Source organism: Hemibagrus wyckioides, linkage group LG18 (assembly GCF_019097595.1).
Source record: "Hemibagrus wyckioides isolate EC202008001 linkage group LG18, SWU_Hwy_1.0, whole genome shotgun sequence".
Classification (NCBI taxonomy): Eukaryota; Metazoa; Chordata; class Actinopteri; order Siluriformes; family Bagridae; genus Hemibagrus; species Hemibagrus wyckioides.
In genome coordinates, this window is record NC_080727.1 from 21,754,473 (window position 1) to 21,882,500 (window position 128,028).

General features: G+C 40.5%; 3 protein-coding genes across 9 annotated transcripts in view; 2 read left to right on the forward strand and 1 right to left on the reverse strand.

Moving 5' to 3' along the window:
* Positions 1 to 11,722: 11,722 nt before the first annotated feature.
* nrg2a (neuregulin 2a) lies at positions 11,723 to 98,977 on the reverse strand. Of its 6 annotated transcripts, none has more exons than XM_058416273.1 (11): positions 97,614 to 98,977; positions 51,689 to 51,851; positions 51,159 to 51,274; positions 31,024 to 31,144; positions 25,588 to 25,646; positions 21,398 to 21,421; positions 17,485 to 17,587; positions 17,187 to 17,322; positions 16,971 to 17,098; positions 15,608 to 15,829; positions 11,723 to 14,201 (listed from the first exon to the last, which is right to left on the reverse strand). In XM_058416273.1, exons 1-11 carry the CDS (start codon positions 98,116 to 98,118, stop codon positions 13,550 to 13,552), a joined length of 2,229 nt encoding a protein of 742 aa, XP_058272256.1. In that variant the 5' UTR covers positions 98,119 to 98,977; the 3' UTR covers positions 11,723 to 13,549. The 6 variants fall into 6 exon arrangements, with proteins under 6 accessions (XP_058272256.1, XP_058272258.1, XP_058272261.1 ...); XM_058416275.1 differs by having other exon boundaries at positions 17,187 to 17,310; positions 97,614 to 98,974; XM_058416278.1 differs by lacking the exon at positions 97,614 to 98,977 and adding an exon at positions 59,054 to 59,339.
* Positions 98,978 to 105,035: 6,058 nt separating this feature from the next.
* On the forward strand, positions 105,036 to 107,036 carry puraa (purine-rich element binding protein Aa). Its single transcript, XM_058416279.1, has one exon. It carries the CDS (start codon positions 105,132 to 105,134, stop codon positions 105,990 to 105,992), a length of 861 nt encoding a protein of 286 aa, XP_058272262.1. The 5' UTR covers positions 105,036 to 105,131; the 3' UTR covers positions 105,993 to 107,036.
* An 8,207-nt stretch (positions 107,037 to 115,243) lies between these two features.
* The window catches only part of zgc:100829 (uncharacterized protein LOC445149 homolog), a 26,242-nt gene continuing 13,457 nt past the window's right edge, over positions 115,244 to 128,028 (forward strand). Inside the window, exons 1-5 of one of the 2 annotated variants that reach the window (XM_058415588.1) lie at positions 115,244 to 115,401; positions 116,002 to 116,347; positions 125,017 to 125,164; positions 126,087 to 126,204; positions 127,528 to 127,566. In XM_058415588.1, the coding sequence (XP_058271571.1) occupies positions 116,173 to 116,347; positions 125,017 to 125,164; positions 126,087 to 126,204; positions 127,528 to 127,566 (480 nt within the window). In that variant the 5' untranslated portion in view covers positions 115,244 to 115,401; positions 116,002 to 116,172. Of the gene's footprint in view, positions 115,402 to 115,479; positions 115,843 to 116,001; positions 116,348 to 125,016; positions 125,165 to 126,086; positions 126,205 to 127,527; positions 127,567 to 128,028 lie in introns of those variants that run through there. The other variant, XM_058415589.1, reaches the window with a different exon arrangement.

Genomic DNA, 128,028 nt, shown 5'->3' on the forward strand with positions numbered 1-128,028 from the left:
ACTCCTGATCAGAAGGTTGTGAGTTTGAATCCCTGGTCCACCAAGCTGCCACTGTTGGGCCCCTGAGCAAGGCCCTTAACCCTCAATTGCTCAGCTGTATGAAATGTAAGGTGCTCTGGATAAGGGTGTCTGCCAAATGGCATAAACGTGAAGATCTGAAAGCAAATTCAGATTCCTCCAGAATCTACCTAACAGCACCTTTATTCCTAATCTTTTAAATGTAATCTAGCATTGCAACATCTCTGACCATACAAACTAGCCTAATGCTAACAGCTAGCTGTCAATAAAAAACGCTCTGGTAAACATCAAGTGTAGCAATGAGGGATCGATATCAGGCCGCATTCTCGCTGTCACATGATAAAGATTAGATTTGTTAGCATTTTTAGACTCCTAGATGCTAAAAGGTCACCTTAGGTGGAGATTATTCTTTTGAGTGAAAGTGAAAGAAAATCATAGCATGGCGGTTCTTCCCAACTCTTGGCCTGTATGAATGAGGATAACAGTTCAGTGGACATAAAAAGATACTAAAATTAACTTGATGTTTCTGAATCATTTTTATCAAAATGAAATCTTATTTTTACTTCATGTTGATGCATGTCACATCTTTTTATAGCTTTTTGCTTGTTTGTTGTTTACTCGTATCTCTACGCCCCTCTAGGTGCATCTTACTGGGAAGTGCATGCAAGGAATTACAGATGGCACCAGATAAAGTCTGACATGGAATTCACACCGATCCACACTCACATGAGAATGAGTAATGTTGGTTTATCTATTTGTTTTTATCTCAGGGTCAATGTTCATGTGCCAGTGCTGGTGAAATGACAGTTTACAGCTTTGTACTTTTGGCATATAAGTCATATTCCTGCTTTGCTTTTTTTTATTTTCTTTTTCATACTCCTTTGACTCATTTTGATGGTGATGCAAGGACAAATACAGAACTAGGAAGATAGTCATGAATCAAAAATAGTCAGAAATAGTTCCTCAACTCTAGTAAAGACTTAAATACTAGGGTTATAAAGCCATGGCTCGAAATATTTGCATCTGGATTTATGCTGCGTTTGACTTGCGGGAAGTGGGAAGTCTTCTTTATTATTTCTGAATTTGTTTTCATTCTGAATAATTTATTCCGTAATACAAACACTACAGTGCCAAAAGTATGCGGACACCTGACAATCGCACCCATATGTGAATCGTCCTCAAACTGGTACCATGTATGGAATGTCCTTGTATGCTGTAGCATTACAATTTCCCTTCACTGGAACTAAGAGGCCCAAAGCTGTTCAAGCATGACAGTACCCCTGTGTATAAAGACATGTTTCGGGAAATTTGGATTGGACGAACTTGAGTGTCCTGCACAGAGCCCTGACCTCAACCTCACTGGACACCTTTGGCATGAACTGGAACACCGACTTCACCCCAGCCCTCTTCACGTGACATCAGTGCCTAATGGCTGAATGAGCACAAATCCCCACAGCTACACTCCAAAATCTAGTGGAAAGCCTTCCCAGAAGCAAGGAGGTTATTATAACAGCAAAAGAGGAGCTAAACACGCATGTATGAGCCAAATCTTTGGCCCTATCGAGAACCATTCATATTTGTTTCACTATAATCTGAACTTAATCACTCATAGCATAGTAGTTTCTGAATAATATGCTTTAGGATGAAGAACTAAAGCATAACAAGCATAAAGAATAACTGAGTGCTAAGCTGATAGATTAATAGGTTATAGGATTTAAATATGCTTATAGTAGTGACAAAGGGATCAGGATCTGCATGTGGATTTATTTATGTAGAACAGACATAATGGAGTGAAAGTTATACTTTCCTCTGAGGGACGCAGCAGGAGGAACCTCGCTTCAACATGTGCAAAACATTCTTGAAGTCTTACAAGGGTATATGTAGGTCAAGTGCATACTCTTATTTACCTCACGCATGCCCCAAATGCCATCAGCTCATACCTCTCTCAGGTTCTTGCTTCGGGTCACAGATACAACTTTGTCGTAAAATGTATCATTACTATATCCGTGTTGAACCATCATTGTGTTGTTTAGTTGTAGTTAAAGTTCAACTTCAGCAGCTATTTTGTCATATTGTTCGCTTTGACATGCTGCTGGCATGAAAACCCACGCACTTTTCATTAGATGAGAAAGCAAATCCCATACAAGCAACCCCAGAATTCTTGGCACCCTTCACGTACAAATGACTGGAGAAAAGAAAGATCACAGACAATTACGTACAGTTTCAGTAACAAAAGTCTAGCTAATCCAAACACATTTTCTTGCATAAATCTGTCTCCAGTTAACACTTTTCTCCTAATGTCCTGACACCTGTGTCCTATTAGCACCTGCAAACATGAACTGAATAAATAAACCATTGCTATAGGCTGGCTCCTACCATGTGCTTGTGGTTGGGCCATTCCAAGCATTCTAAGATTAGTTCTTGTTATGTTGAAGACTCAAAGGGTGAAGCTATGACTACTATTGGGAGATTGGGGGCCCTGTTTTGTAATTTGGTCTGCAAGTTAGGATTAGCACTAACTAGCATTTAGATGGCCTCTACGTCATGGTCAGCTAGGCACAGGGAGTGAAATCACAGGTACAGGGCTGACAGAAGAAATAAAGATAAAAAAAATCTCAATATTTCAGTACTAAGTTGGTCATCATCATCATCATCATCAGCAGCAGCAGCAGGGGTACCGTGTTCCTAATAAAGTGGTAAGAAAATGAATTTGGGAAATGCATTTCTACACCTGTAAGAATATCCAAAGAAATTGCTATTCTTTAGGAAAAGTCTGCTATAGTTAAATGGCTGTCTGATTAAATCTATTGTTGTCTTTACAGTTATGTATTTACAATATGCCAAATAAATGTACAAAATAGAAATTTTTAAAACCCTTATAAAGCAGTATAAAGCAGTTATTGAAAATTGAAGGTTATAATCACCCTCTGCATCCAAAATGCTCCCATTTTACTTATGATGGGATTTTTTTTGTCCAGCAAGCCTTATATTTGACCCCACGCTCATGTGTCATATTTTTTATTACCTTCCATAGATTCCAAGGTTTTAATGCACACTGATATTCAAGATATTCATTTACAAATTCTGGTTGCCTCTGGCAGAATACATTTACATTTCTGGCATTTGGCAGACACCCTTATCCAGAGCAAATCACAATTTATCACATTTTATACAACCTTCCCATCAGAAGTCCAACACTTTAACCACTAAGCTACCTCATCCCCCCCAAATTAAGGCTGGTTAGTGGATTGTCTTTTTTGAAAATCAAGATCTGTGATCAAAACACACATCCAAGTCACCCTGGTTTGACTCCCTTCATCGATGCCCTGCTGCTGATATTTAGCATTACTCTCTGAGAACCACTTCAATGGATGCATGTAATGCTATAGTGCTGCATAATGTTCCAAAATCAATACCATTTCAATCATGGTTATACAAAAAGGCCCACATGGACCAATGCCTGACCCTGTTATTACTTTTTCACAGACCCTCATAAATATCATTGCGCATGTTGATTAGAAAGAAATAGCCCGACTGTCAATGATTATGTGAACGTACTTGTTTTTCCTGTCAGCTGTGTTTGTAAAATGACATCAGTGTGCTGCTTTCTGCTGGTTATTTTTGTCTTGTTGGTATTGAACATGCCAAATGTGTTAGGCTGAGACAGTTTGGGGGCAGACCGAGGATCTTTAGTGGGAATATGGCATATTTCAAACCATTTTTTTTTCGTCAGCGCTGGTTGGGAGTGGTTCTTCATTGTCCCCATTGTTAGCCTTTCTGAAACGCAATATCAGTCCCTCCAGTGCCGTATACCATGATTTATTCTACATGGAGGTATTTCACATGCTAACAAGATATAATAGATAGAGTTTGGCCAGCAGGAGTGAGCCATGTTGAGATGATGACCTCCGGTTATACTGTGATTGATGGACACGCAGGCTCATCTGGGACGCATATGGCTGTTGGATCCGCTTGCTGCGTTTCACACGCCCTGTATGCCGCACTTGCGCGGAGCTGCCGACACATTCCTGCCCTTACGCAATCATAAATAACTCAGGAATATATTTCTGAAGTACACTGTATAAAGCTAGACTGTGCAGGCATGTCCAGAGATGGATGTGGAGGACAGTGAGGTAGTGATAATGCCAGTTATCCATCCATACACCATGCATGAGTAGCATGTACTGTGCCTTTGATGTCTGCCATCCCTGCACTCTCTGTGTTATCATAAAACATCTGGACCAGAATGATTGTCTAGCAATTATGTTTTTTTTTTTCATTGGTTGGTCGTTTAATAGGCTTGGGTTTACTTTATTTGCTGGTCATATATCAAGGTATTTGTGGCTGCCATAGAGCAGGCCTGCCTTTCAATCAAGGAGACTTAAGATGAGTGTGTTTGTACAGGAGGAGAGTGTTGGGTGTGTAATTAGTGGGCTTCCTAGTGCCAGGTGGGAGAGGAGTGTTTCCAAAAGCTTTGACATGTCCAACTGTGGGAGCAGAGATTTGCTCAGGGTGACACCTGGCTCAAAGCCTTGTGGGTTCTGTGGAAAACAGAGACATGCTACACAAGGCCAGTTTTCCAGACCGCATTTCTGCACCAAATAAGCAGAATATTCTATCAATCATCAAGGTGTTTGCTACAGTTACAGGATCTGAAACTGATATGGCATGCTGCAAAGTCCAGTTATTTTGTGATGTTTGCAAATGATCGTTCTGCCTCCTGCATTCCTGGGATCTGTGATTCTTTATTTGGCATGTCAGTACAACATGCATGGTCATGTTATGCAAACGTTCTTGTGGCCTCAAGTCCCGGCATTTTCCCCAATCATGATTTTCTTCCTCCTAAATTTACATTTCCTGTTATATCTTCATTGTTGTTGTTTTTTTTAGCTTTGATAGGTGGGCAGATGGCATCTAGTAATTTATCATTTATCTATGCATCTCACTGATGGAAATATTGACTCATCTGGCTGCCTGCTGTAGCTGTGATAATGTTTGAGACTTCACTGGGATCTCTTTATAAAAGGTATATACAGTGTCATTTCTGTCAGGTACGAGACAAAGCGCCAGAGGTTTGGTGTGTTTATTGAAAATGACAAGGCTGACCGGGGCAAATCCAAAATCGTAAGTCATGCTAAGATTAGAAGCACACTAGACTAAAGTGCTCTAATACTGTTTCCCCAGATTTCCAACACCTGCTGGGCTTGATGGAACTAGTTATGACTGATGGAAGTGATGCATCGATAATGGCTGTGATCTAAGGGAACAAAGGTGACTGGTTTGGAAGCACACATTGGAAAGTGATCAGTTTGGTGTCTTAAGCTAAGAGCAGAAAATTGGTCTTCTCCATCTGGCCATTAGTTTGGGGGTGGTATTCTGATATTAAGTTCCTCCAAACTCCCAAATGCTCTATAATGGAGCTCCTCATTTGACATTTAAGCTGAGGCCCCTGACTAGAAAATATATCCTCTGAAAGGCTGAAACATCTGAACATGTGATTAAACAACTCAGTAGTCTAGAAGTTGGCTGGCAAGAGAAGCTTTCCACCTGACAAATGCTAACCACAAGGCAGCGATCTTGGCTTTTACATAGACTGGGCATTAATATGTCAATGTGTATGTCTGATGATCAATTATGTATTGTTAAAGGATGTTTAAAAACCAGGAATAGTGTAACCTCACAGTTGATTGATACTGTTCACCTTTTGGTGAGGAACATCTCAGAGACACCAGCATCTAACACTGACTCTCTCAGCCTCTCTACTTCGCACCAAAATGCTTTGTTCTGTACCCAATCTAAACTCTTGCCTTGGGACCAGCTGGCAGAGATAAACCAGATCTCAGCATAACACTCATGGTCTCTGTCTCTCTGACAGCCGGAATAGTATTGCAAATAAACTATACTGCATAAAGTGACAGCGTTCCCATGGAATCTCTGGAGCAGGAAATCTGCAATCTGTGGTCATGGAACTTCACTAATACCGGGCTTGGAGCAGATGATATAGACAACAACAATGATTACCACATCTATGACTAATTACCCAAACAACTCCAAAAATATTAACTTCAAATATTAAATTTGGCATAAGCCACACTCACAGTCAGAAATAATAACACAAGTTAAAAGCTGTGATGGCCTGTTTTTCACATTGTATCTGATGTTACCCAGACTGTAATGGATGCATTGATTTGCAAGTTGTAACACAGTTCAGAACACTGAAGGCACATTGGGAACACTAGGTGCCAGATTTATTCAGTCGTTGCTTAGCTGATACATAGCTGATATTTCACACTAGATTCCCAAGAAAACTGGCAGTAATACCTCACTTTGTGGAAAGCTGCCATACTCCATCCATCTAGCTGAAACTGTTCTTGTAAAATAAGTTGTTCACACAGCTATTCATTAATCTAAGAGCAACGTCAAGCTAACTCAGATTGAAAGGCAGCTTACACCATTAAAGCTAACGAAATTGTACTTACTGCTTAATGCCAAGTTTTCCATCAGGATAATTATTATTTTTTTTAATTTCCTTGATGTCTTCATTGTCTCTTATGGACTTACAAAGTGTTCATTCATATCCTGTAACTGTTTTATCCTTTTTGAGGTCACGGTGAATAGCAGGAACACTGAACATGAGGCTAGTTGGGATACCAGTCCATCACAGGGCACTGTGCACACACATTCACACCTAGGGGAAAGTTAGATCTGCTAATCTACCTACCAGCATCTTTTTGGGAGGTGGAAGGAAACCCAGTTGAACACAGGATTGAAACAGGGACCCTGGAGGCGGCAACCACCGTGCTGCCGATGTTTACAGAACATTAGGTTAAAAATACTTCCACGAACTTAAACCAGACACACACTGTGCTATCAGCGTGTCTAGACTGCATGTCCTGACAACAGCAACATGGCTTAAGTTACATTTAATCAGCCAATTATAAACTTGATGATATCACATCACCACTAATGTTTTTTTACTTCTTTGGTGCAGTGTGATAGTCTTTTAAATATACAATAGTTTTAGTCACTGCTGCAATCGCATTTTCAGAGAATTCAGGAGAAGAGGAAAACCTCCCATTATACTTGAAAATGTTTACTTTTTTCTATATCATATCATTTTTAAATCTAACATTAGTTAGAACTGCATATATCTCTATACCGATAAACATTAAAACATCTCTTGCTAGATTTTAACAGAACTGCAGGAGGTGGTGCATACGGAAGTTCAGAAAGGCCATGTAATCTCTTTTTGGTGATCTAGAGAAAACAACTTTTGCTATCTAGAGATCACCAAAAGGAAAACAACCTCACGATCTCACGATCAAGAAAGTTGTTTTCTTGAGATACCAACTTGTTTTTCTCATATGTCAAAATGCAGTATTGGGCAAACATACAGAACCTTTACTGCAAATGGCTAGTGCAGACATCTATCTATCTATCTATCTATCTATCTATCTATCTATCTATCTATCTATCTATCTATCTATCTATCTGTCTGTCTGTCTGTCTGTCTGTCTTTCTGTCTGTCAGCCATTCTATCTGTCTATCTGTCTATCTATCTATCTATCTATCTATCTGTCTGTCTGTCTGTCTGTCTGTCTGTCTGTCTATCTGTCTGTCTGTCTGTCAACCATTCTATCTATCTATCTATCTATCTATCTATCTATCTATCTATCTATCTATCTATCTATCTATCTATCTATCTGTCTGTCTTTCTGTCTGTCAGCCATTCTCTCATTCTATCTATCTATCTATCTATCTATCTATCTATCTATCTATCTATCTATCTATCTATCTATCTATCTATCTGTCTGTCTGTCTGTCTGTCTGTCTGTCTGTCTATCTATCTGTCTGTCTGTCTGTCAACCATTCTATCTATCTATCTATCTATCTATCTATCTATCTATCTATCTATCTATCTATCTATCTATCTATCTATCTATCTATCAGCCATTCTCTCATTCTATCTATCTATCTATCTATCTATCTATCTATCTATCTATCTATCTATCTATCTATCTATCTATCTATCTATCTGTCTGTCTGTCTGTCTGTCTATCTATCTGTCTGTCTGTCTGTCAACCATTCTATCTATCTATCTATCTATCTATCTATCTATCTATCTATCTATCTATCTATCTATCTATCTATCTATCTATCTATCTATCTGTCTGTCTGTCTGTCTGTCTGTCTGTCTATCTATCTGTCTGTCTGTCTGTCAACCATTCTATCTATCTATCTATCTATCTATCTATCTATCTATCTATCTATCTATCTATCTATCTATCTATCTATCTATCAGCCATTCTCTCATTCTATCTATCTATCTATCTATCTATCTATCTATCTATCTGTCTGTCTTTCTGTCTGTCAGCCATTCTCTCATTCTATCTATCTATCTATCTATCTATCTATCTATCTATCTATCTATCTATCTATCTATCTATCTGTCTGTCTGTCTGTCTGTCTGTCTGTCTGTCAGACATTCTATCTATCTATCTATCTATCTATCTATCTATCTATCTATCTATCTATCTATCTATCTATCTGTCTGTCTGTCTGTCTGTCTGTCTATCTTTCTGTCTGTCAGCAATTCTATCTATCTATCTATCTATCTATCTATCTATCTATCTATCTATCTATCTATCTATCTATCTATCTATCTATCTATCTGTCTATCTTTCTGTCTGTCAGCAATTCTATCTATCTATCTATCTATCTATCTATCTATCTATCTATCTATCTATCTATCTATCTATCTATCTATCTATCTGTCTATCTTTCTGTCTGTCAGCAATTCTATCTATCTATCTATCTATCTATCTATCTATCTATCTATCTATCTATCTATCTATCTATCTATCTATCTGTCTGTCAGCCATTCTATCTATCTATCTATCTATCTATCTATCTATCTATCTATCTATCTATCTATCTATCTATCTGTCTGTCTGTCTGTCTGTCTGTCTATTTGTCTGTCTTCTATCTATTGATCCATCCAACCATCCATCCATCAGTGGAGATGTCCTCGTCCCTCTGACTGTCAGCTGTGGTCTAGCTGCAGATAAGGCTCCGTTCTTAGGTGATGGACACTGATTTGGAAAGGGTCTAGCGCTGACAAACATAAGTCTAGGTTGATCGATAGATAAAGCGATAGAGAGATGTACTTTATTGATCCTGAAAGGGATAATGTGGGAAAAATATAGTTGGACACCATACACACTCCCAGTCTCAGAATCAAACCATGAGGCTTCCAGGCCGTATCTCTACCACTGAACCAGCTCCCTTCCGACAAGGTGTTGTCTAATGTATAGTTGTTGAGGTCACAAGAAAAAACACATAAAGCATGACCTTTCTGGACTTCCGTAGGTGCTTCCGTAAAATTCACTTGTTTATGTATTCTCAGTAAGAAAGGTCATAATATCCATATTTAAGGTCATCATGAACTTTTTTGGTTGCTCCTATACAATAATAAATGCAACGGTTTAAATGTTTAAATGAAGCACTGCACTATAGCTAGCCAGCTAACTAGTTTTTCTAGCTAATGTTAACATTACCACTCTGGTGGTTACTGTTTGTGATTAAGTAGGTTGCTGCTAGACAAGTTTGCTAGCAAACTAGCTAATGTTAGGTACTCTAGCATACAAATGTCTAGCTACATGCAAACTAGCTTATAGTGCATTAGGTAATTACTAATCAAAACTGATAAAGCTAGCTAGGTTTACTAGAAAACTAACTAATGTAAATAAATCATATTACCATACATTGGCACTAGCTCATGTTAGATTAGCTATTAGCATATGCTGTTTAAGCAAAACCAGTAGAAATCTTTGTTAGCAGACTAGTTATATTAAGATTCTATTAAGTTTAAAGTAAATAATAATGGCTTTTACTCCTTGATATTGCCCTATATAGCAAAAACCGAACTATTTCTGAGTAACCATGTAAAAACTAAAGCTATGTAAAAACATTTTCTGGAAATTAGCCAACTACTGTAGCTTGGACTCACGTATATTTATATTTTCTACAACAGAGTACAATATGATTGAACAAGGAAGAAGAAATCTAGATAATTCTATAGGCTGGAATAGTGTATTGATAAAAATGACATATTAAGCAGATCTGTAAAGCATTTGAATCTCATTTTTCTTCTATAGTGCTGAATTTGTGACAACCTATTATCATACTGAGGGGGGAACAAAAACCCTCACGTCCCCGATACTCGTCATATAATACACACATTGTGAAGTTTTGGCTGATTAAAACCGAACTGAATGTCAACGTTTGCTGACCCAGAACAACTTGATGTCTACAGAGCATTAGCAGTGTGTCTCGCTTCAAAATGTTGATGGTTGAGTATTGTTGCATGTGAAAATATCATTTCCACTGCCTCCAGGTCGATGACAAAATATGTAACAAGGCCAATAATTCATCACTCAAAAATTCTAATTACATGACCTTGTTATACATCTTATTCCTCTTGATGCTTTATAACTACACCAGTGTAGACCAGTTTGTTTAAACTCTGGCTTTGGCAGCTGAGAACATTAGGCATCTGTTTCGTGTTTAGGCTCGTCAGGTTCGCCCGAAGAGGACGAAAAAGCATAAAAACTGAAGGCTTGATCAGGTTAATCACTGAGGAAAAAGGAAAGTGTTACCAATGATAGGAGCCAGATGAATGATTTGGCAAGTGTCTCAAAAGACAGGAAGAATTGTCTCTTTGACACAACAGCTCAGATGTGCACAGCTGGAGCTACATACCCTTCCTCGTACACACTTTCTGACCTCCCACGTCTGTTTCCACCGCAATCTGTCTGGATCTCCCACACACTTTCTTGCGGTCATGAAGTGTTGATAAATGTAATGAACGTCGCTTTCACGTGCTAATGATTAATATGGATTTGTTCGAGTCTTAGGGTCTTCTATGCCATTTATCCAAGAACAGAAAGGAAGGTTTGGATAAAATGTGATAAAAAGTGGACCACTGTGACCAATGAGAGGTATAAGTTGGATAAAAAAAAAAAAAATCCCCCATTTTCCTCAACAGTCAAATGAAATAAACAGACAGATCTCTAGTCATTAATGTACCGCATGGACAAATCACACACAGCAGGGCTGCAGATATATCACCACAAGTTGAAATGATACGAAGGATTTATTTTTTTTTTTTTTAATGTGAAGACGTGGATTCAATTTTTCTTTTTTTTATTTTACAATCTAAGACAACCTGGCATGTATTTCTCTTTTTTTTTTCTAGCATATTCCAAGAATTGACATGTGGGGAGGGGGGGAAGATTCTCTTTTTTTTTTTTATTGCTGGATATTAAATGAAATACACTTTCACTGACTTGGAGGGAAATAAAATCATCTGCTGCTTTTTACCATGCACCCATTTAACCTTGACCACAAGGACATGCAGAGGAGAGGTGTTCAAACTTCTCAAGCGAGGAGGAAACGCAAAAGGAAGAAACCGTAGGAACAGAAGTGTCAGAGTCTAGTGGGGCTTTTTGGAGAAGGAGGAGGAGGAGAAGGAGGATGAGGAGAAGAAGGAAGAGGAACATGAGGAGGAGGAGAGGGATATCACATTTAAAACTAACTAGAGAAGCACTGTCTGATTTTGCATTTCTCAAACATACAAACAGGAGCAGGGCAGGGAATAAACAGAAGACAAACTCTGATCGTCGTAGTGCTAGAAAAAATGATATATATATATTTTTTCATATAATACATTTCTCTTGCTCTGATGCCACCACAACAGAGCAGGAGAAACATGTTAGGATCTAGATTTTAAGTATATATTATTTTTCTTTGCTTATCTCATCACAGATTTTTAATCATCATTCCATTCCTCCCTTTTCTGGATTTCCTGAATGATCTATGCCACTGATGTATTCCTTCACATCTGACATTACACCGAAATCTTCGCATTTACTTTCCAGAGACATCTTGGCCAATTGTTAGCATGAGTAAGTGTTCAGGAACTTCTATAAGATGATCGGCATTACGAACGTCCTGAACGACGGACTCATGTGGGACTAGAGCCGTCCGCTTTGGTCTTGCCTGGACTCCGAGATGGCCATGGTGAGCAATGTGTCATGATTTGGTGGTCTGATTGATTAGAATTAAGGGGAGCTCAACTCAAGTACACCAAACTCAAATCAAGCGTCACAGTTTTCACACAATGCACTATGGTTCTTTCAGAAAACAACCGGTAAAATATAAAGCTTGCATATTTTGGCATATTTTTATGGCCCCAAGGAAGGAAGTTTCACAGCTATTTGTCTTGTCTTTTGTGTGTGTGTGTGTGTGTTATGATGAGATTCCCAGCATGGATGGGGATGGAAGAGGGAGCTTATACATTCATAAGACTGCGAGAGTTTTCCTTTTACTTCAGACCTGTGTTGGAGGGAGGAAGGTTAGAGGAGGGGTTGTCCTGAGACACTACGTGGCTGTTCACCTCTCTCTCTTTCATTCTTGAAAATAAAAAAAGCCCCGGCCTTGCGAACAATATTTTCCTCATTTTGTTTTTTTTATGTTTCTCTTAATGAAAGAAATGTTTAATGTGTTCTGTTTTCTAAAATTCATCAGTGGACTCTTTAAAAGTTTCTATTTCAGCCTGGCTAGAAGGACAGGATGGACAGAATGAGAGAGAGTGGAACAGGACTGTTTAGGAAGAGAGGATCGGAGTGCGGAGGCTCTCCAATGACAAAGCCATCGACAAAACCTCCACAGCATCTGCTACAGATGGACAGGTTTCTGCCTCTCAGTTCGGAACAAGCTCATGACCCTTGATTCAGTAGTGTGAAGTCTGATAAATGGACACTAGTCTGGAAAATTAGACCTCTCCCTCCTTCTGCTCACACAGGTGTGCAACACGTCTACACACACTCAGCTGGACATCTGAATGCACATCACATGCTTTTCTTCTGTTTCATTGGAAAAACAAAACAAAACAAAACAAAATAAGCCCCTGTCCCAGTTGCATTTGTCATTAAGTTCCTGTTAGGAAAGCAACATAATCATTTAACATGTGAATTATATTCTTGTAAACATACACCTTAAGAGTGGTTTATATTGCATGATGTGAAAGGGGGAGGAAATGTCACTGCTCAAATGGTTGGGTCAGCTCCCGAAAGAACACGAGGATAAGGAAAACAAAAGGCCAAAAAAGAGACAACGAAAGAGTGCGTATAAAAATGAGGCGTCCTTATAAGAAAGGCTACAAAAACTCCACTGGCCCTCTGGCATCGGCATACAGCAAAAGGCACCACAATATTATTCTATTTCTTTAAGTTGTGAAAAAATTGGCACGTCTCTTTTATGCTGTAAATCAAAATGTACATATAAATAGAGTTTTCCCTATAAAAAAAAGTCTTTGCTGTTAACTAGTAGACAACTTTTTTTGCTAAAATGAAAATAAATATTTCATTTGTTTAGAATATCTGTTAGTTATATAAAATAAAAAATATTTTTTTATAGGTGCAGGTCTATAGGTATACAGATTTCGCGGGTGGGTAGGTGGACTGTGTCTTTAGTGGGCAGCTCTGTCCGGTTTGGAGCGTGCGTGCTGCTGCTGCGTGTGTCTGCTCTGTGTGTGGGAAGTCCGTGTGTGTGTGGGCGGCGCGGGCCTGTAGATGGCTGAGGGCTCGGGTGTGTTTATGTTCTGCATGCTGAGGAAAGGCGTGCTCTCGCCCTCCTCGCCCTCCTCCGACTCACTGTCCGACAGGCAGCTGCGTGAGCCCAAGTCCCGGGGTGGCCTGTAGCCCTGCGGTGCCACGTGCCCATTCAGTCTGGACCTGTGCCAGCGTCCGCTGCTTCTCTTTGGTTGCTCCAGTGAGGGCGGGCACTCCTGCGTGCTCTCGTACTCATCGTCGTTCTGGGCCAGCCGGTATGGACTGGAGGGCAGGCTGCCTGCACTGTCCTGCAGGTAGGAGCGTGCCCGCTGCTGTTGTATCCGCTGCTGGTAGGGCTCGTGGCGCTGGGCCTCGTGCAGAGGCAGCTGGTAGCAGCGAAGCAGTGGCTGGTCCTCCTCAGGTCGGTAGGGGGTGCGGGCAGCTGGCGGCAGAGACATGGCGTGGCTGGCATTGGGAGACGTGATCTGGAAGGTAGGCACCTGTGGAGGCAGTGAGTAATGGAAGTCCACTGGAGACAAGCGTGCTGGCGTAGTCAGGGCTGACACGTACCTGGGAGAGGAGAAGAGAGAGAGGATGGAGTTAGCAAAGATATTCATATAAAACATATATGGTAAGTTTTACTGACACTTATAAAAGCCCCTATGAAACAGCTAGTAATCTAGCTAGCCATTCACTCTGTAATGGGAAGCAGAAAACAAATGCTGTAGCCTCACAAATCCAACCAATCAAGAGAAGGAGGCATGCCTACTTGCTTGTCAGTAACTGTTAATTCAGAAATCTTCCAATCCTGCACCTGCATTCAGCCACTTCACCCAAGGAGGCTGGTTTTGTTGGTGTGGCTTGATGTGCATGTGCTCCTCTAATGTATGCCAAATTCCTGACTACATCTTTTAAGTCGTAATAAAATAAGACAATCCCTATGATTATGAACTGAAATGAACTGTGTCACTGAAAAATGTACATTCCTCTGTAGACATGTTTTGCCCTGCCTTTGAAGGGGAAACTAAACGCTCATCGACTAAGTACACACTGTCTAATCAAAGCACAGACTTTGACAACTTAGACCCCCTTAAATAGAGTACTGGTCTAATCCAGTGTGAGTTAAATGTTTACATGAAGAGAAAATAGAAGAAGTACCCCCACCCCAAACACAAACAGTATTAAGTGATGAGCCTGTGGCTTTTCGTGTGTTGTGTGTGTATGTGGCACACTATAAACCAGGCACACTCAGTGACCTTTGCAGTGTTTAAATTTGCGTGATGTTTGTTACGCTGCGGCGTAAACAACTCTACCCATCTTCGCTTTAACTCGAGGAAAATGACAGCGTGAACATGATGATCCAGCAGCTGATGGCCTCGATAGCAAATGTAAATGCTTCCATAAATAACGAGTGCCGTGGCTACGGGCCACTGTTGTGTGGTGTTACACGCTAACAACAGCAAATGTGACGACTACGCCTTCTTCTTAAGCCTCCTCCACTGTTCGCTCCATCCCTGCCTCCAACTTTTGCTCGACACTGAGTTGGCTCTTACACGTACAGAGAGTAGAAGCTACTGTATTTTTCTTGAATGGCCTTACCACGTGATCTTGGAAAGAGGGAAAAGATGAGGTAAAGTCAGTGATACACTAGAGATTTTGGGAAAAAACCCATGAGATAATGTGTTGTTCAGCTCTTGGTGACTTAATGAACCCCTTACGGTATAAATCCTCCTGTTTTGGCTGTTGCTCGATGGCGGGGGTGGCTAGCAGGCAAGAGATAACTGTAAATACAGCTGGCCGTGTGCTTGTTTCGCTCCCTAATGTGTATATGGTGCATCTGGGTTCAGCTTGTCAGGACACACTAATATCTTTGCTATGTAGAGCGCTATATTGTGTGAATTACAGTACATGAGTAGTGTTCTGCTTAACTGCTAGAATCCCAGTGCATTTCTAAGCACAGCAGGGTTAAGTGTCACCTGTCGCTGTGTGGTGAGTCGAGCGAGTCGAAGGAGTCTCCATAGCGCATCGGTGGCCGGCGGGACTCGGGGTATCCGCAGTGAGCGGCACGACGCGCTCGTGCCTCCATACACGCCGGACTGCTGCACTTACTGGTGCCCACAGAGGACGAGAGCACACCCGAGGGACAGTCTGACAGCACGCTGTCCGTCCGCTCCAGGCTCCACGTCTTCTCGTCATGTCTGACGCACATTAGAACAACAAGAGAGAGAAAGAAACAAACTGATGATCCGAAAATGTGTGTTCTTTTAGCAGGCAGATGCAAACAAGATGCCACAGCTTAGGAAACATGGCTGAAATCATGATTATGCAGGGTTTTGGAATGTGTATATAAATGTGTTTCTAGGTGTGTGTGTGTGTGTTCTTTAGAGTTTTACCAGTCTAAATACAATATTCAAGATTGTTTTATTTGGTACAGTTCTTTACTTAAATGAGCAAATGAACAGGACAAGGCATGCAAATATGGGAAAATAATCAACATCATGATGGAGTGATGAGAATCTTGCAGAGAAACTGGAACTATCTAGAAGTATACAAGGTTTCAGTAAACCGAGCGCTGACCCCGGAGACTCATTTGAAAGGTGCATTAACTAACTAGGAACTAGTCCTTACTATAGTGATGATATAATTAGAGCAAGCGCATTAATATAAACCCGAGCAGTCAGATTTGAGAATGCAAAAGCATTGTGGTGTAATTTCTAATATTATAATAACATTTATGTATCTATATTAATCACTGAATTATTTGAAATCGACAGAAAATGTGCAAGTTTGGAATTTTGAATGTGTTTGAGTGACATTACACAAAAAATGAATTGAGGAATTTAAAACTCGTGATCACCCTGAACGTATGATTAATTGTGCAGCCCTAGGAAAAACCACGAAACAGTCACTCAACAGCAGCAAACACTGAACTACTGTGAGTGTGAAGTAAGACTTCAGGCTATAATTCCATGTCAGAAGCTCAGAGGGGGAAGAGTAAAGAATGTCGTGTAGGGGTAAAACAGACCTAGCGCTCAAACAGAGCTTCATTTGGCACATGAGCTCAGTTCATGGTGAACAGAGTGACTAGTGACTCTGTACATATTGAGTGGATTACGTTGCACTCAAAGTGATTATTACAATATGATTTGGAATATAACAAAACAAAATAGTCAACACATAATGTTTTTTTTGGCTCACGTAACCAGGATGATTTAACAAAAGTGAAAGATCTGGTTAGAATCTGTGACTGGTTGGAAGGCTTATCCAAAATGGCTGCTTGTTAGCATAGAGTAATGCGATTATGTGTGAAAACCATACGCATGACTGTGATGACCGTACCTGTGTGTAGAGGAGTGGGCTCGGGTGGAGGAATTGTGAGATCTGGAAGAATGATGGCTGCCGGCAAACGAGGTCTCTGCTGCGTCTCTCATCACTCTCTCAGTAGCTGGGACGTTCTTTGAGATATACTAAAAACACACACACACACACATGTTCAGACAATGCAAAACAGAGACATCTAAAATCGTGGTGGAGTATGCTTGGAGGTAGACCTACATCCACCATTGGGATCTCCTCAGGGCCAGGGCCCGGGTGGTTGGGCCCGTTGGCCAGGCTGCGATTGGGGTGATCCAGACACATGTTCTGCCTCAGGTGATTGTGCATCTTCTTCCTCTGTTTCCTAGGGGGGAGGCTATAGTGAGGCAGCGTCACTCTTTCGGAACACTGACCCAGAGTCACATTTACTACATCACACACTCCAGAGCGCTGAACACGATTACAGCACGAAGGGCGGGGCCAGAATTAAGCTTATGGTGGAGTAACTGCCCTGTAAAATGCTCTGATGGGTACTTACTTGGTTTTGCAGTACGCCACCACGCACACGATGCCCACCACCAACAAAGCCACGCAGATGCCTGTGATTGTCAGGACTCTCTTCTGATAGAGCTCCTCTGCCTCTGTACCACACCAGACACACCCACATACACAAACATTCAGTCGTCACTGTCTCATCTTCAGCATGTCATATCAACCTCCACACATCCTCCTAAACATTTTCCACTGCTGCTATGGGAAATCACGCCATGGGTGATATGGCACGAACGTCATATCACGATCCTTAGTACATGTTATCACATGATAAATGTTTCTTTTACTAAATAATACGGAAACACTTTAAAGGGAAATCTTTTCCTCTACTCATCCTCATATCCTCTTTAAACCGTCTATGCCTCATGAGCATATCTGGCTAGGGGCGGAGCTTATTTTTTATATTAGAAAAATGTCAAAAGAAGAAGACTCCAAATGTAGAAGGGTCTGGTTCTATAAAAAATATTGTTAATCGCAAGTTAACTGATCACAAACTGATTATTATTGTTCTGCAGTATATAAGTGATTGACAAATTTGAGAGAAAATAAATAATAAATAAATAAATAAATAATTCACACATAATTAAATCAGATTTGAATTTAAATGTCCAATCAGGAACTCTGCAATAAATTCTCATGAAAGTACTTTTCATGTTTTAATACACATAAACATAAACGTATTATTATTGATATCGATATCATTTTGCCCAGCCCTAGCTGTGCACACCTCCAGCTTTCACGCTACTACAGCCCTAGTGTGCACCGAGTGTGTGTAGGTACAATGGGCATGGAGTATGACTCAGGTTCTGCAGTGGAGTTGAGCTCCTCACTCTCATTAGCCACATGAGGATAAGAGTTAATTACAGCTATGGGACATGCCTGAGCCTTCCTCTCTTCTCTCTAATGGGCCAGCTCAGCAGTGGAAAATGCTTGGGTGAGCCATACGCACATCATTACCATGGATGTGAGGATGGATCACACTGCGCTAAAAGGGAATCCCTGCAGGCCCTGACGAAGCTGCCTCCCTGATTCCATAGATGTTTCTGTCCACTGGAGGGCATTGCATTTCAGATTAATTTATAGCACAGCCTGCTTTATGCTGGGGGACCAGTGGAGATCCACCAGCACAAATACAAATGACTATGCAACTCAGGCTACGCTACCTGGGATTACATAATGGAACATATGCAATCAGAGGTGCAGGTTGGGGCTCTCAGTGGCGAGGTTAATTACAGCTTTTTACTATGGCAGCAAATAAACAGTCAACTGCAACTCAAAATCAGGGTAATAAATGAAACTGTCCTTAAAGCATGCTGAACGATCAAAATAAATGAATGAATAAATAAATAAATAAATAAACGTTGAGGAACATGAGGAAAAAAAACAGGCTTTTATGTTTCCCTTGGAAGTGTTGTTTTGAACGGCCAAATGGATCTTATCAGAAGACGATTTCCACAGCTAAGGAAAACTTGTAATGATTAATAATGCTATGATCCAGCTGTGATGCGCTTTGAAGACTAATAAGCTAATATTTCTTATCTAATATTCCATATCAGATGGAAAATCGTGTTTAGTGGTATAGTCACTTGGTCAAGTTGCAATGTTTTTAATGCATCATTCTACAAAGTAAGGACTTAATCCAATCTGGCAACCTTGACAGCAGAGTGAAAACAACAGGTAGAACCTGTGAGGGTAATAATAGTTTTTCGCTCTGTGATAGAGAGAGCCTAGTGTATACGCTCTTTTTTTTCCACTCAACAGGAGTTTATACACATCATTGAACAGGTCATTTCCAAGAGAAACAATCAGCTTTAGTAAAAGAAAGCAGGCAAATCTATAAAAGAACATCAAAACAACAACATAACCAGTGCACAAATGGAGTCTGGCATGCTATTTACTACAGAGAGAGTACATTTGAATGCCTTAAAACAAAACCAGGAACAGCAAAACAAAAACAGAGACGGTGTCCAATTTTCGAACGAAGCACGAGATGAAGTACGAATCTCAGAGTTGCGGGGAGTGAGTGCGGAGGGAAAAAAAAGGCACAAAGACAGGAAAACATGAGTGTAGAGGGCAGAGAAAGATACTGCAGATAGAAAAGCAGAGGTATCGAGAAACGAGAAAGCGCATATATTGTCGGAAATGTGACAATTATGCCCCAAGCAAGGAGAACAGGCTATTATCTGCAGCACTCGTCCACATTTTTATGAACGATCTTTATGAGAGCTGGGAAAATTTTCCATTACCCCGACCACTCCTTCTCTTGTGTCCCCTGCCATGACCCAGCATCCAGTTCCACATCAAAACAGCAGAGGATGCAGGCAAAAATTCAGCCGGCAGGATTTCATCTGGTGTTTGGTAAACAAGGCGGTCGTTTTAAAAGGATGACGTCTGATAGCATAATCACGGGTGGATTGGGGAAGCTTTGATGAATGTACGTGCGTGAGCGAGGCTGACTAGCAGGTGACACAGCTTGGGTCTGAACTAGCCAGGGGGATCGTAATTATACTCTTAGCACTGCTACACAAACAAAATTCACTTGAAGATATCCTTGTTTACTTAGAGGTAAATAACAGGCTGTCGAGGTTTACGCAAATCCCTCGTGTCACTCTAACCTTAGAACAGGACCATCAAAAGGTCACAGGTGGTCAACTTAAAAAACCTACGCACATTTATCCCAATGGAGGAGAAACAAACTTGTGCTTACTAGCTCCAAAAACACCTTTTATTTATGACATGTTTTTATTGAAAGGAATACTGGGGTTTTTTTCAGCCAACTTTCAAGGATTACCTTAAAGTGACAGTCATTTCCATTTGTTTCCCTGCACTGAGAAAAGAACGGAAAATTTCTTGTCGATGCTATAAAGACATTTATGTGGAACGTTTTCGTGAAAATCTTAGTTACATGTATTTGTAAACTTTCCTAGATAGGTGGTTATGTGTTTACGGTGCAGACTTGTAAATAAAAGAGGTTGTACTGATACTAGGAATATAACTAGGTACATTGGAGTGAACAGGTAAGACGTGTTCTAAACAGATACGAATATGAATAGAAGGTTCACTGTTAGCCTAGATATATGTCCTGGTCAGGGTCGTTGTAGTTTAATATAGGCTATTGGTTTGTAGCAAAGATAACTGACTAAATATCAGGTACAAATGAAAGCAATAGGGAAGCATTTTTGAGTGTTGAGTCAGAGCCGGAAATTCTGGACAATGCTGACATGTTTTCTGATTTTTTCTACCACATGTTCAGTTTATGCTACAACTGTTTTGGTTTAAAAATTAGACAAACGTAGTGGTAATGTGCTACACCGCTAGGATACCAAAAACTGCAGGGAAAACACAATTACCCAGTACCTCACGCCTCACGCCTTTATATTTTTGGACTGCATTCAATACCAGACTCTTATATGGGAGTTTTTTAGGTGTACAGAATTTCCGTTCTTTCCTCAAGGAAATTATCGCCTATTTTAATCCTACATGAATAATCAATCATTATCATTATGTCGAAAAAAAAAAGACAAAAACTTTAAGTATCTTTAGCCTGCTGGTGTTGATCCAGCACTTCCTGCATGCATGAACCAAAGTGTCTTCGGGTTTCATTTAGAGCAGTAAAAAGTCCCACCTGAGTCCTCTTAAACGAGCCACTACAATCCCCTTCAGGCTTTTCCTGACAGAACGAGGGCTGCAGATACCGATTCTCATGCTGACACCAGGAAAAAGGGGTTATATTACTGCACAGCAAGTGCTGACAGACAGATCGATCTGTTAATCAACATGTTCGATCGCTTTCGAGTCCATCGGAGAGAAAAAAGAAAGTGATGGAGGTCTGGTGAACACAGCTGGATCTACACAGATCTACTTAAGAAAAGAATCGGGGAGAAAGAATCGGTCCATACCCATAAACTCAATCCCAAGAGACTCTGCCATGACAGGAAGGTGACAGGTAGAGAGGGAGAAAAACACAACAGAAACAAAGTTTAAGAGACGGATCTTCCAACACATGTGCATTGCGTGAGTGGCGTGAGAAGGGTGAGTCAGGCAATAAGAGAGGAACAATGTTGTAGCCGAGTACGCTTATAAGCACCAGAGTATTATGTCAACAGCGAGCTGTTAGAGCATGTTGGAGCATGCAGGCATGCCATACACTTCCCTATAGGCTAGAAAGCACTTCTAGATTAACAGGTAGGAAATAGATGGAATTGTCATAGTCAACTTATAGTCAGTTGCATACTTGGGTTTGGCAAATTGCCCATTTGGGTGGATTAGACAATGTCTAATAAAGTCTGGTTAGTTTCCTTTTCTTTTTAATAAGGTTTATTATGTTATAGGAGGAGGAACTATAAGATTAATTAGTTATTTCATGTATGATTAAGGGTTAATGTCATATTAATGACAAAGAATTAAATTGGATCTTACCTTCTGGAGCACAATTAGAGATATTACATACATTTATATACATGAACAATTTGGCTGATTTATTAATCTTATTATTATTATTATTTTTGTACAGTTAAGTGTTAATTGCGGCGAATATTTATAAGACTCTGTCGTCGATTAACATGAACATGCTGTTACGGTTATCTGCATAACCACTTTCTCAGAACTATTTGGGGTTTCAGTTTGTTGTTTAGTGTTGCATGTTGTGCTTGATCAAAACAGCTATGATTTATGATATTTATAAATGTTTATCACAACTGGAGGAGCACAATAAGCTCTGTTAAGATCAGGCTAGATTACAAAGTTGTATACAGCCACCTTATACCGTTCAGCTTAGTTTTGCATCAAGAATGTGAGTTGCGCAATATTATCCCACATGGACTGCTGGATAAGTCTGTGCTCTGTTTACAATTTCCATCACATGCACTGTGATTATAAAGCCTGCTTTCCAAACCTGTTGCTTCTGCACTGTTACAATATGCCATATTTAAAAGTGTAGAACTTGTATGCAAATATTATAACCAAAAAAACAGAAAAATGTTATATTGGTTACTGGCTAACATTCCTCTGAACTTATTCTAATTTTCAAGATTCTGGATGAAATCCAAATTATTGTCTGAATATCATTTCCATTATTAGCAGTGTTTCAACGGAAGAAGACCTGTCAGCCAATCAGAAATGAGCATTGTCTGTGGTCGTAGTAAAATCCAAATTCATTGCTTATGAATGTTTAATTAAATATTCTGTAAAGTATAGTATTGCAAAATATTACACAGAGCTGTTATAAAAAGCGAGTTCCCACAATGATGTCACATGCTTCTATTTTGGGAACTGGGAAATTGATTGGACGATGACAAATGTGTCAGAGCAACATGCATCCATTTCTAAATGTCCCATCCCACTGGGCGTCTGGGGGAGGAGATAATCTGTCTACTTTCTCAAGATGGATGAATGTAGGCTGCTGTAAATTTACCCAGCTGTTAGAACAACGACTGGACCAATGCATGGACCAATACCATCCTAATAACATGTTTCTGTACATTTGATTGACGCGAATTCATCTTCCTAGACCAGTCCTTCTGCCTTGGGTTGTCTGCTTGGCAGGGTGGAATAATGAATCGTGTCAGTTATGGTGATGCAGATGTTCTAGAGGAGGATGCTTAGTGCTTGTGTTCTTCATATAGAATAATATGCATGGTCACTGACAGAATGATGAACTTTTCATAGATGTGATTTTTATGGAGACATGGAGAGCAAAGGACCCTCGTTTCCCATCTTCAATATCTCCTGAAGCTGCCCTACTCATTACTCAGGAATTTCAGTCCGATTGCATCAACAGCACCAGTGAGATTCATAACCCCAGTGAAGGCCTGTACTGGAGATGTTTTAAATGCATGACAACACTGTAACAGTGAAGATGCCTCTCACAGATCCAAGATCCTCTACTCCAGACCTCCCAAACAGTGCACAGAAAGAAAGACCTGGTTTTGATAGAGCATGAACTAACAAAAACTAACGTGCAAAGACTTGATAGGTGACCTGAACAAAGGTAACCATTCTGCTGTTATAAATCCCACGTCAAGACATAACATGACACGTTAATAGGCCCTATGTCAAATTATACTATTCGCTGTGTGCCGTTTCGAGTGCCTCCTTGAACGTCATTCCATAAATTATACCTCCTTTATTCTTTTATTTGGAGAGGAAATCTGTTTTCCAACCGTTCCGTAAGCTTCTCGTCCTTGCGGGTTTGTTTACATCCAAGTTGACGTGATTTATCTGCTGTCCTCTTGCAAATAAATATGTGTTAACACCAGGGTCATGTTGAAAGGTAAACAGTGCCAGCATAGCAACGCTGATGAGAGCACAAAGCCATGGTTCTGTGTGAACAGCGGCCTCGCGTAAGAGCCAATAGCCCACAGCCATGAACTGTCAAAGCCATGTTCTCCCTGTGCTCCGCCTTCTTCTGGGACTAATTCCATGGTTGATGGACATGTAAGGAAGGGATAGTGGTGTGTACTGGGGTTAAAGCATGTTACCCCAGGAAATAGATGCTATTTACCGTCACTGTAATTAGGGGGATGGTCTTGGAACTGGAAGGATAAGGGGGGTGAGAGGGGTTTCTGTTAGATTTTCCCCTGGAGGGAAGATTATATGTATGAAAGGAACTCCAGTGGTGTATTCCACACAAATGAGTTTGCTTTATACAGTGTAATGGTATGAAAGCTTGGTTATTTAAAAAAAAAAAAATATCCACAATACCCGACTCTCCTTTAAAGGTCTTTCTTCTGACGATGACTGCATGCCGTCAGGCCACCAATACAAAATGCTTTGACGAAACACTTTGCATGTGGACGGCATGGCCATAACAACGCTGGCATGTTTGCTTAAACTAATCAGACCATTTTGGTCCAGTATTCAAGTCTGAACAAGATGTTGGTTGAACCGTAGGACATGATTATACTTGGGTTTCAGTCATGCACATTTGACAAGTATTCTTCTTCAACTTGGAGGATTATGACATTCTGGATTTTTGGTTTGCACCGTGGGTGGCTGTCTGCAAAAAAAAATAAAAAATTCTAGTGTAAACTGTTAATGGGCTATTGTTAATTCTGTCACAATGTCTTCTTTACGGCTTAAGCAAACAATTCATGGAGGAATCTCTATCTACCGGTTTACTCAAAACTCACTTAACGTCGCTCACGTGATGAATTCTGTCAATAAACATTTAACGTATATGTCCATGTAGAACACTTCCTTAAACAATTTAGTTAAAGCAGTTTTCAAATGACGATTTAGACCTATTATGACCACAGGACTGCTGAATTCTCAAATCTGATTGGTCAGAAGGCGTAATAATACAGTAGGACACTTTATAAATAGATTTAGAAATGCATGAGTAACCATGACGTTTACTGTGTCAAAAACATTTATTTAGCATTTTTGGAAGGAGTTTGTGCATTTCCTGAAATTCCTGAACAAAGTAAACATGTGCCTCAGTCTCCACCTTACTTGTTGACTTGTGACTTGTTTACTGTATTCTTATAGTGTTGGAAAGTTAAATAACATTATATAAGTATGCTTTTTCGAAAAACTTTCTCTTATACCTGACTCATCCCAAGACACTTATTCTGAATTTTAATCAGATTTTCAGTTCCTTTCTTCATAGGTAGAAGCTGAAGCAAAATATTTATGTATTATGCATACACTGTACAATTACTTACACAGCTGAATTATTATTTTTTTGATCCCACACAGACTGTAGTATACATGTATTTATATTTAGTTAGTACTTGTTATTTGTTTTAATGTGCGTATGCAACACCGATTAGTAATCTAATAATGGCTTAGCACAAACGTATATGATTCTCTTTTAATGAAACACATGCAATTATACTAGATACCATGCGTATGACTTATGCTGTTAACTTATGATATGATTTTTTTTTTCTTTTAAATGAAATCCATCAGTAAAAGGTGATGCATGGAGGGTCAATCGGTCACTGAATGGAACTGACGTCTGCGTCTGTTAGGTCATGTAGCAGAGCATCCACCATTAGAGAGTAACAAGGAGCTCACAACACAGCAGCTCCAGCATGCAGCACTGACAGACAGACGGACAGACAGACAGAAGAAGAAATGGACATACGGTAGAAACTGGCCATAACGTAGGTTTGACAGCGATCGCCATTAAAGTCATTTGGACACCTGATGGAAGAAAACAAAACCACAGAAAGGAGGAAGGGGACAGGAGGAAGGAAGAAAACATAAAGAGAGGAGAAATGCAACAGGAAGAGGGGCAAAAAGAAGAAGAGAAAGAGAGAAGAGAAGCAGAGAAAACATGAAATTAGAACAAGAGCAGCATCATGGACCGCAAAGGCCAAAGCGTCCCACTGTCAGCACCTCTGGGACACAAGACAGGAGGGACACAGAAGTGGTGACAGCAGGACACCAGTCCTTTGTGTGAAGCTGCGCTTCTCAAGTCAACATACTTTCACTAGGTTTGGGCATGCGCAGCCGCAGGGGCTCTGGCTGCAAGCACCGTGGCCCGAAGTATCCACTCGGACATCTGGGGGGAGGAGAGGGGGACAAGATGACATAATAACACATAGACATTATGCATTCTGGACTTCATCTGGTTGTACTTGCACACTGAATCAGTATGTTTGGTTCACGGTACATGGTAGTCAGGGCTTGAAATGAACACCTGTTATGTGCTATACTGCTACTGCTATTCATGATGGTGGCGGTGGTGGTGGAATCCTTACAGCTCATAAAAATATCTCTCACCAGCCACCTTGCTCATTCATGCAATTTTCCTGTCAGCCATTAAAGTGGAATACACATGCAGTTACACGGAAAAAGCTTCGGTTACTGTTCGCATCAAACATCAGAATGGGGATTTTAGTGATAAAATGGTCAAGAAGAAAAAATGTCCAGAGAGTTGCGGTTCTGTGGGCAGAGACACCTCGCTGATGACAGCGATCAAAGGAGAATGGTCAGACTAGTTTCAGCTGACCAAAACAGCCACTCTTTACAACCGTGGTGAGCAGAAAAGCATCTCAGAAAGCACAACACTTCAAACCCCGAGGTGGATGGGCTACACCAGCGGAAGAACACATCGGGGGATCACTCCTGTCAGCTGAAAACAACCAACCAACAAGCATGCTGCAGTCCAGTGTAACAAGATGACATATTTTTTCTACCATTCTGATGTTTCATCATCTGTCAGTTGTATTTTTCAATGTATAATATGCCACACTCCTTGGTTCAGAGACCAGTTAACCACATGAATGGTGGCTGGTGAGCGAGAAAGTGATCCATTTCAAGCCCTGATAGTAATGTGCAGAACGTAAAATTTGGAAATATGCAGTACGTCAACATTTGCTGACTAGAGTTGTGAGCCAATGTGTGCTCATGTCAAACACAGAGCTGTGATTCTGTCATGATTTCCATTCATGCATTTGATTGGCCAATTATTCGCATTGGTGTTGTTTTGGTAAACAAATTAACACTCATCAGTGCATAATGAGTGTTACTCATGTTTGGCTGATGTTTTCACAGTGCTCATTTTGCAAACTCGGTCAGCACTGATGAATACGTCCTCAATGTGCAGGACAAAAAAAAAAAACGGGTGGGTTTTATGCTTTCTTTAATCATCGCTTGGTCTGCTGAGCCTTCTTCTTTCAACTCGCTCTGCATGGAGGAGGCTGCAGATCCACTTACCGTGCGGCTTCAGCTCCCAGGAGCCTTTTATTAACTGTCTCAGTGCTCTCTGAAGTGAGGTGAGACACGGCACATGTAACGTACATGCAAAGCCTTTAAAAGGTACATTTATAGGCTGTAAAAATCGCTGAAGATGGGACCTAAAGTTCTTCCTTTAGCTGTGCTAGAGCCATGTCACAGTCTGGTATGCTAAGAGCTTGGGCTGTTAATATTTAACAGGGAACTGTCTACAATTCACAAGGGCAAAGGAAGAGCTCTTAGCTCTGATCTGAACATCACCTATGGTTTCGGCAAGCCACCACACACACACACACACACACACAAAGAAGTAACAGGTAGATGCTTGTGAGTTCACGGAGCAGCTGCAGCAGCAGCAGCAGCACAGGAGTCCTGTCTGCAACCTCTTCTCCAAACCAGAACAAGATGTTCACCTTACACACTAATCCTGCTGAGGTGGTCCATAACGGATTTGTGTAAACATTCTGTTTGCCCGAGTCCTAGTCAGTCTGCTTGCCCAGCAACTTCACAGAATCCAGGTATTTACACAGATGCCTGTCCACTTCATCAAAATCCTACTGACACCAAATGTCATTTCCTCTTTTTTTTCCCCTCTCATCACATAATAGCAAGGCTTCTCCATTTTACTCCATCCTGAACCTCTGACCAATGATTCGTCTACCTTAATCAGATATGCATGTGTGTCCCTGGACAAGGAGCCAAATTTCCATTGCTCTGTATCCATCAGTGGAAAAACTGAGATATATCAGATGTCTCTCGATAATGTATGGGCTTCATCCAAGAGCTAAAAGAGAAAAGAAGAAACAAGGTCTGGCATAGTTTGCTGGCCAACTCTGGGTCACTTTAACACTGTGGAGAGTGAGTTGGGACCAGCGTTCTGACCCAGAAACAAAGAGTAGTCCGTCCTAACTCGGAGAGCACTGCTACATCTGTGTCCTGTGTCTGACTTTCTTGCTCTATTTCAGTCATATCCTTTAATCATTCATCCGGCACACAAGCGTAACTTTGGCTTCAGGACTAAAGTAGGCAATCTTCCATAAATCTTCCAGTCATGGGGGTCTTTCCATCCAATCACTAAGCCGAGTTAAACCACTTTGATCCACTCTGTTAATAACATTACCTAGCTAGTATTCATTGTCCTTGCTAGCTAACTCCTAAAAGGTCTGGTAATGATATCTTTAACTGCATCATGTTTTACTGTAGTGCTCAAACAGCTAACGTTACCGCAAATGAGCAGAGATGTTTGAGGCAGAGATCTGTGGTTTGAAGTTGACTCGACTCTCTTACATAAACCAGCGATAACAGCTGATACTGCCCACTGATGCTGATTCACAGATAACTTTACCACGAAGGAAATCCAGCAGCAAGAACGACGTGACATAAATACAACAAGGAAAACAAAGATGCACGATCAACAAAATAAAGCAATCGAATTATCCATTAATGTTTTTCCTTTTGTCTACTTTATTATTTATACTGAAGAAAAATGCAAATCTGATTTTCTTTGACTTCTGGCACGATTTTCAGTCATTTAACATGAAGCAATACACCATCCATATTTCAGTTTCAGCATTTAAAGACGTTACGTATGTCGTCTGTGATCAGGTTTTGTAATAATGCGTATCCCATGATATATTGGCCAATTCAATTGACTGTTTGCTTGGTAACTGACAGACGTTATGCCTGCTACCGATTTATTACAGAAGACCCAGAAAAAGTGCTCCATTCAGATCAGACAGGTTGTGTAATAGATCTCCGTGCGCCGGACCATAAATCTCCTTGCTTGCTGGCTTGTGTCCTCTCCTTATCTCCACGCCAGTGTGACAACACTGTCCATGTGTGGCAGGCTCAACACGCCACACCATGAAATACACCTCTGCACCTTCACAGCGGGCAAATAATTATGGTCAGGATCATCCGTTACCCCCTGCTTCCCTCTGTGGATGTGTGTGTGTTTGTGTGTGTGTGTACTTTATATTTCAAAGTGAAAGAGCCAGGGCATAAATATGAGGCAGGCTGTCTGCTGGACTTGTTCAGCCAGTGAGTAATACCCACACAAGCCCAGCCTATATTGAACAAGATGGCTTTGGGGCAACAATTCCCTGCAGGCCTTGACTGCATTATCTGACTTTTCTGGACCCGTAACTCCCCCGTGAGTGAATTAGCTGCAGCAATTGAGTTATTGCTCCCTCCAATTTGTACACAGCATATTGAATGGCTGTTGCAGCCGTGTCCTCGATGCTTGCTTGCTGAGCAGTATTCCAGCAGCCACGTGTACACACACACAGATATATAGATATATATCTACACACACACACACAAAGCCTATAGCAGGAACACTCAGAAAACCCAGGTCAGCCTTCCAGGAGCTCTCCACCATCCTCATAAGTAAAAGTCAACATATTACGACTGTCACGTGTTTTTTTTTTTTTTTTTTAATACTCAAATTTTATACATATGCTACAGACAAAGCAAGCAGATGCTGTAGCTCTGCACTAGGTATTTTAAACCCAGGAAGGTGAAAACCTCTCTGTTTTCTTAAACTAAGGCGTTCACATAGAAGCACTTTTATCATCTGAAATCGCCTTTTAAATATTTATTTACTCACAGCGATGCAGAACATATTTCATTTTTATTTTTAATATGTTAATATAACAAATCTAAAATGACCACAATCATGTCATGTGATCCAAAAATAATAATAAAAATATTTATAATAATTCAGATACTATTTAAACAGTGCAGTTTGTTAAAGAGTGAAAGTCACACTGTTGTAGGCTTGAGTTGATGAAGTGCTTCTAAATCAACATTATTTCAGTTTATATGCATGGCTATAGTTTAGTTTTTTTTAGTACCGTTAGTGTTGCTGTACTGCAGCACTGTATTGTTTTCACTGTATTTGTTCTGTAGCCCCATGTACACTATATATTCACAGCATTTATATACATGTATGTTTATCCGAACACTCCTGCACAAACAGGCTCCTGGATCTTGCCAAAAAAGACCCCATGTACAGCTACACACCCTTAGTCAGCGGTAGACTGTTTTAATAATAAGGGCCAGAATGTTATTTCGGCCCATAACAAGTCATCTTCAGATATCCAAAAAGCATCTGTGCGAAAGCGTGTTTTTACCAGTGAAAATGAAATGTAAGCAACAACCCTATTTACCTTCTAAGAGGCCTCGGCCTCTTGTAAATATTTGCACCAGCTCTAAACCAGTGTGACATGGCATGTTGGAGAGGTCTAATACATTTCCCTCTAGCACACTAATCGTGTAGGGTGAGAGGCCCATCTTCGCTTTTCCATACACATCACAGAGAGAGCAAGAGAGAGAGAGAGAGAGAGAAATCACACTCCTCAACATCTGCACCAATGAGTCAACCTGTTGGCTCTCAAGTAAGCTTGAGAGCAAGAGGGGATCAAGGGGTACTGCTGAAGACCCGCAATGGAGAGAAAGCGAGGGAGGGATGATGGAGGTGGCTTAGAAAAAATAGGACAAGATATATTTGATGGATACCATTTGGCTTGTGCTGAAGAGCCTATGTACTCAAAATAAAGCAATGGATTTAATGAGTACCGCTTAATCATCCGCTGATACTCCAACCTTTGAGACGTCTATTTAAAAAGGTGGAACATGTGTAGGTGTGTGTCTTGTGTGTATTCTTATAAAATCAAATGATAAAATGATTATTACAAAAAAAATTAGCATTCATTTACAAAGGTCTAAAGTGAACAAAATGGAGAGAGTGATGTGAAGAATGAATGCAGTGATTCACCCATAGCTATACACAAACGTGTCATAAATTAACTGTGGGAAAGTAGAAGGGAGAGGAACTCACTTGCAGGAGAGCTGATTTATACCATGGATGAAGTAACACTCGCCGTTGTTCACGCAGTATCCCTTCTCTGTCTCGTTGCATCTTCTTTCGTGGCCTGAGCCCGGAGGTAACGCTGTGGTTACTGAGGAAAGACAAACAATTATCGCGTTAGCATCACAACACGGCTACAACTGCACGGGCAGGTCTCGGCAAAACTCCGCGACACACGTCGCTGCTGAGAAAGTCATCATTTTCAAAGGAAATAAAAGAAGCAGGCTTTGACACAGTGGGCTATCCCAGTGAGATAACATTCATTAGATCATGCGGGTCGTGTTAGCTGTGCATAATGGCCATCTTATCCCGCCGAGCAGCCTATCTAAACAGCGTAATAAAAACAGCCATTCACTTCACAACAATGACCTCTTAGTCGCCGTCACAAATCTCCTCTCCATCTCAACAGCCTTGATGGCGTCTCAAGATGTTCAATGTGAAAAGATAAACATTTCCGAGAGAGAGAGAGTACAGGAACACTCCATGTGCCTGTGTTGATTTAGTATTCGTGAATGGCTTAATGTCTTGCTAGATTCGAGCAGGCTCTTCACGCTGGAGTATAAGATGTACACTCAGTTCTGTCTGCTTAAAATGAAGATTAACATTACACACAGTACTCACTCTGGAGCTTCTCTATATATACACTTCTACCTGGAACCCTCTCTGACGGGGAAACCCTCTGTCTTACAATTAGACTTTACAAGTCACACTGATGTGCCAGGCATTTTTATTTGACACAAAGTAGTTCTTCTAAACCAGCAAGAGAAAACGCTTCTAGATATAGCTTTAGTATGTTTTAGTTTTTGTTCCTTCAGTGTTGCTGTAGTTCGGGATTGTTTCTAGACTTCATCTTAAAGAAGCTATTTTTAGAAACTACTACTGCTCATAATGTCGGTGCTCCTTAATTACAATCTCCCAAATCCCTCTCCCAAATGAACTCCACCCCCATGGTTAAAATGATGTACACCTTAGCATTACTGAGTGGAAAGGTTTTGAATAAAATTCCTTGAAATGAAGAAACAGACCTAATCCATTACATGATCGGATTTTTTCAGTAAGTTGGATCTTATTCTTTGGTCATATAATAATTCATGGTTTCTTAATATTACAAACAGCACCTTTAATTCTTGGAAAATCTTATAAACATCATTAGCAGAGTTTAATACTGAAAGCTCGTGTTTCACTCCATAAACATCTGTAGCAGCTGCCACTCCGATAGCTGATTTAGAGGAGCGCTGTAACAGCTGGAGTAGCATGCCTACTGTATAAATACTAACAACTCACTAACAGCACATTAGGTTTAGACTTCTACAGAAACTAGAACAGCAAATGCCGCCTTGCTGTGAAGTTGCTCGATGAGAAAATAATCAGTACAACCCGGTAAACAGGAGTACAAAAGATCTGCATGATGTGATTACGCCGTAATTAAAACGCTGGATGTTTTCGCAGGGGGTTTTGTTACAAGCACACGGTTGAAGTTTACATGTCTGTCCATGGCTTTCATCCAAACACAGCTCGTGAGGTACATGTGTGACTGTTGAACTGAAACAAGAGACGAGTAATGACTGACAGCGGAAGTCATTTCCTGTTGGCACGTACCAACGCCATTTATTAACTATTGTGTGTGAGGTCAAGATCAGCGATTCTCATAGCCGAGCAAAGCTATTAGTCTGTTTGCCAAATCTCTGAATGTTGAAGGACAAACTGTACCAGGAACATATTCTCCAACGATCAACAGGCTGAATGTTCACGCAGCTGCAAAGTCTCCCAGATGAGTGTGAAACACGGTGTGAAATTCTACTATAATAATTACTGAAAGTGTCATGACCACTAGCCACAGTGATACAGACTTGCCAAACGGATGGGACAAGTATGCACATGCAAACCGACACACACTCACACACATACACATGCTTTATCAAGATCAAAGTGTTCTATTTTCTATCCAGAAAGCAACAAAAAAAATTCCCAGAAACTGACACTCTTTGCTTGTGCTTCAGAAAGGTGACAAGTCTTAATTAATGAGGTGAAACATGCTCATATGTGCCTAACACAGGTCTCTGGTTTCATTCATCTTTTATAGTGGTTAAGAGCAACATTCCCAGAAAAGAAAGCCAATAAAAGTCGGTCGCTTTATCTGAGACTCCAGAATTTTTTATTATTTTTTATCTACTGTGAAAACCATCATGTATTAAGTCTCTGCAAAACTCTTCTCCGTCTCCAGACGTTAATCCGCTTGAATTTTCCTTAAAAAATGTTGTGTGAAAATGAGCAACAGCCTAGAATGTGACAGGATCTGTGCTCAGCACAATGTAGCCTGGGGCGAGGCAGCCAGACGGCAAAGTCACTCAGAGAACCAGTAAAGAAAAAGTCTTCTATCTCGGAGTGAATAAAGCAGTGATGGGGTTGTACTCGCGGAGAAGAAATCAGTAGCCTCCCACCAAGACAAGCTCATCATAGACTAACAACAACGAGTGCACATCTGGCTCTCTTGGACCATTTGACCTACAACGAAGGAGAAAAACTCCGCATGTGTGTTAATACCAGTGTGCTGATAACTCCTCATCCTCACTGTGTTCCTACTGAAAGGTGAGTACAGTGTTAAAGAGTACAGTATTCGTTTCTTCTCATCATTCTGTGTCACTCATGAAAGTGTTATTGTGTCACAAAACAAAACAGCCAGTCGTGTTCCAGAATGCAAATGCTGGATAGGGCATTAGTTGACCAGGGAAGAAAATCCACACATCTTGATTTGGGAAGTTTTCCTACTGTCACCGTCCACATTATTAGGAACACCTTCACATTCCTGCATGCAGGTATCCAATCAGCCAATCAGGTAGCAGCAGAACAATGCACAAAATGACATCAAATGTAAACATGTGATACCCAATAATATAACCTCAGACTCCTTTAGGAGCTGTTGTAGCCCATCCTTTGACATGTTGTGCATTCTGGGATGCTTTTCTGCTTAGCACGGTTGTAAAGTGTGGACTGTAGCTCTCTTGAAAAGTGCTTCCCCACCCTACTGTAACGGGCATTTTTCATTCAATATAAAAAACAGATTTTGTTCAAAACAAACTATTTTGGAACATTTTAGTGTCATGTAAACACAATGTGTTTTTAATTACTAGTTTCTCTTTCTATTTTACATCCTTAAATACACTATATTGCCAAAAGTATTCGCTCACCTGCCTTGACTCGTATATGAACTTAAGTGACATCCCATTCCTAATCCATAGGGTTCAATATGACGTCGGTCCACCCTTTGCAGCTATAACAGCTTCAACTCTTCTGGGAAGGCTGTCCACAAGGTTTAGGAGTGTGTTTATGGGAATTTTTGACCATTCTTCCAGAAGCGCATTTGTGAGGTCACACACTGATGTTGGACGAGAAGGCCTGGCTCTCAGCTCTCAGCTCTCCGCTCTAATTCATCCCAAAGGTGTTCTATCGGGTTGAGGTCAGGACTCTGTGCAGGCCAGTCAAGTTCATCCACACCAGACTCAGTCATCCATGTCTTTATGGACCTTGCTTTGGTCACTGGTGCACAGTCATGTTGGAAGAGGAAGGGGCCAGCTCCAAACTGTTCCCACAAAGTTGGGAGCATGGAATTGTCCAAAATGTCTTGGTATGCTGAAGCATTCAGAGTTCCTTTCACTGGAACTAAGGGGCCAAGCCCAGCTCCTGAAAAACAACCCCACACCATAATCCCCCCTCCACCAAACTTTACACTTGGCACAATGCAGTCAGACAAGTACCGTTCTCCTGGCAACCGCCAAACCCAGACTCATCCATCAGATTGCCAGATGGAGAAGCGCGATTCATCACTCCAGAGAACGCGTCTCCACTGCTCTAGAGTCCAGTGGCGGCGTGCTTTACACCACTGCATCCGACGCTTTGCATTGCACTTGGTGATGTATGGCTTGGATGCAGCTGCTCGGCCATGGAAACCCATTCCATGAAGCTCTCTGCACACTGTTCTTGAGCTAATCTGAAGGCCACATGAAGTTTGGAGGTCTGTAGCGATTGACTCTGCAGAAAGTTGGCGACCTCTTCGCACTATGCGCCTCAGCATCCGCTGACCCCGCTCCGTCAGTTTACGTGGCCTACCACTTCGTGGCTGAGTTGCTGTCGTTCCCAAACACTTCCACGTTCTTATAATACAGCTGACAGTTGACTGTGGAATATTTAGGAGCGAGGAAATTTCACGACTGGATTTGTTGCACAGGTGGCATCCTATCACAGTTCCACGCTGGAATTCACTGAGCTCCTGAGAGCGACCCATTCTTTCACAAATGTTTGTAAAAACAGTCCGCATGCCTAGGTGCTTGATTTTATACACCTGTGGCCATGGAAGTGATTGGAACACCTGATTCTGATTATTTGGATGGGTGAGCGAATACTTTTGGCAATATAGTGTATATCATAATATAGCACAAAGCATAAAGCTAATTTTATTTACAAGCGTCTCTGTGCTTTACTGTTTATTAAAATAACATGTTTGTGCATAACACTTTTCATTACATTTTTAATGCTTTACTCTAAGTGCACTAAAATTAGTCAAAGTTTATTGCAGCACAAAGCCTATAATCTGTGAAGTCTCTGAGCTATTTAATCTCAGCTCTTGGCTTGGGAGTCGTCATGCCACAACTCAAACATAAAAATACCACATGATAAAATTCTGAAAACAAAAATCTGTGAAAACCGCAAACGACTTCCTGAGAGATGTACCGGTATGTGACTTTTTACAGAACAAGTGGAGTAAGACATGCAAACCTCCCCTCAAATGTCAACAACAGAAAGATTCGATTACAGCATGCTAAACAGTACAGCTGAGCACTTCATGGACTAAGGATATTAAACGTAAACTTTTAGTAAAGCCAAATATCAAGTATACCTTAACCCTTCCTCTATCTCCCTTCCTCAGATACTGCCACCAGTCAGAACGAAAATTTAGCTAATTGTAATTATATAATAACTACTCTAATATTAGCTTGCTAATATTAGATTTATAGCCCACTCATCTACAAGCTTACAAAAATAACAGCTTTCCTGCTAGCATGTAGATTTAAAGAAGTAATAAAATATTTCAACATCAGCTAGCAATCTTTTTAGTTGGCTTCTGCAGACAAATAGCAGCTACAGATGAGGTTAAAAAAATGAGCTAGCTATTCAGCTGGTAATATTAACATAGTTCTGTGCAAAGAGAGCTGGCTAGCCCAGTTAATATTAGTAAATTACCATGTGCCAATTCTGTTACATCGTTTGGTTTTAGATTTTTTTTGTATTGTGAAAAGAAATTCTTACCCTGGTGTAAAATGATAAGATTTATTCCTTTTGATGCACTTAAAGGAGAAATAAACAGAGACGGTTTACTTATAAACACTGGAATTCTAAAGCTAATATTGCTAACGAGGAATGCTTACATTAGCATTGTGCAAGCAAACTGCTTCTGAGGCTGTAAGAGTGTATTAATGTGTGAAATCCATATAGATTCTCCCACTATACAAGTTTGTGTTATGCTGCACATGCTTCAGATTCATCTAGAAGCCATGTGTCAAACCTTCTAATGAGAAGAAAAGCTGCTCTGTCTCTAAACGTATCATTTGTTTTTAGGTAATTTTGTCAAGATAACAGTGTTTCATACAGTGTCTCAAACCACAGGAGCTCTTAGCCAGTTGGTGCTAAATGTTCAGACATGCTGATCAACTGAAACTTCATAGAACAAAGCATATTTTAGATCAGAAGAAATCCTGATTAAATCTAACGCATCACATGACTACACTTCTGACACCGCCAGTCAGCATCTATCTCTTTTTCTTTGCCTTTTCTTCATCACCTTATTATCTATTTATTGCACGGTGTGTCGTGAAATGGCATGCGGAGCAACAGCAGAGGTAATAACAATGTTCTGTTGGCTTACACAGTACACACGCAGGGAGCAGAGAGAGCTGACCATAAAGCAAAAGAAGCTGCTGAGTAGTGTGTTCTCCATCCTCCCTGTATGGAGTGAGGCTCCCCGAGGTCCTCTGTAGACATATTGGACTCAATATACAACTGAGTTCCTGTGAGATACATCACTTCAGTGATCTTTAAAGAGAAGTATCCATCAGCCTGGTGGTCCCTCTGCCAGAGATCTAGAGAGAAGCCTCATTACTAGCTCTAATTTCCAAGAGCCAGACCAATAATATGGGGTTATAATGGGAAATGCTGCCTTCCATAATAATGGCACATAGAGCCAATGGATGGATGAGACAAAAATGGTAACACATCATAGCTCATAATAGTATTTGTATGCTAATCTGCTAATCATTGACTCTGTGTGTTTGGCTACCTCCTATTCATGTTGACCATGCTAGCATTTTTGGTTAGTAGCCTGTTCCTCAAACGAGACCCCCGCCAACCACCCACCCCCACCAAAAGATTTATCTTCAAGCTATTTGTGATCCTGATTTAAAGTTTTAAACATCGCCACAGTGAAATGTTTTGCATTCTGGTTGAAATAAACACCCCAGTCAGGAAGGGACAAGCACATTTTTGTGCCTGTGGAAACAGAGAGCACAAAATTACCCAACTCGACTCGACTACACCCATCATTCAAAATGTTTGCTCATTTCTACCAGATCTTCAGAAGAATCTCTACCAGCAGAAGGTCAGGTATTCCTGATTCCATGTTTTTATTCCTACTAAACATTATAAGGAGCATTATTTCCTCCTGAAAGCCAGCCTGTTAGTGGTTGATGACAGCGTTGTCTGACATGCTCATGCCTGCTGACCCTGTGAACAGATTTCCCTCCTTTCAGTTATGGAGTTATGTCAATTACATAACTACAGTATTCCTCTATGTATCTGTTATTTTCATCATCTCGCTGTTGGATGTCTGGGAGCATGCTGTAAATACCTGCTGAGACAGCATGTGCCACAGGAAAAGAGTGTGACTGACTGGAAGTAGGAAGGACACGCCAATACAGGCAAATTCACTCATTCTACGCACTGAATGAAATGGGGAGATACATCCTTCATCGTTGGAATTCAACAACAAATAATTAACTAAATCCTTTCACTGTGCTCTATATGGATACGTAGTAGCTAAAGGCCTTTCCCACGCTTGGTTCCTGTCTTCATCCGGATGATGGAGGGGGTGAAAATGAGATACTTCATATCCGGAATGGCATTTGTTGTCGCTATTCAGCATTTCTTCTCCAAGCTGAGAGTTGAATCTGCTTCCGAAGTCCTCCAGCCTGGGGCACAGTGAGTGCTCCTGGGCTATTAGCTGACAGGAATCACTGATTTGGCCTCTCTCTGTTTCTTGCTTAGTGTACTTTCAGCAATGCTGCATTACCCTGAGCTGTAGCAACAACGCAGTCTACTCCAGCAAGGTCACTTTCACCTGGTCACCCTTGTTAATTTGCCTCATACCACTCAGAAAGTCCAGCCCTTAAATCACTGGTGAGATTATTATTTCATTCTATTGCTTTTCATGCTCATTTTGTGCAAACATGGTTATCGTCAGGTTGACCTTGCCTGATGGTGACAACACTAGGTCATTAAGAATCGGTCACCTTTCAAATTGGTTCCATTTGAAACCTTGTCTAAATTGGAAACACTATACAGAACCTTAAGAGGTTACCTCAGAGAGAAAAGCCAAAAACTTGGGCCCCTAAATGAGGTCGCTGCCTCCATCTCCAGTTTGGCCGGTGATCTTAGCTCCTGAGTTGATAATTCCTCCATGGTTAAAGAACTTAAAAGGGAATCCGGAGGTAGGGTGGGGAGACAAAACTAGGCCATCTGGAAAGCTTCATAAACATCTATCTTTCCATGTTCGCCAAAGGGTTCTAGGAAAGTCGTAAAATTGAAAGGAGAGGCCCCTAATGCTCAGAATGTTTTCTTTCTTCTTCTGGAGTTCTGTGCACTGTACACATACTCACTAGGGGCTTACTAGGGGCTGAAACAGTCTTCACAATTCAATATTTTTTTCGACTTGCGGTTTGTGACAGAAAGAAGTGATTTGTACTTCAGGATTTTGAAAAGCATGCTAAATAATTCAGTACATCACGAACAGGAAGGATGCACTATACATGCTTTATGTCAGGCCCTTGTACCAGCAGCCTTTCTCCCTGTGAGTCTCGAAATATCCGGGGGTCTCATTTGTTACAGCCGCAACACAGACCTCTAATCACTGAGCCAAAAGGTCAGTTTAGACTTTATACGTTCTTCCAGCTTTGGTGTGGTTTTCATTATCTGAAACATGCCTCTCTTCTTAAGGGCTTCCCAAAACCTTCAGAAAGACATCCTGCAACATACACCACTACATCACGAACCCCTAAACCAACACATGTGGCCTACCACAGAGAAAAAGCTAATCTAATTCATCAGATAAGTCTCGGAGCAATTGTTTTCATAGACCAGAGGGCTCCATCTGATTAGACACCAGGCTGCTGCAGTCCACATGCATGAGTGTATATGGTGATGAATAGGCTTGTGTATTTGCTTTCCAGGGTAAAATGACTGGATTTGTGTAAATAGATGCACTCCACAATAAATGTGGTTAGTGAATCACAAACCATCATTTCAACATCTGAGATTGGAGAAATACAATGTTAAGAGATGTTACTAAGGTGTGTAATGTTACAAATATGTGAGTGCACAATGCAGTTGTAGGTGTGTAAGTGATGTAAAATCCATGTTTGTCTCATTATCTCTAGAAGATCTATGGTTCAGCTACTGGCTGCCATTCATGTATTCAACAAAGACAATAACTCACACAGTCCCAGCAAATGATATATAGCTCTTTTCAGAGCTTTTTTCATTTGCAGCACTCCAGAAGTGCAGGTTCATCAAAAGGAAAAAATATTGACAGAAAATGTGCAAAGTTTTCTGGAAAGCAGATGTCTGTCATTTTGTTTTAACGTATTGCCTTCACCTCTGCCTGTGACATTCCTACGAGTTTAAAGGAATTCAAAAGCAAAAACCAGAACAAAATGCCCCAGAATCCTGTAACTGCATAAGCCACATAAGACACACGGCATTTTTTCCCCCTTTTACAGAAATCGTTTGCAGACCTCACTCCTCAAATAAATGTCTAGAGATGACACATGGTTCTAATCAATATCAGTAATTTAAAATAATTGTTTATACAGGCAAGATAACAACTCAGAGCCAAGCCTTTTCCCCATAGGGGCCCTGTCACAGAAAACTATGCAACAGCATGTAAAACACAATCCATAAAAACATTCAAAAGCACATCAGCATGAGCAAGAACAAAAAAAAATGTAATGCTTGTCATAACAGTTATCAATTAGAAAAATCCCAAGAAATATTCTGCAGTTCATTCCAAATAAAAGGTGCATTAACAGAACTAGGAACACAAAATCACTTTAAATCATACACAAAGTCTCTTTAATCTTTAAAGCTCTGATTGCTGAAACAGTCACACTCACACACACACACACACACACACACACACTGTAGAAGCTGTATGTTTTGCTGTGTTGTGGTCAAAACAGAACTATTCCCTAATTGGGGCTTTGAGGTGTGCTTTGTAATCAAGAAGACAGTTAAGTGAAATTTAGCCAATTGTTGTCTAGTTGGCTAGACTAGCTGCACTTATTGATCAAATTGTTAAGTGATTTATAAAGAGATCAATGACTATTGATAACAAGGTTTAAACATGTGGTGCAACAGGTTGAAAAAAATAATAATAATAAAAAAAGAAAAATGTTAAACAACTCCAAATATTTCACTTTGCGAAGAAAATTCATGGTTAATAAGATTCACGCCAGTTCATTTCAGGCCTGTGATGGAAGTTCATCGTAACTCTCTTGTACTTTCATCTGATTCAGACACACATTACATGCCTAAAAAAAACCTTTATATGTATTTGAAAGATTGACCTCTGACCTTTCAGTCACCACAGCAGCTCTGTTTACTGCTTACATAATCCACCACAAAAGGTGTTCAAAGGAAGCACATGATGCCTGGAGACATATACAACAAACATAACGAGGCCAAATATCTGTCTGAAGAATTTGCAAGAGTCGTAAACAAAACATACCAGTGTTAATGCTCTAAAAAGCCGCTTTCAGGAGCCGCGGCCCTTGACTAAAAAACACCACTGTAATCAGAGAAAGAAACAATAGGGGATATGTAATCCCCCCAAAAAGGACTTTGGGTGGACCTCGTCCTGTCTTTTTCATTTTGATTAACATGCTTTTATTTTTCTCTCCCTTTGCCCTTTTTCCTGCTGCATAGCTGATGTGCCCGGTCTTGTCCTCCCACAATCATTTCAGAGACGTCGCAGAGAGAAATCAAAGAACGCTATTGCATGTGATTGCACAATAGGGCAAATGTAAAAGCAAGCAGAGGAGTTGGGCACTTACCCAGAGGGGGTGGGGTGCTACTAGGTGTGGGGCTGGAGGATGCCAGGGACAAGGCTGTTCCAGGTGCCAACACAGACACGGCTACGGTCTCCTGAATGGAGAATGTGGTGGGAGGAGTGTCAGTCATGCCAGTAAGTGTGATAAGCATCCATGAAGGAGTAGTGTTCCCTGTGAGGTCGGCCTCCTCTTCAACATCTTCGTCCTCACTTCTGAGGAGGTCCGGCAGGTCAGGATTTCCACTAGGGATCAGAACACGGTTCAGAAGGAGCAGGTAGGTGCCCAGACCCAGTAACAAAAGCAACACAGTGGGTATCAGAAGTACAGCTCTCCCTTGACATGGCCTCCTACAACCACACCCTTTCCAGCGCTGATCAGCAGTATGGGGCAGAGGGTAACCCTGGAGCCCCAGAGTCCTTTGTGCCTCTGCCCCAGAGCTAGCCCCAACCCCAATCCCAGGCACGACAGCCACTCTCTGCCCCTCACAAAGTGACACCAGCAAGACGGGCAAAGGATATAAAGACACATCTGGGTCCATTTGGGGCCTCCAAATCCTACAGCTTGCCGTGCCAGTGTTTTTTATCCAAGGGATCTCACAGAAGTAACTTTCTGCCAGCTAAGCAATCCAAAAAATATCTGATTGCTGTTTCCTAGTCTGTTGTTCTCTGTTCCACTGACATGGACTCACACATGCACTCATATCCTCACACTGGTGTGGAGTGACGACATGCTTCTGGCGTCAGATCTCCATCCCCCCAGACAGACTTGCATGAGCAGGCGGCCACCCTCGAACAGTGATGGGCGTGAAATGGTGGTGTCGGGGCGCTGGGGTGAGCTGGCTGCCCTGGGGAAAGCCAAATCTGACCCCACCCATCCACCAAGGCACCAGTCTACAGCCCTTTCACAGCTGCTCTGCTTGTCACGGTTCCTGTGCCGTTCAGCCTGATGGGGAAAACAGAGCTCACCCCCCAATAACCTTAATCAAGTAACAAATTTGGACTGGGCAAGACCAGCAGCACCAACATGCACCAGTGGCTACAAAATAAGAGAGAAACAGAAAATGCTAGTGGAATAAGAGTGATGTCTGCTTAGCAGCATGGGAAATATATGCTCCTTAAGTGCTCAGGACTGCAAAGTGGAGTGCACCTTACCCTCCCAGACAACCAGCATAAAGAATCTGACTCCTGGGTTAAAGGTCAAATAAACCTCACAGCGTCCAGCAGTCTGAGTATGTAGGAACTTCGGGATCATAATCCAAAACACTTGCTGACACACTCCGACATGCACACGCTCACGTGCCTCTCTACATGCAGGCCAAGTTTAACTGGGAGAGTCTGAAAACAGATGAGGAGTATGGTATATCAGGGTGCCATACAATTGTTCATGTCTTTATGAATCTGTTGAATGAAACAAAGTGGTCAAAGCATATCAGCAAGTCACAGAACAAGTATCAGAACTTTTTTTCACCCTCAGGAAAGAGATCACCCACTTGTCCACCCACATGGCACTTCCAAGGTTTGCAAATGAAAGGTTAAAGTTCACTTACATTAACTTACTGCTTACGAATTAATCACTACTTGAAGCAAAATAATTTTTTCAGAACAGTCCCATATTCTGTCCCCAGTCAAATGACTTGGCTTTTTGCCAGGCTATTTTTACTTGGTCACGTTTGATCAGACCGCTACTTTAGGGCCTAACTCCATGCCACCTCACCACAGCCTATGGTCAAACTACATTCCTAGAGGGGATTATGAAAGAGGTTATGAGAAAACAAGGGAGTCTTGGTTTGTTATGTAAAGAAGAACACATTTTGACAGAAACAAAGTGTCGTTGTTATACAAGATAGGACATGGCAAAGCAGAAGGATGACTGGCACAAAAGAAATAGCCTAAACGTTTGCCACTTGTTTTGTGACTCTGAGGTTAAAACCTGCATTAAAGCCAAATAATGGTTTGGGCTAGAGTTCCTAGGCAGAAATGGATTACCTTTCATCATACAGCCAGGTGTTGTGTGCAGGGAAGCATTTGTGAGCTGCTTCACAGGATTGCAAGTGTCTGTGCGAGTGCATGTGAGAAAGAGTGAGAGTGAGAAAGAGAGAGAGAGAGAGAGAGAGACAGAGAGCGCGAGATCTGCTGGTGGGCCCCAGCATGACTGATGATGTTGGAACAATCAGCCGCCCAGCTGCATTTTCCATCAACACATTCCTCTCATGTCACGCTCTCACTCTCTCTCACTATGAGTGGGGCAGCGCCCCCTAGGGACAAGACTTTTGACCAAAACTAATTTCAAATGAGTGCTGTGCAGCAGAGGCAGCCCTGTGCTTGCTGCTCTCTATTACAACACATGACCCATCCTACGGCGAAATTAAAAGTACATCACATGTACTATAATGTTATTCCCCTGAAGCATGAAGTCCACACCAACACACTCTCTAAATGCTGCACTAGGAAGTGGTTTATGTCTGAGGTAAAGGAATAGACAGACAAAAAACATAGAATTGATACATTTTTCATTTCATGTAGCTTCACAGTTTGTTGTAGTAGCCCAAGACCAATATAGTGATCAATGACAGGTTGTTGTATAGCCACAGGTTTATCGTCATTCAGACTGAATATTTAGTGCATAAACTGTCCTGTAAAATCAAAGAACATATCTGTATTACAAATTCTAATAAAACTGAACCATGCTATAATCTGAATTACGCCAAACATTGAAATCTGATGCTTTTACCGAACTAACTCAAGACAGACGCTACCACTATTTTTAGCACTGAAACGTGGTTTTATTCATTTTTATTGGTAGCCGTGTCAGAACCCATATAAGCCACCCAACTTGGTTTGTAGCATCTGGTATGATTTAGACATGCAGCTTGTTTGAAGGCTACACACTTCCATTATTCAGAAGCAACAATAAGAATAGCTCCAGTGCCAGAGCAGAAGAAACAAATGTCTTCGTAAAACCCAGCATGTGTTTGTTGGTCAGCTACATTTGGTATCGGGGGGTTATAATATACAAGCTAATCTGTTCTTTTAAGAGCTACATTGTGGCTTCAATATTCTATCAGTCAAATTAGTGCAGGTTACATTCATCTGACACACGTTTTTTGAAACCTCATGCCTGCGCACAAGATTCTTGAATATGATGGAATTGCTAACTGCTTTTGAAATTTGTGATTATAAACCAGTGAGAAATGTCCAATTTCATTCGGTGCTACCTTTCAATTGCAAGTTGAGCCTTAGCATAGAATATTTATACACATAAATAGGCACTGCAGGAGGTTGAAACTATGTGGGGATCAAGCTAAAAATGAGGGCCTACTTACAAATATGGATGTCTTTACCGGCCATTGACTGACACGTGTTTGCTCTCTATTGGAGTGCACATTCCCCTGAGACCTCATCTATTGTCAGGTTTCACCCTTTTAGTGACCTATGCCCTGAACACATCTTGAGATCGTCTTAAACACACACACACACACTTGCTGGACTACCATGCAGCAGGTGGTGGAAGGTTATGATACTGAGCGATGATTCTCCACACCGACCACTTTTCTGAGGCAGCCATGAGGCCAGACTGCCTCTGGGGGAAGCAAGATGATGGCGGCTGCTTGTCTTCATTAACCGTAGCTTCAAGCTCTCTCTATCCCTGTCTTTCTATCTGCGGATAGCTTTAGCCAACCTTTACACAGACGTTCACACGTTTAGCATTGACCACTGTTATTAATGAGTGCAATCATTTTTATCTCTGGAAAAACCCTCGGTGTGTGCGTGCGTTTGTGTGTGTGTGTGTGTGTGTGTCTGTGTGTAATACTGAAAATCAGAAGGGGCAACCTGCAATCCGCAAGATGAGGCCCCTTCTATGCAATCTCTATGAGTAAAGGGTGTGACACAAGAATGAACTTGCCTACAGACTGCACACATACATCCTGTATACACTGAGTTTAAGTGCAAGCTTATACCAGTCTAGTAAGTAATGAATTGACAAGGTTCTGGATTCTAACATTGACTAATTCAAATGATACGACTCGAACACACAGTTTTGAGAATTTATCAGCTTTCCGATTTGCTGTGTAAACATAGAGCAATATCCACTTTGAAGGATTTCACTCCATATAATTTTGACATTAGTCATTACTGCAAAAGCTGTCAGGAAAGTCGTGCCTCTATCCACCTCTTCAAGAACAGCTGCTACAACAACATGGATGGTGGCAAGCAACATGGCAAGTACCTACTTACAGATTCTGTACAAATCAAATGAGAATTTCATCAAACTGTACAACTGTTTCGGGTGCGTTCATATGGAAAACTTGTGTAGTGGTTATGTATTGTAAGTTTAATAAACAATCCCTTTAAAGATAGTGATCGATTTCCCGTTACAACCAGCACAAACACCGACAAAAACCCAGCCAGGTGATTGTCTCAAGGCTGCGTTTGATTGTCTATGCAATCGGCTCAAGCCAAGACTCGACCGTTGCATTACAAAATGGGTTTGAGGCAAGTTACTCTGCAAAGCAGCTGGGTCTCATCCTCTGTCTTTCCCTCTCTTAGTCTTTGTTGTTTTGCCCCCCCCCAGCCCCCCCCCCCCCCCCCCCCCCCGTCGGGCAGTCGTGCGCACATACACAGATAGCACTGCGGCTTCATGCTGCTGCAGCAGCCTCGCAGCACTGCAGCCTTTCACAGCAGTAGCCATTTCACTGATGACCTTAGGATGGAAATCAACCGAGTCAGCGCGCCGAATAAATTAAGGTCTCTCTCCCCCCTGCTGCGTGGCAGAACAGCAAAGCGATGGAAACGATAAGAGTGTTCCTCATCTTTGGTGCCCCCCTCATGCTCCACCAGGCTGGGAAAAACATTTTATCAATTTTATGAAACACTGTCAAGTTCAAGGTATTTCCTGGACTGTTATATTAATCTAATGTCACCTAAGGCTGTGGCGCACTTGGCTGCCTCACTGTTGAATCCCTCGCTCTGTGTTTCTTAGTGGGGTTGCTATATGTTCAAAAGGCAATGTGGGTGTATCCCAGCCTGGAGGCATCACACTCGTTCAAATACACACCACAACCATCCTTGAAATCCTTGGCTTGTTTCAAATTACTTAAGAGCACATACACAGACATATGTGCCGGTTTGTTCGCACGCACATGCATGCATGAACTGCTGCAGCAACTCACGGCACATGACTTTTAAGAGAGCCAGGGAAAGGTGCTGCTTACACACTGTCAACCTGATATAGAGGAAAAGATACCTGGGGTAACCTTAGTGTGGAAAAACAGCCAAATATGCACTTATAAATGTGAGAAAAACCTTATATAAATACATGAACACACACACATATATATGTGCACATACACACCATCAAGTCTATTTAGATTTTCTGCCTATGTTATGGCAAGAAGTGTGGCCTTCAACCTATTAAATCTCACTACAAGGGCAATGATCCAGCCGTCTGCTAAAAGACATAATAACATAGTAAACACCACATGTGCTTCGTTATACACAATCAACCTGTTACGTAAATGGCTGGAGAAATTTCATCACTCCATCTGATTAGGTTCTAAATCTTATGCAGATCTTCTAGCTGTGAACAGTTTTGTATTTCTAATTTCTTCTAGTTATAACTAGTTATAATACTCATTCAGTGACATTTCTTAACATTTCCAAGCATGACCGAGACTTTATAAGCAAGTACAGCTTTAAGTGAATTATAAGCTTCACCTCACTAGCTTGATTTCTACTGCATCAAAACCTTTAGCTTTAGAATGACCTTGAAGCTTCCTGCTACCACATAGAAAAAAATTGCCCCACTCCAGCCACTGATATCCTGATAATATCATCTATCTATCTATCTATCAAGTGTGCATAAAGAGTGGCCTTGAGGAGGTCTTACATTCATGTGGAAACACACATGCCAGACAAGACGTGGCAACAAGGAGCAATGAGTCTTTTCAGAGATGAGAGACGCTGCAAAGGTAATAGCTGTATATTTTTTTGACAAGGGCAGCTTAAAAAAATAGGAGTAGGAGTAGATGTGCACCGGTCGCTTAATCTATTTTCATTATACAACCTCGAAGTCGGTACGAAAAGACTGCTTAGTCAGGGTATGACCTGTGGCTGTGTGGTAAGGTAACAATAAATCGAACAGTGTATGAGGAGATGTAGTATGTAATTGAAACATTAAGTCTTAGAATAGAGTTATTTTTCATCATGTTATTGACAATTGTAAGTCATAAGATAACAACTAGGTTCCTTTACCTAGCCTTTATCTACATACGCTTTAATTAACCACAACTCCTAGACAGCACAGATATGACAACACGTTTCTTTAAACCTGTTTCCAACAGAAATGCAGCACGATATGCGTCAGATGCAACTGGCAGCTCTTGAGGAACCAGGCCTCATAACTTGGCAAAAGCTTAATAAAAACGAATACAAGACTAATACACCCCTGAGGAAATAATTTGTCAGTGGGTGTGCCCAATGGACAACTTCATCAAAATCAATGTGGCAGCTAAGCTGTTTTTCAAAGAAGAATAAGCTCTGTCTTGTTCAAACAGCTCCTGCACAAAAAGAAGGTGAAAACAACAGAGGAAACCCCATGGGTCCAAGTACATAATAAATATTTGTATCAATCAAGCATCTTTTCTTGCACTCAATTCTAGTTTACATTTAAAAACAAAGGCAAGCTCAAAGAAAAGGATGTTTGAGGGTTAGAAAAAAAGTAAATATGTCAACTCAATCTTGATTAAATAGAGAATTCTGGTAATGATGGCATAGAATAATTCTTCCCCAGAATCCAGTTTTGTGTTATGGATTTCTAAGGTACTGTTGTTTTTGGTTTTTATTATTATTATTATTATTATTATTATTATTAATACTTTCCCGCTTGCTGTTAAAAGAATTCTGATGAATCCTGCCCTCTCCTGCCAACGCTCTTGACCAATCCCATCCCTCCATCAGATAAAGCTGTTGTCGATGAATGAATGTTGCAGAAAAGGCATCATGCAGTGTCACATGAGCAGCTCATATGCTCTTAAGTTAATAAACATAGCCCTTTTTTAACACACAAGCTTTGTATCTCACTGCTGGCTTCCGATGGTAATGAACGGCAGCTCCCATGGCCTTTTCTTGGGTCCCATGGTTCCTACATGTTCCCAATCCAAATACATATTTCCTTGTGCATCTATTGGAAACCATCAATACACCGGTACGAGAATACATTAGGAGGAGTGGCAATATACAAGACCAAAAAGGATTAAGAACCGAAGCTTGAAGGACAAAGAGCATTTGTGGATAGATGTGAATGTATAGAACATGGTATCGACCTCAGAGAAAGAATAGAGAATAAATGCTAATGAAATGAGACAAGGCAGAAGAAAAGCATGACTCATTCTATAAAACAGTTGTACTAAAGTCTAGCAAAATGAGAATATCGAGGAGACCAGCGTCAGGGAAGACAAGTGGACCATTAGTCACTCCTTCAAGAGCTTCCATGGTTATATGGCATGGACAGGAATCTCTGGATAGTCTGCTACTGGCAGAGCAGAAAAGTAGATGAGTGGGTAATTGGTTGTTTATATATTTCTAGTAGTTTGGATATAAATGGCAGATTGGAAATAAGCCCATAATTACAGAGTTCATGACGATCAGGTTTAAGGTACCAGATTTAATGTACTTATTGCTGAAGAGACAGTTTGAGTATGACATAACAGACGATCAGAGCTTTCGGGATTAGGGATCAGACTGAATATGTGGATACAAAGTGGGTCAATGAGTGCTCCGAAAAGTATGTTGTAAACTTCAGTCTTCACAGTAGACAAGAGAGCTTTGTATGTTATAAAATAGCAATTTAACAATGTACATTTTGCCATCCTGCATTGACATATCATTTCTGATGTGACTATGAATGGCCACCTTCCTGAAGGGGTGGAGAAATCAATAACTTGGGTTATAGCCATCGATTTGTGAATTGCTTGCTTGACCAGATTGTAGGGGTCGCACTGCTGGCAAAGCATTAAATAGTCAGGTAGTGTCTGGGAGAGCAAGATGCATACCAAGAACAAATGACACCATTTACATTTATGGCATTTAGCAGACACCCTTTTCCAGAGCAACTTACATTTTATGCCTTGCTTAGGGGCCCAGGAGTAGCACCTAGGATTCAAACTCACAACCTTCCAATCAGTAATCCAACACCTCAACCACAAAGCTACCACATCCCCTACACCAGCCATAAGTAGGGAAACCCTAGCGAAGAGCATGAGTGTTGTAAGTATGACGGTGGAAAGGTGAACAGCTTTTGATGAAAGTTAGGGCCACAACTGATTTCCTGAGCTACAGAGCACAGACATAGAAGTAAACATATTACAGCCTACCTGAGAGCTACACCGAGTAGCCTTGTCAAACAAAACAAAAAAAAAAACGACATCCTCCATAAGCTCAGGAGGAGATCTAAATCAAACCCACACAGTACAGATGCGTTAGCCAACACCAGCAGTCCAACCAGTAAAATCAGGGGTAGGATGAAAGGCTTAGCAATACTGACAGTGCACAACTAATGAGAGAGTACACAATTACTCACCAGCACATAGACCGACATGGCGCCAGGTTCACAGGAAGAGGGCTCACAGCTGGCAGGTAGAAGAGTTAGTTTCAGGACACACCAGTCAGAACATTTACGGTGAAACCGGGCAAAGAAAAACTAGTCCAGGAGGAAATAATCCAAATAATCCAGAAAAAAAACAGTTTTTTTTTTTTTTTAAAAATACCCCAAAAATCTGAAAAGTAATCCAGAAAAAAAAGAGTATTCATTTGTATATACGTCCATAACAACAAAGCAGCTAGTCCAAGGTGAATAAAGTAGTCCAGCCGGAAAGGGAAAGGCAGAATAATAAGGCAAAGAACATAAAAAAACGGACTACAACAAAGTTGAAAGTGTTATACTCTTGACCAAAAACCAGGTCTGTAAAATAAACGATTTCTGTTTATACATGCCTTTCAAAGGAGACACCCTCTCATCCATCTAACCACAGAAGCGGGAGAGTCAAATCACTATGTTGCTAATCAATCAGAGTGTCCTGCTGCAGGCAATGTTCCAGGGTTGCACACCTTGTATTCAACAGTGGAAGTACAGTAAATAGAGCAAGGAGCACACTGACCACATAATCAAGTCCAGAGACAGAAGGTGATAAGTGAGGAATTTATTATTATTAACTAGAACTCTCTTGGATGATAGGTTAGTTTTCAAGGTTAAATGATAGTAAAAACGAATATACTTCAGAATATTGGAAATCTGCCTTAATCAAGGAATCACCACAGATCTATAGGCTCGATCGCTAGCTAGTTGCTTTATCAAAGTGAAGCTCTCAGCTTCATGAGGTATCCTGGGACCAGTGTCTTGGCATGTTAGAAAAGCTCTGATGATGTGACATTTGCAAAGCAAAACTCTTTTTTAAAATGTACTACAAAACAAAGTTCAGGAGACCAAAAAAGACATTTCAAATTCCTTAAACCCCCAGTCACATGGAGAAAGCTCTCTGAAGCTCCAAAACAATAATACTGCTTCTTTGGCAGTGGAAAGTTTGGGAGTACAAAGTATTAAAACCTAACTGTTGATATCAGCAGCTGGATTAAAGATGTATTATTAATGTTCCTGTAACAGCAGCTGCCCTTGGAACTCAAACAAATGATGGAAAATTACAGAAGAGGATCATTGAATTATGAGCTTGTTACTCACTGCTTTGGACATGAACGGTGCTTGTGCTGTTGCTGCTCCCACTGTCGTTCTCCACTACACACATGTAATTCCCAGAGTCCTCCAGCCGAGCACTAGTAATCTGGACCTTGTTTTTCCTGCGACATAGAAAAAAGAAGAGTCATGGGACTTTACTATGACTCTGGATGCCCTAAACCTGACAACATGGCTGTCAGTCCAATCCTAGCAACAGCAGAATAGAAATCTTAAACAGAGATTCAAAAGGATTATAATGTGCAGTTTTATATTACAGATTGCTCTTATACGGCTGCAATCCAGCCAACTGTAAATTTAGTGGCAAACATGACCAATAATGTGTTGCGATGTGAAGCACTTTATAAGGAAGCGCCCAAGCTCTTTGTTTTGTAATCTGACCTATGGTTTATGTTCTTACAAATATCAGGGGATTTCTTGTTCCATGCCGCCAAATCAATCAGCGCATTTTCAATCTGTGACACCAGCATAACCTTCCAAAAGACACATGCCAACATGATTGCCAATCACACACTTACTTCTTGCCTCTGATCTTGACTTGTTTGCTCTTATTCAGAATGTTGCCATCTTTGTACCACTTATAGGACAGGGGAGATTTACCCGAGGCCTCACATTTCACTGTTATCGGGGCTCCTTCCGCCACCACCACCGGGCTCCGCAAAGGTTTTATTGTAGGAGCTCCTAGAAAGAGAAAGAGAACAAATGTGTCAGGTTACTGTCTTGCTTGGTATTAGTGCAAACATGTTGTTCCATGGATCATAGTTACATGTGGCAACACGGAGACTTCTGCATGTCTTAAAAGAGGCGAGTCAGACAGACTTCTCATCTGGCCAGAGGATTTTACCAGAAACACAACTGGTTTGTTTGTGTGTGTGTTTTTCCCCCTACTACAAATTGTTATATTCAATAGCATATCATGAATGTCCCTTTCCACTCATGATTCTGAGCAGAGCATTAATACAAGTATCAGATTTCCTAGCGATCATTTATGCTTGTAGAAAGTAGCACTGACTGTATTAAATATCCTGATGATTTATTTTTTCTTATTTTTTCTTGTCTAAATGAATTTGCAGCTTACAGCAAGCAAGGACCCACGCTCCCTATCGCTTGAAGTGAAACACTTAAAAGACTCAGTGATAAGAACCACACTGCCCAGCTTTCTCACCGTGTCTAGGGGAGAACGAAATCCTGATTGATTATACTAATGCGTCTCACATTAATTGTAAACAGGGAGTAGGCTTTGGCCTTCAACATGTCTGCAGCTATTACATGAAAGAGAAACAGTAAGGCAGCTGGGAGAACTCAAACCAACATCAAACATCAGAGCTAAGATAATATGCACTGCACTACACATGCCAAAAAGAGGAGGCTAACCAGTGGTCAGACACAAAGTGTCCAGCAAGAAGCTAAAGTAGGACGAGGATGTTACAACAGTCAGTCCAGCATCCACACGGGACATTCAGATGGGACCTGCCCAGTCAATGAATGACTGTGTAACAGGACAGGTGAAGAGGAGGTTAATACTGAAAAAGCAGAGAAAGACTGGCAGTATTGTTAACAGCAGAGAATGTTAATCGCTCCCTCGGGGGTTAGTAGGCAGCGAAGTGGCTGTGATTTCAGGGTGAAATCGGCGAAGCAAAAAATCTTCATTTAGCCTTTTCTGCTTTTTCATTTGCTACTTTCTAAGTTAAGTTGTGTTTATTCGTCACATATACATATTATTGCACAGTGAAATTCTTTCTTCGCATATCCCCTCCTTGGGGTTTGGGGTCAGAGCGCAGGGTCAGCTATGATGCAGCGCCCCTGGAGCAGGGTGGGTTGGGGGCCTTGCTCAAGGGTCCAATGGTGGCAGCTTGGCAGTGCTGGGGCTCAAACCCCGATCTTCCGCTAGCATTGACTGGAAGATTGCTAGCATTATTCAAAAAGAAAAGTCTTTGGTAAGTGTCCAAAGGAAGCGAAATGATCACAGAAAATAAACAACATAGTGTACCTTAGTAATGACTTCAATTAGACCTGAAGCACTGAATCAGTGGCGAGTTTAATTTTAGCGTGTCTGTCCCACTTCTCCGTCCCAGTACATGCAGGCCTCTAATCTGTGTTACTAAATTTTGTTCATTGAAAGGATGGCATTCCTGATATTGTGCTGAGGCTAATGAAGCTTGCCATGCTACAGTACAGTGCGGTGTCAGATTCTTTAGTGCCAGGGTTGTGAATGCGGTGACGGTATTATTCCTTCTCGGGTTCCCAGTGACATTTTAAAGCTACAAAGCCTACGCCTCTCCGAAAGCCAAAAGCAAAGCTAGCAGCTCAGCTTTTTAACACTGTTAACACTTCTGAGAATCCGATAGACGCACAAAGGCTTGTGGTTTGCTTGAACACAATGCAAGATGGATACAGTGTGATAGGAAAGTAGGGTCGGCTTTAGTTAAGTCATAGATCAATGTCTGGTGTGCTTTAAAGGAATACTCCAGTGTTTTCAACTTAATCTCCACCTACCACATCTGTAGCACTAGTACAATTAGCATGAACACGATTTCTAACATGTCTTCCCGGTTGGAGAAAAGAGCTGTAAAGTCACTGATTTAAATCTGGGGTATTTTAGAAGTCGAGAGAGCATTTCATGAGGTGACTATATGGTGGAAATTCTAGTCACGAGAAAACATCTTACCAAAAATTGTTCTTTTGTACTTCCTCTAACAGTGAGGCACAAATTCAAGCATTTTGTGATTATTTTACTATTTTAGATTAAAAGGTTCATTTAAAGATACCTTTATGATACAGTTTATGAGAGTGTTACATGTTTACTGACCAGAGTGTGGTTTTCTGTGTAATTTTTAAAACATGTCAAAATTCTGGGCTAGGTTATCACCTACAGATGTGGTAGAAAGAGTCATCCAGCATTAGACACACACACACACACACAGTATTGTGCTGTGCTTTGAAGAATAACGAGCCTTTATTATCGTCACACATACATTACAGCACAGTGGAATTCTCCTGATTTGGAAGTTAGGGGTCAGAGCACAGGTGCAGCTATGAAATAACGCCCCTGAAGCAGAGAGGTTTACAGACAGAGCCCTGCTTAAGGGCCCAAACTGTGGCAGCTTGACAGTGCTGGGGCTTGAACCTCAACCTTGCAATCAACAACCCAAAGCCATAACCACATGAATTACCACTGCAAAAAATGCTGTGAAAAAGTAAAGCATTAAACGACAAAACATTTTCATGATTCACTTAGCAGATGTTTTAATCCTAAGCAACTTTGAATCAAGATAAGCTTTAAAGGTACAACTATGCAGCTAAGCAGTTAAAGGGTTAAAGGTCATGCACAAAGACACAACACTGGGATTTAAACACAACCCTGTAGCTATTTGCACTTAACCCCTAAAATACCGGCCTCAGAGAACCAAAGGTAATGCAGAACCAACTTGGATTATTGATGATTAATTGCTTTTAGCAGCGAGAGTAAGCTTGGGGTCAGAAACGATGACTGAATAAGCCTTCAGTGAAATAATTCTTTGGTGAGCGTGTTCTAGGTTTACTTGTAGAAATGAACCAGAAATTGGTTCGAGTTACTGCTTACTGAATTTCTAAAACTTGTGGTCCAGTTTTGTGCAACCTCATCGTTTTTTTATCTGTTTTCAATCTTTAGTGAGACAGACCACTTTTATATAATGATAATAATAATAAGAAGAAGAAGAAGAAGAAGAAGGAAAAGAAGTCAAGAAGCTTTTATTGTCATTTCAACCAACCCGACGCAGTACACAGTAAAATAAAACAACGTTTCTCCAGGACCCCGGTGCTACATAAAACAACCTAGAGCTACACAGAGCTAAGGACTAAGAAGAAGAAGAAAAGAAAAAAAGAAAAAGAAGGAGAAGTAAGTTTGTAATCAAGTTCCGTCCCAATCATTAATAAGGATGGTTATAAACAATGGAAGTTTTTTCCATTTGATAATAAAAATTTTAATAATAAATTAGATAATAAACATCTAATAATTACTAAATTGTTTCTTAATCATTTTTACTCCTGAATCTTCTTTAATCCATACCATGGCACAACATGCGCTACATGCGTGCTGTTGATCAACAGGGCCGAAGCAGCGCAACAGCCTTTTTACACAACCGCCACACTTTACGAGACACATGACACTCTCTCTGTGGCCCTGCCCATAATTTAAAAATGACTCTGAAATGCATAGCCTCAGGGATTGGTGCCAGGATTGAGTCTAAACTTTCTAAATCACCTTGGGACTGGCGGGGGGAAAAAATGCAAAGGCTTACAGCACTTCGTGTTCAGATGCAACATTAAGTGCTGCCAATTTCTTCTATTTGCAAGAACTCTTCTACAAGTAGCTCGCTGTTGCATTTGGAGAATGTCTGCCGATGCAATTTTTGTTCAAGTGCGCCAAGCATTCTGAGGGAAGAAACGAGGGTTTTGACAGCGATTGAAAGCTCAGGACGAGACTGCAGATTTGGTGGAACAGACCGAGCAATTTTTCCACTCAAACATAGCGAGAGGCTACAAGATCTGCAACTGTACATCAGTTCTTCTGCTGCTTCTAGTCCCCAGAGAATGCCTAAAGAATTTCAAAGCACTGTACTTTTGCCATGTGGCCTGTCCTTAGGGACGATATCTGCGGTTCGTAAAAAATGCGCACCAAATCAAAAACCACAAATTTCTGCTTTAATGAAGGGAAATGTTCATTGATTCGACTTGAAAAATACTTTCAAATGCTTCGATATCAGCACATGAATCACGCTTGGGAAATATATTAATACAGCATAAGCAATTAACAAAAAAAAACAAAAAACAGCAAATACGCTGTTTTATTTGAGAAGGTATACCAGTTTAAAGGACATTCAACTAAGCTTAAAGTAAAAATAGTGTGACACGGTCAGAAAACGTTAAACAATAGGAGAAAAGTGCCGTGGTGTAAAGATCCAAATTGGCTTATAAATATTTATGACACGGCTGTACTGATTCATCCATGAAGCGGTACTATTGTTTGGAAATGTTCTGTATTCTCTCGCTCATATTTTTCCCTCTCTCTCATACACGTCAATGCATAGATGCAAAAAAATAAAAAAATAAATAATAGAAAAAGCCACAGAGTTTGCTTCAGCGATGTAGGCAAGCCTGGATTGCTTCACATACAGCATGTCATAGTCAATTACCATCTACAACAAACCACTGTAGGATACACACTAAAAACAACGAAGGGTTACGACCATCACAGACACGCTCTGTCTTTATCATCTTGCCATGATGTTGGCATTACACAGCTACGAGGGGAAACTTCACCAAAAACTGCTTAATTCAATAATGTTAATGTTAAACTCAATAAATGTCCTCATGCTTTCCAGTACCTTGGAGACCTCTAACCACTTTTGAGTCAACTTCCTTTGCTCGTTCTTACACACGTTGCTAAATTTGGGCCAGATGGATACAACAGAGAAAAAAAATGCTGTAAAATCCGTAATAAAATAAATATAACCAGACTGAAACTTGGAGAGTTATGAATTAAGAGCCAGCAAAGGTCAGACTGAATATACATGACTTTAAAAAGTTGGAGTATGTGTGTAAAACTCGTAGTGTGTGTGTGTGTGTGAAACTGTGTGCCATTTATCTCATATTCAAATAAAGCAAAAATCATGGAATAAACAAGAAACTGAGCCAAGGAAAGAATCCAAGCAAATAAATATTAGCAAATTGTGGATCAAAATCCTTGTTTATTCATTATTAAAATCCGCAATGTTGTTCTTGGTTTTAAAGAAAATGTATTTCTCATCAGGGATTTAAGATCATTGATTCACGATGCCCGGAACCACAGTGTCTTGGTGGGTTTTACAGGTACTTAACAATGACGGAACGTAAACATTTAGAAAACAAAGAAACGTCAGGGGGCGAAAGAAAGAGGGATCCCTCACCAGGTAAGCTGGGAATGCAATAGGTGAAGAACAACAGAAGGGCAATTACACATCCGATCTGTTTAAAATGACAATAGTTCAGCACTGCGCTTCGATCATGAAGAAAGAACCGGGAGAACTGTAGCACATCCTGGTCGCAACCTTATCCCCACAGAACACATCAAAAAATCTTATTAAGGCCATGACTGTCGTATTTCTCCAACATGCCTTTTCTCATGTCTCTAGGTTTTGAGGGCTAAATGAGTCAATCACCATGATTTCCTACTTGTCATTCTGACAGAGTTAAATTTAGCCGTGCATAAAAACGTGACGCTAAGAGAAGCAAATGCGTGTGACAGGGTTAACCTTAACCTCCAAGGAAAAAGCTGAGTCTCCCGGCCATTCTTTTCTTCCTGACTTTGCTTTGTTTCCAGTAGACAAAGCAGAGGAGATTAAACATTGCGTGAAGACAGATCCAGGAGAGAAAGCTGCGCGGGTACTAAAAGTGGCTTCTCACACACCCTTGTGTTAGATTACAGTTGCGTGTAAAGACAATACAGTGAACAACATTTAAGAAGGAAATAACAGGAGAAGTGAGCCAAAAAATAAAACCACTTTATCAAGAAGGTCACGCGAAGCAAAGCCTCAGGGCGACACAGCAGAAGGAAACCTCCTGTAGGGGAGAAGAGACAGGGAACGAGCCTGGAAATGAACGGGTGGAGGGGGGTGGGCGGTGGTAGGAGGAGGGGAACGGCGAGAGACAATACTATGCCATACCTTTCCGATTCACTAATCTAATGTGGATATCTCGGATCAAGGTGAACTCTCAGAGAGACTAACGATGCCCTCCTAAGGGACCTGCTACCTCAGTGTGTGTGTTTCTACACCTGAGTAGATGTACACAAGTAGGGAGTTGCACCATAGATTTGTTTGGTTGATTGTTGCAATACTGGTGTTAGCAATACTGATATTACAAAAGTATATTTCAATACACACGCTCTCTCTCTCTCTCTCTCTCTCTCTCTCTCTCTCTCTCTAACAAAATTTTGTTGTGCAAGTATTTTGACTAATCACAGAAAGGTTCAAGAGGGCGTGTGGATAGATTACGGCATCGGTATGATTAAAAGCAATTTTGTCAAGTCCATGCAGTTTGATTTTTAATCACAGCTTTACAGAGTAGCAACTCCAAAAATTCAGTCCTCCACAGATCATCAAGTGAGTGATAGCTGCGAATGGAAATTAAGGTTGAGAATTTCTATTCCTGCATGACCCTGAGGTCAGACTTCAGTGACAAGCTGAGGCTTGCAGAAGCCTAAACAGACATAGAGAGAGAGAGAGAGAGACCGCACTGGCACGCTGCACTCCATTAGCTGTTCAAGAGCGTCTTAGAGACTAGCATTCATTCAAACACAGATCGCAGCGATATTCTAAGAGTATATCTATAGTTGAAGCTTTAACTGCGGTAAGAGCTGCAGATGCCCAGCAGTGCAGCTTCCTTCAGATACAGCATGGAAATGAATCAATAGTAGCTCTTGCCAAGTGGCTTGCAAGCAAGAGGAAATTCACACAGGCTCAGCAACATGACTGCTAATTAAGAAAGCAAGTACAGGAATCAACTGTGAAAGTCGTAAAAGCAACTTGGCACAGCCGGTCGAGGGGGAGCAGGGAGGCCCCGGCTTGTCAAAGCGCTCAGACGGCAAAACACACAATCATGCACAGTTACCAGCACAGGCCAAGGAGGCCAGATGTGCCGCTACACGCTGCCGTTTAGGAAGTCCTCCTGTGTGACAAAAGCAGGCAGCAAGCTTTGACAAGATGAGGTGTGAGATTTTCCCCTTGAGTCTCACACCCCTCCCTTGTCGGCAGCACACGTACCAACATGCATACATCCACACACACACTCACACCTTTGCGTGTTGCGTCTTTCTTTACCTTGAGTCAGATCACCGTTTTGTTCCTTGCGCTCCTTTTTACCTTTTTTCCTCCCATTCCTCTCTTTCTTCCTTTCTTCTCCTTCTTTCCTTCTTCCCTCTGACATGATAGTGTTGAAAAAGTGTTAATCCACTCAGGGGGGAAAAAGACTTGGGGCAGCAATGAGAACCAGCAATAGTCCTAAGGGGGGAGCATGTGGCAGGCGCGCTTAAGACTCTGAACTTGTCTGAGCGCTCGTGCCCTATATACACTCGGTCCCATCACGCAGGGAAACACCTACTTGTGACAGAGAGTGAATACAGGCAAGGGAAGACAGTGGAGAGAGAGAGCAGGAAAGGGAGGGAGAGCATGAGTAAAGGAAAAGAAAAGGAGAAGGGGAGGGATAGAAGAAGAAGGAGGGAGCAAGGGAGGCATTTCCCATTGCTGTCAGACAATTAACCGTTCCTTGACTGAAAGCTTCAAATAAGCATGATGAGTGCTGGCGCTCACAACCCTGCGGCACTCAGACTGCCCCTGCTCACCTGCCCATTTTGGGCCTCCACCGTAGCCTTTGGTCAGAGGTCACAGACATATATGATGCCCCCAGTGTTTAAGGTACGATATTGCACCACATTCTGACACCACTGCTCAGACAACCACCCCTGACACCCCTGACCAAACCAGCTTCTTATTCACTCCCAAGAATTTTCTAAGGAAAACGAACTCTTCTCTTCCAGCAAAACTGGAATGAGCATCTAGGAGCTCTATTTAGATCTTCAGATAAGCAGTGATAAAATAAAAACCTCTGTGACTGGACAGGGTTGCATCCCCTTCTTCGACCTCTCCCCTCATGCTTGCTCACTTTATTTCCCCTTCCTCCTTCCCCCACACTTTGCTTTGTATTGTCTCCCACCCTCTACTGTAAGCGAGTCCCAGCGTGTCCATGCCAGTAGTGTCGTGAGCAGTCTCTGAAGAGAAATCTTACACTTGCAAAGAGCTGAGTTAAGCTGCCTGCTTCCCTACACACGCACACACTCACAGTCAAAGACCTAGATGCACAGAGTGCAGAAGAATCTACCTGAAGTAAAAAGTTAAAATATCTTTTTAGAAGTTGAATAAACCAAGATTCTCAGCATGTTGGATATTATTTATACTTTCTCACACATAGATGTCAGAAATAATGCTGATAATGCACTAACAATATATATATATATAAAAAAATGATGAATCTATTTAAAGATGAAGACATTATCAGCTGGTACATTATTATCGTGATCTAATATCTATCTCTATATGTATTATATCATATGTATGTATATATATGATATGTATATGTACATATGATCTAATAAGTAAATCTATGTGTGTGTATTTGTGTATATTGGGTGCTTTTTGATGGTTCCAGGAAAGAACAACAGTACAAGAGGAAATGCTATTTGTTTATTGTTTGCTGGATATTTTTGCGAGGTGAAGAATTTATCCCTGCACTGAAACTGAGATTTTTCTAGCGACACTGCTGTTTGTTGCCCCCCGAAAAATGTGGTCATTTTCTCATTAATGTAGAAGGTAAAAGTGGTTGGAAAAAATTCTGAAAAGCACCAGGTGGCTACACAGGGGTAACCCAGAAAAGTAGGGACCAAGTGACCAGATGCAGCTTCAAAACATATTTAAAGTTAATAGGACTATATAATATTAATAATATGTTCAAAAAGAACTAAGAAGGAAAGGAAAGGAAAGGAAAGGAAAGGAAAGGAAAGGAAAGGAAAGGAAAGGAAAGGAAAGGAAAGGAAAGGAAAGGAAAGGAAAGGAAAGGAAAGGAAAGGAAAGGAAAGGAAAGGAAAGGAAAGGAAAGGAAAGGAAAGGAAAGAAGTACCAAGGAAAGGGGCTTAAAGAATAGGTAGTATCAAAAATAAGTATAAAGTAGCATAAAGAAAATGGAAGAAGCAGCAAAGAAAGTAAAGTGAAGGAAAGGAAATAATAAAGTCCTTCCAAAACATCTAAACAGTCTGTCTTAAACCTGAAACTCTGTTTTTCTGTGGTGACCATTTAATTTAATAAGCCAATATTATATGATAATATGAATGAAATAAATCACCAATTATAGAACCGTCCTTCAAACAAAATATTGCATGGGATTTGCCTCTAATACAAAAAGGGCTGTATCTCTTAACGGCTACATCTCATTCACACACCTGCAACCTATGAGGCAAGTGCTTGATCCAGATAAGCATAAAATGGCTGTTGGCCCGAGGGCCACAAGCTTAAATCCCTCTGATGGGCCCCTCTATTGTTGTGCCCTTAAGCAAAGCATCTCTATTCAGATAAGAACACAAGATAGAAGACCATAACAGTCTCTGCATAAGGGCTTCCTTAAACGAACCTCTATCAAGATGTGCCTATGTGCTGAAGATTTGCTGATTACAGTGTCTCTACTAACGACATGATGTCATTCTGTAAACTCACGCTATCACACGAGGACGAAGACATGTGCCACCACTACAAGGTAAGAACACGTTACTTAAGACTTCGTTATTCCTTCTAGGCTCGAATTCCAAAGTACGACCAGAATGGTCTGGTTTCGTTCCAACACCTACACAGAGGCAGAAACTGGGAAACAAAAATACAAAGAAAGGGAGGGAGAGCTGAAGAGGAAGAGGAAGAGTACAGGATTCCATAATGTTTCGTATGAGTCATGATCATGTGGTACAGAGGGCCTATCATGGGCCCTTTTCCAGCTCTGCCCTCTCCAATCTTCTGTGTCACCTCTCAGAAGGTGTGTATGTGTATGGAGGAGGGTCATGTCCCAGCAGGTCAGGCCACTCAGCAGAATACTCCACTGTGATAACTTCAAAGGCTACACTGCAGTAAACTGTGTGTGGCGGGTGAGTGGTGTGCGAATGTATATTTCTGTGCATGTGTAAATGTGCCGACAGCTTCCTCGCAGCAAGCAAATCTGTCAGTGGTAATGACAGATCTGCAGCAACTCCGGGTGTGGGTCATAGAACACCCTTCCCACACTGCCAAGCAAGACGTGGCTTGTTATCTGCTTGTGCTCTTAGCTTTGGCACCATCGAATGTGAGTGTGTGTGTGTGTATATGCGTGCGTGCATGTGTAGTTGGCGAGATAAAAACAAGAAGAAGAAGAAGAAGAAGAAGAAAAAGAAGCTAAGTCATTGGAGTTCATTCATGTAAATTGATGAGTCCTAGGTAAAGAACAGCAATGATATACGTGTGGACATGTTGGCATATGTAGAAGGAAATTGGCAGAGACGAGGACACAGGGAAAAAACAGAGAAATGTTGTGATAAACAGAGATGTGTTGCAATAGGCTTGCATGCTTAATTACAGAATCACATCATGGGAGCAACAACAGGGCGTGCCTGTTTCATTTTCCGTGCTGAACGGCTCTCTAGCTCCGAGGGCCATGGCAGAACAAGCTAAAAAACGATCACCAGAAGGGGATCACCTTCCATTCTGTCAGGAAAAAGACCAAACTTTTTTTTTTCTTTCTGAAAAGCGTGTTGTGGATCTGCAGGAATTAAACCATTTTCCACACCAAGAGGAGGCAGTAGTCTATGTTTGGAAAAGATGAAATAATAAACAATGGAGAAGGAAGATGAGTGGAGAAGTACTAAACGGTACAGAGTGGAGCTGTACTAAATTTACAGAAGAAAAACAAGTGGAACAGTAGAAAAGATAGATGAATGGAGAGGTACTAAATTTTCAGTAGAAAGAGTGGTACAGTACTAATCTAGTACTAGTAGAGAAGGACCAGTACTAGTAGCTAGAGTGGAGTATAATTTATTTATAGTTTGTTAGAATGCAGTCTGAGTTGTACTACAAAAAATCTGACCAGTTGCCAATCTCATACGATTATAAATATTTTTTAAACTCAGCTTAAAATTACTCTGATCATGTTTCAAACATTATTCTTGGTCTTTTCGGTTTTCATGTTTTGCTTAGATCTCTTCTGGCTCCGAGTCAGCAAGGGACAAGGGTGGACAAGGCTGAAATTGCAGGACAAACCACAAAAACTACAGACGACTGGCTTGTAGTTTGTCAAGACTAACAACAGATAAGCTGTGTGTGTAGAACATGAGTAATAATTCGAACACGGTGCATGCCTGTAACAAAACGTTCAGTTCGTCACTGGAGACAAACCACAAGACAGATGCATCCCAGATGAAGCTCTGATCCATTCGGAGCCCCAGCTTGTGCCTCTCCTCCCTTCGTCCTCCTCACATATACAATATATATATATATATACTTTCCCTAATGTAATTTAACCAAAACAATATTCAGCGGTACATCTTATCCTCCATTAAAAAGCATCTTTTGTATGGCACAAGAGCATGTTGTTGAGATCGGCAGGGTGGGAATGCTTGACATTAATAGTAAATGTAAAAAAAACAAAACACAACTGTCCAGACCTAACTCCTCAAAAGAGCTTAAAAAGGCTTGTATACCCTGAATCAGCGCCACTCTACCAGGTCTCATCTCCACCTCTGGGAATCCCCACCCCCTACCCAAGACTTCCTCCTAGATGGAAGAAGATAAGTACCTCATCCTCTCCCTCCATTCCCCTCCTCCTCCTCCTCCTCCACCTCCTCGGCTTTTCCTAAACCTGCACAGCATCACACAGGCTGCCCCAACACACTACTGCCATTTCACGAGGACGGGAGTTTATCTTGGGAGATATACACACACTGGTTGTTTAGATGTGAGTGCAGTTCTCAGGGTATGGCACATGGGAGAACTGGAGAGAAAGACTCTCTGAGACTGTTATGAATTCATTCAGATTGCTGAAAATCTTTGTATGTAAACATAGCCCTTGATCAAGTGACCCTGATGATTGTTCACAGAAAGACATCATGTCTAATGAGAATTATGACCAATGCTGCCAAACACCATTAAATCTGCTGTATGATCTTGGATCACATGTATATACTGGGACCACATAGAACCCATAGAACAAAAAAAGAACCTTTTTTATTTTTATACTTGCACAAGCCTGAAGCTTATCACAACATGAATACTAGGCTCACTATTCCCTTTTCTGCAGTAGTTTGCCCCAGAAGCCCACACTGCATTGCTGAGCTCCAAAATTAAACCATATTTTCTACCAAACCAAAGCTCAAAATTCACAAAAAATTCTGATTTTATTTATAGAGCCACGGCTCCACATTGCACTCTGTATACCACACGTCGTGAACAGCGTTGCATGTTTCTATCGGGGTAAAAATATGAACTTCAATTTTTAAAATATTAAACACCCCCTTAAATTGACCCCATTTTTGACTAGCAGCATCACCATGTCCCAGCTTCATAGTACATCCAATAGTGTGTCTTTCTGGAATGTACTGTTAATAACCCCAATGCTAGGGGTCAATCCGATCAAATGTTATTAACTGTTATTAACATCGTTATTCCCACAAGATGTATTTCTGTGTATTTTTTTTAAACTAAACAAACCTGGAAGTATCTGCCTGATTGTATGCCTTGTGCTGCTGTCATCTGATTGGCTAATTAGATAATTGTATAAGATGGACAAATGCTCCTGATAAAAATGGCTGGTGAGTGTATATATAAAAATCGTGTGTTTGCAAATAATCATCGGCTACTCTGCACCTAGCTTTCACCGACTTTCTAAAAAGCTTTGTTCTAGCAACTATAGCAGGAGTTAACGTGTGTGTATCGATCGAGACAGCAGAGTATATTTCCAAGACGTTTGGAATCTGAATGCTAGCAGTCGAGCCTGACACAGCTGTCCTCTCAGATGTGACTAACGTCTTGAGGCTTTGATAAAAGCTTCCTTCCTCAAGGTCAGGAGAGGCTCTCTTACTTTCATACACACACACACACACACATACACGTGCACACTACCACCAGAGGGATAAAATCTCCACTGTGTGATAGTGGGAAGGAGAGACAGCCCACACACACTGCACAGAGGTGCAGAGGGGGGTAAGAGTGGAGCAGAGGCAGAGATGCAGGGGCTTTTACAGATCTCCGCTTCCCTTAGCAATGCAGATGAGGGCTCGTTCAACAGCACGCGAGCAGTTTTTTTCCCGATCGTCTCATGCAAACGATGCATTATTTGCATATTTTATGAATGAGCAAATGAAAATACGCAAAGTTGTTATGTTGTTTTTTAGATAACTCCTGTGCATAGCTATGTGCAAATGTCTCAGTGCGTGCATGTGTGCGAGCGCTGACAGAAAGCTGCTTTAGCGTGGACCGAGCTCTGGGCCATTTCCGCAGACCACAGCTGTCTCCATGGAAACCATTCAGGACAAAAAAGGGGAGGGAGTGTGAGAGAGTATGTTCGAAAAGAAAGAAAGAAAGAAAGAGAGAGGGAGTAATGAAGGAGAGAGACATCACGCCCACGTGAAAACGCAGATGTCCATGATGTAGCCTCTGCTCAGTCTGCAGGGATACACTGCAGCCTGGAGAGAAAGTATGACACGATCACGCTCGGACTGTGGCGGCTAACAAAATGAGATTCGGATTCTCATTCCCTTTCTCATCTGTCTATATGTTCCACCACTCAGCTGTCAATCACTGTGATATCGCTTTCCAAACCCCAGCTGGTTCTCCGTCCCTCCTGCTGCACTTACACTAAACTCGGCTTCATGCATTCAATTCATCGTAGGCTAATTAATGGAATGAGACACGGAACGAGACGCCGCTTCATGGCGGCATGGCGATCATTCCGTGACTCGGCCTAAAAGGAAAGGTCTCCACAATCTGAGGTATACCTTCATAGTAACAAGGCAGCCATTCAGAATTCGCAGCCCAAACACTTATTTGCACTCTGACATAGAATGACAGAGGAGAACCTCACCACATGCTAGCTTTAAACATCCACCTTAGCATTGTTCACCCAGAGATGACGATCACGACAAAGCCAGATGGCATGGCAGTGTTGCCAGATGGAAGCCAATAACTATATCCTCTCTGGGCTGTATGAGTTCCAAGCTGCTCCAAAGAAAAAAAAAAGCGCACCCCACCCAGCATGTGAGAAACAGACCTTAATAAAAATTCACCTATGAGGGGTATAATTAGTGATCCCATTGTGCTGGGGAGTGCCATGGAGGTGAGAAAGAGAGACAAGCGCACGGTATGCCAGGGGAGAGATGTCAGAGGTGCAAAAAACAGTGGGAAAGGCCGGATGACCTGGTTGCCTACTTTGTGCTGGAGGTGTCAATGATGAGGGAATGTGATTACGTAAATGGAAGTGCAATGAAAAGCAGCATTATTCAGCAGTGAGACACTTAATGACTTCTAAAAGGTTTTTAATGTAACAATATGGCTTGAATATCCTTTCGTCCTCTAGATTACTGTGTCCTATATGTAAGGCAAGATCAAACCTGGAGTGACAAGGTGGCAATTATTCCATCATGATGAAAGAGCTTGTGTTTTGTAAAGTTGTCTGACATGGCTCTCTTTGTTTCGCTTGTTGTGGTTGGTGAGTCAGGGCCCCTCTCTCTCTCTCTCTCTCTCTCTCTCTCTCTGTCTTAGGTCTGCTGCAGTCTACCTGGCTGAGCTCATCCGATGGCACTGCAGATATCGGCCAGCAAACATCTACTTCATTTCTCTCTTTGGCTCGCTCTCTCTCACATGAACAGACAAACACACTCCCACGCGCTCTCATACAGTTTAACAAACACGCGCCCACATGCTCCTTGGCACTTTAAGGCAAACACATGCACGTGGAGCTAAACACTCAAACACGGGCCGATGTGTAGCCCATCAACACACTCACCACCTGACATTGATGCATACATGGCCTTTCAGGTTAGTGCAAACACAAAAACGCCCACCTGACGCTGATGTATACATGGCCTTTTGGCTTAGCGTAAACACAAATACGCCACCTACTTCACTCCAAAAAGTGACTAAGAAGCACACAAATACTGTTTGTGGAACGTGTCCTGAACAGTCCTTCTTGCTGTCAGGGCCTTTGCTGAGGTTTGAGCTGAAAAACAGGGAAACTTGGGAAACAGTTTTAGCTCTTATCGGCCCTGCTCGACGCACACGTCCGCTCTGCACTCCTGAAATCAAATAAAATTCCAAGCGTGCTCTCGCCTTGTCCTTTATCTGGAGAATGTACTTGGAGCCCGGCACAAACATGTCACAGTGAGGAAGCCTCCCCCCATTCCACAACAGTCATTTGCATTTCATTTTTTATTTTCTTTTTGCTTCAACTCTAGGAGCTGCGTCTTATCGAGGGCCCTGCTTATCAGTCCATTTGTTTTCCAGTGATGCAGAGCCTTCCCGAAAAACAGTATGGTACGGTACGGACGCCTGGCTCATCTCCCCGCCGTCAGGAACCTGGCTATGCAGAGAACATGGGGGTGTTGCTTTTAGAGAAGATAAACCGGGGTGAAGATTGGGGGAAATGAAGTGAGTGGCCCCTAGTGCAACAGTTACGACAGCTCCTGTAATGTGCAGCACAGTGAGATGGTGGTCTGAGGAAGTGGCAGGATGCGACTGGGACGTTTCAGTATGACATGCAGACGGCTTTGACTAGCAGTACGATTCACACTCTTCCAAAAACAGCAGACATCGACTCATCGGCTGAAAAGACATACCTTTCACCAAATACAGTTCTTTGTTAATCACTTCCCTGAAGACTGATTAATCTGTATAGGAATTTAAAACTCATCGAGGCCAATTGCCCAACAATGGCATGTGTTCCTCTGAAATGACATGATATCGAGTCCTAGAGAGGAACGCTGCAGAGGCCGCTGTGATTCCTGCCAGCTTGGAGTCTTGCTCCCTTTTTCCCTAGACTGAGGCCCTGACCTTGACTCACTTGTGCTCAGTGACAGAGTATTTGCATTCCAGTGCATCCAGAGAGAAACTATAATAGCAAAATAAAGACACACATAATGCTTTCAGCGAGAAGAGAGTATCGAAAGAGCTTCAGAGCTTCATTTTGTAAAAATAAGCTCATGTTTCCTCTTGTTTAGCGTGCCATAAATAATAAATCACTTTCTGAGTAAAATTTCCCCACAGAAAGCCCATCATCTTCAAAATAAAAATAATAATAATTAAATAATTAAATGCAGATACGGGTAAAAAAGCTTCGATAATGTTTACACCATATATCAGGATAGGGGGAAAAAATGTCATGATTCAAAGCAGAATATCTCTGGCACAATGTCTGAAATCCCAGCATCTTCAAAACAAATCTTAATAATACTGTAAATAATTAAATAATTGAATACAGACAGGTCAAGAGCTTCGACAAAGTTTACTTCATACATTAGAATAGGGAAACGAAAAAACTTAATGTCAGTGACTTTGACTGTGTCATGTTTGTTTTGCCAAATGGGTTTGAAGTGTGCAAAAATAAATATAAATAAAAAAAACATTCAGTGAGGTGCATTTCAGCAGGTATAAACATCTTGTTAATGAGAGAGGTCAGAAAAATATGCAAATTGGACTGAGCTGATAGGAAGTCTATGGTAAATCAAGCAACCACTCTTTACAGCTGTGTTGAGCAGAAAAGCATCTAAAAACACAGAATCTTGAAGCAAAAAAGTTGCACTCCTGTCAGCTAAGAACATGACTTATATATATATATATATATATATACACTATATTGCCAAAAGTATTCACTCACCCATCCCAATAATCAGAATCAGGTGTTCCAATCACTTCCATGGCCACAGGTGTATAAAATCAAGCACCTAGGCATGCAGACTGTTTTTACAAACATTTGTGAAAGAATGGGTCGCTCTCAGGAGCTCAGTGAATTCCAGCGTGGAACTGTGATAGGATGCCACCTGTGCAACAAATCCAGTCGTGAAATTTCCTCGCTCCTAAATATTTCACAGTCAACTGTCAGCTGTATTATAAGAACGTGGAAGTGTTTGGGAACGACAGCAACTCAGCCACGAAGTGGTAGGCCACGTAAACTGACGGAGCGGGGTCAGCGGATGCTGAGGCGCATAGTGTGAAGAGGTCACCAACTTTCTGCAGAGTCAATCGCTACAGACCTCCAAACTTCATGTGGCCTTCAGATTAGCTCAAGAACAGTGTGCAGAGAACTTCATGGAATGGGTTTCCATGGCCGAGCAGCTGCATCCAAGCCATACGTCACCAAGTGCAATGCAAAGCGTTGGATGCAGTGGTGTAAAGCACGCCGCCACTGGACTCTAGAGCAGTGGAGACGCATTCTCTGGAGTGACGAATCGCGCTTCTCCATCTGGCAATCTGATGGACCAGTCTGGGTTTGGCGGTTGCCAGGAGAACGGTACTTGTCTGACTGCATTGTGCCAAGTGTAAAGTTTGGTGGAGGGGGGATTATGGTGTGGGGTTGTTTTTCAGGAGCTGGGCTTGGCCCCTTAGTTCCAGTGAAAGGAACTCTGAATGCTTCAGCATACCAAGACATTTTGGACAATTCCATACTCCCAACTTTGTGGGAACAGTTTGGAGCTGGCCCCTTCCTCTTCCAACATGACTGTGCACCAGTGCACAAAGCAAGGTCCATAAAGACATGGATGACAGAGTCTGGTGTGGATGAACTTGACTGGCCTGCACAGAGTCCTGACCTCAACCCGATAGAACACCTTTGGGATGAATTAGAGCGGAGACTGCGAGCCAGGCCTTCTCGTCCAACATCAGTGTGTGACCTCACAAATGCGCTTCTGGAAGAATGGTCAAAAATTCCCATAAACACACTCCTAAACCTTGTGGACAGCCTTCCCAGAAGAGTTGAAGCTGTTATAGCTGCCAAGGGTGGACCGACGTCATATTGAACCCTATGGATTAGGAATGGGATGTCACTTACGTTCATATGCGAGTCAAGGCAGGTGAGCGAATACTTTTGGCAATATAGTGTATATATAGTGGTGTAATATAACGAAGTAAAATTACTTGGTTACAGTACTTAAGTATTTTTTGAGAGTTTTTGTACTTTACTTGAGTTTTTATATTTCTGTCAACTTTTACTTCACTACATTTTTGAAACAAATTCTATACTTTTACTCCGATACATTTTCTGTTTGGCATTTTCGTTACTTACTACAAAAAAACCTGCATCCAAATTTGCGGTAAAGGAAGTTTGTGGTTAGTGATGACTTTAGGCTATGTCCACATGTAGCAGGGTATTTTTAAAAACTGAGATTTTTCAACTTTTTTTTAATTCTGTCCACACGACCTACGTGTTAAAAATATCTTTGTCCACATGAAAACGCAAAACGCCCTATTAAGTGCTGTCAGGAGCATGCCTAGCCAATCAGAAGCCTAGACAAAACTTTATTACTGGTTCCGGTAGTTTAACAACAATGGCGCATTGCGTGAAAGCGATGTCCTTGACATGCAAAAATTTCATTATAGAATGTAGAAGTCGGACCGGGTCTCGTCCAAAAACAACATCGCTGTGTGCGTTATTGGAGTTTTGTATGCAGCAGCAGTGAGCTTCGTATTACATTCCGGCCCTCTGTTCATGATCGTAATGTGTGAGTAACTGTGCGTGTATGTACACGCATGTAAAAAGTCCAGTAAACAATGTTAACACAATCAGTAGTTCATGTAAGTCTGCTATTGCACAAAATATCTTCATAAACAAAGCTGACGTCAAATCAAGGAGATCTGCACACAGACAATGATGTCAATTCGTCAAAATCTCCATTTCCCCTGTCCACACAACACCACTGAAAACGGAGTTTTGGAAAATCTTCACTTTGGAAGGAGTAACGACATCAAACTGCATTAGCATGTGGACGAAAGGTCAAAACACAGAGAAAAATCTCCCTTCTTAAAAATCCCCGGCTATGTGTGGACATGGCCTTAGTTACAAGTGCACATGTATGGAAACACTGATACTGTACACTTCATTACAATACAGTTCTAAAGGCCTCTTCTTTCTTTCATGCAAGTCTTATTTTTTGGTGGTGCACTTATTGAGAAGTTTAAGAAAGAAAGCAATACAGAATAAAATTCATAATTCTCCAAAGTATTACAGTCTTACTTTTTTATTAATTTACTTCTACTTTTACTTTCCATACTTGAATACATTCATGAAAATACTACTTTTAATACTTAAGTACAGTTTATTTCAGATACTTTAACAAAATTCCTGTACTTTTACTCAAGTATGGCTTTTGGGTACTTTATACAACACTCTCTCTCTCTCTCTCTCTATATATATATATATATATATATATATATATATATATATATATATATATATATACATTATATATTACATATACATTACACTCTATATATATATTATAACATGACCCCTGTAAAATGGTAGAAAGAATTTTGGAAACTGATCCATTGCCAAACTATTGAAGACCACAGAAATGGCTTTTGGTGAAGGCTTTTAATTAAATGTACACCTGTATGCTTTATCTAGTACCTTAAAAGTCTTGGGCAGGGGTTCTCAAACATTTCTGCAGCCAGAGAACCCTTGGCTGAATCTAACCATTAAAATATTAGGCCCATTACTTAAATATGTACAATAAATTTCTAGCTGTTTATTGGCGCTATAAAAAATTTTTATTCTTAAACTTTCCACTGGCAGAACACACTAGGTCCAGGTTGACATTATTTATAGGCTAATAACTATAAGAGCTCAACAGCAAATCTAACTTTGATAAGTGATGCGATTTCCATTGCTGGGGCAAAATTTAGAGCTCAACAAACAAACAAACAAAAAAACTTCACTATACTTCATAGATCCCAATTTGAGAACCATTTGGTTCTAAGGTTCAAAGTAGAATCCTTTCAAAACACTAACCATCCAATGAACCCTTGATGAACCATTTTTTTTATATATAAGTTCAACATAATGCCCAAACAAAACACAAATTTAATACCCAAACACTATGAGACAAGCTTAACTGGCCCGAAACAAATGAAATAAAAGTTATTTGACATGGTTTGAAGCAAAGGAACCTAAAAGTTCTATGCAGAGGATTATCTTTTCTGAGAATGTATGAAAGGACGTGTTCCTCTACTGGAGCTTTGGTATGTACAGAAAAAAATACATGTTTCCTGATGTATATTGTTCTTTCAGATGTGGTTTAAAAAAACATCTTCATGATTGTCAAGAAAATGTCTTCTCAGGGGAAGACTTGTTTAACATCAAGTAACACATCTGATGTTTAATAGATGTGAAATAAAATGAAATACGATATGAATCTTGGAATCGTCGAGCGGTTTATTGTATCTCATATTCAAAGCATGACAATGTTATTATATATTTAGCTGGGTATTGAATTATAGCTCATTTCACACACAGACTAACTGTGATGATGGATTCTTATGAGCAACCAGGGATCGTTTGAAATGTTGCCTGTTCTGACGAACCTTCACCGTGATCCATGAACCCAACCTGATCTGTATCAACAGTTCAGGCTGCTGCTGGTGGAGTTGGTGGGGGTGTAATGGTTAATGTTCTTGTATGCATATTTGTGGTGATTATATTTGTGGTGTCAGCAACCATGAACGGATAAATGCAGTATTGAGACATGGTTAAATAACAGCTTGTCTTTTCTTATTGCTTAGCATGTAGGCGTAACAATCTAACACTACATCGTTACACACGTTTGCATTTCTGGAATTTGGCAGACACCATTATCCAGAGCGACTTACAATTTATCTCATTTTATACAACTGAGCAATTATGGGTCAAGGGCTGTGCTCAGGGGTCCAGCAGCAGCAGCTTGGTGGACCTGGGATTTGAACTTTCAACCTTCTGATCAAAAGTCCAAACCACTAACCTACCACAGCCCCTGCTACACACGCTTTAAATGCTTGGCACCACAATCCCAGGTTAACAATGCTAGCATGGGTTAACAATACTAGTTAACAATAATACTTCTAAATTACAAGTGTATATACATCATTCTTCTACCCGAGGTTAAAAGCAGGATTTATGAAGATGATAATTTAGGGTTAAGAGCTGTCTGAAAAGTCTTAAATTGTTGAGGCCGCTCTGAAAGCAAATGCCTAGTATTAATAAGGTGCTGCTAATAAAGCAGCCAGGGAGTGTACGTCAGCTACTCTAGTCACTGCTGTATATCTATCAACAACAATATGAGAGAGGGAACAGAGCGGAAGCGGTCTGTTTGCACTAGCAGATAGACACACTCCTGCAGCCGGTCCGGCAAGCTTCAAATTACCCCACTTAAATACCCACATCCTTAAACGAGTACTGGAGCACTCTACAGCTTCAGACACATTCACAAGCCCTCATGACTGACCTCGCTAAACGAAAAGACTGCAATATTATACTAGACTTTGATCTGCTCACTGTATATTTTTGTGTCACAGGTGCCTAAAACCCAAAAAACAGGCGATCTATACAACACTGACACGGCCAAAGCACATTTCAAAACAAGAAGTGAAGGGAATTAGCCTTAACGTGTGGCTTGGCAACTTTTCCGTCTGTCTTTTATTCCCCAGTCAGCACTGTTCTGGGAACAGCTCCAGCTCCGACTCCTCACCCCGACGCACAGGTGACACTCTCGCCTACTTCTACAGTGAGCAATGCTGGACCGAGAGTGAGAGAATTGAAAGAAAGTGGCAGAGGATCAAGAAAAAAAATGAGCAGATGTGAAAGAAAAGGTAAACAGGAAACGAGAGAGAGAGAGGGAGAGAGCAAGAAATTGAGGAATACTTCCAAAACAACACACGATAAAGGACGCTAGGGAATATGAGTATTGTGTGGAGAAGCCGGGCTTGGAAAATAGAAGGAACACAACCATGTTGCTATTCACACTGAAGATCTGAAAGAGGTCATCCAAATAATTATCCTCAACTTAATGATGATATTTTTGAAACATGATCATTATGTCGTTATGCAAATAATTAAGATAATTATTAACAGTCATACATAAACACTCAGAGGGTCTGAGAGTAACCCTGCCTGCCGTTGTGGTTTTAACCCGCTTTAACACACCTGATGTAACTGATCTGCTAATCATCAGGCTTTGATGTGTGTGTTTTTAGAGCGGGGGAAAGTATTAAAATGTGTACTCCAGGATCAAGGATGGAAAAAACAATGGCTGTGTTTACATGTAGCGTAATAATCTGTTACTAATCATCATCAGTAAACTGACAGAGGGCCTTGGGATTTTCTCTCCGTCTGAATGGTGTCTCTTTATTCAGTCATTTAAACAATTTTACAACTTTCCTTTGAACTTTGTCATCTATACATAAAGTTATTTTCTGTGTTTTGATGATGATGTAACATAGGAACAATATACCCTGACCAGGCATAACATTATGACCACCTAAGCACCCTGACTGGTCGGCAGCTATGCAGCCCCACACACAATAAACTGTGATGTACTGTGTATTCTGACCCCTTTCTATCAGAACCAGCATTAACCTCTTCAGCAGTTTGAGCAACAGTAGCTCGTCTGTTGGATCGGATCACACGGGCCAGCCTTCGCTCCCCATGTGCATCAATGAGCCTGGGCCGCCCATGACCCTGTCGCCGGTTCACCACTGTTCCTTCCTTGGACCACTTTTGATAGATACTGACCACTGCAGACCGGGAACACCCCACAAGAGCTGCAGTTTTGGAGATGCTCTGATCCAGTGGTCTAGCCATCACAATTTGGCCCTTTTTGTTCAAACTCAAAGCTCGAATCCATTTTTCCTGCTTCTAACACATCAACTTTGAGGACAAAATGTTGACTTGCTGCCTAATATATCCCACCCACTAACAGGTGCCATGATGAGGAGATACTCAGTCTTATTCACTTCACCTCTCACTGCTCAGAATGTATGCATTGTTGGTATTTTAGGATTTCACTGTAAACAATTCTAAAGCAATATAGCAATGCAGTGGGTTGTAGTAAAATACTAGAAAATACAATGCATAGTGGGATATCTAACATTTTAGGCAGGAGTGAAAAAGATTTGTTCTTGTTTTAACGTCTGAATATTAGCGACTTGACTCTTTAAGGAAAAAAACAAACCTCTTTGGTGTAAGTTTATGTGCTAATAAAAACTTTACAGATTAGTAAAGCACTGAAATGAATCTTGTAGTGTGGGGGTCAGTGGTTTGTGGGTGTACTTCAGCTGTACATGTGGCTGAGGCTGTGCAAGCTAGTTGAGGGAAGTGAGGGGTTCAGTGAGAACAGAAGGTTGTGAGATCAAATCTCAGCATCTTGAGCAGGACCTACCTTAAACTTTAACTGCTCTGTTGTTCCTCGATTGTGGGTCGGTTTACACAAAAATGTCTAAACATAGTCATAATAGCGCCGCTGGGATCTGATCCCAAATCAAATTGATTAGACTTGTCTCAATATCGCTTTTATATGAGGCTAAATATAAAGGCATTACCAGCAGACTGGCTGCCTTTGTTAAACTGACCCCTAGGTGACCTTTACAGGCAGACACCTGTAAAAGAAAACAAAACATTTGTGTTGTCGTCGTACGAGTGCAGAAGACAAAGTATGTTATTGGCAAATTTTTGGTCAGAAACTCATTTCCTTTTCTTTGTGTGTGTTTTTGGCTGTTTTCCAGAATTCTGGTGCAGCAACATCTGACAGCTTCTGAAGTTTTCAGGGCCACCTCAAAGCATTCTGAGAAAAGAAAAAAGTTTTCTGGACTGACTCAGAGAAAATGTGACTCTTTGGTCAAAAAAAAGAGTAGTAAAATAACAGTAATTTACCTTTAAGGTTAAAGACACTGGAACTATTGTGTGAGCATGCTAAGCTTTACACGAAACCAGAAACAAATTCCCAGGACGCAATGTTATTCTTTTCTTTGCAAATCTCCCTGCCAGTGTCACGGCATGCAAGAGGCAACACAACAACTTTAAAGCTCCTTTTTTACCCATATTGTGAGGGTGACTTGTTGCGCTGCAACGTTTAAAGACTTAGCGATATTGTCTTCTTAAAAAGCCGCTGTTTCAGAATTTCATTCTTTGAGTGCAAAACGGAAAACGTTTTTTTTGTACTTCAATGAACCATTCTTCTGTCTACAATATGACAAACATCCAGTTTTGCTGTTATGGGTTGGGACATGAATGAGGCTGTATAAACAGCATGCTAGTCGAGCTTCTATTACATGTGTTTTCAGTGTTTATCGAGCTCTCTCCCTGTGAACGGACACTGCCCCGATCCCACACAAGGAAAAATTCTTCGCCTGCGAGCACAAGAACAACCATTCATTCTGCTTTAAGCTGCTTCGTATTGAGACACACATCATTCCACACCTACGACATACCTGAGGAAGCAAACACTGGTTGGGGATGTGGATGGTGCGTGTGGGGAACATGGCTGGACACGTCGGTTAAACAGAGCAGCAGACTCTCAGCGGGAGTGCCGGCAGCCCCTCTTTCAGCACTTTGGCACTTCACACACACACGCAAACGCACACACAAGAAACAGGCGCCATGCCCCGGTGCCTTTTGTTCGCCGGCATCTGTCATAGATGCTACTGGTGTTCTCTGGACTCTGATCACATGCACATGCTGGAGCTAAGCATGCATTCAACACCACACGTATGTAATGGCGCCCTAAAGCACCATTTGTTGCATCCTTGCTTGCACAATCATCCCCCTGAGACATCCTGTTTCAGATGGGCAGTGATGACAGAAGCTAATTTAACAGCACAGATGAATGCTCATCTATACACAAACATCATGTACACAACATCATTACTGTAATAAGTCATGGTTGGGGATGTGTTTGGTTGTGCAATGAGGGACAGTTTGCATACCACGGCTTGTAAATGGAAAGATAAAATGGAGTTTTTATCTAAAATTAAAAATATGTGTGAATGCTAACTATTACAAAAACAAAACAAAAGACAAACTTAAAAACGGAAAGATTTTCAACAGGGCAAATTTAACAGAAATGATATCTTTGTATGTTCTTAAAAATACAAACTTTAATTGTAGATATATGCACTAAAAGTAAAAGTATATTAAACAATAAAAAAGTGTCTGATGAAACATCACTGAAACCAAACACATGACTTTTTGCATTCAGTTGTACAGTACAGAATTTTTCGAACCACCTTCATTGTTAACTACACTAAAACACAGCTGTCTGTAACCTGTTATATGTAAATATTTAAAGCAATGTTGCATTACAATGTTATTACACTTCAATTACAATAAAATAAAGTGAAATGAAGCGTTTTTGGAAATCTACACACACAGCTACACAACGCTACTTTTTCACGAGATTTCATAACATGGGCTTTCATGCTGTGTCGTTCTGTACGCATTAATCTTACGGCTATGAGTCGAGACACTTTTAGAGGATAAAAGTCTGAATCCTAAGCTATATAATGCACACTAAATGCATTATTGTATGCCTAAACAGCAACCATGACAATAATGCACTATTTAGTGGCGGTATTTAGTTTGGAATATGACCCAAGTATTTGCAACTCTGAAGCTATAATTATCTGCTCATGTTTCCACAATATTACAGAAGTATTACGAGAGTTAAAAAAAAGTTTATTGTGTACCAGGGATGTGCGTTTCGGGAAAAATAATTATTCCAATTTTTCAAGGCATTATTCAAGTAATATACAAATATTATTAAAGACTGCAACTCATTCACGCAAAATTGTATTATATATATATATATATATATATATATACACACTCATATGGCCAGTGTATTGTGTGTGTGTGTGTGTGTGTAGTCAGTGTGTGGAACCTTCCAGATTTACACTGAATTTTACCTCCTCCTGAGGTGGTGGGCTGCTTATGACATGTTTAACTATCTAAGCTAACCATCTCCTAACCGCACTGCCACAATTACTTAAAATCACTTTTTGCAAAGGCTAAGTCATTGTTTTTCTACAAGGAGGGAGTGGTTTTCACTTCGGAGTTTACGCCTCGCAGCTATAATTAAAGTTTAATCAAACTCGCATGTGGTTCTATTCACCATTTACCTTTCAAAGCTCAGCCACTGAGACAAACTGCTGCATAACGTGACAAGAAACAATTCAGGTTGTACGGAGAGGTTGGAAAATTGGCACATATTTGTTAGCAGTTTAGATATGATACACGCCATGACACGGACAAGGGAGGACCTAGTTAAAATTTAGACGTCTGGATAAAGTCAACTGTTGTACAGTTTTGAGGTCGTTCACAGCTCGTAACCTGCAGTCACACACCTCATTGCAAACAGTCCTGATCCAAATATATTGTTAAAAACTTAGCATAGCTAGCCGAAACTCAAAGCAATAAATATACATACCGTGACAAGCAGACGCCCAAGACGACTCACTCCTACATGATATAACCGGGTAGAAATATAAAAAGATAAAGATACAAACATCTTGCATCATCACTAAGGTTCAAGCTCAACAACTGGTTAATGAGATAAATTCCCACTTTGAGGATAAATGGCTGGCTTTTGTTCACTAGCTTTGCAGCAAATTAGAAAACAATTAAATACTGCATCACGCTCTCAGTCTGAAACATTCACATGTTCAAATTTCTCATCAATTTCAACCCAGCACCCTTGACACAGCTCATGAGTGTGAACTACTATTGCAGGACTGTCGGGATGACGTCATAACATTAAAACCGCTCACAGGCGGAGTGAATAACATTGATTATCTTCTTATCAAGGGGTGGGATATATTAGGCATCAAGTTAACTGCAGGAATCAGGAAAAATGTAAGTATAAGGATCTGAGTAACTTTGACAAGGGCCAGATTGAGAGGGCTAGATGGCTCAGACCTCCAGTTTTTTCCCCAAGTCCAAGGACATGTGCATAGCATGTGCTGCAGGCTGAATGGAAAGTTGTCTGTAGTGTGTGAGTGTGTATGCAATTGTGCCTTGTGATGAGTTGGCACCCTGTTGTTATATTAAATATGTATTAAATTTTCCTGGACTCTATATGTTTAATGCCTCCCGTTGGTCCAGCAACAGGATCCCATGCTCTCTTTTCCACGGCCCGGGTTCGGTTCCCAGGCAGGGAGCTACCCAGCCAATGAAGAGTTAACTCTCAGTGCTGGTCCTAAGCCGGATTAAATGGTAGGGTTGCATCAGGAAAGGCATCCGGCATAAAACCTGTGCCAAATCGAAACATGCGGACCAAATGATTCACTGCAGCGACCCCGTACAGGGAGCAGCCAAGAACAACAACAACAACAACTCTATATCTTTAATGATTGTCTCTAAAGCAATATGCAAGAAAAGCTAACAAAAATAAATACTTAATAGCTAGGCACCCAAGTAATAGGTGTCAGTCATAGATGCAATAAATTTAAACTCTGGAGCAGCTGAATATAATATTTAAAGAACAAAAAGTTTTAACTTTGAGTAAATATAGATATGGTTCAATAAAGAAGTGCATCAAAAAACCAACAAAGCTGGTATTTCTGACACATGGAACACTCACAAACCTTAGACTTTAAATCACTTTAAGAACTGCTGTCTTCTTGTACTTGTGGATGGGTTTATCTTTGGAAAAACAAATCAACCAAAAAAGCAATGAATTCACATGAGCAGCTCTTAATGTTAATATTGCTGGCATGGCAGTCCTCAGAACTGTCCAGTGTCTCATCATAAATCGTTCGGAGAATGTTGTCGTTGTTTCTCAGGAAAGAAAAACACCTTAGATGCAGATTACTTCATATATCACTTTACACATAATCTACATTGTCTTTAAGCATCTGTCTCAGTCTTGCTCTGTCAAGCTATACATCCCACACCTGAGCGTCCAGTGTTCTCAGTTCCCACTCTGACCAATTCTTCTTTCTGGACCTGCTGGTCCATCCAGACGCTCTACCCCTGGTTGGAATCTCATGGTGTGGAGGTGCTCACTGCTGCTGGGGATAGATTTGCGTGGACAGTCCGTGACCCAGGGTAGTGCTGTGGATAGAACCACTTGGAGATTCACCTTCTGTGAACTGCCGTCACATCGGTCAGCTTTCTGCATTAAGGAATTAGTGCTGAGTCTGTAATGAACTCAGGAACTACACTGACCTACTAGATCCTCAGGAGCTCTTGGTTGCTGTTGTTTATTTACATTTACATTATTTACTGTCCAGTGTCACCCAAATGAAGATAAGATTCCCTTTTGAGCCTAGTTCCTCTCAAGATTTCTTCCTCATATCATCTCAGGGAGTTCTTCCTCACTACCCTCTCCTCAGGCTTCTCATTAGGGATAAATGTTAAAGACAAACAGTAACTTAATTTAAACTTTATCATTTTTTTGTTCTATGTTTTTATACTTCTGTAAAGCTGCTTTGAGACAATGTCCATTGTTAAATGTGCTTTACAAATAAATTGAATTGAAATATCTTCACATATTGCACTGCCTTTTTTCTATTATGTGGTTTACTTGTCTTAGGTCATTCTATTCATAGCCTGAATGCAATATTGTTCAGCACACAAATATCCAGCCAGCATCGGCACTGTGGACCACAAGTAGAGATGAGTTACTGAGGCATAGTCCAGAGTTATTTACAAAACGGTGCTCGGAATTCATACTTCAAGCCTGTATGAAGATGTGATTTGCTTCCATATGTTTTATGTACTTCCTTCTCAAACAGGAAGTCAGAGTGATGAGGTAAGCAATTGAGGTATATATATATATATATATATATATATATATATATATATATATATATATAAAACTAGCATTTGGCAGACACCCTTATCCAGAGTGACTTACAATTGAGGGTTAGGGGCCTTGCTCAGGGGCCCAGCAGTGACAGATTGGTGGACTTCCGATTCAAACTCACAACCTTCCTATTAGGAGTCCAATGCCTTAATCACTAAGCTACCAGATCCCCAAATACCCCAACACCCCAGCTGAATCTAAACAAGACTGACATCAAGCTAGTTAAATATGGAGCAGGAATTAATAATGAGTCTTTCACTTATTCTTACTCATGGAGAATTCCTGATGATAAACATAAAAACAAAATTGGTTTCTTGCTGAGAAAAACTGGGGAAATAAAATATTTCAGCATTGAAAAGCCTCACATTGGTAAAACTCCTCAGAAAAACACCAATATATATATATATTTTTTTTTTTTTCCCCAAAGGGACAGTTAAAAAAGGGAATAGCATGTGGGAAGACAAAAACACACAGACAAACCATGTTTGTTTCTACTGCTGCTAACATGCTACTACTATGCTATATGCCATATTAAGACCTACCCAGGTGATGTAATAACGGTAATCAATTTCTTTTATATATCAAGGTAACATGAGAGCTATCTGATATGACATACTTTTACAAAAAAACTATCTAAAATCTCAATCACCAAGCATGTTTTAAGTTATGTCATTGCTGATATTTGACTGCTATGTAAATGTAGAACTATTAACTGATGATTTATTGAGCATTACTGATGTCAGTAGTGTGTCATTATTGTTGTGAAATCGCCTCAACAAAGATTTTATTCTTGCAGAGAACAGCCACTGTTTTGGTGTAATTATCAAAAAAGCATTCATTCAAGCTATCATTTATCTCCTAAAAATCTCTAAAGTGAATAAAAGGGAGAGTGTGTTTTCTATTTAAGAAAAAAAAAAACGTGCATAGATTGGAGAGTCAGGTTTCAATTTATGCACCAGTAAATTACAGGTTAGATGTGTGCTATGGTTCCTACTGATATGTTTAGAGGGAGAGAGAGTGAAGGAGAGAAGGAGGACAGAAAGCAGAGCAACAGAGCCATAGACAGAGAGATAGCAGGGTATGAGAGAGATATAGAAAAAGAGAAAACGCAGAACTCTGTGATGGTGATGTTGATAGCGTTCGGGGTCAGTGGCGGTCATAATGGTGTTACTTGTTTGTGAGGGTAAGATGACAGTAGTCTGTCCTGGGGTGAGAAAGTTGGTCTGATATAGGGTGATAGTGCCGGTGATAGTGTTAGTCTACGGCGGCAATGATGGTAATATAGTTAGTGTGGGGGATTTTGTTTACAGAGGTGTTTTTATGATGGGGTAGTTGTGTTGGAGATCACATTAATGAAATGAAACAGCCTTTATTTGTCACATATACATTACAGCACAGTGAAATTCTTTCTTCGCATATCCCATCCTTGGAGGTTGGGGTCAGCCATGATACAGCGCCCCTGGAGCAGAGAGGGTTAAGGGCCTTGCTCAAGGGCCCAACAGTGGCAACTTGGCGGTGCTGGGGCTTGAACCCCTGATCTTCCGGTCAACGACCCAGAGCCTTAACCACTTGAGCCACCACTGCAAACACATTAGTGGGTGTGGTGTTGATTATGGCATTAGGGTTCTGTAATGGTAGTCTGTGATGGTCTGTGGGGTCTGTGGTGGTGGCGATGATGGTGTTAGGTCATGTGGGTGGTCTGTGGTGGTGTTAATGGTTTTGATTGGGGTGATTTCAGTGGTATTAAAATTTTGTGAAAGTGGCAATAAAGGTGTTAGGGTTTATGGTGGTGGTGGTGGTAATGGTCTGTAGATATCTCTTGGTCTGTGGTGGTGGTAATGGTGTCGCTTGTGATGGTATTAATGCATAGGTCTACAGTGCAGGTCATAGTGTTGGGTGATGGTGATGAGAATGTAGTAGTATTGGTGGTGTGTTGTGGCACTGATGGTGTAACAGAGAGTACAGTTGGAGAGGTGGTGGTATTAATAATATTGGTCATGGCACTGGCAGTCTGATGGTGTACAAAATAATGTTGCTGGACTTGTGTGGTCTGCGGTCCCAGCGATGACTTCTAGTGGGATTGATATTAAGTAATGATAGTGCTGTTATATGGTGATAGTAATCTGTGGTGGTGGTGGTGTCAGGAGGGTCTGTGAAAGCCACTGCAGAAAGACCCTCACATCTGTAAAACCTCACAATCCTTGCAAATCTGGCTGCTTCCTGTATGGCAGCTTCAGAGCACGTACTTTACCGCAGTGGGTAAGTGCAGTGCCGTCTTGATGAATAGTTGATAAGGAGCTTCCGGGCAAAAAGCAATGCATCTATTCACTCACCCACCACCCAACTCCCACTCATCCCCATCCTCTCTTTATTTCACATATACTTCTATATTACAATTTCATTCTCTTCTTTTTTTTTTCCTAGGCTGTAAAAACACCACATCTAATGAGAAGACCGAGCGCCCATAGTAATGGATGTAATGGATGAATGGATTGGGTTCAAAGAGCCGTAACTCAGAGAAGTGACTCGGCCGAACGAACGTCCACGTAAAATACAACAACCTTGGATGTCAAGGATCTTTGGCAACCTGCAGAGGCATATGAACTCACTATGGTCATTCTTTCCTAAAAATTAAAACAAAGAGTCTAGAGGTGAGGTTGGATTTAGCAAAGCAATAGGCAGCGTCTGCGACTGCGGTCAGATCCAAGACGACACCGCTGGATATGACCCAAGAATACAGAGGCCGCAATAATTACTATTCCAAGATGCAATCCATTCCAATAGGAGACATGACACTCTCAGGAAGACAGATGAAAACAAGATATTACGACGATGCAAAAAATAACAGTGAAGAATAATAGGGCACAACACCAAATAGACACAATGTTCACAGAAAACAGTTAAGAATCTTTCTACAACAACAGCAGGATTAAAGCGCGGTGGGTTGTACTGGAGTGATTAGCATAGTAATTTTATAGGGGTGAATTAGAATTCTCCATCCACTTCGTTTCCTTTGGAGCTTGTTCAGTCAGCTAGAAGGAAACAGGAAACATGGATAGCACGAGTAAACAGGAAAGACTAACATGAAATTCTGCTCCTGAAAACCACCTCCTCAGCCTGTCGGCAAAACATTTGCATGGCGTGTCAGTTTACTTCAATTGCCAGGATCCAATAACTAATATCTGCTAAGTTATTTGTTATTCCAATGTTACATAAGACATAAGTCATGCTAACAGGGATTAAGTACAATATGCAACAGAGCTGATCTGTTAAAACAAGAAAACTCTGAGTCTGCCTCACATCGAGTGGGAAATCCTTACAAGTGACCTTTGCTGTTTATTTCTTTGCTATCACTCATTAAGGTGGTTAAACCTTAGCCCCAAGGGCCTTTCAGTTTGTCATAGAGATTTCGTCATGAAATAAAATGTGCGTGCTACATTGCAATTTTCCCTGTAGCAGGATTTCTAAACATGCTCCATCTGTGGAGTATGAAAGTTTAAACTCTAGCAATGTGCCTTATTACATGTGGTTCGAATGGATTAAACTGAAAGCAAATCCATTTGATGAAAGTCACACTGTCACTTGATTCCAGCACGGCTCACACGCACTTTCTTTTTTGGAAAGGTTTGGGCCTGGTCAAAATCCTGTTCATATACTGCCTCTATGTGGTCAGTGTGATGCATTCCTTTATTGTCTTATACAGCCAGAAAAAGAAAAAAAAGAATAAAATAAAGTACAAATTCATTAGAATAATATAATCTTTTTTTAAAAGACATCTAGCTATAGCTATAGAGTTTTTACATATACATACTGCAACTAGATTAATTACTAAATATTAAAACAGAATATTTCTAGTGTTATTTAGGGAAAATTAATGAAACTTAATTTGAACAGCATTTGAGTCTGACTTTTTCCATCTCAAGTCAACAGAACTGTCCAGTCAAGTGCATGTCAGTACGCACGCAATTGTATGCATATAAGTAGCTTGATTGATTTCATCGATTTCAAAAGAAACAATTTCATGAGAGGGAATAAATATGTACCTCAAGCAGGTGCTGTATATGCGCTCGCATGTGAACACTCCACCAGCGTGATAGTTACTGCTGAAAATTTACAGCTTGTCAATTACAGGGCATTATACAGGCTTGCCTGAGTGTAGCCTCTAATCCCTTATAACCCCTATATAGCTGCTCCACTCCCCACAGACCTAGCCACAAAAACTTCTCTACAGATTTATTACACAACTGACAGACAAACCCCTTTCTGCTGTTGTAATTCAACAAGGTCGTTTCCAAGAGATGCTCAAAAATGGCTCCTTTTGCAAGGTTTGGCAAAACCAATGCACCAATTTGAGCATCACTGAGAGAAATAGAGTTTGGAATTATCATTATCCAGGGAAGCTAATGTTTGCCATTTGATTTTGAGTGATTAATGATGGACAGCTGTGCACCATTACAAACCAGTAAACAGGCTTGGAAATTTTTTCTATTTACTTTTTATTTATGATATGCTACTACACTGACCAGGCATAACATTATGACCACCTGCCTAATATTGTGTTGGTCCCCCATTTGGTGCCAAAACAGCCCTGACCCGTCCTGCACTGTGTATTCTGACACGTTTCTATCAGAACCAGCATTAACTTCAGCAATCTGAGCAACAGTAGCTTGTCTGTTGGATCGGATCACACGGGCCAGCCTTTGCTCCCCATGTGCATCAATGAGCCTCGATCGTCCATCACCCTGTCGCCGGGTCACCACTGTTCCTTCCTTGGACCACTTTTGATAGATACTGACCACTGCAGACCGGGAACACCCCACAAGAGCTGCAGTTTTGGAGATGCTCTGATCCAGTGGTCTAGCCATCACAATTTGGCTCAAATCCTTACACTTGTCCATTTTTCCTGCTTCACATCAACTTTAAGGACAAAATGTTATTCACTTCACCTGTCAGTGGTCATAATGTTACAGATCAATTGAATAGCATCTAATCATTTCAATTTAGCCTCCCGTCAGGTTCATAAACATCAAAGAACTTGCCAGTTTTTCTTCTGCAATAGTAGTTGTGTCATTTGTTGTATTATTTGAGTGCGTCTGAATACAAATAAGAGACGAGACTGCAGTGTTGAGTTTGAGGACGAGCATCCTGGCCCTACCAGTAAAATGAAGATCTCCACAAAGGACAATTTGCACATGTTAACTGGCTATATTTAGCTAAGTTGGCCAGGTAATGGTAGCATTAATTCCAGTAACATAATTAGCCAGGCAGCATGTCACATTCTAGCAAATGGTAATCGTTTCAAGCTCAGAGACTTGATGATATTTTCAGGCAAAAGAGCATAAGCACAGCATAACAACTTCATATAAGTAATAAATGTATTTAACACACACACACAAAAAAAAACATTACATTAACTTGTCATGAAAATATTTCCTCTTTAAATTCCCGAGCAGCAATTTCATGACTTTTATTTAAATACATTTTTTGGCTTGTAAGATTTTGACACAGCATCTATGCTGTCACTTAGGTATAGTTTTTCAGTACTTTGTATGCTCAGCAAATCAGAAACACACTAATTCAATTCCAAAATATATGCTTGTTGCTGATTGGATAAAATGCACTTTAACCTGAGTGACCAGAGATAAATAAAGAGCTTTTTTATATTTTAAGAATAAAGGGAACTGTGTTTCTTAATTAGCTGAACCACCATCTAAAAGAAAAGACATAGCGCTATTCAACAGCAGAGATATTCCAGTCTCGTAATCTAATTCAATCATGTCTTTTCATAACACGCCTTCTCGTTCCAGACCCCTGGTTTCCTCTCTCTCATGTCAGTCAATAGATCCCCACCATGTTAAACGCTATCACCATGTAGATGAATAATTCCCACACTGCCGAGTAAAGATCATCACCCTTGTCACCAATAAATTACAAATAATGCACTTGGACTTCCAAGGGCTGCGGCATCATTATCTCCACTGGATCTTTCAGCTTTCCATGTAATTTAATGCTACTGTTTAGATTATTTTCAGGAATCCCAGTTAGTCATCAGTTCACCAGTCAGCTACTTTCCACCTTCTCATTGTGTAGCTTCATTATGGAGGTGAGAAATGTTTCTAGCCGTTGTGGTAGTCACCATGATTCATAGATTTGGAGTAGCATTAGATTGTGTGCTATTATGCTCTGCTGCTTGCTTAAACGGAAACATTACTGTCTTTTAAAGGAGCAATAACACACAGCGTCAGATGGAATTCCGTTCGGAAATAAAACGTGCAATTAATAACAGCGCCCATTATCTGTGTGTGCGGTGTTCGGATAATGTAAGATGGCTCCATTCCAGCTCAGTGGGAGTAAACCGAGAGGTCAGTGTTGACCGCTAAGGTCTTTGGAGCGTGCGCTTGAATGGTTTTAAATGGTTTTAAGCACTCAGCCAGATCACATGCGAGAAACGCTGACTAGAAAATCAATGGTCACATTTCAAACATGACAGGGTGTTTAAAGCTAAAAACAAAAGCGGAAGTGCAACTCGTTTCCAGCAGATGTACTACTCATTTAGCTCTGGTGACAAAGAACCTTCTACATCATGAAACTAATTTACTGCCACTGCTACAAAACCTGTAAATGCTGGATTAAAACCAGCCACTTTTAATCCAAGTAAAACCTTCTTTGTGTGCAGACCGAACTCACGGCTCCTTGTGTTACCGCTTTTTTCTTCATTAGCTAATGCTGTGATAAAAGAGTACTTTTTGGAATAAAGAAGGTCAGGGATAGTTAGGTCGTTAAAGTGGCTGTTAGACTGAGGACTGAGTCAGCAACATCCAAACAGGGAGCAGGATTTTTCATTCCAATAAAGATTGTGTCACCTGGCTCTGACTAGATCTCACCAGGGGAGTAAAGGCACAGTGAAACCTCGGTATATGAATTTAATTCGTTCTGGAGGCGAGTTCTTAAGGTGAAAATTTGTACTGCGAAATAAATTTTCCCATTAGAGATATGTAAATGCAGATAATCCATTCCAGCCACCCAAAAATATGACAATATGACCAATACGAAGGGTGTGGCTGCTTACAAAGAACTGACCCAAGCCAAGCATTCCAAGGGTCAAGGGTCCTCACAGGAAGTCATGCCACCAAGCTTGGGCTAAATATAATTTTAATAGAATAGACCGCTCACGCCACCAATCTGTCAACCTAAAAACACCCAGAAAATCACCTAGCTTTTGAACACACGCACGCATTGGTATCGTGGGTTGACTCTTTCCAAACAACTTTCGCTGTAAGCCGTAGCTGCTTCCTAATAAAAAAAATCTAACATGCTAGTTAGATAAGATTAGATTAGCTTCACATTTAATGTCATTGCACATGGTTACAATGCAATGTTACAGGTTACACTGTACAGGTTATAGTGTACAGGTTACAGGTTACACTGTACAGGTTACAGGTTGCAGGTTATGCTGTACAGGTTATAGGTAACAGGTAACACTGTACAGGTTACAGTGTACAGGATACAGGTTACACTGTATAGGTTACACTGTACAGGTTGCAGTGTACAGGTTACAGGATACACTGTACAGGTTACAGGTTATACTGTACAGGTTACAGGATACACTGTACAGGTTACAGGTTATACTGTACAGGTTACAGGTTACACTCTACAGGTTGCAGTGTACAGGTTACAGGATACACTGTACAGGTTACAGGTTATACTGTACAGGTTACAGGATACACCGTACAGGTTACAGGTTATACTGTACAGGTTACACTGTATAGGTTACACTCTACAGGTTGCAGTGTACAGGTTACAGGATACACTGTACAGGTTACAGGTTATACTGTACAGGTTACAGGTTGCAGGTTATGCTGTACAGGTTATAGGTAACAGGTAACACTGTACAGGTTACAGTGTACAGGATACAGGTTACACTGTATAGGTTACACTGTACAGGTTGCAGTGTACAGGTTACAGGATACACTGTACAGGTTACAGGTTATACTGTACAGGTTACAGGATACACTGTACAGGTTACAGGTTATACTGTACAGGTTACAGGTTACACTCTACAGGTTGCAGTGTACAGGTTACAGGATACACTGTACAGGTTACAGGTTATACTGTACAGGTTACAGGATACACCGTACAGGTTACAGGTTATACTGTACAGGTTACACTGTATAGGTTACACTCTACAGGTTGCAGTGTACAGGGTACAGGATACACTGTACAGGTTACAGGTTATACTGTACAGGTTACAGGATACACTGTACAGGTTACAGGTTATACTGTACAGGTTACAGGATACACTGTATAGGTTACACTCTACAGGTTGCAGTGTACAGGTTACAGGATACACTGTACAGGTTACAGGTTATACTGTACAGGTTACAGGATACACTGTACAGGTTACAGGTTATACTGTACAGGTTACAGGATACACTGTACAGGTTACAGGTTATACTGTACAAGTTACAGGTTATACTGTATAGGTTACACTGTACAGGTTGCAGTGTACAGGTTACAGTGTACAGGCTACAGGTTACACTGTACAGGTTGCAGTGTACAGGTTATAGTGTACAGGTTACACTGTACAGGATACAGGTTATAGTGTACAGGTTACAGTGTACAGGTTACAGGTTATACTGTATAGGTTGCACTGTACAGGTTATAGTGTACAGGTTATAGTGTATAGGTTACAGTGTACAGGCTACAGGTTACACTGTACAGGTTGCCATGTACAGGTTACACTGTACAGGTTATAGTGTACAGGTTACAGGTTACACTGTACAGGTTACACTGTACAGGTTACAGGTTACACTGTATAGGTTACACTGTACAGGTTGCAGTGTACAGGTTACAGTGTACAGGTTATAGTGTACAGGTTACACTGTACAGGTTACAGGTTATGCTGTACAGGTTATAGGTAACAGGTAACAGTGTACAGGTTACAGTGTACAGGATACAGGTTACACTGTATAGGTTACACTGTACAGGTTACACTGTATAGGTTACACTGTACAGGTTGCAGTGTACAGGTTACAGTGTACAGGTTATAGTGTACAGGTTACAGTGTACAGGATACAGGTTACACTGTATAGGTTACACTGTACAGGTTACACTGTATAGGTTACACTGTACAGGTTGCAGTGTACAGGTTACAGTGTACAGGTTATAGTGTACAGGTTACACTGTACAGGTTACAGGTTATAGTGTACAGGTTACAGTGTACAGGTTACAGTGTACAGGTTACAGTGTACAGGCTACAGGTTACACTGTACAGGTTACAGTGTACAGGTTACACTGTACAGGCTACAGGTTATACTGTACAGGTTAGAGTGTACAGTTTACAGGTTATATTGTACAGGTTACAGTGTACAGATTACAGGTTACACTGTATAGGTTACACTGTTCAGGTTACAGTGTACAGGCTACAGATTACACTGTACATGTTACGGGTTACAGTGTACAGGCTACAGATTACACTGTACAGGTTACAGGTTACACTGTACAGGTTATAGGTAACAATGTACAGGTTACAGTGTACAGGTTACAGTGTACAGGCTACACTGTACAGGTTACAGGTTATACTGTACAGGTTATAGGTAACAGTGTACAGGTTACAGTGTACAGGTTACAGTGTACAGGCTACACTGTACAGGTTACAGGTTACAATGTACAGGTTACAGATTACACTGTACAGGTTAACGTGAATAGGAGAAACATATATTTTTTAAAACCCTGTAGCCTCTCCTAATTGAAGGTAAAGAGGAAGCTACTACTTATTATAGTCTGATAAATGTATAATTCGATACAAAGACACATCAAATCGAGTCCTTGCATCGAGCAGCGTGATATAATACAGTATCTTTACACTAAACGTTCGAGAATGTATCATTTTATTAACTTTTAAGTAAACAGAAAACAGCCTTTTCTTTGCCACTGTGCACCATAAGCCATTTATAACTCAAAATACCTGTATGTCTGCTGCCTAGACACATAAATATACACAAAATCATCAAACATTAATTAATAAAACTATCATCACACTAATTGATTACTGTTAAACAGGATAACAAAACAATTGCTGTGCAAACTGCAAATCTAGGACATCTAAACTGGTATACATAGTGTATACTAATATGACAGACCTTGAACGACAACAGTTTTTACACAACAGGATGTTGGTGCTCAGATATCAGAGATACACATATCAGGTCACAAATGTTGAGTTTATTTAGAGAGTCAACCATGGCATAAATTTTATGTTAATCATTAGAGCTTGCCAGAGCCTGGCTGCTGCTCAGTGCTCATGTCAGATACTCAGCATGAGGGGCTTTGTGAAGGCAGCAGGTGAACTCATGGATAGGAGACTGTGTGGAAAAAGAGAGAGATAGAGAGAGAGAGAGAGAGAGAGAGAGAGAGAGGGAGGACCAGGTGTAGGCAAACTGGATTGTGAAGCTCAGCTGACAATATGCAGACAACAAGTGGAGAAAAGCTCTTATTGGTGCATGTAATGAAATATACCTGGAGACAGTGACAAGTATGGATGCTGCTACACAATTTCCAGAGTCTGAAGAGGCAACAGGTTTCACTTAATGTCCACAGAATGGAACAACCACATTAATATGCAGTGGAGGATCGTCTGTAGGGACTGATGGAGTAGAGACCGCTGTTTATATCAGCTGTTCAACTAACGTTAATCTTCATATAGTCCTCATTCACAACCCCATACACTGGAGTGACCAGTGATTTGATGGGTTTAAGTCAATGTTCTGTTGATTTGCGACATAATCACGGGTCTCACTGCCCCACTTAGCTTCTGTAGTGTTATTATTACACATAGTGATCAAAACGGGATCTAAATCAAACGCTAATAGAGAACCACTGGGACAGGAAAAACTCTGCCCAATGCTTGGGGCAATTAATTAGGTTGCTATATTGGGTCCATTAAAAAAAATTTCTCTGTAAAATATCAAAATGAAATTTAATAATGTGTCTCAGTGATGTTCAGAACCGCCTCTACTGAATATACTGCAGATATGTCACAAAGGTTGAGTTCAGAACATGAGAAATGTTGTGTGCACCATAGTGAACTTTAGCAAAGGATTTTTTTTAATTTGTTTCCCAAATAGACACAAATTGTTGGCCTAAGTTCAAGTCTTTGGATTTTGTGATTAAAAATTTTATGAAAAAAGATTTTTTTAACCTGTGCCAAATCAAAACATGTGGACCAAATGATCTGCTGTGGTGACCCCAAACAGGGAGCAGCCAAAAGAACAACAACAAAAACAACATGGATAATGATATTTGTTCTTTGGTGTCCACATTGCAGGCACTGGAAATTTTTGACTATAGCATAAATGAAGTACGACAGACGCCTGAAACTTATTTTGAAGCTATGTCATTATTAATGTTATACGTTTTACAATTATATGCTTATTACTAGCTATGCCAAAACTTATTGCTACCTGTCTGTATCGTATAAAATATATATATATATATATATATATATATATATATATATATATATATATATATATATATAAATATTATACATATATAAACATATAAATCAACAAACTCTTAAACAACCTTAAATCGACTTCTGATGCTGTTATCTATAAATAGACAAAAATTGCTGCCATCTCTTTAGTTTGTAAAAAATATAATAAATAATAATAACAAACCATGCTATTTATTAAGTAGTACCTACACTGGACTTTATGCTGTAAAGAGATGCAAAGAAGTAAACTTTGGACCTTTTGGGTAAGGATGAAATGGCATTTTCTCACTTTTGGCCAAAATATTCACAAAATATCCTTATGAATAAATCAAAACCTGTCTCACAAAAATATGTGTTATCCTAGTATACAGGTTTGGTCTTTATATATTAAACCAACAGTTGCAAATATGTTTTTCTTATATAATGGGCTCCAAGAAAATCAGTTTATCAAAAATGTGCACCCTGGAGTGTAGGGCATGTGTGTCCTGATCAGTGTGGTGATGCATTGAACAGCACAAGCACAGTACCTGTGAGGAGAATCAGTGTATGAATCCATCTCCAGAGGAGGATAGTGAACAATCTCCACAAACATTCATCATCATGCATGAGCAGGATCAATACGTAGCCCTTCTTGAGTATTCCACAGTCGAGCCACAGCGGTACATTCACACAGGAGTTCCAGGAACAGCATCTCAAGCCCTATTTCAAAGACAACTACAGTATGCAAGACTGAACACGAGCACACCCAACATAGCCCCTGGGACAAAATGAACTAGTATGAGCTTTCCTTTAAAATGACGGTCGATGTGAACTCAAGACTCATCGTAGAATCACCATGAAGTGCACTACACCTCATGAATTACTCATCCAGGACCCTCGGACAAGTGCCATTAGATCTCTATAGGACACTGAAGGTTTTAATTGTTCTCGTAATTTATCTTTGCATGACTACGTGGTTACAGCCCTGGGCTACGCGGTCGGAAGGTCATGAGTTCAAATCCCTGCACTGACAAGCAGCCACGGGTGGTCTCTTTGGCTTAACCTTTAACCCTTCCCCTGACCCTGCACTCTTATTCCAGCTTCCTAACAAGCTAAGAAATGTGAAGAAAAGAATTTAACAACACTGTTCTTGTAAATGCAAATAATACAATACGGACTATTATAAAAAATTTCTTTTTGTTAGATTAAGCATAGATATTCTGTCAATTAAAGCACCACATCATGCTTATCATCATTTATAGTGTTAGTTCCTGCTATCACGCCTGTCACAGATATGCAGATCTAAACTTATATAAACATTCATTCAGTCATCAGTGTCTCTTTTTCTCTTGCTCTTGAAGTTAATAAGTAAAATACAGCTTGTCTTGACACCAAGAAATTATTGAGCCACTAAAACTCAGAGCAGACTACGGAAGATTGGGGAAACATCAGCTGATCCTTCTCCACTTTTCAGATGTCCACTTTCAGCCCTACATCCAAATCTAGTGAGGTAATGACAACTAAGCCTATTCCACTTAAACATTTACATGTAAGACATGCTATATAGCTGTGCACAAATGACACACTTAAAGAAATCACCTGCAATCTACTTCAACAAGAGCATGCCCTTATACTGACAGAGCTCAATTAAGTCCTGATTAAGTGCCGGCTGCATCTTCCAAAGCAGTCTTTGATGGCTCACACCGTCCATTAATTCTTTATATATATTCAATTCCTTACTGTAGGCAATGCAATATTGACTTTCCATGGAGTCTTTCTTAAATATCTTCCTCCAGCTGCATTCTCAAGACAGATTAATGGCATATATTAGCAATTCCCCAGGGACCTATCACTGCAGTGTCAAGAGAATATACAGTAATTAGTTCCTCGTACACATTCCTCCCTCATAGAACTTACAAAAAAAAAGCCACACAAGCTCCTTGTCCCATAGCTTCCTTAAGTAGTAAAAATAATTAAAAACCAAGTAACCCAGACACAAGGAAAATATGTCCTTCCCTGGGTGCATGTCAATCAACAGTTATTCTTGTCTTGGTGTCATGCAGTTATGTCAGTGAGATGTTCCTCCAGGGGAAGCTGGGAATTCGTTACTTCAAAACAGCTGTGATCATTGTTAACAGAGATGAAGGTTTGGAGAACAACATGGAAGAGGTGTCTCCTATCTGCTAGCATTTATTGCATTCTGACATTTATGATCTTCAATATGGTGAGACCGTTAAAATAAACAGAGAAGCAGAACAAAAGTTGATATGGGGGCTTTTCTTTAATATTTACAATATCTGCAGACAAACTACTCGAAAAATGGCCCCAACCATCAGTGCCTATAGAATGTCCTTATCGAAAACGCAACCAGGATACAGAAAATAAAGATCCACACAGCTTTTAAGTGGCCGAACATTCTCTCTAAAAGATTCTCTGAAGCCACCTCTGTCTGGACAACAGTAGCCCTGCCACTTAACAAATTATCCTATACTACAGCATTTGAGAAAAAGATAAACATAAAAGTTGACGAATAAACATCACCAACTCCCATTATTCATTAATTTGGCAAACGCTTTCACCACAAGACAGAATATAATCCCAGTGTAAAGTTTAGCAATAAGGGTTAAGGAAAGTGGTGCTATGGCAGGCCTCAGACTTGAGCTCCTCATCTTCTGGTCATTGATACCCCATTATACAAGAACATCAAATGATTGCACAGAAATTGTATGGAAATAAATTATTTATAGCAAACCATTTGAACTGAGATGTCAAACACCTACTTAAAAGGGCTACTAAAAATGAATGAATGAATGAATGAATGAATATTTCCATACATTATCGTTGCTGGTAGATGATAGACAAACTTCAAGCAGCATTGTAAAAAAGAGTGAAATATGAAGAAAGTCCCATATATTGTCAGTGAAATTGTGTGAAGTGTCCACAGAGGTTGGAACAACAACTATATGTAGCACATGTTCACAGATTTTTTCTGCTGAATTGCACTGAATATGAGAGCTTTTATGCTGAAGAGTCAGCTGAAGTTTTTGGACCAGTAGCTAGTTTACAGGCTCGACCTTACATGCCCCTCTACAATATTTTCTTGCATAACAGCAACCCACTTGTGTTGGAATTACTCTATGGAGGAAGACATAGTTGATGTTGAAAATAGATATTTGTAAAAAAAAAAAAAAAAAAAAGAAAGAAAGAAAGGCTGAAGTATTCTTTTTTCTTATTGTGCAAACTGTTGTAAAGAAGCAGTGGAACACCCGGGTTGTGTGTTAAATCAGCAAGAATGTGACGATCGGCTGCAATCAACTTCAGCTCATATCTGCTCAAAAGTGTTCATTCATTCATTCATTCATCTACAATAAGCACCTCATCATGGTCAGGACACTGTGTGTCAGGAATACACATCGATAGAATGCTACCATTGATGCACACACTCACACATAAAGGTGATTTAACAGAACCAATAAAAACACCTGCATGTTTTGCCGGGAAAGCAGAGAAAAACCCACATGGACACAGGAAGAACACACAAAACTATGTACGGACAAATACCCGAGCTCAGGCTCGAACCAGGAACCTTGGAGCTGTGAGGCTGTAACACAACCTGTTGCATCACCATGAGTGTTCTATTGCTTACATGAAGTATGATTTTTGTTTCAAACCACAATCCACCTTTTCCTGAGAACAACTTACATCCATAATGAAGAATAGCAAATATTACAGCTTTATAACTGTACAGCTATGTGGAAACCAGTAAAGGACCGACATCCAACAGCATCACGGCTGCAAGCAGAATCTCTTTAAGAAGCTAAGAACCTTTAATTATCCAAAGAGCCCTTGAGGAACTTGTTTAGGGTATTAACCGGAACTCTTCGATATGCGTCCAGACATTTCAAACGTTTATTTATATACATAATATAAACACTGTCAGATTTTTAGTCTGTTGGTTTGCATGATACTTGATTAATATTTTGTCTGCTGTTCCAGATGCCACTGTTCTTCTGTGCAGTATTACTTGAAGCCTGAATCCTAATTAAATATGCTTTATGCTGTGTAGTGATGTGCTAATAAAACACATGTGAAAAGGTACCTTTTTGATATGTATGCTTTGCTTTTAATTGACACCACGTGAAATGCTTAGTGGTCCGATACTAGATACTGGTGAATGAGTAAGAAAATTTATTCAGCTATCTGTTGTGAGCCAACACCTAACTTAAAGTTTTGCATGTTCTTCCCATGTCTTCATGGATTTCCTCCAGGTCTCTGGTGCCCTTTCCCCTATGCTGGGTGATGGATTGGCTATGATAAATTACCCCAAGTTGTGAGTGATTGCATGAAAGTGTGTGTGCATGTTGGACTGGCATTCTGTCCAGGGTGTATTCCCATATCACCTCCAGTGTTCCTGGGATACTTCAACCCTGACCAGGATAAAGCAGTTATTAAAGATGATTGAATGAATTAACATAATGGTAGTTTATAAAACATTAAGCACTAAGTCAGCTAAAAGATAGATGCAACAAGTCACCAGGCATTAATCTAGAAGTAACTTGTGAGCATGCTGGACAAACAGAAAATGCAAAGTCATTTACAGCACGCTATCATATGCACTTAATCTAGCACGTTTTACCCGTAACCTATGTGTGCCGTGAAAAAAATGGACCACACACTGGGCTTTGTAAAAATTTTGAAACGACATACCACTATTAAAATAAACCACTTTTACCCTCTTTAGTTTGGAATCATTAAGATTATAAGCTTCTATCAGTGAGCCTTTAAGAAACGTGTTAGATGATTGAAAGAGCGGTCAGATGTAGCACCCTGGACAGCGAAAACCGGGAGGTCCATTGTAATTGTCCAGGCCTATACACAGACAGAGAAGAAAGCGCATGGCCCAGAAATCCTTTCTGCAGAGGACCCGGCCCACCATCTGGGCAGATGAGACCACTGCAATGGAGAAAAATGCAGCTGTTTTTTTCCCGGGAATGCAAGCAACATTTGAACCAAGCGAAAGCTTAAAGTTGAAATGCGACAAGAAAGCCTTAGACCAGCTATCACTGTCACCAAAACTGAAACAGAAACATTATTACTTATCAGTGGACATAGTATTTCATTAGGAAATCTGAATAGAATCAGTCTGGCTTAAATTTTTACGAAATCCACCCAAGACCTCATTTATATTTATTTCTACATTTCTGTCGGTCGTCAACAGAGCTGTGATATTATAGCCATGACAGTGATGGCTGAGATTTTCTTTTCCAACTCTGTCCTCTGTCTTGATGTTTACTTGTTTACTTTGAATTCGTGCTAACACAAAGATAACACATCTTATCTATATATATATATATAATCCGGTGCTCAAGTGTGTGGTTGAATATGTGTATGGACACTGCATTTATCTGTGTCTAATGATTCCACAAAAAGAGTCCAGCAATGCAGCAAAAGATACTTCGCTAGTTAAGCCAGGTATTTTGACTAAACGTGACCATACACAGGCAAGGCACACGAAACCGTTCGCTATCTTATATACAATTAACTGGTCATCTCAAGCCAAACTTACCGCAGTCCTCGCACAAGATCTTCCCGACGTCTTTTTTCACATCCATGCCACTGGCTTCAAGGGGCGCGTACGACGCCCTGAACACCAGGGGCTCGTCGGTGGGGTCCATGAAGAAGATGTACCGGTGGTCGTTGAGCACGCGCGCGCACGGCCCGCTCGTAGGGCCCAGCTCGCGCACGGTGACGAGCTGCTCGCGCTCGAGGCCGCCGCTGTGCCGCGGCCACACGTCCAGCACCTTGACGTCCACCCGGTAGGGCTCGGCGCCCGAAGCGTTGTGGGGCGCCGACTGCACACGGCCCTCAATCACCACGGCGGAGTGGCGGGCGCGCTCCCGCAGCGAGCTCGGGCTCGGGGAGTGGCACGCGAACGCGACCCCGATGACCAGCATGGAGAAGGGCACCGGCTCGAGCCTCATGCCGCCTGCTTTGGCTCGGCGCGGGCTCGGGCGGGCTGCGAACGGGCTCCGGTAGCACGGCGGCGCGGCAGACCCTGCGGAAGTGTCCATGCCATCGGGGATGCGCTGCTGGGTGTTTTTCCCCTCCCGATAATCTTGCAATTGGAGAGGAGACGGCAGATAGTGGAACGGCCAAATGACTCTGGGCTAAAAATCTCCCAAGTGCATTCGGATAAAACGCATTGTGAGAAAAAATGCAACGAAATGAGGGGATTGGCCCTCCTCCGTGGAAGCTACACAGCCATATATAGCAAGTATCCGCAGTCTATCTTTGCCCCAAAAAATGCAGTAGTGTAGTGAGCGCGCTTATCGGCACTGATGCCTCTGTATCACTCACTGCAGGAAGAAACGAACGTGAAATGCTGCGGTCCACGATCGATGTCTGCTTAAAGTAAAACCATTAAATCCACTTCCTGAACGACAAAGCCCGGGTTATTAATGCCTCCAGCGGTAAACTGTTCCCGTCGTGTCCCTCGTGGCCCGTCTCTCTCCGCTTCTCCGATGTGGCGCGGACGGAGAGGGGGAAACGTGCAGTAATCCTCCCCGCACCAACGACACATTCAGCGCTCACTGAGCGCCGACACACCGCCGTGTGTCTATGTGTCTATAGTCTTCCAATGCCACCTAAAAAGCCGTCACACCATGATCTCTGCCATCACAAATCCATACGAAAAAAGAAAAGGAAAGAAAAAAATGTCTGGTGTCGGGGGATGCGACCGTCCTTTCACTAATATTCCGTTTCTTTATTGATGCGCGCCGACATGATCTTTTCTAGCAGCTTGCGGGTTATCAGGCGATGAAACGCGTCACGGATTCTTCAGCAGTTCTGAATGAGTTTTCGTCTCGTTTCATCGCTAAATCATGTGCTGCATTCAGGTCACATTCGCCGCTCGGCCTCAGAGAGAAAAAAAATGATCGTGAGGCGTTGCATCAAATCCATACATCTGACATCCGCTGCATTGCTACAAGAAGGCAAGAAATGAATTATCCCAATGTTTCCAAGAGGACGAAACATACATTGATTCAGTCTGCGTTAAAAAGGGGGAAAATACCCGGTGCATGGTAACAGAGGATATGATATAAATGCTAAAAAAAGGCTTGTGCAGCCAGGCGGCAGAGTTTATACAGTGAACAATGAGCTGAAATAAGCAGAAAAGCAATACATGCAGATAACAATACTCTATATTCGATTTACGCTTCACATTTTCTATGGATGCTCTCTTATAAGGAAGGATATGAAGATAGAGTACGAGGCAGTTGAACCTGTGGAGCCGCATCAAAAGATGCTGCTAAATATTCAGTAAGAGCGACCTCTGCTGTCCTTTAAGCGTTTAACATCACACCGCAAAACTTGCTCTTAACTTAGTAACTAGGTTGAGTCATGTGAAAATAGTGAGAGAAAAATAATTAACGCTTTCAGCAAGCCATGTGGACATACTGGGCTACTTCAACTACTTGTACTACTACTACTACTACTACTACTACTACTACTACTGCTACTACTGCTACTACTACAAATAATAAAACTCATAATAGAGAAACCTTATTGTTTTTATTTCATTCATTCACATTCTGAAAATGGTCAAGATTCTCATGCAGCACTTATATGCTTCAGGAAGTTTATTAATTGCTTATCTTTACATCTTTTAGTTTAACACAGCACTTTTCCCTCGCTCCTCAAGGGTTAGGGGATTCCAATTCCTGGAGCTGTCCTGTGTTCTCCCCTGGGTACTCCACTTTCCTAATCCAGGCCAAAGACATGCATTTGTAGGCCGATGTCCAAAGTGGGTGTGTGATTGTGCCCTGCAGTAGGTTAGCCCCCGTCCAGGGTGTCGCCTACCCTTGTCCCCTGGAAGAGGCTCCAGGTTTCCCGGGACCCTGTGTAGAATACGTAGACGGAGGAACAGAAAATGGACGGAGGATTGTAAAAGAGGCAGTTCATCATCAGACCTCGACATACACTTTAGCAAGTACTGTCCATGGTTCTGAAACATTTCAAATGAATCGATTTTTTTTAGTTTGGTTTCAGTTCTTAAAGTGATTTCATTGATTTACAACACTGTACAAAATCATATCCGCAATGTAACACTGGGAAAGGTAGATTTCTAGAATCTGGACAAAATATGCGTGAGTTTAGGCTCATAATGGACAGTTATTGCAATGGCAAGTGTATTATCTACTAAAAGTGTCCCAGTCGAGAGCAACCATAGTTGAAGTTCAAGGGATTTGGAGTGTGTGTTGAAAATACGCAAACGGCATTTCAACTCAGTGGTCTGAATTGTGGTCTGGCTGTAAACATAAAGCTCAGAGTTCACTGTCGACCATATCCGGTACAGATTAAGCGGTAGCTCATTTGAGGTAATATTCCTAACATTTACTCTTGGTATGAACTGCATCTCTTATTTTTAATCAGTATTTTAAACTAGCCGCACAGATATTGCACAGTCGATTCTGACGTCAATCAAATAGCTTTGGGGTCGTGTTCCGGAAGACCCGAGTGCTCAGTGGGGGTGGGTGATTAGTGTATGAATATTAGTGTGTCCTCACAGGCCGTAATTTATTCCTGTACGACTACCTCCTACCTGTAAATGCGAGCGCGCGCGCGCGCACACACACACACACACACACACACACATCATTTTCCCTTTGCATCATAGAAACATTCCTTTGCTGTAGTTTGATTTATTCCACAGATAGCACTTTTTTTATCCATGGCTTAAAGCGTAGCACTGACAGTGACGATGATGCAGTAACTCTGTAGATGCATGCGCAGAAACCATTCAACAGAGCCGCAGGTTGTAGTAGCGCAAATGTGACGCCAGGAGGCGCAAATGTTTTTGTTTTTTTTCCTCTTTCTCTGTCTCTCTCTCCCTCTCTCTCTCTTCCCGGCAGCGTGCTGACATCAGACGGCCGCCGTACGGCGTGCAAGATTCGCGTGCGTCCGTCTCCATGCCACGACTCGCTCTTTCGTTCCATCTTGTGGAGCGGCGAAAGGGAGACGCGCTACGGTAGGCCTTCGCAGCTTGCTTTTTTTTTTTTTTGCGTCTTTTCCCCTCCTTGCTGTACAGGCGCTAAAACGCACTTGCTGCAGATTAAGCAGGGGAAAAAAAGCAAAAGAGGAAAAAAACCCAAACGGACCGCGTAACTGCTTATGAGCTTCGCACTTTTTTTTTAAATGCAGTCCTAATCGCTTCTTTTCCAACATGATGGCATCAGAGGGAATTTCTCGAACTCTTTAGGTGTCGCCCACTTTGCGTAGGCAAACTCCATTAGTAGTTGCAAAACGTTACAGGGTGTTGCAGTAAAAAAAAACGTGCATTTTTTTCGGTTTTTTACAAATGTAAGTAAGTCACAAAACCACATTTGAGACCCATGAGTTGCAACACAGTGCCTTGTCATTGCTTTTTTATTGTCCTTTACACACTCTGCCTGGACACTGCTATTTTCGGGCCCATTTGAGGGGCGACCAGGTTTGCAACTGTTGGCAGAATTTCACGGTTTCATGTGATCACTTCTCTATTAGAAGACCCCCGGTAGTGGGCCTAAAACAGGACCCCTGACGTTACAGTCGCTGAGCTCTTTAATTAGTTTACAACTAAATGCAAATGATACGGAATTTTACAAAATTACACTGAAAAACACGGAAAAACACCACAAGTGGATAAATCAACTCTGGGTGGTCATTTGAGTCCAATTTTGAATGATAGCAAAATTATTTGTTTTTGTTATTGTTGTTTTCCCGATTTCTTATAAATGTATAGGTATAAAATTTGTGTAGTTATCAAGTAACAATTCCTGCGCCTGAAAATATTATTTTTATATGTTTTATTATCCGTCTTGAGTCAGTTAATAATATAACAATGGGGAAATATCGCGAATTTAATTCCAATAAACAAGAAAAAAAATGAATGAGTAAAAATGATTTAACCAAATTGTTCTGCTGAAAACCACGCCCATTTTTAAGCCCTATGTAACTGATATGTTTATTTAAACGGCCCAAGTCGTTATTTTTATCCCTTGAATCAGATCAACGCATTTAGTCATTTTATATTATTTATAAATATTTTACGAAAGTTTGTGTTACAAATAGAGTTAAGATTCCGTGAATACTGAAGAGGTTAAAACCCGACTCACTCTCCAGATGTTTAAACGTCGTCTTAAGGACACAATTATTATGGTAATGGCTTTGCCTCGCCCGAATTATGAATTATCAAGAAAATAACATCATTGTCTGTCTGTTTTTAGGTGGATAATAAATCACAAATGTTTAAACAATTTGTACGGTAGGTCTTGTTAGCTTAGACTGCCCAATAATCAAGAATCTGGACCATTTTTAAATTGACCGACTATACCGCTTCCATATCAGAATTAATATCCAGAGCTGAATATAAAGAATAAAGACCTAAAAACAAATATATATATATAATGGGCCTTTTCATGACATAATGACATTTTTGTACTATAATAAAAATGCAATTACAATTTTGTATAAATAAATTCAATGCTTGCGTATTCATCTGCTTTAATAATCTATTTTTTATTTATTTGCCTTGCGTTATATTTCTATTCACCTCCAGTAAATAATCACACAATAATTACTGACAATTTTTACATATAAAATAATATTACATATTTTTTACATATATTTGACCCTAATTAAACACACTTATTGAAAGTCTAAGCCAACTACTTCCGTGTAGAGTTCGTGTTTTGAATGCGTACTCGTTTATTTCAGCTTAGTTGAATTAAATGTATGCAAGTTATTAAATGAAATAACATATATCTAAAAAAAAAAAATTAAATGTCATTAAATGTCGAGCCCAAGAGCTTTCTCATAACTCTTCAACCGAGATCAATTTCAGATAGATTCAGTTCTGCATTTAAATGACATGCGTGACAAGTTGTATTTGATTTAAATGACTAACAAATATTTAGATATTAGATGTGTCTTTTCCTTTCTATGTTAAACAAAATAAAGTATCATATTCTTCTGATTCCAGCAAGTTATTGAAATATTGAAACAGATTGAAATGCATAATGGAAGCAACTGATACACAACAAACAAGCTTCTGCAATTCTCCTCAGCATAATGTTTATTATTATTATTATTATTATTATTATTATTATTATTATTATAAAGCCGGTGGTTACAGTGTCACGAAATATTTAAATTAATCTTTTTTTATGGATGTATTTCTTCTGCTTGCATTTCACTGAGAAACGGAGGGGGAAAAACAATTTTGCTTAAATGTGCTAGTGCTTCGTAGATGTTTTATTACCTGTTATAATTTTACACGAACAAGCAACTTTGTTGATACTTGACATTAGTGTTAATAAAATGATATTAAAAATCAGTGTTTCAGAGACACAGACGGCATATCTCTGTGCCGTATATTATTATAATATATAATATTTATTTCGCCTGTAACTCTTACTTTAGCTAAGATTATACCGTTTTATTTAATATATAAAACAAAAACTAAAACACTGATAAAGTCTTGTAAGGGAACTCCATTTGATTTTATTTTGTTCACATTTATGTTAACGTTTTACAAAATACATGGAGTTCGTAGTTTCCATTACAAACAACGTCTCTTAGATATATGCATGTGATTGATTGATTAATTGATTGATTGATTAAATGAATCATTTAGATACATTTCTGCACTTCACAAATCATTTGCAAAGAAAAAACTCAGCTGTGTGGCATGGTGGTGGAGCGGGTTGCCGACTCTCGGCTCCAGGGTCGACAGTTCGATCTGTGTCGCATGTTCTTCCCGTGTTCTTGTGGCTTTCCTCTGGTTTCCTTCCATTTCCCAAAAAACATGTCGGTAGGTGAATTGGCGAACTGCCCAGCTGATGGAAATGTGTGCGTCGCATCCAGGGCGTATTCCCACCTTTCCAGTATTGCCAGATATGCTCCAGATCCAACATCCTGACTAGGATAAAGCGGGCGCTGAAGATGAAAATTATTTAAAAAGAAAGAAAGAAAGAAACTGTTTCGTGGATAACAGAATAATAATAATAATAATAATAATAATAATAATAATAATCATCATCATAATAAATTATGTTTGAAATTGTGACATAATTTATAAATAATAAAAGGTTTGTTTCAGGTTCATTTACACGAGAGGAAAAGAGGAGTTTATATTGTTTGGCGTTTTTATTTCGCAGAATATAAATCTCGGCTTGAGTTTTTGTATCATATCTATAAGAAACGACTAAAGTCTTACAGATATTGCTTAAATAATACATTTACAGGGTTGCAGGTATTTTGGGGGCGTTTTTGGGGCAGTACAGGATTTCTGAAATAAAGTCGGGTTTGTGGAATTAAAGCTCCTATAGGAATATAACTTGAGTAGAAAATGTGACGAAAAGCGTTCAATGACTTTACAGATATAAGGTATGAGTTAAAAAAACAACAACAAAAAAACAGGATCGCCGACAATTATGTGCCTTTGTTGGAGATCCATTCGATGTCTGACCTTAGGCTACTGTCTGAACATATTTACTCGAACCTTGTGCACAGAACAAAGCGATCTTTGAAAAAAACGTAGAAGCTTGAAATTCTTTAAAAATAAAATATTGAATTTTTTTTTACTTTAATTGATTAATGTTATCAGAAAATATGCCAGTATGTAGTCTACTAGCCTGCAGAGTTATATGACAAATAAATACATTTTTAAATTGCCTGATTGTTTTATTTATTTTATTTGATTAACATTATTTTTGTTCCATTTTAACCTCGTGTAGTTTAAGGGTGGTAATTTAGAGGAAGCAGCGCGAGAAGACAGGAAAAGCTGCTCAAGTATATCAAATATGGCGCCACATTCTAAGCGTAGTTGGTCTAGATATTTAATATGATTTCAGGAAGAGCTGTGCAGAATCTATTGTTTGTTTCATGCACCTCTATTCCTGTCGTGGATTCGGTGAAACGGCGGGACTAGGTGCTTTAAATCCAACCTGTCTGTCTCTTTGCAGAAATCTCGCGAGAGCGGCCGCGTGGCTGGCTGGCTGGCTGTGAGGTTGCAGCAGACGGAGGGAGAAGGCAGGCAGGCATCATGGCGGACAGAGACAGTGGAAGTGAGCAGGGAGGAGCGGCTACGGGCCCGGCTCTGAGCTCCATGCACGCGGTGGCAGGAGGGGCGGGCTCGGCTTCCGGCCTGCAGCACGACACGCAGGAGCTCGCGTCCAAGCGCGTCGACATCCAGAACAAGCGCTTTTACCTGGACGTAAAGCAGAACGCGAAAGGCCGCTTCCTAAAGATCGCCGAAGTGGGGGCCGGTGGCAACAAGAGCCGCCTGACGCTGTCCATGTCGGTGGCCGTCGAGTTCCGAGACTACCTCGGGGACTTTATCGAGCATTACGCGCAGCTAGGGCCCAGCAACCCGGACGCGGTGCAGGACGAGCCGAGACGAGCGCTCAAGAGCGAGTTCCTGGTGCGCGAGAATCGGAAGTATTACATGGATCTGAAGGAGAACCAGCGCGGCCGCTTCCTGCGGATCCGACAGACGGTAAACCGGGGGCCTGGCTTGGGCTCGGCGCAGGGCCAGACCATCGCGCTGCCGGCGCAGGGGCTCATTGAGTTCCGCGACGCACTCGCCAAACTTATCGACGACTACGGCGTGGAGGATGAACCTGCCGAGCTGCCCGAAGGCACGTCGCTCACTGTGGACAACAAGCGCTTCTTCTTCGACGTGGGCTCCAACAAGTACGGCGTGTTCATGCGCGTGAGCGAGGTGAAGCCCACGTACCGCAACTCGATCACGGTGCCCTACAAAGTGTGGGCCAAGTTCGGCAGCACGTTCTGTAAATACGCCGAGGAGATGAAAAAGATTCAAGACAAGCAGCGGGAGAGGAGGGTGTGCGAGCAGCAACAACAGCCGGGAGAGATGCACCCGGACGATGGGGATGAGGATTGATAAAGAGCGGAGTTTTGGGAGGGAGTATAACATGCAAAAAAATACGATCAAAACAAAGCGAAACGACGCGTAAAACGAACTTTTTACTGTACAAATGAAAGAAACGTAAAGATTTAACTGTAACGGTTTAACTCCAAGGGGCAGTAAGTATCCACAAACATACAACAAACCTCCACAAGATGACAGGTGCAACTCGTACCCCATCACTGGATGTGATCCACTTACCCACCATTAATACAGTAAGCGGCTGCTAAACAGAGTAATAACATTATATATGAACTGTGTTTCCTACTTGACTACAGATAAAGAACTGAGTGTTTATTTCCCTTATTAACCAGAACTTTTATACACGTCAAAGATATTATAAAAACAAACAAAAAAAAAGTGTTTGCAATGTTCAAATGGAATTATTGCTGAAACATGAAACAACCAGTCCTTTACGTGTAAGCTAATAACTTCAGCACAAATCAGATGGGTTTATTTTATGTTCTTTACTTTTTTTAAAACTAAATTTTAAGAATTCTATGAAGAGGCTGTCATGGTAACCATGCCACTCATATGTTAAAAGCATCACCTGAAGGCTAATCAGGACAGTGGAGGTTAAAAAAGGTGAAAATGTCAGTGAGCCTAGAAGGCCGTGGGTACGGGTTAACTTTGACAAAGGTCACAAGTGCTCAGAACGCGGTCAGGTTGTTAGACGACCTGTTCGACTGGATCATGGTCCTTGACGTGGAGACCTGTGCGCAAGAGGCGGCCTGTAGAGTTTAATCCCAGTGTGTTTTTATCCATTGAAAAATTGTCACGCAGATGAGTATACTATGGACTCATGTCTTCTTGTCTTGCCAAGTCTATCGACAAGTTCTAAAAGGTACTTTAAACGAGGAGAAGCAGTGACAACGGAAAGAATACTATAAAAGTTTTGTAATGAAAAAACTCTTCCCAAAACAATGAGGCCCCTGGATGAAGGTGCAAAGAAACATGAATATGTTAACGTAAAAAAAAAAAATTATATATAAATATATATATATATATATAAATATAAAATATATATATATATATATATATATATATATATATATATATATATATATATATATATATAAAAAAATATATAAAAATATATATACAGAGAGAGTATGATTTTGTGAGTCAGCTGTATTTCAGTGCTTACAGAGAAGATAATACCCCACGTTTTTAGTGGGGGAATTAAATAACAATCTCTAGAAGGATTTAAATATTATATCAGTCTACCAATGAGAGTATGAGTGGCGCCAAGGAATGCTGTTGTTGCATGTTAACCTATACACAGCTACATTGAGGTGGATTTCTCAATGTGTGTCCTCAAGGACCTTCTATTTAGTGATTTCATAGACAGTGTCCTGTCAGTGATGTTTGGTCACTTAGTTGATAAATAATTTCCGTTCTACATGTAAATATAGTATCAAATCCTTGACTGTTTGATCATACATGAATGACAGGTCTGTTGCAATGAAATCTTACTCTCTCTCTCTCTCAGGGGTCCTTTAGGACCTGTGTTGGGGAGAGCCCTAGTCGGACACACGAGGGCCTGCGGTGAAGCTTGATAACGTTGCTATGTTCTGTTTTGAGAATCGCAGCAGGACAAACTCGGAATGGAGTGCGCTTGTGTGTATGGTTAACCTAACTCTCAGAATCCATGCACTTCTTGAAAAGAAAGAAGCGCATCCTACCTCTGAACAGATGACAATATTATGAAATCGATGACCGAGCAATTACTTGCTCACGAAGGAAACAAAGCCGTATTTTACCTTTATATCTATCTATCTATCCATCCATCCAGCACTGTTTTCTGTCTTAAGGCCTCTGCGTGTTTAAAGTTCCCATTTAAGTGATTTCATTTTAAATGTTGGCGTATTTCTTTCTGAAACAGGAAGTCAGAGTGACCTCATGTTGACTTACACAACAGCCAGTGGCGTTGTGTCATGCCACTCCCCAGCCAAATCTGACAGGAGCTTAGAGAACTAGTTTAAAATGGAGAAACAAAGAATTTTAACAGGAACTCTAAAGGAGGATTTTACATGTGTGTGACTTCACCCATGCCATTTGGCTTGAATAATATCCTAGATGATGAGGATGATGATGATGAGATGGCACGTTTCTGGAAGTGTGGCACACGAGGTTGAGCATCAGCAGGGCCGATAGTGACGATTGAGAATCTCAGGGTTATGGAGATATCAGGTGATGAGTGATAGGATGGAGTGGCAGGACTGTAGCTAAATAACTACATAATGTTGTCTTGATTGTTACACAGAGTAGAGCAAAGCCCATCTGCTGGGGTGGGACATGTATATAGTTCTAGAGCACGCTTAATTGCATGATCATCGGCAAAGTCGAGACGTATGTCATCCCTCAAAAGTGTACAACCTTATCCCCAAAGCTTACAGATATAGTATCATATTTGGCGTCCATAATATTAGAGGACAGACCCAACAAGTTCAGACTTTTTTTTATTTTTAGCACTTTAAGATAAAGCCATTAGGGCTGTTGGAAAACAAATCACCTCCAGACACCTCCAGTCACAACCTCACCAGTTCATGTAGGCCGTAACGTATGAACAATCGAGTCACACGCTTAGATATCGAGTCACGTAGCGTGTTCATCAGTAGAGTTATCTCAGCTACCATTGGCAGGAAGGGCAAGCGAAGCCTGAGCACAATTTCCATTTGCTTCTCATCTACATCGTATTGTTTTTGGAAGTCAGACGAACATCATTCTTTAAGGAGACCTTTAAGGGTGTGAAGTATTTGAATTTAGAACAGTAAAGCGATGTTGAAAGAAAACAAGACTAAAGCTAAACGTTCCTGTGAGCTGCTCTGTTCGATTGTAATTGAATAACTCAAATAGTTTCTAAGATACAAGTCTGCAGTTTGGCCATATGCACAAGCAGAAACTTCTATTTCAGCAAGCTGCAAGGCTCAAAACAAGGAGGACTCACAACAGTCGTGAAGCTTGACCACCGGCTATTGCGTGTCCGACTAGGAGAGCCGACTTTAATGTTACTTGTTGGGGAGCATACTCTTCAGCATTGGTGCCTTATACTCCACATGCTTACACGCTGGCTGGTGCTTTGGATCAAAGTTTGGGTTCTTGTCTTTCCTTAATATTTTTTCCCCCCCGAGGCTTTGTTGGGCATGCTTTCCTCATACACCATTGCCTAACTTTTGTTGGACTTGCTTGGTGTCCTAAAGATAATATGGGCGTTTCACACATTCTAAAGCTCCTGACCCTCAGCCTTTCCCTGACTACTGACTCAGTCTCTCCCTTCCCACGCTGTCATTGAATCGCATCTAAGCATCAGCCCACATGTAAACTCAGACATGGGTTGGTAGCCTTGAAAATGCAGTACAGTCTTTTCGCCGTTCTTCACATGTCAGATTTCGGGAAGGGGCGAACAGGAGGACTGTTTGTGGGCTAGGTTTGGCTCGGGGTGCCCAGTTTTGACCCATTGTGAGATTGTCCGGCTCACAGCTCTAGATCTTGGCAGCAATTTGTCAGTGGCTGAATTCCTCATTTACAGGGTATGGCCTGCACGTCCTGCCCTCCCCCCCAACACACACCCCATTCTTTGACTTTCCACAGCACTTGTCATGGCTTTTTGTTTTCTTTCCATTATTTCATTACTGTGTGCAATATAAAATGTGCCAATGGTGGCATTATTATGTATATCAATTAAAAGACAAGGGTTAATATTTGAAAGCATGTGGCTGATTTCCACATTTTTGTTCTTGAGGTTTGAAAAGCCTTTATCTGCACTTATAAATATAAAGGTCTGGGTGTAGAAGACAAGAAACCAAGCGTAATGAGCAAAATCCACCCAACCTGGTTAAACCAACATAGTGCAGTTAACTAGCACTTTTAGAGATCATCCATATGCTCCATGTAAATGTTTCCATTTCTCAGAACATGGGAAGGGAAGGCGGAGCGGGAACGATGATTGGTCGATTACAAAACTGGTACTTGTGTTTAAGCCTCGGGGCTGAGGCATTACACACACATTTGTGCTCCTCAATTGGTTTTCTATTCTGCGGGAAGGCTTGGATGAAGGTGTCTGGTGGACTCTTCTGTCGTCAGTGGTTGATGTCAGTAGCACATTGCTTTCCCAGCTGGAATAAAAAAAAAAGAAGAAGAAAGTCTGACCAATCTTTGTTTGAAAATTCTCTGAACAAGGAATGTCTAGTGCAATTTCACTTTATTTTTTCTGTTATCTTATGTTCCTTCCCTTTGCAAGGATGATTACTGAAATAACACGTATGGTGGTGATGCGTCAAATATAATTTATGTACATTTTACAAATTTTAAAATAAAAGAAATGTTAATTTACCCACGTCACTAAAAAAAAAGAGTTTAATTTTCAACAAATATGTGTTGTGTTGTTTCTTCTACCCCTCCCCCCATTCATACATGTTCTGATGGACCATATCGGGTTATTGACTCTTGTGAAGGTTCCTGTGTGTAATAAAACTTTTATTATATTATTATTATGTACAAAATGTTTATAAAGTCACATTGTGGCTTTGGTGGTAGATTTAAACAAACAGTATAGGGTAACAGTAAACAGACTACTTGTTGATGTAAAAATAGATTAAAATTCTCCAAGGGCTTCCCAACTAAAGATAAGAATAATTTAGACACAGCAAAGAGGATATATATATATATATATATATTAAATGTTTGATAGCTTTATTTTTATTATCATTTTATTTTTTCATTTATATCATTATATCAATATTATATATAATATAATATAATAATATATATATATATATATATATATATATATATATATATATATATATATATTATATCAATATATCATTTTATTATTTAATTGAATTGAATATATTTTATTTTTTTATTTAAATATTAAACTAAATATTGTCCAGGAAACTTCAACTTTGTCTCAGAATATATAAAAATTAAATTAAATAAATACATTTTCCAATATCCTGTAAATAGATCAAAATTTAAAAAGCATAATTATTATAATTATAATAACTATAACTTTCTTTCTTTCTTTCTTTTTCTTTATTTATTTATTAGATGACATCAAAGCTATAGCTTTAATAATACAACCTTGAATATCTTTCACACACAAAAAATCACTTATTTTGCAAATACAATAATTATAATAAGTATAAAAATAATAAAATCAAAGAAAAGTCAAGTCTCTAAAGTGTAAGCATTTCCATTTCAAAAATTTATTTTCCAAAATCAGTGTTTGCCCTTTGTTAGGATTTCATATCTGATGTTTTTTCTGATATCCGATCCACCGATCTTTACTGATATCTCAAAATCAATTAAGTTCATGCTTACTCCTTCCATAGAAAAATATTCCAGATGTTTAGTCGCCCTTGGGCTTCGGACAGGATTCATAGTTCGGCTCTACAATGACGAGGTTTTTCCTCCCACATCTCTAAATTCTCTGTCATTTAGTCATTAAAAAAAATCTACCACATATTTTCTATCATGGTTTAGTGGCATGGCTTTTTAAACATAACATTTTAAGACTACAGGATGAATAAATAATGAGTGTAATTTTTGCACACATCTATAAATGCTCACGTCACGTGAATTGGTTGGCTTCCAAACACAGATAATAATCATAAATATATGAAAGAATAAACCGTAATAAATGACATTTTTATAACAACACAAGTTTTGATCATTGCTGAATAATCTTTAAAAGTAGTTGTGGTTTTAGTGTTGTTTTTATTTTATTTATTAAATTTATTCAGAATTTTGCTCTTTCTCAGCCAAACATTAACTAGACTTACACAAAAAAGTATTATTATTATTATTATTATTATTATTATTATTATTATTATTATTGTTGTTGTTGTTGTTGTTATTATTATACACCAGCTAATCCACTGTGGTGAACCCAAACAGGGAGTATCCGAAAGAACAACAACATTATTATTATTATTATTATTATTATTATTATTATTTAAAAAAAATGGGGTGATGAGAGTTGCTTTATATTTGTGCTCTTTCTGCCACTGTTTAAAAAGCATGCCCTGCTTGCTCCATGACAGGAATGGCATTTAATTAATGGCCATAATGAATTAGTGTTGTCCGTGCCCTGGTGTTGCCACACCACAATAAGAACAAACTAAAAGCTGGAACAGAAGCCGTGCCATTTCCACACATCAATAACAGAAAAATTCTCTCTTCTGTAGTGTCGAAGTAGACCATCTAGTGGACAACAGCTGTTACTGCTGTTATTATTATTTTCTATTTTTTCCCTTAGCCTCAGTAAGAAAAAATACAATTCACCACCTTTATTCTAGGAAGAAACTTTTCTATCACCGTGGGCGTGGTCTCATTACTGGGTGACCCCGCCCACACGGACAAGGCACGAAGGCTCACAGGACGGAGAAGTGAAACCTGATGTAAAATCATACACAATGGCTTTTTACCTTCACCAGCACTCAACCCAGCTGAAGATCTATGAGTGATGTTAAAACACCAGTATACTGTACACTTTATTAGGAACACCATACTTATACTGTGTACCAACCTTCACAACATGGATACCATTAAGTATTGGTTGCAGTCCATTGAGATTCTGCTGAAGATTTGTCAGCTTTGTGCACCTCCTATTCTACCACAACACATCCCAAAAATTTCGATCTGGTGACTTTGGAGGCCATTAAAAAAAAAAACAGTGAACTCATTGTTTAATGGAACCAGACTGGAACCAGTTTGAGACAGCTTCCGAAATAATGCTCTGTGACATGGCACATCACGGTGCTGGAAGAAGCCACTATAAGATAGAATAATTGTTGCTATAATAGATGCACAAGCTCAGCAACAATAACCAGATAGTCTGTGGCATTCAAACAGTGCTGGATTGGTGGCCTGTTGTGTGACAAGACAACCTTCCCCACACCAATACATACACCACCTCCGCCAGTCTGAACCACTGACACGAAGCAGATCTTCAAACATCCAGTTTCAGGAAGCCTGTGCCCACTGTATTCTCAGATTATTGTTTTTCACTGACAAGGCTGGAACCCAATGTAGTCTTTTCCTTGTAGCCCATCTGCCTCGAGGTTTGACATGTTTTGCATTCTGAGATACTCACCATCTAGTTATTAGAGTTATTGTGACCTTCTGTAGCTTGAACCAGTCTGGCTATTCTATACTTTTACACACATTTCACTCCAGTTATTTTTACTAGCAGGCCATGTGTGAAATGATATAGGTATTCTACAGGTAGGATGCTTCATTGGAATTATCCTGGGAATATAAAAAGAAACAAATTTTTAAGGACAGTTAAATCTGGTCATTTATTATTATTATTATTATGCAACCGATCAGGCATAACATTGTGAGCAGTGAGAGGTGAAGTGAATAAGACTGATGATCTCCTCATCATGGCACCTGTTAGTCGGTGGGATATATTAGGCAGCAAGTCAACATTTTGTCCTCAAAGTTGATGTGTTAGGAGCGAGTTTGACCAAAAGGGCCAAATTGTGATGGGTAGATGACTGGATCAGAGCATCTCCAAAACTGCAGCTCTTTGGGTTCCCGGTCTGCAGTGGTCAGTATCTATCAAAAGTGGTCCAAAGAAGGAACAGTGGTGAACCGGCAACAGGGTCATGGGCGGTCAAGGATTGATCATTGATGCACGTGGGGAGCGAAGGCTGGCCTGGTGATCCGATCCAACAGACGAGCTACTGTTGCTCAAATTGCTGAAGAAAGAAAAGTGGCAGAAAAGATAGAAAAGTGTCAGAATACACAGTGCAGGACGGGTTAGGGCTGTTTTGGCAGCAAAAGGGTGACAATATTAGGCAGGAGGTCATATTGTTATGCCTGGTCAATGTATAGGGTACTGACTGAAAAAGGAATTAAAAATTAAGAAATGCATATATGTTCTTCACCAACAGATGGAGCTGTTGCTTAAAAGATTCTGAATGTGTTACGGTTAGAGGATACAACCTTGGGGAAATAGTACTGAACTGAATCGTACTGAACTGGTTCGGTTATCCATGACACCTGTAATACATCACTTCCACATTAAAAAAAAAACCCTTAAAGCTTTAATGTGCATCACTAGACTCACCTTTCTAGAAAAAACAGATAGATACTAAAGGTACTGAAGATGTGCTACTGATGGAAAAAACCCAACATCAAGAAATAGTCAAGTCAGTGGAACAACTATCCTGATCTAAAGTCTAAATATTACCAATATCTTAAAGACTAATGTAAAAAAAAGTAATAGAATAAAAGAATATAATAATAGTTATGGCCGCATGTCTCTTGCTGAATTAAGTAACTTTTTAATTCAAGATAGATGTTTTTATTCGCTAAATCATATGCATCATGTAACTGCATGTATATAATATATATATATATTTTCCCCATCAGGAATATTGCTTTATTTTGATTAATATGTTTTCTATACTTTTGTTTTAGTCATAAATATTTTAAATATTTTTTTCTCTCTCATTTTTGGCATTATAGCTACATTTATTAGGTATAAGGCCTTATTTATTCATGGTATTTCTGGATAATCATAGACATCATTTAATTTTAAATATAAGTGATATTTAGAAGGAAAGAAATTTAAGAAAAAATATCAAAATTAATACGAATTTTTATTTGGAATTTGATGGAATAAAAGTAATGAAATAAGGCTCAAAACTGGATGAAATATAGGTTACAGGAAAAATTAGAATACACTACAATATTTTTAAACACAGACATAAGATTATGTGTATGCATATACTGTATAAGTTCATTTCAATCCAGTAAGAATATTATTACCAAAAAAAATGAAATCAAACAATTTTATAATATAAATATTGTAATATTGTTTTTAAAGGAAATTCTCTGATTTTTATTTGCTCTTCAGTGCCCCCTAGTGTTTTATTATGGAAACACTCTCTGGTCAGACTTGTCCTACAACTATTTTTTTTTTTTTTTTGCAAATCTTTAATTGTATAAAATAAATCATGTATGTGTCTTGTGTTTTAAGAAGCAGAAAAGTAAAGCTATATTTAATTAAAAAAAATTAAAGATGTGTGTGATGGTCATTCGCTCTCCCTGCGTCACTTTCTCACTCTCACTCCTCCAGCTTTGTTCAGCAGGATGCTGCGACTTTGTTTAGTGCACCAACAGCCTGCCCTGGTTTCCTGAGTTTCTGCTCTCTAATGAACAGCACAGGGCAGAGAGGAAATGTGTGTGTTTATGCATTTTTGAAAAAGCAGAAGCGTGGGCGGTCGAGAGAGAGAGAGAGAGAGAGAGAGAGAGAGAGTATGGAATGTTGTGATGTCACTAGCTAAGTCATACACAAAGGCAAGGAGGACAGCAGCACTCATTCTCCCAATCTGTGAAGCCTGCTGTAGAGCGTCCGCACCCAACTGTGAGTATGACTGTAGTCTTTCTTCTTCCACTCATCTTTCCCCCCACACTGACTTTTGCTTTCTATCTCTTCTTCCATCAGCTTCTACAAACTGAGCTGTAACTGACTGACAGCCCTCACCCTGCTTTTCTCTCTCTTTCTCCATCTGTCTTGTAAACGTTTCCGGTTCTTAAGGGACGTCCGAACTAAACGCATGCTCCTCTCTTTAGTCACGGCTCTTGAAGTTGAGTTCCAGCCACAAAAAAAGTCAAGGCTAAAATAGAACTCGAGTGCCTCGGTGGGGTTTGTAAGAGGGTGGGGGATTTTTTCTTTTCTTTTTTTTCTTTCTTTTTTTGTTGAGAAATCTCCTCCCCTTTTAAGCAAGAGAAGCAGCATGTTTGAGGACACTCCAGAGTCTCATACTGCTTTAGAGAAAGAGGGTAAATGAACTACCTGAAGAAGGTAAACAGGAAAAGCTAGTAGCTGCACAAGAAAAATTTCACATGACCCAAAGCTATAAACTGACAATGCAAGCCAGCAAACTGAGCTACAAAAGCTCCAGAGTGAGGGCAGATTGTTTCCAGATGTTGTAACTTGTCATTTTTTTTTTTACCCCCACAGCCTGTCCAGCTGCTGGCTGCTCCTCAGTGATGAGAGAGTGTGTGTGGTGAGTGAGCGAGCGAGCGAGCAGCAGGACTCAGGAGCAGGGCCGGCACCCGGGCACAGACTTCCTACTCTCTAACACACACTAGCTCTAAAGGATTGGTCAGACACACACATACACACGCAGCCATGTTGCAGCAGATCCTGAAGGAAATGTACATCGATCCAGATGTGTTGGATGCTCTGAACGAGGAGCAGAAGAAGACGTTGTTTCTAAAGATGCGACAGGAGCAGGTCCGGCGCTGGAAGGAGCGCGAGGAGAAGCTGGAGCGTGAGGAACCACGCAAACCCAAACCCAGGCCAGGTACGGCATCATCACCTCACACAGGTTGACGTTATAATACAAATGCTTCATCAAGTCTCTTGGTGTTGTTGAGATAAATAAAATAGTATATATTAAAGAAAATAATTCAAAGTATGCATGTTGTAGGTAAACAGGTGTGTTGAAAAGATGGTTGGAGTTCATGTGTGTGTCTGTTACACACTTGTACACACAGTTTAATACACAGCTAGTGGGTGTATGAATGAAAATGAACAGAGTGAGTATTTGGACCCTGGTATTTGGTGGCTGGCTGTGTGTCCATTTAAGATTGAGGATACAAAATCTTAACAAAGACAAAAAGACACCAGCGAGTAATCAGAAACACCTACACAGCTTTGTTTAAACCTGTGGCCTTTTATTTAGCATGTTTTTCTTCTGGAACCATGCATGGAATGAGTTTAGATTTGATCAAAGTTTATATGACCTGTTACTGGCTGTTGAGGAAATCAGTGGAAGATCTTTGGCACGTTTGATCCCTAGATTTCCAGCAGATATACCAAATATTCTTCAGTTCAGAGTTTGATCTATGCCGATCGACAAAAAGCTTGGTTTTGCTGCAGATTTTTCCTCGAAAACCACTTGAAATTGAAATCATAGGATTCTTCTTTATATTCTTACCAGCGAAGAAACATCCTAAGATCTGTGTCTTGTATCTCCCAGCTTTTCATGCATACTTTTACTTTGCACTTTCCCTGCAGTCCGTTCAGGAGGAGGCGGCCTAGATTAGGCAGCATTTCCAGACAGAAGTTTGCACTTCTGTTTGTCAAGTCTGTCAAGTTTCCAGGCAGACATAATGACAGCAATCTTCTAAAGCGTTTTTATTTTAGATCTGTTCTTCTCCCATAATTCATTTCAGAAGTTGGTGGCAAAAAAAAACAATTGCTTACGTTCACTACTGTAACTATCTTGATTCATCGTTAGGCATCTTCTAGCAAACTGTGTTAATTATGCTGGGAAAGTTTTGTTTAGGTATTACACACGCCCAAACGTTCTCATCAACGCACACCCAGGAACGTCACTGTCTGAGTTACATATGAATATAACCTCTACCATACCGGTCTGCTCATGCTTCTTTTAAAGGCTGTCAGGGCTAAATATGGTATGCTTCTAGAGTAAATGATTCAGTGGGTGAAATGTTCAGCTGATAGTGTGATTTGAGCATTGGTAGGCACATCCTGTGTTCTGGCGATGAGTGACGATGAAGGCTTACAGAAACAACTCAGCAACAAAACCACAGGAAGGAGTGAAATGCATTTTCAACTTAGAAGCAGGTTTATACTGCTGTTATATCCGGCTGATAAAGCATGAGAAAAGAAATACAAATCTTTAGGCTTTTTTTTTCCTGCAGATTTCTGACATTACTGACTTTCCTTTTGCTGCTTATTAAAGGTATGATTTCTGCCTTTGTCTAAGGTTTTCTAAACCACAGTTAAGCCCAGGCAATTTACAGAACAAGTCACATTACAGTTATTCCAATGTCAAGCGGTTCAGACAAAAAAAAACCAATGTTGTAGACCAATAACATTCCACCTAAATCAGATATTGTCGATCAGTATAAAAAAAATGAAGTATTTTATTGCCGCAGGTCTGATAGAAAACTATTCAGGGCGCTGTTGGCTTGCAGCATGAAATGTTTTTATCTCTGACTGGATAAGCTTACGCAGAATTTTAGTGGTTGAATATAACATGTTTTAGATGCTGACGAATAAGCACTTGGGGCAGCTCAGAGAGCAGAAATTGGTTTGACAACAGCATTTACTTTGAAGGTTAGAAAAAAACAGAAAGCCCTCAGTCTTTAACTTCATAAGAGGCATTAATCACTACTTTAGAGTGGGACATGACAAAGACGTTCAATGCTGAACATGGGCACAACAAAACAGTAACAAATTCCAAATGTCTTAATTTACCTGTATGTGTATGAGAATTACTTTCTGACTACACAAATGAGGATATACACAGATCAGGCATAACATTATGACCATAATAATATTGTGTTGGTCCCATGACCCTGTTGCCAGTTCACCACTGTTCGTTCCTTGGAACAATTTTGATAGATACTGACCACTGCAGACCGGGAACATGGCTGGCTCTTGCTGACACAACTGAAAAATGGCCTATCATCACTGAGATTATCAGTTTGAGTCATCTCTGTCTGGGATCCAAGGCAGGAAAATTGTCTGGGGATTGGCTCTGGGATAGTACACTATCTCTTCTTTGTCAAAAGAAGCAACGCTAGCTAGTATCAATCATAGAGCTCATTTATGTAGAAGAAGGCAGATAGCGTTTTGCTCTGAGTGTGTGACCTCTCCATCATTCATCCATCATTTATGGCTTTTGGCAGACACCATTATCTAGAGCGACTTACATTTATCTCATTTATACAACTGAGCAGTTGAGGGTTAAGGGATTTAATCAAGGGCTCAGCAGTGGCAGCTTTTGGTGGACCTGGGATTCAAACTCACAACCTTCCAATCATCCCCCCCAAAAAATGCAGTCGGCTTAACAGCTTGTTTTGTGCGCTTTGGAGAAAGTATGTATTGATCCTTCATCTTCATCTTTCATCTGGTTGGTAGTTGAAGAGGTAGAGAAGAGCTGGCTGGGAATTGGCAAGTGACCAAACTGGGGAGAAATGGCTTGCTAATAAACATTAGGACATTTTGTGAGTTAGTGAGAATAATTTGTTCTCCATGAAAAAAACTCAGTTCGATTAAAATCCAAAAGACAATTTTGATTCAGAACATGGACTCGAAATCCATTTGGCGTGCCAGATTAGAACCTTTGGAATTGTCTTTGGGCCGTATGTTTGACCCTTCCATCCCTTGTTGGAGACGTCTATGAAAGGGGACAGCTGTCTGAAACAGGAGGAGTAAAGACCAAGCATGCTTTAAAGACACAAGGGTAACGAATCCTAGCGACCACAGAGCAACAATTCTTAGGGTTAGATCATATTCTGCATTTTAAGCTTAAAGTATACAAGTTCCTAAGACATTAGAAGAATCTCACCAGTCAGCATTTTCATGAAAGTAGTAAGGAGCTTTGTGAGAAAACTCGCAATAAAGGAGATGACTCAGGGGAGTGCAGGCTGTGGCAGCTGAGCTAGTCATGAGGAGAAATTCAAACAGGAGCGCTCTGATAACTATAGGTCACACGTAGGCTGGCAGTGCATTAACTCGGCTTGACATGTGCGTTGCTCCAACCTTTTCTTGGCCACGCCAAAGACAAAGCTGTTATTATCGAGTGCTTTTCAGGACTTGCTGGCAAACAGAGAGGCCTCTTTCTCCTTGAGACGTACACAGCTGTTCCTCAGCTGGTCTGGGGTTTCTCTACACCACACTGATACAATATCCTCAAATATACTGGACAATACCGCAAAAGACATGTAGACTAGATTCTGCTGTTCATAATCTCTCTCTTTCTCTCTCTTCTATGCGAGTATCAGTTTCTGCTGTAACCGAGCAAGTACTTTTAAGTGTGATGTTGTGACTGCTTTCATTTTAAAAGCATGACAGGAAATATCTGCCAGGCCATGTTCCATTCCCACAAACAATTAACTGCCAGCAAAGCAGGAAGTCTACAGGAAGTGGTGGTGCTCAGAATCAACAGCAGAGTAAAAGGGGGCTAAAGAGAAAAAGTGAGTGAGCGAAAGATGTTTGAGTGTCAACTGCAGTGAATCTTGTGTAGTCTGTATAACTGGACGAGGGTCTAGTTGTCAAGGGTTGTGTGTATATCTCAGGAAATGCCTGGTTATAAAAAGTCAGACTGGGAAAGTTAGTTTTTCTGTCATTATATCATGTGGCACGATTTCAGGGGAATTCATGTGGTTGAATTACTGTGAACCAGGAAGTCTATGAACTGAAGTGAATTAAAGACAGTGCAGCATTTAATATCCAGCGTAATTGGACACAGTGCGCATCCTAGGACCTTATCAATCAAATAGGCTTTAAATTGTCCAAGAATTTTCCTAATTATGCATATTTTATACATCATAGATGTTTTCTTTATCAACTGTTATATTCCAACACAGCAATCTACCCCAAAATCTTCATCAGCGGGAATGTGGTAGCTTAGTGGTTAAGGTGTTTGGTTACTGATTGGAAGGTTGTGAGTTTAAATCCCAGGTCCACCAAGCTGCTATTGCTGGGCTCCTGAGCAAGGCCCTTAACCCTCAATTACTCACTTGCATAAAGAATACAATAAACTGTAATTTGCCCTGGGTAAGGGGATCTGCCAAATGCTGTAAATGTAAGTAGTTACTAATTATTTATGAAAAACAACACGACACATTTTTAGCAATTTCCAGATAGGTCTAATGTTTTGGAACATCCACAAGAAGTTAGTGCCTGTTATTACTTACACTATAAACAGTCGTAACACCCATCGTCCTCTGTGTTCACCCTTCATCCTTCTTTCTTGAAGTTAATAAAAACTGTGATGATACTGAGAAATGGTAAACCCTTCCAATACACGTGAAGTTACAGTTTTTTTGTCTGACTGTTACAAATCTCTCACACTGGAGGCTCCTTCTGAAATCATGCATCTCCTCATAGAAATTGTTACTATATACACTGATCAGGTGTAACATTATGAGCAGTAAGAGGTGAAGTGAATAAGACTGATGATCTCCTCATCATGGCACCTGTTAGTGGGTGGGATATATTAGGCAGCAAGTCAACATTTTGTCCTCAAAGTTGATGTTAGAAGCAGGAAAAATGGACAAGCGTAAGGATTTGAGTGAGTTTGACGAAGGGCCAAATTGTGATGGCTAGACCACTGGATCAGAGCATCTCCAAAACTGCAGCTCTTGTGGGGTGTTCCCGGTCTGCAGTGGTCAGTATCTATCAAAAGTGGTCCAAGGAAGGAACAATGGTGAACCGGTGACAGGGTCATTTGCGGCCGAGGCTCATTGATGCACGTGGGGAGAGAAGGCTGGCCCGTGTGATCCGATCCAACAGACGAGCTACTGTTACTCAAATTGCTGAAGAAGTTAATGCTGATTCTGAGAGAAAGGGGTCAGAATACACAGTGCAGGACGGGTTTTGGCAGCAGAAGGGGGACCAACACAATATTAGGCAGGTGGTCATAATGATATGCCTGGTCAGTGTATGTTGATGCTATAGCAATGATAACATTAAAAAGGAAATACTGGCAAAGATGTTGTTATGGAAAATAAAGCAGTAGTAAACTTTTTTGATTATTTAGAATTGAGTGTTCAGTAGAGTGTGATTAAAAAAAATAAATGAATAAAATTATTTACAATAACATACAATATTGAATTAAACTGAATTGAATTTGTTGAGTTGATTAAAAAAATGGAAAGAAAAAAACTTTTCTAATAAAAGCCATTTAATTTATTTAAACAATGTCGGACATTCTGCACTATTTTATTATAAATTGATTCATTTGATTATTAAACGTGTTTGAATTCTGTAGCAGATAAACTAAACTAAACCTAAGGTCTGTAAGGCCTCACTCCTGATCTTTGATCTTTGACCAAACCAAAAGGCCATTTTTAAAGCCAACCATCATTCCTACTTGTGGAAAAATAAATGTTATAAAAATAATCCTCCAACACGACCGATCCTAAATCTCTCCGTTGTGACATTTTTCTAAGACAGAACTAGATGCTCGTTAGGCTGAATGTAAATTAAAGCTTTTTATACCACGTATTTTTTTTTTCATGACCAAAAAACAGTGACACAGATCATAAGGCAGCGCCTCAACTTGAAAAAGAAGCCACCTAAAAATAAATAACAGATAATTACATTTAAAAATAAAGAGGGTAAAAAATTGAATTGTTGGGTGATACATCAATTAAAAAGTAGTGTTGCCATGGCAACACTGGCAATACGTCTGATCTGAACATTTGGCATTGCAGTTAAATGTTTGTTAGCTGTTGTGGAATATAAAGCAGATACATGAAGCTAGGCTAATGCTAAACCTTATACCTAACTAACACTATATTAAAGAAGGATCATTTTCTGTTCATTTTCATAACCTCTTTCTGTTTATCACAGTTTTGTAGCCATATAGTTTAAAGTGCTAAAATATTCTAAGGTGATGTTCTTAAGCCTGAATTCATATGATGGATTTCTTCTCACATTTACTTCTCACCTGATGATCGATCGATTAATTGGATTATATGATTTCTAGGAAATGGTAATAATATATGAAATGCACACATTTCACAGTAGCACAAAATACGTAGTAATAATTTGCCACATAGTGTTTAGGAGTTTGTTTGGAGTAAATTTAGCAATGAAGCAAGATATCACACAATCATGACTTTTTAAAATCTTGCCATTGTGAGATATCACAAAGTTTGTTAACAAAATTTAATAACTCACAACTGGGAATTTTTTTACAAAGAATTTTCACAATTACAAAAATGTTATCTTGCAATTATTTCACACAATCATGACTTTAGTTTCCAATCAAACCACAGCAACACAAGCATACGCAGCAGTGTGCGAATATAAACATAACCTACCTGAAGTATTCTTTAAAAGAGAACTGGCCAGGATCGCATCATTCTCATTCAGATTGGTCGTCACAGAGAACGTTACAGGAGGTCATTCATACCATTTGCAACAACATTGTACAATAGTTCACCTGTGTGTGACAGGTGATAGCACTCTCACACTGCTCTACTACAACCATTAACACTATATATCAAGGTTCTTCATATTATATAGCTATATGTTCCGATCAGGCATAACATTATGACCACCTGCCTAATATTGTGTTGGTCTGCCTTTTGCTGCCAAAACAGCCCTGACCCGTCCTGCACTGTGTATTCTGACACCTTTCAGAACCAGCATTAACTTCTTCAGCAATTTGAGCAACAGTAGCTCGTCTGTTGGATCGGATCACACGGGTCAGCCTTCACTCCCCATGTGCATCAGTGAGCCTTGTCCATCCATGACCCTGTCACCAATTCACCACTGTTCCTTCTTTGGTCCACTTTTGATAGATACTGACCACTGCAGACCGGGAACACCCCAAAAGATGCTCTGATCCAGTGGTCTAGCCATCACAATTTGGCCCTTTTTGGTCAAACTCGCTCAAATCCTTACACTTGTCCATGTTTCCTGCTTCTAACATCAACTTTGAGGACAAAATGTTCACTTGCTCCCTAATATATCCCACCCACTAACAAGTGCCATGATGAGGAGATCATCAGTCTTATTCACTTCACCTCTCACTGGTCACAGTGTTATGGCTGATCGGTGTATATGTCATTATATTATTAAATAAGGTATAATATGGTTTATGGATTTATTCAGAGCAAGTAGATCTTGAGAACTTGTGCTGACCCTTTTTCAAGCTGGTCACATGTAGGTTTTTTTTAGTAGTAAATACACACAATATACATCATGTTGTCATTTCAGATGACTCTTTAAGTCACATGTATACATTCTGTAGAAACACAAAGATGTATGAGAGATGTTTGTATTAGTTCTGTTTTTCCCAGAGGCCAGAAAATGGAATTGATGCCTGTTTTTGTTGTGTCCATGTTCAGTATTGAAAGTCTTTGTCATGTCACACTACACAATGGTTGCTAATGACTCACTTTGCGTTTTGTGACTGAATTTGTAGTATTTCGTGTGTATTTTGGTTTCTACCTAGCCTACTAGGGGCAATATATTGTTAGAAAAGTTAAGAAAATGCCTCTGTCTTCAAAGTTGAAGGTTATATCAAACCTATTTCTGCTCCCTGAGATGCCTAAGAGCTTGTTCTATTAAAAGGCATTTAAAATCTGAAGGTGTTATCTTTATTTACTCAAATTCTGTAGAAGGTTATCCAACAGCGGGATAAACACACGACACTTGATTCATTTTCTATCAGACTTGCGACAATTAAATCATTCATAATGAGTGAATCATTCATTAATTTGTTTGTATAGAAGAGGATGTCTGAATCAAACTATTGCTATCTCAGTGTAGTAGGACAGACTGGTCAAGCTGGAAGACTTTCACCATCTTTGCCAGAAAACAGATTCAGGCTACATCAGACACAAGCTACTTTAATTCAACGCTACAGCAAGGCAGCTGGAAAATCTCAAACATTTATTGATGAAGTAATTAGGAAAATAACTAACCAGCTGGCAAACATGGTCTACCAGTCTGACCAGCTTAGTGTGTGTTTCCGCAGCTGGTTAGTTTTGTAGCTAAGCAAACTTTCTCAGCACTCAATCAATCCGTATCCTAAACGTTTTTTAATGCAGACAAAACCATTACCAGTGGAATAATGCCTGATTTGTGGAACTTCATAACAAATATAGCTACTTTGCTGTTTTAATAGCTAGACTATTTTGTTATGACAACCTCATCATGTCTTGATCATCAAGTCAAGGGCATGTCTGCCTGTCGAGCTGGAATGCCACGAGGTGTGCAAGAAGAACCAGTTCATTCTGACAGCCTTCACATGTTTGCAGCCAAACCTCTCTTTTATGTGCCTGTCACTTTTTTTTCCGAAGCGAAACCAAATTACACGTGTAAAACCGTTGATGTGTAATGAATGCTCTACCGCCCTTTGTTTTATCCGTTGCATTGTTATTTCTCTTTATGTGTAGAAATCTAAAATGTATTTATATGTAATGAAAGGCTATTCTCATTATCCGTGTGTCTTTCTTTTTTTGTCTCATTGTGTAGCGCACAGTAAGAGTGTGAGTTGGCTGTTGGGCTGCGACGGTGACGTGCAAGTCATTGTCATCGGAGAGATGGACGAGTTCAAGTCCTCCAAGATCCTCCGCTCGGGGTTTGGCGAGAGAAAAGCTGCTAGTCTTCGGAACTATTCCCAGTATGGACACAGATCCTTTTTTCCTTTTGTTTAATTGCAACACAGGGAGAACTAATGGATTATTACTTCAGACCATATTTAGAGATTTAAACAAGTCAGTGTGTACAAGATAGTAATGCATCCTGAATGGGACATCACACACACCTCCTCACACACTCAGGGCATGATTAGGTTCGAATGCCAATGAATCCCAATCTCTCTCTCTCTCTCTCTCTCTCTCTCTCTCTCTGTCTGTCTGTCTGTCTCCAAATCACAGAAACACTCCACACTGTAAGACTGAATTTTTAGTATTTTGTTTTTACCCCCTCTACTAGAGGCAATATTTTGCATAGAAAAGTTCCAAAATATCCAAGTTAATGGAGATATCAAACTTATCAAACCATTTTTTTTGCTTGTTCTATAAAAAGCATCTAAAATGTGAAGATGTTCAAGATCTCAGCTTAAATTGATATCAGATTTGTGGCCAAAAAATCATTCTGATTGAACATTTCCAGGAAGTTTCGTTAAGTTTTCCACTGAAAGAGTTAAATGCAGTAGTGTTAGAAATGTAGGAGACATTATAATGTAGTCCTTCTTGGATATCTGTGAGATCACGTAATCAGTAGAGAGAAAATAATGCTTTCCTCCCTGAGCTTGTTTCTGTTGCTGTCGGAAAAGATGCTGTCGATGTCCCAGAGGAAGCATGTGTTTGCCTCATGGTATCACGCTGTCATGTGAGAGGCAGGAATTAGCTAGAGGGAAAGACCAAAATGGGGAGAAAACATAGCTTTGACGTGTTAAATATTTCTTTTTTGGTCTTAAATAATAAAAAAGATTGTAAATATATTTTTGTCATATCATATAAGCTTAATATCCATATAGTGTGGTGTGTATTGTGTATTCTTAATTTTCTCCTTTTTATATTCTCTGTCTTTTGTCACAGCGGCCAGGAATCAAGTTTGAAGAGTAACCTTGTAAACCGACCGTCCACTGAACCAGTGCGATCAGGCAGAGAGAATCTCCCACCCAAAGCACTGTCCGGAGTGCAGCTTAATTTCCGGGTGCGTGAAAGACAAACCCGTGCTCAGCCGTTTCATTAGCGCCAGAACATTTAACACCCACGTCAAACATTCTTGAAATGCTATTAAAATAAACATCGAATATCATTAGCTTGACTAATATTAGCTCACCCTTCTCGCCTTCTGCCGCAGTCGTTCTTTATTTTTCTTGAGATCTCAAGAAATGAGGCTAAGAAGACAGGTGCTGAATGCAACTGCATCAATGTGTGCTTTTTCTTTTTTGGTGGATTTGTTTGTTTGTGTCTGTCTTTGGGCCTGGTGTGAGTGTGTGCCTGTGCTTGTGTTTAGGTGCTACTGGATTACGCATTATTGGGTGTGTGTGTGTGTAGGTGACCTTCCTGTTGCTGTCATTAATCTGGGACAGAGCCGTGGGGCAGAGAGACGGACTTTCTCCACGGGGAGAGCCATCACTGCTCAACAGCCAAATAAATCACAACCTCTGTCTCTCCGTCTTTCCACTCGCTTCTCTCTCTCTCTCCCTTCCTTTTCTTTCCATTTAACAAAAACCTTCCACTCCTTGTCGCGTTGCCTGCGTCTTTCTTTCTATCACAGCTCACCTTTTCTCTTCTTTAAAGCTCGCTCTCTGTCTTTGCAGCTTCGGTGTCGGAGTGTGTGTGTGTATGTGTGTGTATGTGTGTGTGTGTACGTGTGGTTTGTTACACATAGACTGAGACAAATTTGGTTCTGTGCTGCTGGTTTCGGTTCCACCCCTGGAGAACGGCCGAGGGAGGTCAAAGCACTGCGACGCTATGATCTGTGCTTGAGGCTGGATGTGATAGTGCATGTGTGTGCGTGTGTGTGTGTGTGTGTGTGTGTGTGAGTGAGTGAGTGTGATGGAAAAAAGTGAGATGGAGTGAGAAAGAGGAGAGCGCAGAGAGAAATCTGCAGTCCAGGAGTGAGGGTGAGGGCGAATTCACATGCTCGTCCCCTTCTCTTTCACGCTATACTAATGCGAGGGGGAAGAAGACGAAGAAGGCTCGCACATCGTCGTGGGGTTGCCATGGCAACGCCGTGTGCAGCCGGCGCTCGATAAGATGGACGTAGGCTGGTCGCTTTGGCCACTGTGTAATCCTTCAGGCTCCTCACATCCTCCAAATGCAAAAATCTGTGTAAACATGCTCTTTAGCCTTTTTCTTTCTAATTTGTTCAACACAGTCACGGATGTTCCTGTACACTACTTCTTCAGAGCTGCATTTGATAATAATTGAAAATTGTATTCGAAAATATGTAATATATAACAAATCATCTAGTTAAGCAGGTTCAAAGTGATACTCTGGGGTGATCTGAGGTCTTGTGTTTTGACAGGAGAACAGTGAAGAAGTGAGGACGCTACCCCCTCCACAGGTAGGCTTTGGTATTGCAAATTGTATTTATTTATTTACTGTATTTATTTTTAGTTGTTTTAAAGCAGGGGTTCGTAACTACCCCCCCTCCTTTATAGCCAATGACTTCATTTTAAGGATCCCAAATTTTTATGATCTTCAATCCTGAGTAATTCCTTCAGTGCCGATTATTCAAAATGATATTCAGAGTAATTAAACCACAAGTCCATAACAACCGATAGAATGATAGACAACTTTATTAATAATAGATTCATTAAATGCTGTTTTTTTGGTTCGTCAGTCATAAAATTGTCATGAGACTCAAATCTAGTTTACACCTAATGCACTGCTGGCCATGTGCGTCAAGCCATAAAGCATTCGTTTCTCTGATTTCTTGCATTGCTTCAGTAAATATTTTATAATATCCAGATATCTGTTATTATGATAACATTCAATGAGACTATTTCTGGTAGACTTTGGTAGA

Coding starts and splice junctions, on each gene's coding strand:
- nrg2a (XM_058416273.1), bottom strand. CDS start 98,118: ATGGACACTTCCGCAGGGTCTGCCGCGCCGCCGTGCTACCGGAGCCCG. Junction 31,145..51,158: donor CACCGTTCATGTCCAAAGCA/GTGAGTAACAAG, acceptor GTCTTTCCTCAG/TAACCACAGCGTTACCTCCG. Junction 21,422..25,587: donor CGTTATGGCCAGTTTCTACC/GTATGTCCATTT, acceptor CTGTCATGGCAG/AGTCTCTTGGGATTGAGTTT.
- puraa (XM_058416279.1), top strand. CDS start 105,132: ATGGCGGACAGAGACAGTGGAAGTGAGCAGGGAGGAGCGGCTACGGGC.